At 45.3% G+C, this 144,179-nt stretch overlaps 2 protein-coding genes across 9 annotated transcripts; one reads left to right on the top strand and one right to left on the bottom strand.

Annotated features, from left to right (window-relative positions):
* Positions 1-1,230: 1,230 nt before the first annotated feature.
* On the bottom strand, positions 1,231-37,759 carry LOC137524251 (nuclear factor 7, brain-like). 2 transcript variants are annotated; one of them, XM_068243893.1, is made up of 9 exons: positions 37,421-37,759; positions 27,884-27,958; positions 22,888-23,045; positions 15,926-16,393; positions 15,747-15,842; positions 13,609-13,842; positions 13,498-13,520; positions 5,460-5,590; positions 1,231-1,972 (listed from the first exon to the last, which is right to left on the bottom strand). In XM_068243893.1, exons 1-9 carry the CDS (start codon positions 37,614-37,616, stop codon positions 1,434-1,436), a joined length of 1,920 nt encoding a protein of 639 aa, XP_068099994.1. In that variant the 5' UTR covers positions 37,617-37,759; the 3' UTR covers positions 1,231-1,433. The 2 variants fall into 2 exon arrangements, with proteins under 2 accessions (XP_068099994.1, XP_068099995.1); XM_068243894.1 differs by lacking the exon at positions 37,421-37,759 and adding an exon at positions 30,192-30,285.
* LOC137524250 (nuclear factor 7, ovary-like) lies at positions 30,462-113,295 on the top strand. Of its 7 annotated transcripts, none has more exons than XM_068243888.1 (17): positions 30,462-30,598; positions 42,149-42,223; positions 57,780-57,925; positions 66,364-66,432; positions 67,009-67,578; positions 76,384-76,479; positions 80,750-80,983; positions 81,074-81,096; positions 83,845-83,975; positions 94,130-94,186; positions 96,120-96,176; positions 97,627-97,683; positions 100,141-100,197; positions 102,781-102,837; positions 105,816-105,869; positions 109,210-109,254; positions 112,131-113,295. In XM_068243888.1, exons 2-17 carry the CDS (start codon positions 42,175-42,177, stop codon positions 112,724-112,726), a joined length of 2,298 nt encoding a protein of 765 aa, XP_068099989.1. In that variant the 5' UTR covers positions 30,462-30,598; positions 42,149-42,174; the 3' UTR covers positions 112,727-113,295. The 7 variants fall into 7 exon arrangements, with proteins under 7 accessions (XP_068099989.1, XP_068099991.1, XP_068099993.1 ...); XM_068243889.1 differs by lacking the exon at positions 30,462-30,598 and adding an exon at positions 35,773-36,194; XM_068243886.1 differs by lacking the exon at positions 30,462-30,598 and adding an exon at positions 37,853-38,138.
* The last annotated feature ends 30,884 nt before the right edge of the window (positions 113,296-144,179 follow it).

Below are 144,179 nucleotides of genomic sequence, written 5' to 3' on the forward strand. Positions count from 1 at the left end.
CTGGGCTCGCTACATGATAAGAAAAAAACAAAAGAAAAAAAAAAAAAAAAACTGCTGCGCTCCCTCCTGGCGGAATTTTTTCCATCTTATGTAAGGGCAGGCCGAACAAGAGACAGACCTCTCATTAAAACGAATCTGATCAGAGAGAGATCTGTCTGCTGCCCACACACCACAGGCCGATTCCCGATTGATTTCAGCATGAAATCTCTCAGGAATTGGCCTAGCGATGATTTTGACTGCGACAGCCTGACCGCCACCCAAATGTTCAGTCCCCCAGTGCATGTGCATTGTAAACCTCACCTATCCAGCTGCACAGACTCCCGGCCCCCTCCGCTGTCTACCCCAAGCGCCACCACGTCTCTCGCAGCACTCGGGTGAGACAGCGAAGCACACCAGGAGTTGCTGCAGCTGGACACGCAAGTTTTTACATGCATGGGCCCCAGGGGAGGGGGTAGCGGCTGGGGGTTTGTTGTGTTATCGCACATCGTTCAATCACATTGGACCCAGATTTTCCAGCTTGCTCAATCTATACATTCGACCAATTTCCGGCATGCTTGTTGCACCATCGATTTTCATCTGATACAATAAAGTTATTGAATCGGGTGGTCGATTGGGCCTCAAAATTGCTATATGTATAACCAGCATAACGACGATACAAAATTGCTTGCAATTAATCTTTGGAATACAGAGAGGTCGGTTGAATGGAACCTGTGGCTTTTCTAGAGAAGGGACGTGTCCCCTTGACGAGCTGAAGGATGTAAATCACTAAACAGCCTCCTGTGTACAGCATACATGAAAAACTCTGGCCCGCAGGCCAAATCTGGCCCGCAGGCCAAATCTGGCCCTCAGAGCCATTAAATGTGGCCATCAAGTGTTTTCCCCACTTTACATTATGTTTGTCCCACTCTAGACCACCAGGGTAGCTATATTTTAGGTGAAGCCCTAGAATAGCAGAGAAACCATATGGGGGAGGTAGGGGGAATGCACTAAACACTAAGGAACTGTATAGTAAGGGGGGTGGGGGGGCTCTAGACACCTGGGAACTGTATATGGGTTGGAGGGGGACCATTAGACACCTGGAAACTAATGGAGGATGGTGGCCACTAGGCATTGAGGTTGGCCCTCGACTTGGTCCCAGTGTACAATTTTCTGCCCACTTTGTATTTGAGTTTGACACCCCTGGTGTACAGTGAACAAAGTTTAACTAAATAAACTTCTGAAGAAAGGCAGTTAGTTTTAAAAGGATTTTAATTTATAATGGTTTATTAAAAACAAAAAAACTAAGAAAAACCAACATGTTAACAAGTCTGTCACATGTACACTCCAAACCTTCATTTCCATGTATCGTCCACAGAAAGCAGAACATACTACAACTACATCACTAAGCAAAATACAATGCAGTATGACACCTGCCTCTAAGTTGGCCAAGATGATCAGTTATGAATGAAACGGAGGGGTTCAGCGTTGCGGCCGGCCTCGTGCAGGAATGGAGACAGGTAGGGGTAGATCTTCTCAGTGAAGGTGGCATTAAACGTGTAGACGGCGGTCATGTCATCAGCGTTGTAGAAGGATATCTGGCCTCCTTCGTAATCTACGTAGACTCCAATCTTCTTAGGCTTGGAGGTGATGGTCAGGGTCTTAGAGGGGGACTCCAAGGCCTTGTAAGAGTTGCCATTCCTCAGCCAGATGGCCCAGTAGCCGTTCTTGGGATTCAGCTTGATCTTACCTTTGCGGTTGCTTGATTCGCTAGCTACGCCAACGTCCCAGGCCGTCTTGTCTCCCACATCCACCTCCCAGTAGTGGCGGCCGGAATCAAAACCTTGAGATCCCAGGACCAGGATGCACTGGGTGAACCGTTTAGGATTATCGGGGAGAGGAAGCTTATTGTCGCTGTACTTAACGCTGGTCAGCCCGTCAGAGAGGATAAGATTGGGGTGAGCTGTGACGGGGTCCAGCATAATTGGAGTCAGATCTAAACAAAAGCATCAAAACAAATTCCTTCAAAATTATGAAATGAGCAAAATGGCCAACTTAAAATCTCTCCCGGGGCTCTCATGTGGAGCAAAGTTGTACCCAATACATTTCAATTAAAGTGAACTTGAGATGTTATATAACTTACCATATGACAAACAATATGCCAGGCTTAGTAGGATTTTTGTCACAAAGGGTTAAAATTATATTCCACAATTGTCTAGATTAAAACAAAACAACTTACATTGTGGGTCCATGCAAACTGGACCCAACTGCATACAAATCGCTCATAAGGTTTTTGCACTGAATCAAAGTGCACCTTAACACATATAGATGGTATGTTCAGAGATAGCCTGTCTCTCTTTCCCTACCAGGTTTCGGCTCTATGCCGTCATCAGGGGATATGGAGAGCAGGCTGAATCAGGGCTATTATATAACAAACAACGCAATTTAAAATTTAAACATTTAATTACCTTCATGATAGGGTAATCCACTCTCACCGCCGCTATACCGGGCTACTGTCTATCCGGTAACATTGCGCATAGCTCATTGGTGGAGCGGTGTCACATGACCGCCTCCACCGACGTCCAGTAACATTACGCATTGTTCATTGGTGGAGTGGTGTCACATGACCGCCTCCACCATTCACTCTCATTGGCTAGCGCTTGGGAACCAATTTCATTGGTCCCAGCGCGGTTATTCCTGTAGACGTCACCTTCTCTCTGCAGGCTGCATTATCAGCTAGCCCAGTTGCAGACGAGTGGTGGCGAACTGCGGGTGCGCGCAGCGCTGGCATGCGTTCTGGGAAATGTAGTTTTTAAACATATGTTTACACAGCCTCCAGACGGTGCAAAATAAATACATATCTATGCGTCCTTCATATGCATGTCTCACGCCACATTAGGATAAACTTATTTACAAACAAGGATGCAGATCAGGTGCTCTGACTGAAGTCTGAATTTTAGCATTATTTATCAGGTACATATCCAGTGGAGAGGTCAGAATAAAGACAGAAACTTACTAAAACTTGAAAATGAATGGATATATAAAAACTTAAGACTGTTAGACCCAATGGACTGAATGCTGATTTCAGCATCGTTTTATTGATAATTCTTAAACACTGTACAGTAGCATTAATGTTCTCTCTGTATGTATGTTTTTAGATGTAGTTTTTGGAATTGGCCACTAGATGTCAGCAGTCTATATGGTTACTTAAAGAGGAACTGTAACGACAAAACGTCCCCTGGGGGGTACTCACCTCTGGTGGGGGAAGCCTCCGGATCCTAATGAGGCTTCCCACGCCGTCCTCCATCCGTCAGGGGTCTCGCTGCAGCCCTCCGTGCAGCGGTGACGTAATATTTACCTTCCTGGCTCCTGCGCAGGCGGTCTGACGGCTGTCGGCTCCGAAGTAGGCAGAAATACCCGATCGCCGTCGGGTCTGCTCTACTGCGCAGCAAGTTTCCGGCGCCTGCGCAGTAGGAGCGGACCCGACGGAGATCGGGTATTTCCGTCTATTTCCGTGCCGAAAGCCGCCACAGCGCCCCCGCTGGAGCCAGCAAAGGTAAATATTGAAGCTACAGTCGGCTCTGTCGCCGGCTGTTCGGAGGGCTGCAGCGAGACCCCCGTGGGACAGAGGACGGCGTGGGAAGCCTCATTAGGATCCGGAGGCTTCCCCCACCCGAGGTGAGTACCCCCCAGGGGAGGTTTTTGTTGTTACAGAGTCTCTTTAAGTGCCCTTGAATGTGGAGTTTTAAAGCGGAATATAACCCTGCATTTCAACTTTGCTCTAAAACATTATTTACAGTATATTATATGCAACCAGCTTTTTTTTTTTTTACTAGACCAGCATTGGAAGGGTTACACAGGGCTTTAAAGTTCCTGGAGATTTCTGCAGACGCATCGGAAGCTGAAATAGATACATTTTGTTTACATAAATGTATCTTAGGGCTCGTTTCCACCATAGCGAATCCGCATGCGGCGCCGACATGCGGATTCGCTTGGTACATTGAAGTGGCCGGGGCTGTTTCCATATGTGCGGCGTGCGGGAGCGATTTGGCGGCGGGCCAAATCTGCACGACGGGACCCACAGAATTCGCCTGCGTCGGGAATCCATGCGAATCGCTGCTAATGTATTTAATAGGAAAAACGCATGCGTTTTTTACATGCGTTTTTACCCGCGATTCGCGTGCGATTTCGCACCTTTTTCAATGTTATTTTGCCCTGGCAGAGTCATGGTTAATTTCGCACGCGAAATCGCGGGTAAAAACGCATGCGGAAACGCATCCGCATGCGTTTTTACAAGCGTCGGGATGCCGGCGAAATCGCGTCGCAACAGTGGAAACGGGCCCTAAGTGTTGAATGTGACTCATCTCTGACTGAGAAGGAGCTTGGAGGACAGCCAAAGTGTGTGTAACATTTATCAATAGATACATTCAACTAAATAGAATGTAGCAATCTGAACTTCTGCATATCTCTCCATGGAACTTTAAACCTCTATGTTTACCCTTCCAATGCTGGTCTAGTAAAAAAAAAATGCTTTTTGCATATAATATGCTGTAAATAATATTTTAGAGCAAAGTTGAAATGCAGGGTTATATTCCGCTTTAAACATTTTTTAAATCAATTGAGAATATATATGTGACAAAAATCCGACTAAGCCTGGCATATTGTTTGTCCTATGGTGGTGGACACTGTGTACCCTTTTTGAGCACTGGGTGTCTGCAGGCTATAGGAACAGGATTGGGGTGACAGCAGCGCTGAGGAATACATGTACAAATGCTGTAGTGTGATTACTTTCTGGTTTGCTGGGAGGACACCGCCTCTGTTTACATATTAGAGGAAGAAATGGTAGAAAGTGGACAGCTCAAATTACACTAGCTCATTAGTTGCAGTTAAAGGATACTCGAGGTGACATGATGAGATAGACAGTGCCTAGTACAGAAATAACTATGCTGTGTTCCTTTTTACTTTCTCTGCCTTAAAGAGTTAAACATCAGGTATGTAAGTGGCAGTTCCTGTCTGAGTCAGGACTGGGTAAGACTACAATGTGACCCTCACTGATAAGAAATTCCAACTATAAAAAACACTTTCCTAGCAGAAAATGGCTTCTGAGAGCAGGAAAGAGATAGAAAGGGTCAATAGTTCATAGATTTTAGCTGTGGCATACTTCAATGAACGTGTCATTTAGCAAAAACAGTAAAAACGTAAAAAGTAGATTTAAATATAAAATAAAACTAACTGTGGAGTATCTTCAAGTCATTTTTAGGAGGAGAATAGATAGAATTGTTTATTTCATTAGTTTATTTTCACCTCGGGTGTCCTTTAAGGGAGAATAAACAGGCTGTTCTCTATAAACCCACACACAGTGGATTTCTCAGTGTTTTAATTCTCTTCTGTGCAAGCGTTCAGGTCGGCTTTAAAGGAGATACTGCTTTGAGCCTCCTAGTTGCAGAATGTATCCCAATACGTTGGTAAGAAATAACACTTACTTGGGACAATCACAGACTTCAATTCCCTCCACACGGAGTACTGAATCGGCCCCTTGAAGGTGCCCCGGCACAGCTCGTTCTCAACCAGAGTGTTCCCAGAAGACATGACTTCCTTCTGCTGCGCCTGACACCTGGGAATAAAGAAAGAACATGGTCTATGATTCACTGCAGAGATTTAAGGGCCTCACAGTTTTGTATTGAGCTCTCAAGGTGCTGTTGGTTACATTAAGAAAAAGTGCAATTCTGCTCAAGGTATTTTTGTCGTGGGTGAAGATGGCCCCACACATTTGCCTTACCAAAACCAGATCCCTTCCGGGAGCTGAACCTCACAGTTTCTTCACTTGGAGGGAGTTCCTGGAGTCATTTAACCACTTCCCCTCCCCCAGCACAAGTATCTACATCCCAGCTTTACCCTGCAGGGACGTGGATACCCCACCCCTCCCTTGCCGACGTGCACTCCCGCTCGCCCCCGCGCACCCGTTCTTGCCGCCGATCGGAAGGGGGGGGGGGGGGGTGTGGATGAATCCAAGTAACCTTGTGAATGAGAACCGGCGATTAATTAGATGCTGCGTCATTCACAAAAGCTGATACTTACGAGTCCACGCATTGCTTCCTGTTTAGCATACGAATAGCACGCAACAGAAAGGAATGCACGAGGACATCTTGTGGCTAAATAGTAAAATTAGACCTACATACATTTTTTTTTGTCAATAAAAAGTCACATTTACATTTAAAATTAACTATTTTCCTCCCACACCCTCCCAAAGTACCCCAAGGTTTTTTCTTTGTATTAAAAAAAATCAACAAAAAACAACAACTATAAATAGTTACCTTGGGGACTTAACTTTAATATGTATGTCAAGAGGGTATATTACTATGTATGTCAAGAGGGTATATTACTGTTACTTTTTTAAATCATGGGTTTGTAAACCGCAATGGATGCAAAACTGAAAATAATGCACCTTTATTTCCATATAATATATTGGCACCATACATCGTACTAGGGAAATATTTCAAACATTGCTATACCCGGGACAATTGGGCAAATAAAATGTGTGGTAGGATGTATTTTAAAACTATACAAAGGTAATGACTTAAGTAAGGGGCATTGGCCAACTTGGAATTAATACCACCATATAAATATTTCAATAGTCAGTATTTTCATGCACTCTGCCAATGTGAATAAATGAGAACAAAAAAAAGAGAATTGGCTCTTTAGTGCATGAAAATAGAATAGCTTTATTGAAAAAAATATATATATCCAAAAAGACAAACACTATCACAATATATAACTTTTTTTTAAAAAAGGTACATTAAAACAATATAAAGCCATATAAAGCTTAGCCCTAAACTTTATATTGTTTTACTTTACCTTTTTTTTCAAAAAAAAGTTATATATTGTGATAGTGTTTTTCTTTTTGGATATATATTTTTTCAATAAAGCTATTTATGCTAGTTTCATGCACTAAAGAGCCAATTCTCTTTTTTGTTATTCTCACCTATTTTAAAACTATAATGGCTTTAAACTGAGAAATCATGAATTTTTCTCATTCTTTACTTATTAATCCCATTAAAATAAAGTATAAAGAATAAAATAATTCTTAGCAAAAAGGACCACCTAAAGAAAGCCTAATTGGTGGTGTAAAAAAAACAAGATAAAGATATAGGTTTTGTTGTGATAAGTAGTAATAAAGTTATAGGCGAATGAATGGAAAGAACGCTATTGCTATTGGCAGTATGATAATTTCCAAATGTATTGTCCAAAAGTGGTGCAATTTTTTCTGAAGCTTTTAGACCCCCCCCCCCCCCCCAAAAAAATAAAATAAAATAAAATTATACTGCTAGATCTGCGGCAGCCCTGCACATTCCACGCCTCCGATGGATACAATTCAGGATTACCACTCTCCGCTGCGGCTTTCCGGCCCAAGCCTGACTCGTGGTTACAGCTAAGGAGGTTAAAGGGGAAAAACCTTGGAGGTGAAGTGGTTAAAGGGGGATGGAACTGCAAACTGAAAACTCTTGTACCTAACTGCCAGGCACAAGACTATTAACCTCCTTAGCGGTAACCCCGTGCTGGACACGGGGTAAGCCGCCGGAGGGTGCCGCTCAGGCCCTGCTGGGCCGATTTTCATAATTTTTTTTTTGCTGGACGCAGCTAGCACTTTGCTAGCTGCGCCAGCACTCTGATCGCCGCCGGCCCCCGCCCGATCGCCGCTATTTGCTGCGGCGCGCGGCCCCCCCCCCCAGCGCTGCCTGGCCAATCAGTGCCAGGCAGCGCCGAGGGGTGGCCCGGGACTCCCAATGACGTCCCGACGTCAGTGACGTCGGTGACGTCATCCCGCCCCGTCGCCATGGCGACGGGGGAAGCCCTTCAGGAAATCCCGTTCTATGAACGGGATTTCCTGATCGGAGATCGCCGAAGGCGATCGAAGCGGGGGGGGGGGGGATGCCGCTCAGCAGCGGCTATCATGTAGCGAGCCCTCGGCTCGCTACATGATTAAAAAAAAAAAAAATTAAAAAAAAAAACTGCTGCGCTCCCTCCTGGCGGTATTTTTCATACCGCCAAGGAGGTTAAACAGGAACTGTAGTGACAATATCAATGAATAAAACTGCTTATTCTTTACAATATTAATTTATAGATTATTTAGTCAGTGTTTGCCCATTCTGGTGACATTCTTAGTCCTGCCAGGTGATCTCTGCAGAATGTTTGTTCCTGAGAGTTCTACACACAGAGGGAAATACTGCTTGCTTAACAGCTAGAAAAAGCCGTTCTTTCCCACAATGCAATGAGGTTCACATACAGCAAACTGTCAGTACCTAGGTCCAGACATCACACTGTGGGAGGGGTTTTCATCACAATATCAGCCATACAGACCTCTCCCTCCCCCTCCCCATTTGAGAAAAGGTAAACGGTTTCTCATGGGAAAGGGGTATCAGCTACTGACCGAGATAAAGTTCAATCCTTGATTATAGTTCCTCTTTTTTGCAACATGGTTCTCCCCAACATTTATTTTTTATAAATAGCTAAATGACATTAGTTGTGTCCCACGTGCAGCATCTGTTCGCCGGAAGGTGCTGAAAAACAGGACCAGCTCGCTTCTGGTTATCGCTCACTCCTTACCTGACAACGACTCATGAGTCATTTGGAAATGTACTCGAACTGCTTGGCTTTCCACTGGTCCTATATCGCTGTCAGTCACTCTAATGTCAGCGGTATCGGGCCAGTGGAGAGAAGCGCAGTTTGGGCCCATTTCCAAGTGACGAGTCAGCTGTTGACACAGCAACGCGTCTCGACAAGGGAGGAAGTGGATGGAGTGAGCAATAACCAGAAGTGAGCTTCCTGTAACTTGCCACCTTCTGGTATACAGGCCCTGCATGTGGAACGCAGGTACTGTAATATATAAACATATTAGTAAAAAAAAAAAAAAAAAATGTTGGGGGAGAACCATGTTACACCATGGTAAACTCTTGTACCTAGCAATAAGTACAAGAATTTTCAATTCGCAGTTCCATCCCTCTTTAACCACCTTACGACCGCTTGACGCCGACTGGCGGCTCCCCCAGGACCGCCTAACACCGAAAGGCGCCAAGTCCTGGGGGAGGAGACTGCACGGAATCGCACTCGCCGATGCCCGAGCATCCCTGCTTGAGTGACGGAGCGGAGCTCTGTAAAAAGTCTGCCGGCAGCGATCGCCGCTAGCAGACTGATAAGAAACAACCTTTTCTTTGTACAGTGCTATGATAGAATGCAGCGCTGTACTGGGGACAGCCCTGTCACTTGGCTGTCCCCTGGAGCGGCTTCGAACGCGATCACCTCTCATAGGCCGATTGCTATAAGAGTGGATCGTCCTGATTGGACATTGGTTGGAGGGAGAGAGGGGATAGGGGGAAAATAAATAAAAAGTATACGATTTTATTTAAAAAAAATCTCTATGACGGCAGAGTCATGTGAGCCGGTCAGGAGCAGCTTTCATTGGCTCCTGACCGTCTATCAATGTAAACCTATAGGAGTTGCTTACATAGACATGGCCAGGAGCCAATGAAATCTGCTCCTGACCAGCTCACAGGGCTCTGCAGTCATAGTAGATTTCAATTAGCATGGTCCTTAACTACCTGCGGACCGAGCGAGTACGAATCTACGTCAGGCAGGAGGCACTGCGGTCCTGACCAGACGTATGCTCTACGTCCCATTGACCTCGCGCCCCCGCCCGTCCGCGTCGCTCGGTCCGCTCTGCCCCCGCCGCAATCAGCTGCCCTGCCGCCTCTATGACGGCAGAGCACTGTGAGCCGGGCAGGAGCAGTTTTCATTGGCTCCTGGCCCTGTCATTCCTGTATGAAAAAGAGAAGAACCGAGAGCCCGATATGGTGTAGTATGTCAAGATAATTGGATTATTAGAAAGAGTATGAATTGTATACTCACAAACCAGGGTTACCTCCAGGTAACCACTGTATAGGCAGGTGAGGAGATTAGCCTGTCCCCACTCAGGATTAAGAAGAAGTCGCTCTCTGTAGGCTTGAAAAACAAGAAGGGGTATCCCCCTCCACCAAAGGTGGATACAATCAGTATTATGATAGAGAACAGAGGCGCCAAAAGGATAAAAACAATATTTAAAAGTTTTAAAATTATTGCTTAGGAGGCAGTGGTGGACTCACCTCCCACAAGCAGACACAACAACTGTGTATTCACAAAAGGGAAATTTATTGGTATACTCCAAATTGGATCGCAACGCGTTTCGCAGGTCAAACCCGCTTCATCAGGCAATTACAGGAAGGAGCACACAACAGCAGTATGTCCAGATAGCACCTGGCGCCTCAGACTGAGGCGCCAGGTGCTATCTGGACATACTGCTGTTGTGTGCTCCTTCCTGTAATTGCCTGATGAAGCGGGTTTGACCTGCGAAACGCGTTGCGATCCAATTTGGAGTATACCAATAAATTTCCCTTTTGTGAATACACAGTTGTTGTGTCTGCTTGTGGGAGGTGAGTCCACCACTGCCTCCTAAGCAATAATTTTAAAACTTTTAAATATTGTTTTTATCCTTTTGGCGCCTCTGTTCTCTATCATAATACTGTCATTCCTGTAAGCCGTTCCAATTGGCTTACATGGAGTGACAGGGTCAGGACCCAATGAAAGCGGCTCCTGACCGGCGCACAGCGCTCTGCCGTCATAGTGACGGCAGAGAGAGCAGCCTGCGGCGGGGACAGAGCGGCGTGTACGGCGGGAGCGACGGTAACTTGCGGCGATTCGTCGGGAAGCGGCGGTTTGCTGGACCAGCACCCTCTGGTCCTTAAGGGGGCAGAGGGTGCTGGTCCAGAAAGGGTTAAAGGAGTCATCAGGCTCAACAAAAAGCAAAACAAAAACAAAGAGCTTCACTTACCTGGGGCTTCTACTAGCCCCATGCAGCCATCCTGTGCCCTCATAGTCGAGTAGAAGCCCCAGGTAAGAAACTTTTTTTTTTTGTGCCCGACGACTCCTTTAAGTAAAGTGTAACTGTCGGGCATAAAATCAATTATTTATATCTGGTAAAAAAAAGTAATAAGGATGCTAATCAGGCAATCCAAAAGTTCAAATCACTATTACTTTTCTTGTTGATAAATGATCATTCCGCAGTTTACCTGACTCTTATTTGGTACACAAAAAGTTGCAGGGCATGCTGGGTTGTCCTTTTTTGCTCCTCTACTTCCCCTAAGACTTAACTAATGCAGCCTGATTGGCTGAAGCCTCTTTCCCTCTTGTTTTCCCTTCCCACACCTCTTTTCCTCTCTGATAGTGATGGGATCACGAGTAGAGAACTACTCAAACTCATGATTCTAATGAGGCTTAACTGCCTCAGCTGAGCGCATGGGAGACGGGGTTACTTACCCATAAGTCTGTCGGGTTCTATGCATACTAAACGTCTTTCACGCGTCAAAGACTCACTACCACACACTTCCTCTTTCAAGCCGGAAGGAGGAAGTGCGCGGGAGTGAGTCTTGGAACGCGTCCCATAGGATGCGTGCAAAGACATTTGGTACACATAGAGCCTGCAAGACCTATGGGTAAGTAACCCCCTGTCTCCTATGCGCTCAGCTGAGGCAATTAAGCCTCATGAGAATCACAAATTTGAGTAGTTATCTACTCGTGATCTCATCACTACTCTCTGATTGGGCAGTATTTCTCATGCTGAGACAATGCACTTTCTATAGTGGAGGGCAGGCAATGCATACACAATCAGGCAGAGGAAAGTAAGGGAGGAAATTACATCAGGATTGGCTTCAAAAAAGCCTCACTTAAAATGGGAAATGCTAAGGAGGATTATTATTTTTTTTTTTTTTTTACTGTAAAAAAACAAACAAACAAACAAACAAAAAAATAAAATAAAAATCACCAAAATCAAACCGTGGACAGTGCAATACATATGTTATGCAAGTAGAGCAAGTATTTATCTACTTTTTTTTTTTTTTTAGTAGGGCTGACAGCTCCTCTTTAACTAATAAAAAGGACCGCCTAACGCCAATCTGCGTGAGCGCGGCGGCAGATCCAGGACCGCCTAATGCCTAGGCATGCAGTCTGAGTCCTGTTTTGCTGGGGGAAATCACACGCATTCCCACTTGGGATGACGGAACTCCGCCCGGCCATCAGTCTCCCCGCTAGACACGTCTGTCCCCTCGGCGCAGGGAAGCGATTGTGCTGATTGGCTTGCGGGGGAAGGGAGGGATTTTTTTTTTAAATAAAAGGCATATTTAAAAAAAATATTAAAACAAAACATCCTGGGAGCAATCACCGCCCACCAACAGAAAGCTCTATTGGTGGGCAGAAAGAAGGGGGAGGGGGGGGGGGGGGAAATCACTTGTGTGCTGAGTTGTACGGCCCTGCAGCTAGCCCTTAAAGCTGCAGTGGCCCAATTAGTAAAAAAATGGCATGGTCACTAGGAGGGTGTAAGCCCAGGATCCTCAAGTAGTTAAGTTACACAATAGATAAATGTAAATGATGCATGATGTCCATGCCATCATATCACACATATTACTACTTTTTGAAATTGAGATCGAATAGATGAATTTTGAGGGGGTTAAACTTACCCGTCTCGCTGCCTCTAGCCCAGCTCTAGTGTGCTCTAAATCTGGCCGGATTCCTCCTCTCCCCATCTTCCTGCAGAGTCGCGAGCGGAAGAACACATAGTTAAAACTCAGGTGACAGTGTGTCGTGTGATGACCAGTTGCCACGGAGATGCTGGTATTGGTGATCGGGTGAATTTTAAAGGGCATCAGAGCCGAAGCACGCGAGAAACAGGGGGGGGGGGGGGGGGGGGATAGGTCATGTATGGTGAGCCGCTCTGATGCCCACCATTCGCCCCCCGCCCCCCTTTCTGCCCCTCCGGCTGCTTCTAAATGCCCTCCAGCACCCTCTTATGGCTCGCCGAAGTCAGGCATCACTGTGCCTGCGCTGGCCCAGCTACACGCGTCCTACAGCACACGGCCGGGACTTCTCTGTGCATGACATCATACGCTCCAGGCAGGTGCAGTGATGCCTTAAGAGGGGGCCAGAGGGCATTTAGAAGCAGTGGAGTAGCAGAAAAGAACAGGGAAGCGGTGGGCATGAGGACGGCCCACCATATATGCCTGCTCCCCTTGTTTCTCATATGTGCTTCGGTTCTGGTATCCTTGACTATCCATTTTCTTCCGCTTGCGGTTCTGGATGGAGGGAGGAATTTTAGGAATGCAGCTTGAACGGCGCAAACTTTGCCCAGCCCTGCTCTAACCACCTGCACACCGCTCTCCATCTAACGGACACTTCTGCTTTCAAAGTGGTGGTGTCTGCAGGATTAAGTGCAGTATAGGCTACAGGCAGCAGGACAGGCAAGTGAATTCTCTCTGCCCCGCCCTCTCTGAGTCACACAAGTGGGCATCCATTTCGCTTCTCACGAAACTGTACTCACTCATTCTTGTTCCCCATCCCGACACAGGTTCAGCACGATAGGCAGTCAATATATCAGAAAGGGGTCAACAAAGGAACACTACTATTTTTTTTTTCAAGATTTCTTTTCTTAGCACTACTTACTTGTCCATGAACTCTTTAATGTCCTGCAGAAAAACAAACAAAGTTAGTTTAGATATACTGGAGTCTAGAGAAAGACTAATGGGCGATTTCTGGGTGGGGAGTTTGACTTACAGTGAGGAAAGAGATGGAGTCTGTATCGTTGACCCTCTCGTTGGCTACAGTGATGTGCTGCTTGATGTTGTCTCGGTTCTCCTGCATCTTGGCGATGTTGGTCTCCATCTCCTTCAGCAGATTTTCGCTCTGTTCCTCGAGCCGCTCCAACAGTTTACTCTCCTGCTCCTTCAGGAAGCTGTGCAGCTTCTCAAAATCAGTCACTGCGTGCTGCCGGAACTCCTTCACGTTCGTCTGGACAGAACAGGGAGAGGACACGATTTCCAAGTCAGCCATGCAAAGATGTTTTCCATAAAAAGGATGTTGCAGTGCACTGCTGTAGTGCAGGCTGAATAAGGAACATGTTTACTGTCTCCCCAATACTGTATTGGCAGCTAGGTGTGGATGCTGTGCAAGCACTAGGTTCAAAAGTGATGGAAAGCTGCAGGCTACGGGGTCCAAAATGAATGCTTATTCAAAGATTGGTCCTTTAAAGGGAACCTGAGGTGAGAGACTGATGAAAGCGGCTATATTTTCATTCGAACAATGCACATTGCCTGGCTGTCCTGCAAATAAACTGCCTTTAATACTCCAATGCCTGATACACACTATGCAAGTTTCTGTCAGATTGACGGTCGAATCGATTATTTCCGACAGGTCTGCTCCGATTTCTGATCGCTTTTCCTATTGCCTTTGTATAAAATCAATCAGAACAGCGATCGGAAATCAGAAATAATCGATTTGACCGTCAGACAGCAAATTGCATTGTGTGTACCAGGCATATGCCATAGACCTTGAAGATAAGCTGCATGGTTGTTTCAGGTGTGCGATTCAGACACTAATGACTATTCAGCAGGTCTGCCAGGCAACTGGTATGGTTTAAAAGGAAATAAATATGAGCCTCCCGATGACTCACCTCGGGTTCTTTTTAACAAATGATTCTGGAGTGGCTGAGCTCTAGTCCATAAAGAACCAAAAACACAAACCTCCACTTAGCAAGCCTGAAACCGCTATAGCAAAAGTAGCCATTGTTCATTATCAGATCAGGTTTGGGCCAGGTAGCATTTGAGACAGGGGAAGAACCTTATGAAATTATTCAGAACTTCAGAAGCCTTAACAAAAAACAAACAAAACAAAAACACTTCAAGAGAACCTGAACTGAAAATGAAAAGTCTATAAACATACACACGTCATACTTACCTCCAGTGTAGTCTACTCCTCAATCTCTTTCTCCTCTACCGCGTCCTGTCCACTGTGATCAATGGAATTCTCCGTACTCCATTTTGAAAATGGCAATTACCCCCCTAACAGCTTCCTGGTCAGCACTTTGCTAAACTGTTATATCCCCCACCTGAGCCATAGGGAAACATGGACATTACCTTGCACAGTCAGTTGTAACTGGCAGCAGCTGATATATAACTGACAGCAACTGGTATGTTTCAGTTCTGACAAAATCTTGTCAGAACTGGAAGGGATCACTGTAAGAAGAAAATGGTGAGCTTCTGAGAGGAGTTGATGGCGAGGTAAGTATGTAATATTAATTTGCCGCTACATCAGGTGTTTATTTTGAATAATTGTACTCAGTTCAGGTTCCCTTTAACAGGTACTACATCAGGGCTGGGCAAACTTTTCGCGGTCCGGGCTGCATGCTGCGGACCGCATTCCACAGATTTCTCCCCTCCCTCTCTGCACAGTGCCAGCGGGCGGCAAGCGGGGAACTTAACACTCACCAGCTCCTATTCCAGCATCGCCTCCATGGAAACAGGGAGTCACATGACTCACCATCAAGACGTTCGTTGCCAGCGTATAATACATTGGAACATCCCAAGAGCCAGTCATATGACACCCTGTTGCCCATGGAGATGCAACGCTGGAATCGCTGCAGAGTTTCCACCTCCCCGATGCTCGCTGGCAACTCGGAAGGGAAGAAGGAGAGAAATCAGTCTGTCTGTTGGTGGGCCAGAGAAGCAGGGCCCGCGGGCCGTAGTTTGCTCAGTGCTGTTCTAAATGTTTATCAGCTTAGTAAAGCAACTATGTTTTCAAAGAAAAAAAGAAAAAAAAAACGCCCTTTAATTTTACACACTAGTCTTTTCGAGTGGACACCACTGGAACTACATCTATGGTATTACAATCTCCTCCTGAGTGAGGAGGTCACCCACCTTGTGCTGCTCTATCTTCTCGTTCTGCTGGCTATTCATCTGTTCGGTCACCTTCAGAGCTTCTTCCAGGGGAGATACTATGGCCGACAGTTCCGCCTGAAGACAACACAGCACTCACATCATCAATAAAACCAAGCTTCCTCAATCATAGCCTCCAGTTCAATAGCTAGATCACTTACTCTGTACAACCCAACCGCATCCAAGATGGGCAGGAAGGTGTGGCTGGCGTGTTTCAGGGAGTCCCGGCAGATCACACAGCTCAGGGTCCCGTCATCCTTGCAGTAGAGCTTCAGCCGCTCATCGTGCTCAGGGCACTTCTCCAGGGGTCGGACCTTTTCCTTCTCCACAGGTTTTGCTACAGACTGGACAGTCGAGGCATCAGCTGTCTTCTTCACCAGGTTAGCCAGAGCCCGGTTAGTGGTGTGTCTCTTCTCGGTTATCACTTCCTTACAGTCAGGACAGGTGAAGGAATCCTGACCAGTCCAGGCCTTGTCGATGCAGCTGCGGCAGAAGTTGTGGCCACATTCCACCATGACGGGATCCTTGAACAGCTGTTTGCACAATGGACATGTCAGCTCCTCGGCAAAGTCCCCAGATGCCATCACAGATTTGTTTGACTGAGCTTCGGTAACTTCAACCTTGGCTCTCTGCAAAGAGAGAAAAGGGTGTGAGAGAAGGGGTAAAGTATGAGAAACCTTGCTGGCCGAATCTCAGCACCATCACTCCTGGCAAAAGAATCAAGAGCAAGTTCTGAAAAAACTATCTACACGTCAAATGAAAAGAATCCGTCAAAGAATCTGCTTTGCAAATAACATCTCACAAAAATGTCCAGAAATCAAGAGTCGTCATGTAAATTCCGAAACCTTTTATCAAATCTCACCACTTAGGCCCTGTTTACACTTAATCAGTTGCTCTCAACTATAACTGATTTTCAAAGTAATGCCCATGTTTTCCTATGGCACCTTTCACACTTAATGCATTTTAACTGAAATGTTTTTCAAAATGCACTGCTATGGAAAAAACGCATACTAACGCACACCAAGGCGTACTAACGCACACTAACTGATTAAGTGTAAATGGGCCCTTAGCCTTGTAAAGGGATTCATTTTACCACATGTAAAATAATGCAGCCATTATAACTTATGAATTAAAACTACTGCAGCACGGCGATGTAGTGGACAGCACTCTTGCCTTGCAGCGCTGGGTCCTCGGTTCAAATCCCAGCAGGGGCACCATCTGCAAGGAGCTTGTGTGTTCTCCCTGTGTTATGTGGGTGTCCTCTGGGAATTCTGGTTTCCTCTCACATCCCCAAAACATACAGATACCCCAACTGCCGTCCCTTGAAAATTGGCCCTAGACTACAATGGACATATGGATGTGCTAGGGATTAGACTGTGAGCCCTTCTGAGAGACAGTTAAAGTGAACCCGAGGTGAGAGGGATATGGAAGCTGCCATATATATTAACTATTAAACAATACTAGTTGCCTGGCAGCCCTGCTTAATATATACTCTGTACAGCTCTGGGTAAGAGGTCTGCACTATATAAATACTAATTTAAGTGGCTGTATATAGACCATAATTATTTATTATTATTATTATTTCTTATTATTTAGTATTTATATAGCGCCGACATATTACGCAGCGCTGTACAGTATATATATATATATATATATATATATATATATATATATATATATATATATATATAGTCTTGTCTTGTCACTAACTGTCCCTCAAAGGAGCTCACAATCTAATCCCTACCATTGCCACATGTCTATATTATGTAGTGTAAGTACTGTAGTCTAGGGCCAATTTTTAGGGGGAGCCAATTAACTTATCTGTATGTTTTTGGAATGTGGGAGGAAACCGGAGTGCCCGGAGGAAACCCACGCAGACATGGAGAGAACATACAAACTCTTTGCAGATAGTGCCCTGGCTGGGATTCGAACCAGGGACCCAGCGCTGCAAGGCGAGAGGGCTAACCACTACGCCACCGTGCTGCCCTGCCTGCAATTATTGCTGGGATTATGTGAGGGTGCAGGCTGGTGTTACCTTATTTTCTGGTTGAACTTGATCTATGTATGTATTTTTAATCCAAATTAATAGGTGACAACCAACAATGGATACGAGTCCTATTTTAAAGTGAAAGTATTGTACGCACACACCATTTTGTAAAAAATAAAATAAAAAAAATAACACATGCTTTATTTGCAGAAGAGATCTGACAGTCTTCAAACAAATGCTGGTTAATAAACTACAAGCAGAACCCAAATGAATAACATTCCACCTGATATTTCTATGTGTACCCCTACAAGGAATAGCACAGTAAATAGGTAAACTGGTGGCATCACATGAGGCCTACAACTAACAGGCTTTGTTCATTGGGAAGCATCACTGCACACATCAAAGCAAACGCTTTGCCAGGTACTAAACCATGAATCCATGTAGATACAAGAGCTGACAAATTTTAAAACAGGGGGAGCAAGCATGTATGTGAAGCAGTCCTCATGTCCCCCCATGTTCCTCTTTGCAACAGTCTACACTATTGTGCGTCATTCTCCCTCCCCAGCCAGGAAGCGCTGCCGGCTATCTCTGGCTGAAGCACGCACCGTAACCACCCTGGAGCACATTGCCAGCGGAAGGAGGAAGTAAGGGGATCACGTGATCGGAGGCCTGGAGTTTGGTCACTTTGATGCTGATCGGAGCGCTGCCGTTATCGGAGCAGCAGGATATCGGGATTACAGCAAGTTTTCACCACATTACCGGCGCATGTCTTATTCCTATGCTCTGTGTCTGCAGGAGGAGGTATTGTAGCTCATGAGGATATACATGCCTGCTCCTCTTGTTTTTAAAATCTGTGTCAGCTCTGGTATCTTTTAAAGTACCCCTGGATTAGGGAATACATTACTGAGTGGAGCCCATGGTGGGTTCTCCTACAGAGTCTCCAGATGCTGCTTGTTGTCCCTCCCGTGCCCTGTCCTTGTCTCTCCTCAGAGAGAGTTTGTAACTGTACATACATAGTGAACAGCAAACACTCATGGACAAGGGCTTTGGGCCCTTTTCCACTAGCAATTTTAGTGATTTTTTTCCATTACTTCATTTAATTTTTTTTACCAACTATTTTGGTTCCTGGACGTAGAAACTACGTCCAGGAACCATGCACGCTACCGCGCGCTCCTGGCCCGCGGTTCGTTAGCCAGGCAATCAGTGAATCGGGCTATGGTGCCCGATCACTGATTCCTCTCCCCCGCTGAAAAAGCGACAGCTTCTCTCGGAAGCTACGCTTTTTCTGGCTGTTACCTCCCCCGTGACGTCATGTAAACAAACTCATGGCCGCCATCTTGTGGCCAAAAAGTAATACTACATCTGAAAGTAAAAAAAAAAAAAAAAAAACCTTAACACACATTTACATTATAAACATGGTTTACATCCCACCCTCCCAAAACTACCCAAATAAAATGTTTAACATAAAAAAAAAAAAAATAAAAAAAAACCATTACAATAATAAAAAAAAAAAAAAATGTAAATATTTACTTAAAGAGACTCTGTAACAACAAAAAGATCCCCTGGGGGGTACTCACCTCGGGTGGGGGGAAGCCTCAGGATCCTAATGAGGCTTCCCACGCCGTCCTCTGTCCCACGGAGGTCTCGCTGCAGCCCTCCGAACAGCCGGCGACTGTGCCGACTGTTCAATTCAATATTTACCTTTGCAGGCTCCAGCGGGGGCGCTGTGGCTGCTTTCGCTCCGAAGGAGGCGGAAATACCCGATCTCAGTCGGGTCCGCTCTACTGCGCAGGCGCCGGAGACTTGCGCCTGCGCAGTAGAGCGGACCCGACGGCGATCGGGTATTTCCGCCTCCTTCGGAGCGAAAGCAGCCAGAGCGCCTGCGCAGGAGCCTGCAAAGGTAAATATTACGTCACCGCTGTACGGAGGGCTACAGCGAGACCCCCGAGGGACGCAGGACGGCGTGGGAAGCCTCATTAGGATCCTGAGGCTTCCCCCACCCGAGGTGAGTACCCCCCAGGGGCCGTTTTTTCGTTACAGTTCCTCTTTAAGGGTCTAAACTTTTTAAATATCAATGTAAAGATGATAGATTTCTATATTTTTTTATTTTAAACTTGTAAATACTGATAGAAGCAAAACGGAAAAAATGCACCTTTATTTCCAAATAAAATATTGTCGCCATACATTGTGATAGGGACATAATTTTAACGGTGTAATAACCGGGACATATGGGCAAATACAATACGTGAGTTTTAGTTATGGAGGCATGTATTATTTTAAAACTATAATGGCTGAAAACTGAGAAATAATGATTTTTTTCCGTTTTTTTCTTATTCTTCCTGTTAAAATGCATTTACAGTAAAGTGGCTCTTAGCAAAATGTACCCCCCAAAGAAAGCCTAATTGGTGGTGGAAAAAAAAAAGATCTAGATCAGTTCATTGTGATAAGTAGTGATTAAGTTATAGGCTAATGAATGGGAGGTGAACATTTCTCAAGTGAAAACGACGGAACGCGAATGGGTTAATTTATTCATTTAGTTAAACGACTGCAATTTTACATACACAACGCACTTGCATTGCAAAATCGCTCATAATCGCTCTACAAAGCGGTTGCACTTTGTAAAAAAACAAAAAACGAATCGTGGTAGTGGTAAAATACCTACCGTGATTCCTGTTAAAGTAGCAACCTTAACGATTTAAAAATTGCTAGCGTTTTGCGATTTTGTGGAATCGCAGTGCAGTGGAAAAGGGCCCTTTCTTTTGCCGTGCACGCAGGGTTCAGAACTCGCACCCACGCAGCGCAGGTTGGGGGAACTTCCAGGAAAAATATTTGACGGAGAGAGATCCAAACGAGCAGCATCTGGACAGTCAGGAGGAGGAAATCTAACCCCCCCCCCCATGCATTTTCATCCAGGCCCAATTTACACTTGCAGATTTATCCTGGAAACAACTACTGTAATTAAATCAGGTATGTCCGTGTAATACAACTTACTAAAATGCTTGAAATATATACAGAAAATTGCATAAAGACCTTTATTAGTGTATTAAATATAGAACTTAATTAAATATCTTTATTCTAAGGTAAAGTCGAGACACTCCACAGGATAACTGTACATGCAAAAAGTAAATAGACTCTCTAACTAGGATGTACAGAGACAGATCTGCAGCGGCGGCCTACTGACGCTCCTATTCAAGATGTCATCTCCCGCCTACCTCAGCAATGCTAGGTAGCAGATAAAACGTGAGGCTCCTACAGTCAAAGCAAGTAAAAGCAGTGCCAGAGATTTCGGCACTGCCAGCGCCGCCACAGGCTGCCATAGCAATTACGGCTAAAGCGGCGCTCAGACAGTAATGTGGTCGACATTAAAAGCTGGCCGAATAGGATTCCTCATCACAAGACCCCCCCCCCCCCCTCCCCCCCAGCTGCCGGCCACAAGCGCCATTTGGATGCAATTACATGCAGTTGAGTGGAAGCGTTTGGCAACACCGTGTGTGTCATGTTTGAGATGCGGTGCTGTTACCCAGCAGTAAAGCTGTTCACAGCTCCAAAGTCTCTCGCATGACTCAGCCCTAAAAGTTAAATGCAATGCGCCAGCAGTGGATGAAAACCGGGGTCCTCCGGCCAGTGCGTGGCACCACAATCCAGAAGTCAGCAGCGGTGAGCGTTTTGATCTCTGTAGTCTTGCACTGTGGAAGTCTTCCAAGGCAATCTTAAAATACACATTATAACCATAAGTTTGAAGCTACAATCTAAACCTAAAAAAACTAAAGCTGGTTACGTACCTTCCAGTAAAGGTCTCTGTCAGCCCCGCTGTGCCCCAGTGCACCAATAATACAAGAGCAAGCGAGGCAATGCAATGTCTGAAAGACATCTGATCTTTGGTTCAATCTCAAATACTCACCTGGATGGTTCATGGGTCATCCGGCCTGGTGAACACAAACTAACCGCTTGTTACATCCTACTAGCTAACAAAAAGATCAAGACCCACCTCCAGGAGTCAGCCAATTTGTACCCAGGAGATGCAAGAGGATTGACATCCAATTTCACCCTAGGTGAAATTGCAGAGCCTAGGCTGTACAAACGCGTTGCTTGCCTGCCGGCGAGCGTCATGTTCTGTTCCTATGCAGCAGGGCTGTGACTGAATGATATCACCCAGTGGGTGAGGTAAGCAATGAGAACAATGCTCTCAGCCATTACTCAGCCATAGTGATCTGAAAGGCGGATCGCTGGCCGGGTCAGGGGCTGCTGAACACTCGCTGGCTTCTCAGCAGAGACGGTCATTCTCCGCCACCTCGGGCGGGTTTCATATTGTGTGTATACAGAATTCTTTAAAGGGAACTGTAACTAAACATAAAACAGCCCTGGGGGGTACTTACCCCTGGAGAGGGAAGCCTCTGGATCCTAATGCGGCTTTCCCCAGTCCTCTTCGCCCTCTGGGATCCAGCGCTGGTAGCCCCTGAAAATACAGCCGACAGTAGCACCTGCAATATTTACCTTCCCAGCTCCAGCACAGGCACAGTTGCAGCTTTCCGATGGGCTCCGGCGGAAATTGCCCAGCCCGATTGGGTCCGCTCTCCTGTGCAGGCTTGTGCCTGAGCAGTAGAGCAGACCCAATCAGGCTGGACTATTTCCGCCGGCCGGAGGCCATCAGAAAGCCGCTACTGCACCTGCGCTGGACCCGGGAAGGTACATATTTATATGGCCGCTGTTTGGGGGCTGCCAGCGCTGGATCCCAGAGTGTGAAGAGGACTGGGGAAGCCCCATTAGAATCCAGAGCCTTCCCCCTCCTGCGGCAAGTACACCCAGGGGCTGTTATTCTTTTTACAGATCCTTTTTAATATTGTTTCCTTAGCCAGTCACAGCTTGTATATTTTTTATTTCTCTCTCGTCACATTGAGGTCTTGACTCCGGTGAACTGGGCACTCTAGTTCCAATTGTTCACATGTTATAGCCGTGACTATTGACAAACAAGGAGCAGTGGCACAAAGCCAACATTATAGCTATGATTTGGAAAATGTACACATAGTAAGAGGACAATTAGCAAATCGCCAGAGACACTGAGCAGAACAGATGGGTAATCCCGACGCGTGGCGACAGCAGGCGGTGTGGGTGGGCAGGATGTGCGCCTCGCGTTACCTTCGCTTCAGGTTCGCCATCCTCGCTTTTTGGCTTCTCAGGTTCTTTCTTATTTTTGTCCGACTCCTGGTCCTCCCCATTGGCCACGTCCTCTTCCTTCTCTGGCTTCTGCGGCACCAGCCGGGTCTTGTCCACCCACTCGTTTTGGCGGCGGTTCACTGCGGGAAAAAGTGATCTCATAATAAATACATAATAAAGACATAATGAGGAGGAAGTTCAGCTCACACCTGAGCTTTTGTCTTACTTACCACAAGGAGGGTTCCACGCTAGAAGACTTTCTGTAAGAATGGAGTATCGCAATAGGTAAGTCTATACATATCCAACCCCAAATAAAAAGCCAGCTTATCCCCCCAAAAATGTAACCAGGCAGAAGAATGTCCCCCAGATAAAAACTAGAATCTGTATGGAGAAAACCAGGGATGCTACAGAACAGCGCCGACATAGTAAGTGGCGCCTAGGGATGCTCCAGTGCACCCTAGTAAGCGGCGCCCATGGCACACGCCATACCTGCACCCCTGTAGATATGCCTCTGATTAACTGTGAAGCAGGTGCGGGTTTCAAAATAATCCCCCAAAAATGCACAATGCTTTAAAAACTATATTCTACTTTTTACCAAGTCTATGTTCTCGGCACAAAGATGCCAGAGATGTCTCACATTCTAACATGAGGGTACAAACATTGACCGCAAAGAATGAAAGCCGAAAAAAGGACACAAAAAGTAATTGTGAGAATTCTAAGAATGAGCCATTTCTTCGTTCACTGATAGCAGACAAAACAAATGAAAGTGTTCAGCGGTACAGAATTGGCACCAAGTTTAACCCTAGAAATTTAAAAGAACCAGAGATGGGCAGGAGAGAAAAATATACATACCTGGGGCTTCCTCCAGCCCCCTCCAGGCTGATCGCTCCCTTGCCATCCTCCTGCGGCGCCTGGATCTTTGGGAATTTGCCCTGAAAAGTCTTCCGGTCTGGGGCGTAGTGCGCATGGGCGGTCCGGCTGATCCCCACAGCCGGGAGCATGACAGGGGTATAATATATCTATAAACTATATATAAGCTCTATGGAAGATGTCAGCACTATATAGACAATAATAGGACATCCAGCTTTTCTTTGTCACATAGAAGCACCACCATTTGCAACATGAGACTTTTTGCTTTGAAGGATTTAATTACAGTGATGCCATTCTACATAATTTGGCTTGCATTTCATACACTGATCACAGTATTAGGAAAGTTCATATAACGCTATTATAAGCTTTTATTTTGACCACAGAAAAACAAAAAAAATGCCATTGAAATATTAAGGCAGGGGTCACACTTACCGGCTTTCGTACGCGTTTTCTGCACAGAAAAACTGACTTCAACTGAGAACTCATGTTAATCAATAAGCAAGGTCACACTTTAATGCAGATTTCGCATGCAGAAAAAAAACTGACATCTTGCGCAATTTGTCAGTTTTCTCTATAAATTACATTAGCTGCTGTAAGTCAGGGGTCACACTTGTCTTTCAGTTTTCTGCAAAGTGTAGAAACTGAAAGACAAGTGTGACCCCTGCCTAAAGGTTATGTTTTGTACTTAAAGGACTCCCAAGAGGAACAGGTTTAAACTATCTTTACTTACCGGGGGCTTCTTCCAACCCCCAGAAGTCATTTTGGTCCATCGTTAAGATAGCCGACCAGGAGAGTCTGCGCTTCTGCGTGTGCTCCAATGTGCCTACTTCCTCTGGAACGTACTGCGCCTGCGCAGTAATACTGTGCAAACTCCCTATGCGCCCACCAATGGGTCTGCGATCTTTACGGGAGCCAGCAAGACACAGAAGAGGACCGGTGCTGCAGCGAGGGACCGAAATGACTTCTAGGGGCAGGAGGAAGCCCCAGGTAAGTAAAGAGATTAACTTGTTCGCCTCGGGAGTCACATGTGACAGGATGAGATAGACATGGGTATGTACAGTGCCTAGCACACTAATAACTATGCTGTGTTCCTTGTTTCTTTCTCTGCCTGAAAGAGTTAAACATCAGGTATGTAAGTGGCTGACTCAGACAGGAAGTGACTACAGTGTGACCCTCACTGATAAGAAATTCCAACTATAAAACACTTTCCTAGCAGAAAATGGCTTCTGAGAGAAGGAAAGAGATAAAAAGGGCAGCACGGTGGCACAGTGGTTAGCGCTCTCGCCTTGCATCGCTGGGTCCCCGGTTCAAATTCCAGCCAGGTCAATATCTGCAAGGAGTTTGTATGTTCTCCCTGTGTCCGCTTGGGTTTCCTCCAGGCACTCCGGTTTCCTCCCACATCCCAAAAACATACAGATAAGTTAATTGGCTTCCCCCTAAATTGGCCCTAGACTATGATATATGCACTACACGATACATACAGACCTATGACTATGGTAGGGACTAGATTGTGAGCTCCTTCGAGGGACAGTTAATGACAAGACTATATGCAGTGTTCTCCCCAGGCTATTTTAGCCGGGTGCTCCACCCGGCTAATTTTGGTGACCACCCTGCTGTCATCAGCTCACCTCCTCCTATGCTGTAAGCAGAGTTGTGCCTACCCTGCATTCCCCACCCGGCTACTTTTTCATGCCACCCGGCTAAAAAAAAAACATTTCTGGGGAGAACACTGTATATGTACTATGTACAGCGCTGTGGAAGATGTCGGCGCTATACAAATACATAATAATAATAACGGTCAATGGTTCATTAATTTTAGCTCTGGCATACTTCAATGAATGTGTCATTGAGCAAAAATAATAAAAAACTTAAAACTTAAAAAGTAGATTTAAACATAAAATAAAACCATGGAATATATCTTAAAAAATCATTTTTAGGTGAAGTAAGATAGATACAATCATTTATTTCATTCATTTTCGCTTCGGGTGTCCTTTAAGGAAACCTGCTTTCTAGTTGTCTTTTCATGCAAAGGACTGATGTAGACTTTGGCTATTTTTGTAGAAAAGGTCAACTATTATAGAAAAAGCCACTGTCATTCATGTTGAAGCAAAGAACTCTACAACAAAAGAATGGAAGAGAACCTCCAATGTTTCTAAGATAGAAAAAAAAAACCCTCCCATTCTAGTGTGAACAGAGGGCCTGGGTGTAGAGGCATTCACAGGACCTCTGCGGCTGTACCTGGTGTTTCACTCCTCCCGGCAGAAAGGTTGGTCTGGCCAAGAAAAGCGTCATCACTAACTGGGTCAGAAGTGGTACACGTGTGGCCTAGCTTCCCAAGTCCTACTGCCTGAGAAATGTCACACAGCAAAGAAAAGTAGACTTAGTAAGGCCTAGAAGCCACTAGGAGCGCTTTTCTGAGCGCTTTGTGATTTGAAAGCTCTTACTAATGTAATGCTATGGGTGTGATCCCACTAATGCAATGCGATTTTATAAAAATTCCCCTTAGCATTGCATTAGCAAGAGCTTTCTCAAATCACTAGCGCTTGGAAACGGCTTCTAGTCAAGTGGGTTTGAGCTCTGTGTATTGAGCTATACTGCTTTTGGGCCAAGAACTTTGGTGGCAGGTTCAAGAGCAGCACCAAGTGTTACCCACTCCTCTTTAAAAGCAGCAGGTATATGAAAGTAACAGTAGGCAACCTTAGAGATCTGAGCAACTATGTTACAAAATATATAAATTAATAAATGCAGATCTCATTAGTCAAGTGTTAATCCAATTCATTCTCCTCCATGCTTAATTTTCAGGCTTTACAAATTTTCTGCCCATCATCATCAGTAAGGGCTTACTAGCCACATACAGCCCATGTCCTAAGCTCTAGCAACAAGGGAGGTCGAATAGACCATCAAGGTTCCCAGTTATATTGCAGTCCTCCAATCAAGGTGGATATGGTATCCCAGGGTGTGAACTTAAAAACAAAGCAAACAGCAGCTCTAACTACAGACTGCTTTATTCTAAAAGACTGTATGAAACAGGTAAAAAACAAAAAAAAAAAAAAAACACATAAAATGAGCACTTACATACAGGGCCCAGAACCTGGTTCTCCGGTATAAGTTTGCGCATGTGGGCAGGCCAACAGCAAGGGTAAAACAATAAAAAGGCGCTGCTTGTCTCCTTCCTGGCCGGTTACGCAAACTTGCATCCTCAGGAGAGCGTACGAGAGAGAACGGCGCCGGAGACTTGGGCGCAGGACACAGCCAGTATATGGCTAATTCTGCTGCCGCACAAGTCCGGCCGTGTTAATTACTATTCCCCCTCCAGGCCGACATGGATAGTGGGGGAATGAAATAATTCGGCTTCCAGCAATAGCTGGAAGCCGAATTATTGTTTTAAAAGCAACTTCAGATCCGTCTTCTGACGGCGCTGAAGTTACTCCATGTGCCTGCGATAGCCGTAGTTCCTATTACGGCCTATGGTGGCGCCGGCTGCGCCCAAGTCTCCTGCGCTGCTGCGCCTAAGTCTCCAGCGCTGGATTTACCGTGTTCGTCAGGAGATGTTACAAAATATGTCAAGCCAACCTCCCCCCCCCACGTAAGGGAGGTTCGTAAATAGCTCTCTAGCCCCCTAAACTGCTCGCTCCCCCTGTGCGAGCCCCATCTTCTCCAGGCAGACCCACAGCTGCAACAGTCTGAATTGTCTGTGGCATGTTCCCAAACGCTGCAATGCACGCTGGAAGATGTAGTCCTTTGATGCAAGCATATCTCCTGGCCATGAGGCATACTCGCATTGAAAAACTTCACCTCCCAGCATGCACTGCAGTGGTCAGGGAGGAGCAACACTGCCATGGGAGCTTAAACCCTGCATGTCTGCCTGGAGTAGATGGAGGACCGCATACAGATGAGGCTAGGGAGCAGCCCCCCATACACATGATTTATATATTTTTGAGACACATAGGTGCTTAGTTACCCTCTTTTTACTGCATGATAAAATTAACAAAATTATCTGCCCATTATAGGTGAAGCTGTGACAAATCCAGGGTTTCAAGTATACAATCAGCATAGCAGTATAGACTGAGTTTCTCAGCTTAGCATTACAGTTACCAGATTTACTTACAGCCAGCATAGTGGACAAAGAATTCCTCCCTCCCAGCCTGCTTGTTCATTCTGGTCTTCACAACCTCAGCTTCATCTGAAAGAAGAGGGGAGAGACAATCAGTGTTTATGAAGCTCATAGGATGCAGATTTTACCATGGACAAAACAACACCTTGCAGTACAGTAAGTCATTTTAACCTGCTGGGCGTTTCATTATGCGCAGCCACACGGCTGTGCATAGTTTTTAATACCCAATTTTTTTTTTAAATCATGTAGCTAGCCTATCCCTAGCTACATGATACCCCCCCTCCCTGCCTTATCCCTCACACCCCTCTGATCGCCGCCGGCGCCTATGCCCGTCAGGAAATCACGTTCTGAACGGGATTTCCTTGAGGGCTTTCCCCGACGTCACAGGGACTCCCGATACACCCCAAAGCTCAGCCTGGCGGCAATTGGCCAGGCTACGCGCGGGGTCTGCAGGGGGGGGGGGGCCCTGTTTCGCGTCGGGTAGCGGCGGATCGGGTAGGACACGCAGCAAGCAAAGTGCAGATTGTCGCTAGTCTGTTATTTACCTCTGCCCTGTCATTCACCCACCGCTCCCCCGCCTCCTGTATAATGCAGCTCCCCACCTCCGCTTGCGATTGGAGGAAGCTTACAGAGGCGGGGAGGGAAAAGACACAGGCAGGGAGCTGCGCTACACAGGTGGAAGGGGAGAAGCGCTGAATGACAGGGTAAAGGTAAATAACAGACTACCAACAATCTGCGTGTCGCTAGCCTGGCGATTTTTTTTAATGGGGACAGCAGAGCACGGCTGGACCAGGAGGAACGCTGTTAGGATACATAGGCAGCATCTGTGTCCCAACAGGATTTATCAAACCCACCTCAGGTTCTCTTTAAGAAGACCTGACAAGCCCCTGAATTGCAGAGTAGCGAACAGAGAGGTAGGGAAGTGACATAGCTAGCGCTCCAGCTGCACCGATGATCTACTTTCCTCATATCCACCATGACATGACCACCCACTCTCATGATGTGGGTTACATGACAACAGAGAATGCTGTACTCGGGATGCATAGGGAAGCTAGATGGTCAGCTGAGCCTGTAGAGATGTCACTTCCCTCCCTCACTCTGCATATGGAAGGTGGCTACCAATATTTGAAGGTTAATCTAGCTACATTTTGGCACCAATCTGGCTACAAATTCTTGGGGCTAAACTGACTACTTAGACTTGAAGGGGTCATTTGGGCTACCTATATTGGGGGTACCTGTAACAACTTGTCCTGCAGGAACCTGTACAGGGGGGCCATAGGCAAACGCAGGGGGGGGGGGGGGGGGTAATTACAGCTGCACAGAATCCCTTCTCAGACCAGGGCCGGTGCAGTGTCTGGGGACAGGCACAAGTCGAGACACCAGACTATCTGCAGGATCATCCTGCTGCTCAGTCCTGCCCCCTTTCTTTCTCTCCTATAGTTGACTTTGGATGGAGCAGCAGTGTGTGTACGGAGCATGGAGCAGCTCTGGGGAACTTAAAGGAAATGCCAGCTCTACTTACCCAGGGCTCCTCTAGCCCCTTGCAGCCGACATGTCCTTTGCCACAGCTCTGCTCTCAGCCACCGGCCTGTGGTCCCCGCTGGTGCAGGGGCCTATCTCACGAGGTCATCCCCTACTGCACCTGCGCATCCGCCACTGTCAGAACTACTGCACAGAACACTCTAGCTCACGTGCAAGTGATTGACAGCGGCGCTCGCACAGGCGCAGTAGAGGACGACCTTGTGACGTCGGCCTCCGCACCAGCGGGTACTCCGGGACAGCCAGCGTACCCCGTGACAGCCAGCGGCTGAGAGTGGAGCTGCTGCGAGGGACATGTCGGCTGCAAGGTGCTGGAGGAAGCCACAGCTAAGTAGAGCTTGCATAACTTATTTTGGCTGACATTTCCTTTAACAGAGTAATGCTGGGAATACATGGTTCGTTTTTTAGCTGATAAGATGGTTAGATAATTTCCAACATGTCCGTTCACCGTTTGTTTTGCTGCTCGATTTGTCATTAAAGTGAATTGATAAAAGATAAGAAAAACGAGCAGAAGATAAGAGAATCAAGTGGGAATCGTGCGGCAAAAACAATCGGGCGCAGAATTGAGCACCAGAAACAACCCGTGTATTCCCAGCATTAGGTATGAGCACAGCCCTGGGGCTGCTGTGTGAATGCTTCACTTTCCCCTGCAATACAGATTTCGGCTGTCCTCATTATCTGTATCCAAATTGCTCTTCATCGATCCCGTTGTTGGTCGGTCAGACAATAAATTGGATTATGTGTACCCAGCATGATGTCCTACCATAGTGTTATACTGTATTGTGCGTGGCTGAGAGAGGCCTTTCAGGAATCCCCCCTGTAACCTTGTGCATGTGTGTCACTGCAATGGACACACACCAAGGGTTAAATATGCAATTATTTTTTGTGTGAAGAGCTGCTGTAAAGGGAGCCTGCAGGTGCCGCCAGGGGGAGCCCATGAGCAGGAAACAAGCAAGAGAAGCTGGACATGTGCACGGGGAAATGGCAGTTGTGTTTTGTCAGTTGAAGGCTAGTGGGGGGGGGGAGGAGCCTAGGAAGCTGTTGGGACTGAGTTGATGATGCAGCAAGAAATGAGCTTGATGTGTGATGATATGGAGGAGAGGCACAAAAAGAGCAGCGATTTGTGAGACTGAGCAAGGCACAGCCACAGACAAGGGAGCACAGCCACAGGTAAGAGAGCACAACTTAAAGCTAAATCAAGGAAGAGAAAGTGAGCTGCAGACATTACAGGAGAGGAGAGAGACCACTCACAACTACAGGCCAGTAAAGAGCAGCAATACTGGAGAGATAAGCCAGAAGTGTCAGGAATAATAAGGAAAGACCAGGAAAGTAAAAATTACCTGTAACCGAGAGAGGTAACAGAAAACAGCAGAGACACAACAGAGACACAGACAGCAGCACAGCAATGCATATAGGAGTGAGACAGAGAAACAAGTGACAGGATTACAAAGAAAGAGTGAAGACTGCAGTGCAGTGTCTGGAGAGTGTGTGACAGCAGCTGGCAGACAAGGTACAGAAGAAACAGTAGTGCAGAAACCTTAAAAAGAGACAGCAGTGAAGAGCTGGCAGACAACGAGGGCACCGATCGACTCCCAGGAGCTGGAAGAAGCCCCAGGTAAGTGCAGTTTATTGTTATATCCTGCACGGATCTTCCCCTTGAAAAGACAGCAGGGAAGAGCTGGCAGAGTGTTGTGTGAGGAAAATTCTTGCAAGTCAATGCTAATAAACTGTATCACATATTTGTTTCTTGAACTAGGCCTGTTCCTAGCAGGCTGAAGATATAAAATAGGCCTACCTATATTCATTCTGCTGAAAGAGAAGAAGATTATGAATGTGTTTTGTCTCTGAACTTTTTATACTATGATTTAATACAAATATTTCTTAAAAAGAACTTGATTGGTGTCTGGCGGATTTCTTTACAGTTCAAGCATTCTGGAGGTGTTACATTTGGCGTACAGTCGGCAGGATATTACCTAAGTGCCTTAAAATTGGAAGATTGAATCTCAGCCTACACTATCCACCAGAAATGATGTTTCAGCTACTCAGGCTGCAGGAGAATGGTCAGCAAGCTACACATCAGTGTTTACCATGACTGCTATGGGGATGTTAGCTGCATACTTACCGAAGTTCAATGGTTATAATAATATGTCCCTGAGCGAGTGGAGTGAAAGAATAGAGTGCTGCACAGGCTTATAAAGTGCCCATAGAGCTGCATATGGAAATAGCAATGATAACCTTGGAGGGAGATGATCAACGAAAGGTAGTTAATGCTAAATTGCCCACACCAGTATTGCTGAAACAAATAATCAAGGTATTGGAAGACATATATGGAGATCCTACAGAGCTGCATTTGTGGAGAAAGATTTGTTGCCAGAATAACAAAACCATTCCTCAGTTTGCTAATGCCTTACAAGACATAATGAGTGGACTTCAGATAAAAGAGGAAAGAGGACAAACCACCATAGATTCTGAGAGATCAAATTCTATTGGGATTAAGGAGCAACTTTATTAGAGGATCCTTAAAGCAGAAATCGGAATATTATCCAGGTTTGAATTTCTAGAAACTTCAAAGCTTAGCTATCAAGCTCAGTAAGGAGGAGGAAGCCAATCAGCATTCAGCAGTTGAAGTTGAAACCAATAATACGGAGGGGAAATTAAGAGAAATAAAAACAACATTTAAAGAACTAAGTGAAGAGTTAACCAAAATGAAACATGGACTTAGAAGAGAAAAACCAAGGTGGAGATATAAAAGAATAGAGGAATCTGGGTGTTGGATGTGTCACCATAGTGATCATACAGCAAGAGACTGTGCAAGAAGCTTTCAGAGAAAATTAAAGTATCCTGCAGTGGTGGCCCGCATGGCAGAAGACAAGAAAGCCTCAGAGAAATGGAAGATTGAAGAGGAAAAATAAGGTCATTGCAACCAAAGTTCTGGGAACAGGTAAATGGTTTCATGTGTGAAATGGCTATGGAGTTATAAATCAGAATGACACCAAAGAAGATGTGTTTGTGCACTGGTCTGCCATAAAGAAGAACAACCCCAGGCATTATCTTCGCAGTCTAAGAGATGGAGAATCGGTTGAATTTGACATTGTGCCAGGAGGGAAAGGTACAGAAGCTGCTAATTTAACTGGCCTTGCCTTCAGCATAGGTAGATCAGTATAGGTGCCTTCAGTATTGATAGCTAGGTGTAGGGGCCTTCAGTATAGGTAGCCAAGTATAGTATTGTTAGGTATAGGTGCCTTCAGTATAGGCAGCCAGGTATAGTATAGTTAGGTGCCTTCAGTATTGATAGCTAGGTGTAGGGGCCTTCAGTATAGGTAGCCAGGTATAGTATAGTTAGGTGCAGGTGCCTTCAGTATTGATAGCTAGGTGTAGGGGCCTTCAGTATAGGTAGCCAGGTATAGTATAGTTAGGTGCAGGTGCCTTCCTTATAGATAGCTAGGTGTAGGGGCCTTCAGTATAGGTAGTCAGGTATAGTGTAGTTAGGTGTGGGCTTGGGCCACTTCCCTCCCTCCGGTTCCAGTGTCTGGGGCTCATCCTAGTCTCCCCTCCAAGAGTGCAGACGAACAGCGGACAAGTGAGGGGGTCGCTCCGGCGGGCAGGCTGCGTGGATGCAGTGTGCCCAGCGCCACCCCCAGCAGCCATGACGTTGCGGCTTCCGTCTTTCCAGTCGCACCGCCTTGCTCTCCTCCCCTGCATTCTGATTGGCCAGCAGCAGAATCTGATGACACGCGGCCAAGCAGGCGCGTTATACAGCTGCCGGCCTCTAAATTTAATGTGACTTGGCCACGATCTACCAAATAGGCGGTCGCGATCTACCGGTAGATCACGATCGACCTATTGGGCACCCCTGCTCTACATCCTACTTTATATGAAGAATTTAGACAGAGGTGTGATCCGGATTCATCTGCTCCTCAACCGGTAAGAACAACAAGTGATACCGGAAGCTTGCTGGAAGCTGAAATTAATGAAGTAAAGAAAAATGATGAGACTCCAGGTGAACCTATTATTCATGCTCAGGGTAGAGCAGCAAAAGATTTAGGCCATCAGAAGGCTGAAGAATGTGGAAGTAAACAGATATGTAATGAAATACTGGGACCTAGTCAAAAAGTAAATCCCAATAACTTCTCAGTAGAAGATGACATAATACAACAAAGTACAGAATCTTCTCGAAGAAAGGAATTGGAATCATATTGGCAACCTATGCCCCAACCTCAACGGCTCAAGCGTTATAAAAAGGACTCAGTGATCATCAGAAGACCTTCAACTTACAAGCATCAAGGTAGCCCAAGAAAAAGAGTTTGAAAATTCAGAGAAGAAAGTGCAAAGATGTTCTTCACAAACAGAAATAGACCACGAGTCAAAATGGAAAAATAGTCAACGTTCACCGCTTCCTGAACAGTTCAGATTATATGTTGACACTGCGATTTGGTTAAAAGAAAAATTGTAGGGGCTACAATTTTGAAAAAAAAAAAAAAAAAAAGGGGTGAATGTAACCTTGTGCATGTGTGTCACTGCAATGGACACTCACTCCAAGGGTTAACTATGCAATTACTTTTGGTGTGAAGAGCTGCTATAAAGGGAGCCTGCAGGTGCCGCCAGGGGGAGCCCATGAGCAGGAAACAAGCGAGAGAAGCTGGGGGAAATGGCAGTTTTGTTTTGGCAGTTGAAGGCTAGTGAGAGGGAGGAGCCTAGGAAGCTGTTGGGACTGAGTTGATGATGCAGCAAGAAATGAGCTTGATGTGTGATGATATGGAGGAGAGGCACAAAAAGAGAGCAGCAATTTGTGAGACAGACTGAGCAAGGCCCAGCCACAGGCAAGGGAGCACAGCCACAGATAAGAGAGCACAACTTAAAGAGAAGGTTCAAGCTAAAAAAAAATCAAAATACAAATCCACTTACCTGGGGCTTCCTCCAGCCCGTGGCAGGCAGGACGTGCTCTCGCTGCGGCTCCGCAGGCTCCCGGTCGTCTCCGGTGGCGCACCCGACCTGGCCAGGCTTCTTCTGCGCTCCAAAATGCGCCTCATGGGTTCGCGCTGACGTCATCGGACATCCTCCGGGCTGTACTGCGCCTGCGCAGTACAGCCCGGAGGACGTCCGATGACGTCAGCGCGCACCAGTGACATGCACGTTGGAGCGCAGAAGAAGCCTGACCTGGCAGCCGGCCTGGCCAGGTGCGCCACCGGAGAAGACCGGGAGCCTGCGGAGCCGCGGCGAGGGCACGTCCTGCCTGCCACGGGCTGGAAGCCCCAGGTAAGGCCCCGTTCACACTGCACGCGTTTCCAGCCGCGTTGTGGAAATGCGTGCAGGAGGCCGACACGCACGACATCAGACAGTGCATAGAGTGCACTGTCTGATGTTCACACTGCATGCGTTCGACCTGTGCGGTCTGGGAACGCATGCTGCACTCTTTTTGCCAAAACGCGTGGCTGTCCCATTCACTTTTCAGTGATGGGATCAGCTACGCAACGCATACAAACGCGGATGGCGTGCGTTCGTACGCGTTGCGTTCCGCATGCGTGGCCGTCCACGTTTGTAATGTGGATTTGTATTTATTTTTTTTTAGCTCCTGTGTGAACCTTCCCTTTAAAGCTAATGTAACCCCGTATTAAAAAAAAAAAAAAAATGACAGATACTCACCTAAGGAGAGGGAAGGATCGGTTCTAATGAGCCATCCCTCTCCCGGTGCTGCGCGGGCTCCTCCGTTCGCATCCCCCGCCGAGGGGAATTCGGAAGTCTTCGAGAGCCGAGTCCTCCCGAAGACAGGCGGAGCACACGCGAGTGCATCATCGAGGGCACAAGTGTGTGCGCAGTGTAGAGCGGCCCGTCTTCGGGTGCACTCGGGCTCCCGAAGCATTTCCGAAGCCTCCCTTTGGCCGGGAGACAGCGGTGTCTGACCGAAACAGTCGATTACCGCTACAGGGGAGCCAGGACAGCAGCGGGCACAGGGAGAGGAGAGGGAATGCTCTATGGGACCCAGAGCCTCCCTCTCCTTAGGTGAGTATCTGACTTTTTTGTTTTTTTAAACGGTTCTCATTAGTTTTAAAGCCAGTGGGTACCAGTTTAAAAATCAAAAAGTCAGATACTCACCTAAGGAGAGGGAAGGCTCAGTCCTAATGAGCCTTCCCTCTCCTCTCCCGGTGCCCTTGGTGCTGCGCTGGCTCCCCCGTACGCATCCGCCGCCACAGGGACTTGAGGTCTTCGGGAGCACTCGGGCTTCCGAAGACGGGCCGCTCCCTACTACGCACATGCGAGTGCTCCCGAAGGCTTCCGAAAGCTCCCTTCGGCTGCGGAAGTGGCAGTATTTGACCGAACTGGTCGAATACTGCCACGGGGGATCCTGCACGGGACCGGGCACCGGGAGAGGGAAGGCTCATTGAGACCGAGCCTTCCCTCTCCTTAGGTGAGTATCTGACTTTTTGATTTTTTAAATGGTAAACATTCACTTTAACACTAAATCAAGGAAGAGGAAGCGAGCTGCAGACATACAGGAGAGGAGAGAGACCACTCACAACTACAGGCCAGTAAAGAGTAGCAATACTGGAGAGATAAGCCAGAAGAGTCAGGAATAATAAGGAAAGACCAGGAAAGTAAAAAATTACCTGTAACCGAGAGAGAGGTAACAGAAAACAGCAGAGACACGACAGTGACACAGAGACAGCAATGCTACAAGAGTGAGACAGAGAAACAAGTGACAGACTACAGAGAAAGAGTGAAGACTGCAGTGCCTGGAGAGATTGTGTCACAGCAGCTGGCAGACAAGGTAAACAGTAGTGCATAAACCTTAAAAAGACAGCGGTGAAGAGGTGGCAGAATGCAGAGTGCTGTGTAAGGAAAATTCTTGCAAGTCAATGCTAATAAACTGTATCACATATGTCACATATTTGTCTCTTGAACTAGGCCTGTTCCTAGCAGGCTGAAAATATATAATAGGCCTACCTATATTCATTCTGCTGAAAGAGAAATGTATGAATGTAAAATTGTAATAGCTCTATTTCATGTGGAGTGTGGTCAAATGAGATAAAAATTGATCATTAGAAAAATATTATCTAAATAATTATTTTCTTATGCATCATGCCAACAAATAAATATATACACTGGCGAAAAAAGAGAATTGGCTCTTGAGTGCATAAGAAATTACAAAACAATCTTTATTATTTTTAAATTAACACACAAATATATAAATATATATGACTAGAATCCCCCTTAAAAACAGTGATAAATCCCACTGGGCAAAATATTAGGGACGGTGAGGCTGCAGACCTCCCAGTACCTAACAGGAAAAGAGAGTTCCACTCCAAATGAAAAACCACAGATAATGAATATGGACAGTAAACGGCTGATGTGAATCCACTTGTAAGAAAGAAGCTAGGCCTTAGGAGACCCAATCACATTGCAGTGACACTAGTTGTTGGACACATGTCAGGCACCCACATCATAAAGGGGTGTATTCTTATTCATAAAGTCCCTTGGACCTGTATATTCATGCTGGATTGCTCCATGGGTGCCTGCTTTTGAACGCAATATGTCACAGCAAGTGGATTCACATCAGCCGTTTACTGTCCATATTCATTATCTGTGGTTTTTCATTTGGAGTGGAACTCTCTTTTCCTGTTAGGTACTGGGAGGTCTGCAGCCTCACCGTCCCTAATATTTTGCCCAGTGTGATTTATCACTGTTTTTAAGGGGGATTCTAGTCATATATATGTATATATTTGTGTGTTAATTTAAAAATAATAAAAAGATTGTTTTGTAATTTCTTATGCACCCAAGAGCCAATTCTCTTTTTTCGCCAGTGTATAAATGTATGAATGTGTTGTTTTTTTACAGTTCAAGCATTCTGGAGGTGTTCCTCCCCCCCCCCCCCCCCCCCTGAAAATCCTAGGTTCGTCTCTGGGGCTACCTGTATGTAGGGTTACCTGGGGCACAAAGGCACATTTGGGGTTTGATTTTGGGGGGTGGGGATGTAACATGAGATAATTCACTCACGGAAGGAGCCGTCCGTCCTCTTGCAGGAATAAGTGGCCCCGATCTCCACAGTGAATTCCTCATCCTCCTCCAGCTCCTCGTCCTCCTCTCCGTTCTCCTCGCCCTCTTCCTCCATTTCCTCCTCGGGGTTGTCATTCGTCTCCTCCTCCTCGGCGTCCATCTTCTTGGACTCGACGGTCTCCGCTGCTGCTGCCATGGCTGGAGGACTGACGCGTGACGGACAAAGAGCAGAAGAGAAGCCTGTAGAACGCCTCACGCAGCGCTAGAGAGCGAATACTGTCAGTGAACGAGCGCCCGCCCCTTCCGTGTGCGTGACCTCCTCTGTCGCCCCGCCCCCTAGACCGCCTCACGCAGCGCTGGAGAGCGGAGACTATTCTGTCAGTGGACGAGCGCCCGCCCCTTCCGTGCGCGTGACCTCCTATGTCGCTCCGCCCACTCCTGTCAGGTAAGTTCACCCATTCACACACTGTAGTGTAGAGTAGACCGCCGCCATCTTTCCGGAGAGCAGTTCCTGGCAGAGCTGCTTCCTGGGGTCTCGCGCGCACGTCACGTGACCGCTCCACAGCCATGGCCGCAGCAGCCGCAGCGCAGAGCACCTACTCCAAGATGATCGACATCCTCACTGCAGCTGAGGAGGATGGGATGGAGGAGGAGGAGGAGGATGAAGACGTGCAGGTCGGGGCCACTTATTCCTGCAGGAGGACAGACGGCTCCTACCGTGAGTGCATCCACCTTACACTGTATATGTGATATAATGTAAATATAATAAATGGGCAGGTATTATGTACCTGAAGTAATCGTGAGGCAAAATAAAAATGAGATGCTCTCTGGATAGTCCCCCCTCTCCCCCACTGTTGCTTCATAGAGACTCTCTGAACACATCCCATAATAGTTTGCTGGATGTGTTTTCGTGGCCGCTCGCCCATTTTGCAAGTACGATGGCGATCCTGTTCCGTAAATACGCCGGTGCTTATGTTCCGAAAGTACGTCTGCGCTTCCGTTCCACAAGTACGCCGGCGCTGTTATTCCGCAAGTTCGAGTACTAAATTAGATACTTGCCTAAAGAGCGGGAACCCTCAGGATCATATTGAGACTTCCCTCTACATTCTGATGTCCCTCGTCACTGAGTGTGGACCTCCAGAAGTTTAGCGACAAGGTTGCTAATCACATCGTTGCTAATCACATCGGATTTGCGCAGCTCCTTTTCCTGCAGCGTGGACATATGAGCCCGTCCACGCGCAGTAAGCCAGAATCACTCTTGTACAAGCAGCTCTGTGCTACTGCGCATGCACGGAGGACTTGCATGGCCGAAGAATAGCGTGGCTCCAATCTGGGGAGGAGCCACGCTCAGTGTCGGGGGACTTAGGTGTAACGAGGGAAGCCTCAATAGGCTTCCCTTGTTTAAAGGACACCTGAAGTGAGAGGTATATGGAGGCTGCCATTTTTATTTTCTTTTAAGCAATACCTGGTGCCTGGCAGCCCTGCTGATCCTCTGCCTCTAATACTTTTAGCCATAGCCCCTGAACAAGCATGCAGCAGATCAGGTGTTTCTGATATTATTGTCAGATCTGACACGATTAGCTGCATGCTTGTGTCTGGTGTGATTCAGACACTTCTGCAACCAAATATCTCAGTAGGGCTGCCAGGCAACTGGTATTGGTTAAAGGAAATAAATATGCCTCCATATACTTCTCACTTAAGTTGTCCTTTAAAGAGACTCTGAAGTCTCTCAAAATTCAGGTTTTTCTTGTCAAATCATCTTTAATATCAATGCCCTAACTGAAACACCGCAGCTGCACACTAACTAAATCACCCCAAACTGCCGGGAAAAAAATTACGACTTTCTTGGTCGTGGATTTTGCTGCCTTAAGGAGGCAGAGCTTTGGGCTGTAGCTCTGCCTCCATGGGCTTCAATCCCCACGGATCTCCGCCTTTCCCCCGCCCCTCTCAGTGAAAGAAGACTGAGAGGGGCGGGGAGAGGCGGCAGATGGATGCATGTAGAGGCATAGCTACAGCCCAAAGCTCTGCCTCTACACGGAAGCGCTCCCCGCAATAGGCCCCGGGGAGTTTGGGGTGATTTAGTTGGTGTTCAGCCACAGGGATGTAGCGTTTCAATTAGTGCAATGATATTAAAGATGATTTTACAAGAAAAACAGGTATTGTGGGAGACTTCAGTCTCTCTTTAAGGTAAGTATCTCATTTTGATCCCGAGCTTTGGGATCACTTTAAAGTTGTGGACACGTCAGGTGTGCTTTAAAGGAAACCTGACATGAGAAGCATACGGAGGCTACCATATTTATATCCTTTTCTGCAATACCAGTTGGCTGTCAGTCCTGCTGATCTGGCATCAGTAGGGTTTGAATCAAACACCTAAGCATGCAGCTAATCCAGTCAGATTTCTGATCTGCATGCTTGGTCAGGGTCTATGGCTGAAAGTACTGGAGGCAGAGGATCAGCAAGTCAGCCAGGCAATGTGCATAGTTTATAAGGAAATATATCGTTTATATATAAGGAAATCCATATCCCTCTCATCTCCGGTTCCCTTTAAAGTCAATGGGAACCGTTTTGTTGCTATAGAGGACAGCTTACCTCATTCTCCTCTAACATTCTGGCCCCAGTTCGTTCTTTCTGTACCCTGGCCCCAAAATATCAGTTTTTATTCTTTGACCAGTTCAGTTGACTATTGTATCAGGAGAGAGGAGGCAGAGCTTCTTTTCCCTGCTCTGTCACTCCTCCGTCATGGGCGGCCATCTCCTCCCCTTGCTCCGCCCTCTCAGTCGCACTCCCGCTGATGCGAGGCTCCCCTGCTCTCAAGAGCGTGCAGCGCTGCGGGCAGGTCTCTCTGTGTGGCTCCCTGCATACACACAGTGCGCAGACGACTGGGGCAGGCCAGCTCTCAGGAGGCGTAAGGTGCGTGCAGTCACGAGTCACAAGTACTACGTGCGCGCGTGCACGTGATCACAGCCGCGCACCTGAAAATCTCCTCTCGTGCAATTTTATCGGCACTTGAGAATGAGAGATAGTTGGAAGGAAGAGGCTGCCATCCCAGAAGATAAAGCAAAGGTCGGCAGCCATCTTGGATTTATAAGGCATGAATTTCGGAATGTAGTTACCGAACCAGGGGTGGGGGAGCGGCGAATATAGAAAGAGGTAGAAAAAGTTTTCATTTTACATCCATCCATGTCATTTTTTTGCAAAAAAACTTTTTTTTTTTTATTCCCAATGGCTTTAAAGAGGAACTGTAACGACAAAACGGCCCCTGGGGGGTACTCACCTCGGGTGGGGGAAGCCTCAGGATCCTAATGAGGCTTCCCACGCCGTCCTGCGTCCCTCGGGGGTCTCGCTGTAGCCCTCCGTACAGCCGTGACGCAATATTTACCTTCCTGGCTCCTGCGCAGGCGCTCTGATGCCTCTCGGCGCCGAAGTAGGTGGAAATACCCGATCGCCGTCGGGTCTGCTCTACTGCGCAGACGCAAGTTTCCGGCGCCTGCGCAGTAGAGCGGACCCGACGGAGATCGGGTATTTCCGTCTATTTCCGTGCCGAAAGTCGCCACAGCGCCCCCGCTGGAGCCAGCAAAGGTAAATATTGAACTGACAGTCGGCACAGTCGCCGGCTGTTCGGAGGGCTGCGGCGAGACCCCCGTGGGACAGAGGACGGCGTGGGAAGCCTCATTAGGATCCGGAGGCTTCCCCCACCCGAGGTGAGTACCCCCCAGGGGAGGTTTTTGTTGTTACAGAGTCTCTTTAAGAAGACTGTGTAAAAATGACACTTGGGTTTTGTGGTCCCTAGTGATCCACTGTCATGGCTGCAAGTTAGCATCTAGCGAATCGTCTGCTGTGTCTGTTAAGTTATCGCTGGTTACAGGTTGAAATGAAAAAGTTATTATTTATAATTTACAATAAAGATTGTTATAAAAGGACTTGCGCAGGTCTGAAGCCCCATCTACACAATACGATTCTCTGTGCGATTCGATTACGATTCTATTTACGATCCGATTAAATCCAACATGTCCGATCTGGATTCGATTCAATTCGATTTGCAATGGAAAATCGAATTGAATTGAATCGAATCCCGATCGGACATGTTGGATATAATCGGATCGTAAATAGAATCGTTATCAAATCGCACAAAGAATCGTATCGTGTAGATTGGGCTTTAAACATGTTATCATTTTTTGTTGTTGAAAGCTTAGCTTTCTTATAGAACAAGTGAGATTTTCTAAACTGTTTTAATCTTTTTCTTTATTCGGCTTTTGATTTCCAAGGTTTTAGTAAGGGTAACCATATAGAAACGATTGATGAGGTTTCAGGAGAGTTGTGTGTGTATCGAACTTGTTGGAAATATATACTTGTGTAAGGGCTAGTTCACACTGGGCACTTTGGTAGCGTTTTGCTGGCAATCAGCAAAAAGCTGTTTTTTCACTGTTCAGGAAAGCGATTTAGGAGTGATTGCGTTTTGTGATTCTATAACAATTAAATGCAATCGCTCCAAAATCACTCCAAAAATGCTGCATGCACCATCAGCAAATCGCCAATCACTGGCGATCGCTAGTACAGAGTGAACACTACCATTGACTTGCATTAGCAGCAGCATTTTGCTGTTCGCCAGTGATCAGCAAATCGCTGAAAAATCGCCCAGTATGAATTAGCGCTAAGGCTATCTTTATGGTTTGTGTGCAGCATCTGAGGAGCATTTATGGAGACATTGTTCCGCTTCTCTTGTTGTAGATGATGCTAAGGTCCTGAAAACCAGGATGAACAAGAAGACTGGGAGAAAGGAGTTCTATGTACACTACGTTGGCTGTGAGTAAATATTGTGTCTCTAGTGCTAGACCTAGAAGCTTGCACTCTATCTGGCCACCAGTGCAGGATCCGTCCTCTAAGGTCTTTAAAACATGTCAATTGTGATTGGAGACTGTGCTTTATTTAACAACTTGTTTGTATGGCAAGTGTATAAAACTAAATAAAATAGAAAAAACAAAACTGGTGACTTGCAAGTTTCACTGACGGCCTGCACAGTAGCCAGGAGGGAGAAGCCGTGCACTAGCAGCTCCATGCTATGGCACACAGTTCATCCAGCGCCTGCTCAGTGCGACCTTGCTTGGTCACAGATGGGAGCACGGCCGCACTGACCTATTCATCGAGCACTGGACGAATGAGTTTAGAGAGTTCCAGCGCTGGAATGGCAAGCTCGAGAGCGATGGGGTAAGCCTCTTGATTAGCGTCCTGATTCTCATTATAGTCCTGATTCTTACAGTGCCGTACCATACTTACCTGGGGCTTCCTTAACCTCCTTAGCGGTATTCCCCAGTCAGGTTTGGGACAGAAATTTACAGCTCAGAGCGGTGATCCTGTGCCTGAGTGAGTTAAATGCAGGAGCTGCTGCAGATCTCTCTGTGGTATGTTGTGTTTCTTGTTTTTAGAGTCTAAAAGCTTGTGAGATTTTTTTATGGCTTTTAGACCCCAAATCTGGAAATAATCATAACACGAGGGAGGTTAAGGTCCCTCGTCGTCTCCCTGGGTGGTACCTGTTGCCCGCAATACTGCCTGAAAGCCATGCGCAGCCGTGTGCGCTCTCCCATTGCGCTTCCATGCCTGGTAGCGTTCTGCGCTTGCACAGTACTACTGCACAGGCACAGAACGCTCCCAGGGACGGGAGCAGGCCGGCCGTGCATGTGCGATGAAACGCAAAGGCTTTCGGGTTGAATTGTGGGGGACAGGAGACGACGAGCGACAAGCCGGCCTCAAGGGGGCTTAAATTAGTCATCAATCAAATAGTTCTAACCCCCAATCCCCCCCCCCCCGTACTACTTACCCGGTGCTTCCACCAGCTCCTGGCAGCCACTATGTTCCTTGCTGCATCTCTGCTCTCCACCCGGTTCCCAATGTGCCTCGGCAGGCGTTCTGTACTGCGCCTGCACAAGCACCGCTGTCAATCAACTCCACGCAGGCACAGAACTACTGCACAGCACACCTCGGACCACATGGAGGTGATTGACAACGGCACTCACACAGGCGCAGTAAAGGACAACCTGCTCACCGTGGAGCCAGTAGTGGAGAGCGGAGATGCGATGAGGGACATAGTGGCGGCCAGGGGCTGTAGGAAGCCCCAAGTAAGTAGTACAGGGGGTAGCACTATATGATTGATTGACCCCTTTAAGGAAGACCCCTTTAAGTAAGTATGGAACCTGAGACGAGAAGCTTGAAAAAATGTAAAAAGGGAACGCAGCCTAGTTTCATGTAGGATTAGGACTATGCAAGTATAGTCAATAAGATGCAGAGCATTCCATTCTGATGCAAATTGTATAGTCATTTCATGCAAATGTACGCAACTTGAAAATGGTGCAATCAGATGTCACAGTGACTGCTTCCTATTGGTTAATTTCCAAGCTGTATGAATTTGCATAATGGTACCATAAAGTTTGCATCAACTCAGGATTGTGTGGGTCTCGTTGGCCATCCCTAGCAAAGCAGGTGGCTTCGACGCTTATGCCTGAGCGGCGAAAGTAGGCGCTGCATAGCAGTGATGTCATGCCGCACGGGGTGCGCAAGAGTAATGTGGGGCTCCGGCGATCGGCAGACCCCAAATTACATCTCCCTCCAAGTTACAATGGGGTGGAGGGTATAGTATTTTTCTATCTCCGGAGATTTAAGCGGCAGCAGGGTGAGCCGTCATTCAGCTCACTGGCGGCGTACATATGCCTGTATATACACTGTGTTCCAACTTATTATGCAAATCATATTTTTCTCTGATTTCCCTAAATAGTGGATGCTAGTGGCAGTCAGCATAATGTTTGCGTCATCACCCATCAGAGTGTAATTCAAATGTTACTGAACAAACCTCCTAATAACGGTATATTTTTCAAAAAAAAAAAAAAAAGACAACCAAGGGGACAGGATGAGATAGACTCTGCACTCTCTTTACTGGCTACCTATAATGTGAAGGATCCTATTCAAGATTGGCCTTCTGACATTTCGAGTCTGAAGCCTAAAAAATTACCTATTTTTAATAGTCAGTCCTCTTTAATGCCATTGCTCAAACGTCACATTCCCGTGGCAGAACGAGGTTTTAACCCCCCCCCCCCCCAATCCTGGGGGAAGAAATCCACGACTTTCCACGTTGTGGATTTTGCTGACCAGGGGAGGCAGAGCTTTGCACTGTAGCTCTGTCTGCACTCACATGACTCTCCCCGGATCTCCGCCTCTCCCCGCCCCTCTCAGTGAAAGAAGACTGAGAGGGGCAGGAGGAGGCGGAGATCCGAGGAGATTGACGCAAGTAGAGGCAGAGCTACTGCACAAAGCTCTGCCTCTACACGGAAGGAGCCCCGAATTTTGCCCCAGGGATTTCGGGGTGATTAAGGTCTTGTTCTGCCGCAGGAATGCAGCGTTTCAGCTATGGCATTAATGCTGAAGAGTACTGGCTATTAAAAACAGGTAATTTTTTAGGCTTCAGGCTCTCTTTAAATCGCTACATAATCTGGGCCCTGGATGCATCATGAATGAAATGTTGCAGCTGCGTAGCAATCCCTGCAATCTCAGATCCACAGGTTCTAATAATCTAGTCTTACCCAGAGTTCACCTGGAAACTTGGTCCCAGAGCCTTCTGTCATGCTGCTCCTACGCTCTGGAACTCCATACCTCAGCAGATCAGGACAGCTCCATCTCTGGACGTGCTTAAAGGAGTTATTCGGGAAAAAAGTAAAAATTAGCTTTACTCACCTGGGGCTTTCTCCAGCCCCTTGCAGCCGACTGTCCCACGCTGTCACCACCACTGTCCCGCTCTCGCCGCTCGGTATTCAGCCCGACCGCAGGGTCGACCTTACTGCGGCTGTGCGAAGCACTGCTGTCAAGCATGGCCACGTGGGCCAAGGGCAAACTGTGCATGCGCTGTAGTTCTGCGCCTGCACAGTTCGCCGCGGCCCACGTGGCCGTGATTGACAGCGGCGCTTTGTGCAGCCGCAGTAAGGCCGACCCCACGATCAGCCTGGATACCGAGCGGTGAGACCGGGGGAGCGGAGGTGACAGCGTGGGACAGTCGGCTGCAAGGGGCTGGAGAAAGCCCCAGGTGAGTAAAGCTAATTTTTACTTTTTTCCCTGATAACTCATTTTAAATCCAGACTGAAAACCTACCTGTTTAGTTTGGCATTTACAGAAATATAATTTTTGTTGTGTTAATACTACATACTACTACCAATTACTGAATCTGAGAGACTCACACTTTTTGGCACCAGAGAGATCATATGTCTTTCTCATATTGTTCAAAAATGGTCTGCTTAATAATGTGGAAGACCCTTTTTAGTAGTCCTAGCCGCAATAGCAGCATAGGGGGCGATATTGTGGCTGGGAACGCGAAGAATCACTCGCGTTCCCATGCCTGTCGGGTCCTGACGGCGAAACCCGAAGTGGTCGCCGGCGGGGACGGGAGCATCGCAGAGACACGGCGAGGGCACCGATCGGTTGCAGGGGGCTGAGGGAAGCCCCAGGTGAGTAAAACTCCATTATTTTTTTTTTAGGAGACTTTAGTGCCTCTTTAACCACTTGAGGACCGCCCCCAGCCGATGGGCGGCGGCAAAGTCCGGGCCCAAACGACCGCAATACGCCCATCGGCGGGGGCGGCTGCGTGGGTGGCTATGCGGCGATCGCGTCATTCGTGACGCGATCAGCCGCCGGGGACATGCTCCGCCCACCGCTCGTAGTAACCCGCCGGCCGTTCGGAAGCGCCGGCGGGTTACTAGCACCCGGATCGCCGCATGGAAATAGTATAATAGGCTTTGTAATGTATACAAAGCCTATTATACTGGCTGCCTCCTGCCCTGGTGGTCCCAGTGTCCGAGGGACCACCAGGGCAGGCTGCAGCCACCCTAGTCTGCACCCAAACACACTGATTTTCCCCCCCCCCCTGCCCCCTGATCGCCCACAGCACCCCTCAGACCCCCCCCTGCCCACCCCCCAGACCACTGTTTGCACCCAGTCACCCCCCTAATCACCCATCAATCACTCCCTGTCACTATCTGTCAACGCTATTTTTTTTTATCCCCCCCCCCCTGCCCACTGCCCCCTCCTGATCACCCCCCACCCCTCAGATTCTCCCCAGACCCCCCCCCCCGACCCCCCCCCCCGTGTACTATATGCATCTATCCCCCCTGATCACCTGTCAATCACCCGTCAATCACCCGTCAATCACCCCCTGTCACTGCTACCCATCAATCAGCCCCTAACCTGCCCCTTGCGGGCAATCTGATCACCCACCCACACCAATAGATCGCCCGCAGATCCGACATCAGATCACCTCCCAAGTGCATTGTTTACATCTCTTCTCTCCTCTAAACACTCACTAATTACCCATCAATCACCCATCAATCACCCCCTATCACCACCTGTCACTGTTACCCATCAGAATAGACCCTAATCTACCCCTTGCGGGCACCCAATCACCCGCCCACACGCTCAGATTGCCCTCAGACCCCCCCCCCCTTATCAATTCGCCAGTGCAATAATTACATCTGTTATTCCCTGTAATAACCCACTGATCACCTGTCAATCACCTATCAATCACCCCCTGTCACTGCCACCCATCAATCACCCCCTGTCACTGCCACCAATCAATCAGCCCCTAACCTGCCCCTTGCGGGCAATCTGATCACCCACCCACACCAATAGATCGCCCGCAGATCCGACATCAGATCACCTCCCAAGTGCAGTGTATACATCTCTTCTCTCCTCTAAACACCCACTAATTACCCATCAATCACCCCCTATCACCACCTGTCACTGTTACCCATCAGATTAGACCCTAATCTGCCCCTTGCGGGCACCCAATCACCCGCCCACACCTCAGAACGTCCTCAGACCCCAGCCCTGATCACCTCGCTAGTGCATTGCTTGCATCTATTTCCCCCCTCTAATCACACCTTGAGACACCCATCAATCACCTCCTGTCACCCCCTAGCACACCTACCCATCAGATCAGGCCCTAATTTGCCCTGTGTGGGCTCCTGATCACTCGGCCAAACCCTCAGATCCCCCTCAGACCCCCTTCCGAACACCTCCCCAGTGCATTGATTGCATCTATTTTCCCCTCTAACCGCACCCATCAATCACCTCCTGTCACCCCCCCTAGCACTCCTATCCATCAGATCAGGCCCAAAACATCCTGTCATCTAAGAGGCCACCCTGCTTATGACCGGTTCCACAAAATTTGCCCCCTCATAGACCACCTGTCATCAAAATTTGCAGATGCTTATACCCCTGAACAGTCATTTTGAGAAATTTGGTTTCCAGACTACTCACAGTTTTGGGCCCGTAAAATGCCAGGGCAGTATAGGAACCCCACAAGTGACCCCATTTTAGAAAGAAGACACCCCAAGGTATTCTGTTAGGTGTATGATGAGTTCATAGAAGATTTTATTTTTTGTCAAAAGTTAGCGGAAATTGGATTTTTATTGGTTTTTTCACAAAGTGTCATTTTTCACTAACTTGTGACAAAAAATAAAATCTTCTATGAACTCACCATACCCCTAACGGAATACCTTGGGGTGTCTTCTTTCTGAAATGGGGTCACTTGTGGGGTTCCTATACTGCCCTGGCATTTTAGGGGCCCTAAACCGTGAGGAGTAGTCTAGAAAACAAATGCCTCAAAATGACCTGTGAATAGGATGTTGGGCCCCTTAGCGCACCTAGGCTGCAAAAAAGTGTCACACATGTGGTATCGCCATACTCAGGAGAAGTAGTATAATGTGTTTTGTGGTGTATTTTTACACATACCCATGCTGGTTGGGAGAAATCTCTCTGTAAATGGACAATTGTGTGTAAAAAAAATCAAACAATTGTCATTTACAGAGATATTTCTCCCACCCAGCATGGGTATGTGTAAAAATACACCCCAAAACACATTATACTACTTCTCCTGAGTACGGCGGTACCACATGTGTGGCACTTTTTTGCACCCTAAGTGCGCTAAGAGGCCCAAAGTCCAATGAGTACCTTTAGGATTTCACAGGTCATTTTGCGACATTTGGTTTCAAGACTACTCCTCACGGTTTAGGGCCCCTAAAATGCCAGGGCAGTATAGGAACCCCACAAATGACCCCATTTTAGAAAGAAGACACCCCAAGGTATTCCGTTAGGAGTATGGTGAGTTCATAGAAGATTTTATTTTTTGTCACAAGTTAGCGGAAAATGACACTTTGTGAAAAAAAACAATTAAAATCAATTTCCGCTAACTTGTGACAAAAAAAAAAAATCTTCTATGAACTCACCATCCTCCTAACGGAATACCTTGGGGTGTCTTCTTTCTAAAATGGGGTAATTTGTGGGGTTCCTATACTGTCCTGGCATTTTAGGGGCCCTAAACCGTGAGGAGTAGTCTTGAAACGAAATTTCTCAAAATGACCTGTGAAATCCTAAAGGTACTCATTGAACTTTGGGCCCCTTAGCGCAGTTAGGGTGCAAAAAAGTGCCACACATGTGGTATCGCCGTACTCAGGAGAAGTAGTATAATGTGTTTTGGGGTGTATTTTTCCACATACCCATGCTGAGTGGGAGAAATATCTCTATAAATAGACAATTGTGTGTAAAAAAAATTAAACAATTGTCATTTACGGAGATATTTCTCCCACCCAGCATGGGTATGTGTAAAAATACACCCCAAAACACATTATACTACTTCTCCTGAGTACGGCAATACCACATGTGTGGCACTTTTTTGCAGCCTAACTGCGCTAAGGGGCCAAAAGTCCAATGAGCACCTTTAGGCTTTACAGGGGTGCTTACAATTAGGCACCCCCCAAAATGCCAGGACAGTGAACACACCCCACAAATGACCCCATTTTGGAAAGTAGACACTTCAAGGTATTCAGAGAGGAGCATAGTGAGTCTGTGGCAGATTTCATTTTTTTTTGTCGCAAGTTAGAAGAAATGGAAACTTTTTTTTTTTCTTTTTTTTGTCAAAGTGTCATTTTCCGCTAACTTGTGACAAAAAATAAAATCTTCTATGAACTCACCATGCCTCTCACTGAATTCTTTGGGATGTCTTCTTTCCAAAATGGGGTCATTTGGGGGGTATTTGTACTATCCTGGAATTTTAGCCCCTCATGAAACCTGACAGGTGCGCAGAAAAGTCAGAGATGCTTGAAAATGGGAAAATTCACTTTTGGCACCATAGTTTGTAAACGCTATAACTTTTACCCAATCCAATAAATATACACTGAATGGTTTTTTTTTTATCAAAGACATGTAGCAGAATAACTTTCGCGCTCAAATGTATAGGAAATTTTACTTTATTTGAAAAATGTCAGCACAGCAAGTTAAAAAAGTCATTTTTTTGCCAAAATTCATGTCTTTTTTGATGAATATAATAAAAACTAAAACTCGCAGCAGCAATCAAATAGCAGCAAAAGAAAGCTGTATTAGTGACAAGAAAAGGAGGTAAAATTCCTTTAGGTGGTAGGTTGTATGAGCGAGCAATAAACCGTGAAAGCTGCAGTGGTCTGAATGGAGAAAAAGGCTCTGGTCCTTAAGGGGCGAAAAGACTGTGGTCCTGAAGTGGTTAAATACAATTTGCATAATTATCTAGAACGCTGTGTACATGTTTGTCTCATTGTGTCGCTTCAGGTAGCTTTAAGATTCAATGTAAGGGGTAGGGTGTGTATAACTTCTATCCTATCGCAAGCAGAGCAGCACATTCCTGCCTGAGTACCTGAGCCTGACAAAGGAAAGAAGATTAGATTATATAATAGAGATAATACAGCCACTGTGCAACTAGGAAAGGCTGCAGTAAGACAGACCACATTATAACAGGTATAGGAACTTATAGGCTAGAAGAAATAAGGCTTTGTTACAGTCTCTTTAAGGTGGCCACAAACTTATCGATTTGCTCATTCGAAACCCTTGCATATTTTCCACCTCTTGTTTCCACCCATTCCTTTAGATTGTAAGCTCGCAAGGGCAGGGCTCTCTCACCCTTTGTGCCTTGGAATTTGTTATTCCTTTCATAGCTTGCACTCTGTTATAGATTTTATTCATCATGTTACAGTTGTCATTGTAATCACCAGTTCTATATTTTCTACCAGTGTCCATAATAGTCTGTATCATTATGTCACTTATGGTTTTTTATATGATATTTTTTATTGAATAATTAGAGAGTATGCATACAGGCATTATGCAGAAGAAACAAAGGAATCATCATTTTTTTTTCTTACTTTGTAGTGCCACAGAAAATGTTGGCACTTTATAAATCGATTAATAATAATCTAAAGAGCTGAAGGTTTTTTTTTTTCCAGGGCTGTGGAGTCGGAGTCGGGCCAATTTTGGGCACCCGGAGTCGGAGCTGGAGTCTGAGTCGTTGATTTCATAAACTGAGGAGTCGGGAGTTGGATGATTTTTGTACACAATCCACAGCCCTGCTAAGTATTAGACTAAGGAGTCGGAGTCGAGGAGTCAGAGTCTGAGCCATTTTGGGTACCCGGAGTTGGAGTCGTGGTTTCAGAAACTGAGGAGTTGACTCCACTGCCCTGTTTTTTTGTTTTGTTTTTTTTTTGGGGGGGGGGGGGGGACTAGAGTGGGGCCAGATAGTACTGTCTCTGAATGTTATTTAACATTATTTATATTTTTTTGTAAAAGAATATTCCAGTTCCCCTGCAGGATTTAACTAGTTAGCATATCGCAACTGTCACACCCTGCGCAGCAGCCATTTTTTAAACTATTCAGTTACAAATTAGTTCGTGAGGTAATCCTGTGTGTACCTGGCAGTCGCATCATCTTTTTACCTATGGGAAAGCTCTAAAAAAATGTTTCCCTGTATGCTTTAAATGTAAATAGAGATACTTCAGATTCTGCTTGGAGGTTTTTTCATTGAGTAAAACTGTCTGTGGACGTTTCTGAATCAGTGCGGAGACATACGGCTATACAGACTGGGTCTTCTGGAGTGTGCCTCACACATTAAGCGGGAATCGAAACAGAACAGTAAAAAGACGTCAGCAAAATGTACATGAATTGCCTGTCTGTCCTCGTCAGTAAAAAGACGAGTCAACAAGAAGGTAAAGGAATTGCCTGTCTGCCCTCCTCAGTAAAAGACGATCAGTCAGAAAGTACAAGAATCGCTTGTCTGCCTTCCTACAGAAAAAGAAAAAGTATCAGAAATTGCATGTCTTCCTTCCTACAGTGAGTACAGACTGCTTCAGAAATTGTGTATTTCTCCTGTTTGGAACTTCCTCTAATAAGTTTAAAAAACATTCCCAGTGGTAAGAAGTCATAGGTATTGTCGTCTAACAACAATATATCATACCAGTTAAGAAGCTGGATACTGCAGAGTACAAATCTTTGCCTGTATAATCTCAGTCTGAATATATTCATCAGTGCTGCACACAGGTACACCTGACTATCCGATTACACAGATTCCTGGATCTGCTTGACAGTGTAAAGATTTTAGTTTAGCTGAATCTGCATATATAGGAATGGATTCCTGCTAGTTCACTGATTCACACACAGCATATCTGCAGCAGTACAACATGTCTAATTCTGTGCACTCATTAGACATGGAAGATGAATTTCATTCCTAACCAAGATTATTCAGATACACACATTGAGCCACAAGAGAGACCAAGAAGGTGACTTCACCTTTCTTAAAAGGCAAAAGAGTGGTGTGAAGCAGAAAAAGAAGAAATGTCTCATATTTTTTCTGAATTGTGGATGAAAACGCTGCAATGGATATCTGGTATTGAGAAGACTGGCAGTAAGATAGAGCAATTGAACAATGCACTTTTTCAAAATTTAAGAAGGCATATGAAAACTATTGGAGACTCTCTGAAAAATATTCTTCCTTTCTATCGCATGTTAGTACTGAACAAGCATCTAAAGAGAGCCCGATATAGTTTAGTATGTACTGGAATTGATGGGTAGAAAGGTAAGTATAATGTTATACTCACGAGTCACAGAGGCGTTAAGCTTTCACTGAGAACATATGAGTTGATTGTACTGCATTTTTATTGCCTGATGAAGTTGGATATGCCCACGAAACGCGTTGCATCTACCCAGAGTATGTAAATAAATTGTTTGTTTGTTGAATTAAGCAACAGCTTTTTGTGTCTACTTTGGGGAGGTAAGTCCACCACTAACCCCCTCAGTGTTCTCTTTTTAAGAATTTTATCCTCCTTTTTTACACTTCTGGTGCCTCTGTACAACTGTTCAAGCATCTAAAGAGTTAAATTACTTTACTACTGCTGATCAGCAGAGACGTTATATTTCTGAAAGCAAAGTTAGAGAATAATATAGCAGATTTGAATGAAACTACATCCTGCAACTCTTTCTTTTAGACACGCCAAGAAACTGTCTAAGCCAGTACGATCATCCTCCCAGAGATTGCTAACTACTATATCATCCAAATCGCTGCAGTCACTGTCCCAAAGGTCAGCATTGAGCATTAAATTAGTCAAAGGTCGTGCAAAAGCAGAGGCAGCAAAAACACAAGCTTATTGTATTGAACAAGAAGCAAGTCTTAAAGCTGAAGATGCACGCAAACAGGCAGAAGCCACAGGCATACTGGCAGAATCCCAGGCAGAAGCCATACGCATACAGGCAGAAGCCATACGCATTCAGGCGTAATCTCAGGCAAAAGACACACGCAAAAAAGCAGAAGCTGCAATCGTGCAGGCAGAGACAGAGGCCCAGTTAGAACTTTTGCAAAATAAAAGAGAAGCAGTATCTCAGGCGCAGTTAAAGGTCTTGGAACAAGCTGTGGAAGAGGAAGAAGGAATCTATCATCCTAGTCTAAAGTCTGCTGATGATCATGTTAAACAAACTTTGCAATTTGATCTGAACCAGAACAATGGATATACTCCTCTGCCTACAGCTGAGGACCCTGCACCTATCTGTTCAGCATTTAAGCATCCAGACTGCATACCATTGAAACATGAAAATCCGCTTAACACTATACCTTTTTGAAATATTTTTCTCTGATGACCTGCACTACAAAGCCAAAAGCACAAATCTATGTACCGTGTCAGACCTTAGTAAGAAGCGATGACAAATCTCACAACCAATTGGGACAAATCCCATACATTCACTAACACAGCCTACTTCAAGTTCCCATGCTCCAATCATCACAGAGATCAAACCCTCGCCTGGATTAAACACATCTGCATCTCCATTCTCTCCATCTACACTGGAACAGTACAAGCCACAAGTCTTCAATGGTGACACATTTCCACGTACAGAAACCAGACCGAAAAGTCTGAAATTGTAGAAGTTGGCAAGTACATGATTCATGAGAGCTTCTTAATACTGGGCTATCAAAATTTGATGATCAACCAGAAAACTACAGCGATTTGGCGAGCTACATTCAAGACTATAATCCAGAACCTGGTGATTGAACCCATGGTAGAGCTTGACCTTATCAAATGGTTGGGGCCACAGTCCTCAGAACAGTTTAAAAGACTGCAATCTGTTCATTGTGATGATCCAACAACAGGCCTTAACATAGTTTGGGAGAGATTAGAGCGAGTTTATGGTTGTTCTGAGGCTATTGAGCTTGCTTTATTCAAGAAACTTTAGTACTTCCTAAAACTGTCTAACAAGGAGAAACACAACTTTCAGGCTATGTTCGTAGTGGTCAGTTGCATAATGCACACATTAAAATGCGTGTGAACTGCAGTGGAGACTGGACATAGACTTTAATGCAAAGCCTGCATGCAGCGAATTATAATAACTCGCTGCAATAGTTAGAATTTTTTGATGCTAGTTCTTGCTTTTAACATCTTCCAATTGAGATACTCATAGCAAGTTTAAGAACTTGTGAAGTTCTATCTCTGGTGAGAAGACTGGAATCTTCTTAGGTTCTCATGACTCTATTATCAAACCACAGCAAGTCAAGTATAGTGATCCTAGGTATAAATGTCCTATTCATAGTAAGCCACATCCGCAAGTCGTGTGTTTAAAGAGAATCTGTATTGTTAAAATCGTTTAAAAGTAAACATACCAGTGTGTTAGGGGACATCTCCTATTACCCTCTGTCACAATTTCGCCGCTCCTCGCCGCATTAAAAGTGGTTAAAAACAGTTTTAAAAAGTTTGTGTGTAAACAAACAAAATGGCCACCAAAACAGGAAGTAGGTTGATGTACAGTATGTCCACACATAGAAAATACATCCATACATAAGCAGGCTGTATACAGCATTCCTTTTGAATCTCAAGAGATCATTTGTGTGTTTCTTTCCCCCATGCACTGAAGTTTCAGGCTGCTCTTTTCTTCCTGCAAACAGCTTTGCCCTTGTTTGTAATTCCTCAGTATGTGAAAGCCCAGCCAGCTCAGAGGACGATTTATCCAGCTGATTAGAGCAGCTTCTCTCTTATCTAAATAACACACAGGCAGTGTGCAGAGAGGGGCCTGGATGGGAGAGTTCATAGCAGAACCACAACACTGAAGAACTTGGCAGCCTTCCAGACACAGGCCGACAAGTCTGACAGGGGAAAGATACATTGATTTATTACAGAGACTGTCATAGTAGAAAGTGCTGCAGTTAGCCAGAACACATTAGAATAGCTTTTGGAACATATAGGATGATAAAAAACAGGATGCAATTTTTGTTACGGAGTTTCTTTAAAGAGGAACTCCAGTGAAAATAATGTAATAAAAAAATGTGCTTCATTTTTACAATAATTATGTATAAATGATTGTCAGCTTTTGCCCATTGTAAAAGCTTTCCTCTCCCTGATTTACATTCTGACAGTTATCACATGGTGACATTTTTACTACTGGCAGGTAATGTCACTGGAAATAGCTGCCGCTTGCTTTTTTGGCAGCTGGAAACTGCTATAAACTGCTATAAACTGCTATTTCCCACAATGCAACAAGGTTCACAGACAGGAAACTGCCAGGACCATGGTCCTCAGTTTCCTGTGGGAGGGGGTTTCATCACAATATCAGCCATAACAGAGCCTCCTGATGAGCCGTTTGTGAAAAGGACTAGATTTCTCATGGGAAAAGGGGTATCAGCTACTGATTGGGATGAAGTTCAATTTTTGGTTATGGTTTCTCTTTAAACAAATGTTCTATGAGATGCGCAAGTCCTTCCTCAAAGAACAGGATATTTGTTAAATATGTTGTGCATCTACTGACCACTTTGCTGAAGATTGTAAAGCTTCTGTCAAATGTTCTGCATGTAACCGTGTCAAACATATAACAGCCTATATCCTGGTTCTACCAAAGAAGTGCTTCAAGCTACCAAGTTATGGCAGGTAGAGTACTGAGGAAAAGGCTGCATCTGTGTCCAGAAAATATAGTGAGGTATGTGAAGAAGTCTTCCACAGGAATATGTCTGGTCAAGGTATTTCAAGAGGGACACCCTCAGAGTGCATTGAAGATGTATGCCATCCCTGATGACCTGAGCAATTGTTCATTGGTAAGTTCAGAATTCTTCGAGTTGTTCAGTATTCAAGGAGAAACCTTGCCCTACACCCTTAACTTATTTAGGCCTAGTAAAAGTTTCAGGAGAAGAGAGCGTGGTTTTGTGGTAGCATCTGAATCTGGAAACAGAGAATTTCCAACACTTATTGAGTGTGACCAGTTACCAAACAATCGAAGAGATCCCTACACCCGAAGTGGCTCTTTATCGCCCTCATATGAAGCACATAGCTAACTGCATCCCACCGCTTGATGATGATGCAAATGTTCTTCTTTTAGGCAGAGATATTCCAAGTCTATAAGGTGCATCAGCCATGCAGTGTCCTAAATGATGCTCCTCGTGCTCATAAACTAGACTTTGGATAGGTTATAATAGGAGATGTTTGCTAAAATTCATTTCATGAATACTATGATGTGTTCTCGTGCAAGACCAGGAAACCGGACACACCTTTCACTCGCTCAGACATCCTTATAACGTTCAAGTTAAGGTTTCAGATTAAAGACTTCATGCAGCGCACAGGATCAACTGAGTCGTAAGGTCACTTCTCATCAAGACTCTCATCGGATTTCAGAAGCAGAGAAACGATTCACTAGATTCTGTTGGAACAATTGGGTTTTGTCACACCCACTACTACAAAAGGAAGACTGATACTCTAGCAACTAACAGAGAGAGTCACCAATTGGGATGCTCACAAGCTGATCTTCATCCAAAGTGGATAAAATGGAAATTCCCTAAAGGTTTTAGATGTCCATGATTACAGAGACTGAGGCCTCTTGTACACTACATGCGATCCTGATTTTATTTTTTTATACAATCTATACAATGGATTTTTGAATCCAATTTAAAAAAAAATAAAAAAAAGTAGCAGCATGCAGTTTTTTACTTGGAATCAAAAATCGAATCGTATAAAAAATCAGAATCACTTGTAGTGTGCAAAAAACCTTACACCTTCTGTCATATGAAGAATTCTACCCAATCTTAGGAAGCAGCTTGATGCCTTCAGAGACTATAGAATTGCATCATATTTTCGGTGGTGGGAGACTCGTTAGAGATCTGCATCAAGGATTAATGTTATTGTTTTATGTTTTTTCTCTCTCTTCTTGTTTTGCAGATCCAGAGGACAAGTCTTCAGTTTTATGTTAATGTTTACATTTAAAAATTGATAGTGGAATCTACCAATACCAGATGGGGAGTTTGCTGTCACAACAGTCTCTCTGAATGTTATTTAACATTTTATATTTTTTGTAGTAGAATATTCCAGTTCCCCTTCAGGATTTAGCTAGTTGGCGTATCCCAACTGTCACTCCCTGCTCAGCGGCCATTTTGTGAACTATTCAGTTATAGATTTGAGTAAGTTATTGAGGTAATCCTGTGTGTACCTTGCAGATGCATCATCTTTTTACTTATAGGAAAGCTCTGAAAACATCCCTGAATGCTTTTATTGCAAGTGGCGACACTTTGGATTCTACTTTGAGTCTTTTTATTTTCATCGAGTAAAACTGCCTGTGGACATTTCAGAATCAGTGTTGAGACCAGTTTTTATATAGATCGGGTCTTCTGGAGTGTGCCTCCCACATAAAGCAGTAATCGAGACAGATCATAGACTAGATGGTATTAATTTCCGCTTGTATACAGCTTGAAAAATGGCCAGTCAGATGCACTGACCGTTTTATTCAGAGCTGTGGAGTCAGAGCAATTTTGGATACCTAGAGTCAGTGGTTTCTTAAACTGAGAAGTTAGATCATTTTTGTACAGACTCCACAACCTGGTAAAAATATGATTAAATTTAGTCTTTGGTAGACTGTAGACTCCATGGTTACCTATGTGATTATTTATATGTAATTAACTGTGAACATTAGATTTAGGCTTTTGGTGGTAAGTTTATTCTCTGAGCTACAGCTAGTTATCTCCACATATTTTTGTATTATGAACCTGCCTGTTATGAGCTCACTTTTTCCGCAGTGAACCGCAAGAAAAACCAGTGGGTGGAGAAACCTTGCTTGGTGCTTACCGAAGCAGTGAAGGAAGAGGATGCGGCCAATGAGGAGGACCCAGAGGCATCCAAAACAACGTCTCAGAAGCAGGGAGATGCAGAGCCTAAGGCGAAGGTAATGCAAGGCTCTCCAGCCAGCCCTGGCATATTGGGATTATCCGTTGTCCCACTGGGAGCACCTAGTGCCTCATACTGTATCACACTGTGCACTACCAGAGGCCCACCACTAGTTGGCAGTATGGTGGATCCCCTCTGGGGAATGGTGACTGCTCTGCCTGATTATAACTTGCCACAAAGGCAGGGCTGTAGAGTTGGAGTTGAGGAATCTGAGCAATTTTTGCGTACCAACTGGAGTTGGTAGTTTCATAAACTGAGAAATCGGAGTTGGATAATTTTTGGACCAACTCCTCAGCCCTGGTAAGTATTAGTTTAAAGAGTCGGAGCAATTTTGGGTACTCTGAGTCTGTGGTTTCATAAACTGAGGAGTCGGATAATTTTTTGTACCAACTCCACAGCCCTGCACAGAGGTGCACAATACAAAATACAGCTACCACGCTAGCTAGCAAAGAGAACCCGTTTATCAAGCATGGTGTGTGTTCATTACCAAGGGGCACCTGACTTATTATGGTTGCAGAAAAGGCCTCTCAGCACCATGCTACTTATTTGTGACACTTACACGTGTCCACACCTCCACAACAGAGACAAAATGGCAGCTTTGTTACCACTACTAGAGATAATGTGGGCAATGGAGAAAATGTCATCTGCTGCAAACGCATGTGGGACTCTCTCTGACTGAAGTGCGGAGTGTGAATGATGAACATGGACAAATCTGCCCAGTGGCCAGAGCAGCTACAGTATGGGGCAGATGGCTCCTCGCTTTGCAATCCTTTCATACTCGGTTACTACTTGGTGCTGTAGGCCATGAAGGATCTTGCCCCCCTGAACGATTTCTGGGGGCTTAAACGATGCTGTTAACCATAGCAAATAGGACAGCAGACTGAGCACACAGGGTATCCAGCATTCCTTTGCTGAATATCAGTTGCGGAAGGACTAGCTGATCTGGCAGTTCAGCCACTTCCTACGGATGAAATTTGAGCCCCCCTTTTAAAGCAGGGCGTTGGAGTCGAGGAGTTGGAGGATTATCCTACCAATTCTACATCCCTGGTAAGTATTATGCTGGGTACACACTATGAGATTTTCTGGTCGATTTACTGTCAGATCGATTATTTCCAACATGTCCGATTAGCTTTTCGATCGATTTCCGAGCATTTTCCGATCGATTTCTGTGCACTTTAATAGGAAATCGATCGGAAAATGCTCGGAAAACGAACGAAAAGGAAATCGAACATGTTGGAAATAATCGATCTGACAGTAAATCGACCAGAAAATCTCATAGTGTGTACCCAGCATTAGACTAAGGAGTTGGAGTCAGAGCAATTTTGGGTACCTGGAGTCAGTGGTTTCATAAACGGAGGAGTTAGAGTCGGATGATTTTTGTACCAACTCCACAGCCCTGGTAAGTATTAGGTTAAGGAGTCGGAGCAATTTGGAATACCTGGAGTCGGTGGTTTCATAAACTGAGGAGTTGGGCGATTTTTGTACCGAATCCATAGCCCTGGTAAGTATTAGGCTAAGGAGTCAAAGGCAAGAAGTCACAGCAATTTGGGTTACCTGGAGTCGGTGGTTGTTTTGTAACATTTCCACTGGCCTGTTTTAAAGCACAGAATGTTATTGTCCCCCTTCAGACGCAGAAATAACAAAACACTTCTCTGTGCCTGACAAACACTTCAGATAACGAAGGAGAATCACCATGCAGAGTGTGCACCGGAATTGGTCAAGATGATGTACATAGTGCAGACATCACCAGCACTATAGCAGTATCCATGTAGGCAAATAACTCACCTTAAAGGACATCTGAGGCAAAAATAAACTAATGAAATAAACAATCGTATCTATCTTCCTTCTACTCAAAATGACTTTTTAAGATATTCCAGTTTTATTTTCTGTTTATATCTACTTTTTAAGTTTTAACTGTTTTTTTTATTGTTTTTGCTCAATTACACATTCATTGAAGTATACCAGAGCTAAAATCTATGAACTATTAACCCTTTTATCTCTTTCCTGCTCTCAGAAGCCATTTTCTGCTAGGAAAGTGTTTTTATAGTTGGAATTTCTTATCAGTGAGGGTCACACTGTAGTCACTTCCTGTCTGAGTCAGGACTGAATCAGCCACTTACATACCTGATATTTCACACTTTCAGGCAGAAAAAGGAACACAGCATAGTTATTTTTGTGCTTGGCAGTGTACATGCCCATGTCTATCTCATCATGTCACATGACACCTCTGGTATCCTTTAAGGAAATGAGAATGGAAACATAAGCATGTCTGTTCTGTCAGTATGCAAATTGAGTCTTGTGGTATTTGAAGTGTGCATTTGTTAATTTTCCTTCAAATAGTATTCATCACCAGAAGTGTACTGTCGTCTACCAAGTATCTGCTAAAGTCATCCAGTCTCTCAGGGTCCATGTACCAATGCTGTGTAGTCAAAATATACTTCATGATTAATCAAATAGATAAATATGTACGCTTGAGTCAAAGAGGAACTGTAGTGAAAATAACATAATAAACTTTCTTAGATTTTACAATATTCATTTGTATATTTGAGTTCAAAATAATAGGTGTCAGGCATCACTAACCTGATCAATCCCTGTTTTTGTTAGAAATTATATGTCTACATGGCAAATAATTTACTAGCAGGTGTAGCAGAGTAATAGAAATCCAGCAGACCCAACCCTTATGACAGGCATGACCTCATCTACCTCCTCAACAATGGCGATGCACAGCCACAAGGTAACAAGCAGCACAGAGGGAGACATGCTGGTGTTCTTGTAAGTTTAAAAAAGAAGGGGCTGTGAACAGCCATCCCATCTATTTTCCTCACAAACGTTCAATCCCTTCCAAACAAGCTTGACAAGCTCCTGCTACTCAGCTCCAAGTCCCAGACCAACCACACCCCCATCCTCTGCTTCACAGAGACCTGGCTCAACGATAACATCCCAGACCGCTCCTTTAATCTCCCAAAATTTAACCTCTTCTGTGCTGACAGAGACCCTATCGCATCAGGTAAGAAAAGGGGAGGTTGGGTCTGCTTCTATGTCAACTCTGCGTGGTGCCCAGACACTACCATTCTGGACAAATGCTGTTCCCCTTAGAACTCCTCCTCAACGTCAGACCTTCATAGCAGTTCTCCTCCTATGCGCTTGCCGGGGTCTACATCACTCTGGACAAAAATGTCAAGAAAGCCCTGCGCTCCCTAAGCGACACTATCTCACACTTGGAAACTACCCTGCCAGATGCTCTCTTCATCATCATGGGAGATTTTAACAAAGCCAATCTTCGCTCGGAGATGCAGTAATGTGGACCATTGTTACACCGTTCTCAAGGTTGCTTAAAAAGCTGCCCCTCAGGCCGCCTTTGGGAACTCCGACCACTGCCTTGTAAAACTAATTCCCCCTTACAGGACGCCGCCGTGAGTCCTCCAAGCCAGCACTCAGGACAGTTTCTGCAAAGAGACTTGTATGCCCTAAAAAACTCGCAGGGTGTTTTCCAACTCTAAACCTTGGTTTCGTGCGCCAAGGAGGAGGTCCATAGGTCTGGTACCACAGAGCAGTTCAAGAAAGCCAGGAACTCCCTCAACAGGAAAGTTAGAGCCGCTAAGAAGGTCTATTCTGACAAACTGAGACTGAGCCTCAGCTAAAACAACTTGCAGGAGGTGTGGAAAGGACTCAAATCAGCCACCAACTACAAGAATCTCCTCCCCCAAGGGGGGGGGGGGGGTCCCTAGCTTTGAGCTGCCTGAGGCACTAAACAGGTTCTACTGCAGGACACTGTCCAAGCTCACATTCACCATCAAAAACATGATTATCCCACCCACCAAGTCCCTCTAATAGACAAGGGGGTGGTCCTGAAGCTTCTCTGCTAACTTAATCCAAGAAACACAGTGCCTATAAACCTGCACTGCCCAGCTGGCTCCTGTTCTCTACCCTGCTCTCACAATCACTAAGGCACAGGTGTCGAACTCCAGGCCTGGAGGGCCAGATTCATGCCAGTGTTTAGGATGGACTGAGAATGAGAGGAATGTGTTCTATCTGATGGACCACACCTTGCCTGGTTCAGACCCATCGATTAATTCGAGCTGTGTCAAAAATGTGTGAGGACCTTGGCCCTCGAAGGACTGGTTTGACATCCCTGCCCTGAGGGAACGCAAAGTTCCCACCTGCTTGAAGAAGTCCACCATAATTCCTGTCCAGAAGAAACCAGGTGCTGTTGACCTTAACGACTTCAGACTAATCACCCTAACTTCAAATGTCATGAAACTCTTTGAAAGGCTGGTCCTGTCTCACTTGAAAGTTGCCACCAATGACCGAACTGACTCTCCAGTTCGCCTACAGAACAAACCAGTCCATAGATGACACGATCAACATTAGCCTGGAGTACATCCTGTCCCACCTGGACAAACAAGCCACCTATGCCAGAATTCTCCTCCTCAAACTTCAGCTCTGCCTTCAATACTATCAGCCCCAACCTCCTCTACAATAAGCTGATACAACTCTGCACATGGCTGAAGGACTTCCTTACCTACAGGTCCAAGTGGATCTGCAACTGGTGTAAGGACAATAAGCTTATCCTCAATTCAATACAAACTTTTGAACTGACCATCGATTTCAAGAATAACCCTCCTGAACTCCCCCTGGTTTTCATTGAGGGCTCCAAAGTCCCCAGCGCTTACCTCATAGGTACCACCATCTTTAGCAACCTACTGTGGGAAGGATACTCCTTCAGATTGCATGCCCCTCATCCTTCTTGACTTGCTATTACTCCTCCACCATCGAGTCGATTCTCTGCACCTCATTAACATATGGTACCCGGGCGCCTATGCTTGGGACAGGCTCAAACTACAGAGTTATAAAATCTGCTGAGAAGACCATCGAAACCCCCCTCCCATCTCTAGACCTCCTGCACCACTCTAGACTGCAATCCAGGGCAGCTAGGATTGCCAAGGATTCCTCCCACCCCTGCAACCGCTACCTCAACCTACTCCCATCGGGTTACTGATTCAGGACTATCTCCACCAGGAGCTCCAGACACTGGAACGCATTCTTTCCCCAAGCTGTCCTGGCCCTTAGCCCCCCTTCTGCCCAGTCTAGCTATCCACACTGCACTGCGAAATGTGAATTGCTATATGTTAAGTATGTTATTTATGTGTATGTTCTTTGTCCATGAAGGTATGCTGTTCTGTTTTGCCAACAATTCTTTGTACAATATCCTGTACTTGGTGAATAAAATCTATTCTGATGCATGCCACTGATTTTGTGTAATTGAATCACTAATTGAAAGGGGCGTGTTCATAATAGCAGTGTGGAGTTCAGTTAGTGAGGTCATTCATTTTTTGAGAAACAGGTGGCAATTGTTGCCCTTATTTAAAGAGAAACTCCAGTGAAAATAATGTAATAAAAAATTGCTTCATTTTTACAATAATTATGTATAAATGATTTAGTAAGTGTTTGCCCATTGTAAAATCTTTCCTCTCCCTGATTTACATTCTAACATTTATCACATGGTGACATTTTTCCTGCTGGCAGGTGATGTCAGTGACAGGACATGCTGCTTGCTTTTTTGGCAGTTGGAAACCACTGTAAACAGTAAAACAGCTGTTATTTCCCACAATGCAATGAGGTTCACAGGCAGGAAACTACCAGAACCATGGTCCTCACAGTTTTATGTTGGAGGGGTTTCATTACAATATCAGCCATACAGAACCCCCTGATTATCCGTTTGTGAAAAGGAATAGATTTCTCATGTAAAAGGGGGTATCGGCTACTGATTGGGATGAAGTTCAATTATTGGTCACGGGTTCTCTTGAAGGAAGGAAGAAAATGTTGTACATGCTGGTTATAGTGCATTTCTCTCTGAAATTCTGAGGAAAATGGGTCGTTACAGACATTGTTCAGAAGAACAGCAACCATGATTAAAAAGTTGATTGGAGAGGTGAAAACGTATAAAGAAGTGCAGAAAATGATAGGCTGCTCCACTAAAATGCTTGCAAATGCTTTAAAAGGGCAACCAAATCCTGAAAGACGTGGAAGAAAGCGAAAAAATACCATTTGAATAGATAGAATAGCCAAAATGGCAAGGACTCGGCCAACAATTATCTCCGGGAAGATCAAAGAAGGTCTAAAGTGACCTGCGAGTACTGTTACAATTAGAAGACGCCTTGAAGCCAAACGATCTGCAAGAAGCCCCCGCAAAGTCCCACTGTTAGGGAATAAAAGATGCGCTGAAAAGGTAACAATTTGACAAAGATCACATTGACTGGCCTAAAGAGCAATGGTGCAACATTTTGTGGACTGACAAGATTGTTCTTTTTGGGTCTAGTTGCTGGAGACAGTTTGTCAGATGACTTCCAAACACTGAATTCAAGCCACAGTACACTGAGAAGACGGGGAAGGATGGTGGAGCAAGCATATGGAGATGCTTCTCATACTACGGTGTTGGGCCTATTTATCGCATACCAGGGATCATTGATCAGTTTGAATACATCAGAATCCTTGAAGAGGTCAGTCTGCCTTATGCTGAAGAGGAAATACCCTTGAAATGGGTGTTCCAATAAGACGACCCCAAACACACTAGTAAACGTGCAACATCTTGGTTACAGACCAACAAGATTGACGTTATATAGTGGCTAGCCCAATCCCTGGACCTTAAAGAGGAACTCCAGTGAAAATAATGTAATAAAGTACTTCATTTTTACAATAATTATGTATGAAGAATTTAGTCAGTGTTTGGCCTTTGTATAATCTTTCCTCTCCCTGATTTGCATTCTGACATTTATCACATAGTGACATTGTTACTGCTGGCATTTGATATCAGTGGAAGGAGAAGCTGCTTGTTTGTTTGGCAGTTGGAAACAGCTGTTATCTCCCACAATGCAGCAAGGCTCCCACAGTGTGATGTCAGAACCATGGTCCTGACACCACACTGTGGGAGGGGTTTCACCACAATATCAGCCATACAGAGCCCCTTGATGATCAGTTTGTGAAAAGGGAAATATTTCTCATGTAAAATGGGATATCAGCTACAGATTGGGATGAAGTTCAAATATTGGCTACGGTCTCTCTTTAATCCAATAGAAAACTTGTGAAATGACATTACAAATACAGTTTCTGAGGCAAAACCAAGAAATAGAGAAACCTACACCTGCGTTGCCGTGGCCTGCCCCAACTCAAAAGCCATGAATTAGGCCACGGCTGCCAAGGTGGGGCAGGCCATGTCAGCACAGATGTGAGTGGCCACAGCCTCAACATAGATTTGGGGAAAACCCCGCCACGGCTGCAGTTATGAGGGGGGCGGAGCGATCACCTGCCTCAAAGAATTACCTCGGATCAGGTAAGTATTTAACCCTGAGACCCCCACAGTCCTGTATTATTAACACCCATTATTACTGTCAGGGTGTAGATTTCAATTAGCCCGCCGCACGCTACCGCCAATCATGCCACTTCTCCGTTGCTGAAGTTCACTCGCCTTGCTGTTGGTATGACGGCAGAGCTCTGTGAGCCAGTCAGGAGCCGATTTCATTGACTTCTTACCCTGTGATCACTGTGAGCCAATCTCATTGGCTTACATTGATCACAGGGTCAGGAGTCAATGAAATCATCTCCAAACTGGCTCACAGAGCTATGTTATTATAGCGACAGCAGGGCGAGTGAGTTTCAGTGACGGTAGGGCGGTAGCGGCAGATCTGTGTGGCGTGACAATGGTAGGCCCCCGTTTCCTGTACCAGCAGTCTCTGGTCCTTAAGGGGCCAGATACTGCTGGTATGCATATGGTTAAGTACTATCTCTGACTGTGACAGGGCTGGTTGTATGTGAATACTGTGGGCTCTGTTGCTGGTGTTTCTACTGTTTCTGCTACATCCCCTCACAATTTATTCTCTGCCTTTAGAAAGCAAAGAAGGAAGTTACTGAAATGCTGATAATCAACCAACCGGTTGAAGCTGTCTAGATACTGCTATAAGTGTTTTTTACTTGTTACACACATTGGCCTCAATTCACTAAGCTTAACTCCTGTCTTTAATAACTCTTCTGAGCTGTTTTACAGTTATCACAATTATATCACCATGGTGATAACTGTAAAACAGCTCAGAAGAGTTATTAAAGACAGGAGTTAAGCTTAGTGAATTGAGGCCAATGTATCAACATTGGAAAGTAAACAAAGATAATGTTATCCCCAGTTTGGATGTGGATTTGAAGCTGAATAGCAGGACAAAGTGCTTTGTTTAACCATTTCATTGATGTTTTGCTACAATTTTTTTCTGAGATAGTAGCTTTAAAGCTACGGGGAATCTTTTAGAGCACAATAGAAATGCTGGCTTTCAGACCACTTTAAGTACTATTTCTGTGACAGGGCTGGTTGTATGTGAATACTGTGGGCTCTGTTGCTGGTGTTTCTACTGTTTCTGCTACATCCCCTCACAATTTATTCTCTCCCTTTAGAAAGCAAAGAAGGAAGTTACTGAAACGCTGATAATCAGCCAACCGGTTGGAGCTGGCCAGATACTGCCGGTATGCATATGGTTAAAGGGGTATAATACCCTAACATAAAATTCAATAAAAACACGTTTTCCTACTTTTTATATGCCATACAGTTATCATATTTGCTTTTGTGCATAAGTATTATTATTCATTAAAAAATTATAAGTTCCCAGAGTACACTTTTATTGCTATGAGAGCTGACGTTGCATTTTATTCATCTTTTAATTTAAGCAGAAATGCTTTCTGAGTGTCTGTCTGTGTTCAGGAGTGTCTGCACAGTCAGAGAATGTGTCGCATTCCTCACTTGATACAATTAAGTAAACACAAGATAACATTATCTGCAGTTCGGATGCGTCCAGATTTCCCGGCAGGGAACTTGTAAGTCCTGTGTTAACCCTTTGAATGCTGTTCTAGTAAAAAAAAAATGGTGGTAGTATATAATATGCTGTAAATAATATTTTAGAGCAAAGAAGAAATGCTGGGTTTCATTCCACTCCAAGTACTATTTCTATGACAAGGCTGGTTATATGTGAATATTCTGGGCTCTGTTGCTGGTGTTTCTACTGTTTCTGCTACATCCCCTCACAATTCATTCTCTCCCTTTAGAAAGCAAAGAAGGAAGTTACTAAAACGCCGACATTCAACCAACTAGTGGGAGCTGAACATGTTGCTAAGAACTTGGCAGCACCAGCAAACCGTAAGATGGCATCCGGGAAAATCACTGAAAGCTTTAAACCTGGAATAAGCAAGCAGTTAGTGAATTCTGACAATATTGCCAAGGACTTGAGATGTCCTTTGTGCAAAGCGATGGTCAAGGATCCTGTGGTGGTCACGTGTGGCCATAACTTTTGCCGACACTGCTTGGACAATGCCTGGAAGAATAAGAACACCTTCACCTGTCCCGACTGCAATGAAGTCATGACTAAGAAGGCGTCCACCATGACCCAGGCCCCTGCCAACCTGGTGAAGACGGCTGGTGCAATCACCACTCTCCCTCTGGCGAAGCCTGTACAGAGAAGAAAGTCCAAAGTCTTCACAAACTGCCCTGAGCATGATGAGAAGGTGAAGCTCTTCTGCTGGACTGATGGAGCCCTGAGTTGTACTATCTGTCGGGACTCCCTGAAACACGCCGGTCACAGGTTCCTGCCCGTCTCAGATGCATGTGAGATGTACAGAGTAAGTATCATAATACTATACAAGGCAGGAAGTTGCGTTCGGAGAGACATGGGGACAAATGCTATGGGTGATGTTAACCACTGCATTTTTTTTTTTTAAATCTGTATCCACATTTTTTCAATGCATTATGCATTTAAAATATTCTGTAAAAGATACTTGGTTTTTTTTAAATAAAAATACAGTAGTTGCTGTATCAATCTATAGACTTCAGCAACTGCCTGTTCATATCCTGTCTAAAACACTCCCCCTTTAGTCACATGGGCTTGTAAAGAATGAAGGATTCTCTCACCTGTAACCACGCCTCCCTGCTGATGGCTTCTTGTAGAAATCAGAAGACATTAAAAGGCTCCCTGTATGTATTAAAAGATGGAGTAACCATGTAAGTTGCCTCCGAACAGACCTCAAAACCAGCGTAGAAAGCCAAGCTTTGATAATTGTACATCGTTAACACGTTTTGAAGGTTACATCCACTTCATCAGATCATAAAAAAATTATCATTCTAAATCACACAAGTGTCTCAGTGTTGAGACTTTGATATGCTCACACTTGATTGATGATCTAATTTGTGGTCTACAAAGTGCAATAATGAAGCGTTGGTTTAATGAGCCGGTTGTTGTGCTCTTTGCAGTTAAGCCAACCCTGACACACCTTCCTTTATTCTGTTTTTTTTTTTTTTTTTCTTTTTTTTTTATACATGCCTATACTAATTTGTAGTACAATATGTGTTGCTTAACTGATCTTTTTGTCAAAGTTACGACCAAGTGGTGGTGAGAGGCTAGACACTTCTTTCCAGTTCAGTGCATACCGTAGAGTTAAGCCTGGTTGGTGCACTGCAATTTAGTCTTCTATCCTACCACTCAGGGCTGTGGAGTCGGAGTTGAGGAGTCAGAGATATTTTGAGTACCTGGAGTCTGAGTCGGTGGTTTCATAAACTGAGGAGTTGGAGTCGGAAGATTTTTGTACCGACTCCACAGCCCTGCTTCCACTTCCTATATCTAAGATATTAACTAAAATTGCCTTCCTTATATTTATATTTTTATAAATATATAAAAATATATATATAAATTCACATAAACTTGATATTTCTCACATAGCCTGTCAGCTGTAAAGAAGAACTGTAGTGAAAATAACATAATGAATAATATTGCTTATATTTCACAATATTCATTTATAGATTACTGTATTTAGTCAGTGTTTGCACATTGTAAAATCTTTCCTCTCCCTGACGTTCCGAAATGTATCACTGGTGGTGACATCTTTAGTCCTGCCAGGTGATCTGTACGGAATGTCCGCGAATGAGAGTTCTGTGCACAGAGGGAGATTCTGCTTGTTTGGCAGTTGGAAACAGCCACTGTGTCCCGCAATGCAACGAGATTCACAGACAGCAAACTGTTAGGACCATGGTCATGACATCACACTGTGGGAGGGGTTTCACCACAATATCAGCCGTACAGACCCCCAAGTTCAGTGTAAAACATTTTTTCATGTGCTCAGTTGCCTTTTAAGTGTACCTGAGATGGGGACTTAAAATATACATACCTGGGGCTTCCTCCAGGCTTATCGCTCCCTCGCCGTCCTATTCCGCCTCCTCGTTTTGGCCCTGAAAAATCCTCCAGCATGGGCCAGTCAGTGCTGACGCTATTAGGAGGCTGGAGGAAGCCCCAGGTATGTATATTTTTTTGCCTAAGTCCCTATCTCAGGTTTAATTTAAAGTGGATCCGAGATAAACTTTTACACATTGCATAGTTGTGTTCCTTTCATATAGTTTATAGGGCATTCCTCAAGCCAAATACTTTTTTTATTTTGTTTTAATACTCGAATTCCCTATAAACTAAACAAGCCTCGCCCACAGCTCCTTTTGTGCCTTGGCACTGTAGCAAGGACTTATGGGAGCTCAGTCTGGGCAGGAGGAGGAGGAGGTTACTAGCCAGAGATTTCAGAGGCAGAGGGGAGGAGGAGAGGGGAGTGAAGTTTTCACAGACTGAGGGCTGGGGATGCTATCAGCTTGCCTGTGTGTAATGTGACAAACCGAACATGGCCGTTCTCATTGTATCACAGGAATAAATAATCATAAACTATTGAAGCTGTTTGCAGGTAAATTTGCTGTGTAAAACTCAACTTTAAGGCCTCTTTTACAGTGGGACGTTGCATTTGATGCGACGTTAAGGTCGCATAAAGTGCCCCTAATGCAACGCATTGAAAGACTATAACTTGGATGTTATAGTACATTCTTTAGCCCTGCGATTGGTGCACCGTTTCCGTTGCACAGTGATGGAACGAAAACGGTGGATGCGTTACATTAAAAAAGAACTCTGTTTTTTCCGGTGGCTCCCATCACATTATTTCCCTTATATATTTTCTCACTTCCTTCCAATATGGCTTGATATTTGGGCAACTCCAGAAGATATGTATCAGGTTCCCCCTTTCCCTGTTGCATCTCCAGCATCCCACGTCTGCGCCCCCAAACATCTTTCCCAGTCTGTCAGGGGTGTAATACCATCTACTCACCAACTTCACTCCCGCTTCCTGGATCCTGGTAGAAACCGAACTCCTATGCATGAAGTACAGGACATTTTTCCACTCCTCTTCCGTAAGTTCCCTTTGTATATCTCTCTGCCATTTAGTTCTCCAATTACTTGTCAGTTCTTGGCCTACATTAAGCATATTATACATTTTTGAAAGGGAGCCCTTACTTCGCCCTTCTTCCATACATAATTTCTCAAACGGAGTTAATTCTCTAGAAAAGTCGCCTCTTGTGCCCTGTGTCATAAGGAATGATCTAAATTGTATGAGACTCCACTGTTCTATTTTACGGCTCGATGTGTCCTCAAAGAACCTATCCAAAGTCTCCCACTCACCTTGCCTCACTAGCATCTTTGCTCTTAGTGGGTATTGTCCCCTCCATGACCCATAGGAGTTCTTCTGGCATCCCTGTCCGAAATCTGGATTGTCCAAGATCGGTAAGAGCGGTGAAGGCTGATTAATCAGCTGGATCTTCCGCCTATACAAGTATAGTGTTTTTAATGCATTCTGTAGAAAGCAACCCGCTGGATGCGTATTGCTTACCTTTCTATTCATCCAGGGCAGCCCTGTCAAAGGTGTGTTCACCAGGAGCTGCTCCATTTCAATCCAGATTTTTTCTCTTTTATTTTTATGCCAGTCTACAATTCTATTTAGGGAGGCTGCTGCATGGTATAGCTGTGGGTTCGGGACCGCCAGTCCACCTTTCTCCTTGGGCTGGGTCATTAGCTTATGTTTCATACGTGGTGGCTTGGAGTACCAGATAAATCTCAAAAATTCCTTCCTTAATAGGGCAAAGTAGGAGGCCGGGACTGCAATAGGTAGTGATTGAAAAATATATATCAGTCTCGGCATCACATTCATTTTGAGTATACTAATTCTTCCAAACCATGAGAATTCCGGTCTATTCCATCTACTCAAATCTCTTTTTACCTCTGACGCTATGCCTTTGTAATTACTCCGATATAAAAAATATTCATCTAGTGATATGTTAATCCCAAAATACCTTAATGTAGGTGAAACCCATTTAATAGGGAAGTTTTCTTTTAATTGCTCAATCTCTTTCTGTTCTATCTCTATTCCTAGGGCCTCACATTTCTCCCAGTTGATTTTAAATTTAGAGAGGTATCTATATCTATTAAATTCCGTCAACAAACATGGTAATGACACCCTCGGATTTGTCAGAAAAAATAAGAGGTCGTCTGCAAAACCTGCCACTTTATACATCCTATCCCCCAGTACCAGTCCCCCTATGTCCACATTTGTTCTTACCCTCCTCAAAAATGGCTCTAGCGTCAGCACAAATATTAGTGGAGAGAGGGGACAACCCTGTCGGGTTCCATTAAATATCTGGAAATGCCCCGATAGAGTGCCGTTTACTTTTATTCTGGCCATCGGGGTAGAATTTAAAGCTAGTATCCGACTTAGCATCTTCTCCCCCAACCCTATATGTCTGAGGACTGCTTTCATGAAGTCCCGGTCTACCCTGTCAAATGCCTTCTCGGCGTCCGTCGAGAGGCACACGACAGGTGACTGGGATTCTTTGGCGTGTTGTAAGAGCATCACTGCTCTAGTGACATTATCACGTGTCTCCCTATGTAATATAAACCCGGCCTGGTCCGGATGGATCAGTTCCGGGATCAGTCCTGTTAACCGTGTTGCCAATATATGTGCTCCTAATTTCAGGTCGACATTCAACAATGATATTGGTCTATAGCTGGAACATTGGCTTGGATCTTTATCTTTTTTCATTATTACCGTAATCTGCGATTCCAGAGAATCTCTCCCAAATTGGGCACATCTGTCCCCTCTCTCCACCAACGAATTCAGTGCATCCGCCAGATATGGGGCCAGGATGGGCTCGAAGCATTTGTAATATTCCGCTCCCTATCCATCCGGTCCAGGTGCTTTACCAACTGAAGCATGTATTATGGCCCTTTTTACTTCTTCTATTGAAATAGGCTCTTCTAATCTTTTCCTATCTTCTTCCGATAATTTCGGCAGTCCAGATTCTTGGATATAGTCATCTATTTCCCTATTTCTTTTAACTCTCTGATTGTCTGTCTCCTTTTTTCCTATTCCATATAGTTTCTCATAAAAATCTTTAAACACTCTCGCCATTGATTCGTTTCTATGATGTCTCTTAGAATGAGCATCATTGATAAACGGGACATAATTAGCCTGCTGCTGGTTTTTTAAAGCTCTTGCCAAAAATCTTCCTCCTTTATTCCCGTGTTCATAGTAGGTTTTCTGACATCTCTGGAACGCGAACCTAGCTCGTGTAAACATTAATTTTTTATATTTTTCCCTTTCTATTGTCAACTTACCTAGGGTATCACTCATCCTTGTTTCTTTGTGTTCTCTTTCCAGTCTCTCAATTTCATTCAATAATTCCTTTTTTATCCTTTCTCCTTCCCTCTTGGCCCTGCTTCCCTCTTGAATAAGATATCCCCTAATCACGCATTTATGCGCTTCCCAGGTGATCATATGTGAGGTCTCCTCTCCTTTGTTGGTGTTAAAATATAGCTCTATATTATCCTTAATTCTATTTCTGACTTCTTCTCTTTGTAGCAAATATGAATTTAATCTCCATTGTGGGGGTCTCCCTTTTTTGGTTGTTAATATTATTTTCAAGTATACGGGGGCATGGTCCGAGAGGGTAGCAATGCCTATAGATGAATCTAGTGACTCAGAGAGAAGATGGTGAGATATCATAAAACAGTCTATACGTGAGTACATGTTATGTAGGGCCGAATAAAATGTATAATCTTTTGTCGTGGGATGCTGGAGACGCCAGATATCTAAAAGCTGTCTTTCTTGCAACATTTTTCTACCCCTTTTGATTCCTTTATAGGTGAGAAAAGTTTTACCGGAGGACGAGTCTATTGCCGGTTCAAGCGTAAAGTTCATATCTCCTCCTAGTATTATATCCCCCTCAGCAAAGTCATCTATCGCTCTCAGATACTGTTCTAGAAAATTCAATTGTTTACTATTTGGGGCATAAAAGACTCCCAGTGTTATTTTCCTATTTTCAAATGTTCCCTTTACCAAGAGGAATCTCCCTTCCCCATCTCTATAGACTTCTTCCTCCTGCAATGTCACCTCCCTAGCAAATATAATAGCGACTCCCCTCTTTTTTGCCTCGCTTGCACTGCTGTATATAGCCTGGGGATATCTCTTGTTTATTAGTTTTGGATGTGCTGGGTTTTTAAAATGTGTTTCCTGTATAAATGCTACATTAATTTTAGCCCTATGCATCTCTTGTAACAGAGAAGACCTCTTTTCTGGTTTATTGAGACCTCGAGCATTGAGGGACATTATTTTAAGACCATTCATCTATCTTCCTCAGATCTAGGGCCCTCCGCCTTCCTCGCCCCCTCCCCCTCTCCATCCATTCACCTCTCCCATACACACCTGCTTCCAATCCACATCTCTTGTCATACATACCTAGTTTATTTTCTATGCAAATCGTATCTGCATTGGCACTCCCTTTGGGTGCCTTTGAGCCATCTGCTCCTATCTTGTAGGTCTTATTAATTTTTTCCCTACGTCTATTGGGCCCTCGGCCCTGTGGGGTATAGTGTTGCATGAAGACCCAGAATGACAGACCTCCCCTCCCCCCGATCCCCCCCTCTCCATTCTCCCTGGATATTCCAACCCTGGATCAATTATCTCCTGGGCAGAGGGGGGGGAGAAGAGGGAGAAAAAAAAAAAAAAAAGGGTTTTCTTCCCTTCCCTCCCCCTTAACTCCGCCCTCCAAATCAACAGCATTCAATTATATCCTCTGGTTTTTTGCATTATCATATCTACATCTGGGTCCCATTCTGGGATCTCTATCAGGGCAATAGCTAAAAAAGCAAAAAAATCTGGAAGCTCCCTTGGGTGTCTCAAAAAGAAGGATCTCTGATTCCTCCTTACTATAAGGCTAAATGGGAACCCCCATCTGTACTGTATTTTCTCTTTTTGTAAGATTTGCAACAGTGGGCGCAGTGTCCTCCTCTGTTGCAATGTGCTAAATGCCAGATCCTGGAAAAGTTGGATTCGAGATGAGTCACATAGGACAGTCTCCTGTTGCCTAGCAGCTGCCATTATTGCCTCCTTTTCATGAAAGTGGTGCAGGCGGCAAATAACATCTCTTGGTGCATCTTCACCCTTAGGTGTTTGTCTCAGGGCTCTATGGCATCTTTCAATTTTTATTAATTGATCTACAGGTCTTTTTAATAACTCATTAAATGTGGCTATCAGTTTAGTTTGCAACTCCTCTGGTTTACATGATTCTGGCTGTCCACGGACTCTAATGTTCTTACGCCTGGATCTATTTTGAAGATCCTCTACTTGATATCGTAAAGTACTGGAATAACAGGTCTGTCTATCTCTCTCTTTCGCAAATGTTGCCTGTAGCTCCAGGACCCTTGTCTCCAACTTATCCACTCTTTCATTTGTTGTTTGCAGGGCATTGCGGATTAGCTCCACTTCTGCCTTAGTTGCTACTAATATTTTTTCTGTCTGGTCTGTAAGGTCTTGTTTGGTGGGTAAGTTCTTTAAATGCTGCCAAATGTCCTCCAGGTTTCCCTGCTTCCTATGGGTTACCTCCTGGGATTCGGCTGCCAGTGGGGCTGTCTGATGTTTTTCTGTTTGTTTTCCAGCTTTTGGAAAAAATTCTTTGGCTGATCTCTGGGAAGAGTTAAGGCTCTCATCTGCCTCCTCTTTCTTTCTGTTGCGTCCTGCCATTTTCTCAGGCACAGTCTATTACACAGTCTATTCCTTTCTGGGGTCTCCCAGGCTATCCCAAAATCCCCCCCCCACTCCTGGGAACTCCCGGGGCTCAACCCCTTTTTTTTAAATATAGACAGTGAAGGTCCTCTCACCTCTCCGCCGTCCCCACTGGCTCACTCGAATCCTTTGTCAAAGATGTCTCCTCTGTTTGGCATTTGCTCAACTCATGTCCTCTTTCTCCAACCCAGTCAAGACCACTTGCCAGCTGTTCAGTGGATGACTTCTATACTCCGTAGTCCACACTCCTCTCGGTGACTCAGTTTCCGGATCCCCCACTAGAACACGTGGTGCTCCCGGCCAGAAGCCTCCACCCGCTCTTACACTGCGTCCTTCTCCGTCCTCCTGCCTTATGCTCCGTCACCTGTCTGGTGCTTCAGGAGCCTGTCGGTAGCGGTCGCCCGGTTTTCCTCTCCCAGGCTGGACTCCCCGTCTCTGGACACCTCAGCGTCAGCTCCTCGTCACTGGGTCACGTGGTTCCTCCGGCTGGCAGCCTCTATCCGCTCTCATACCGCGGTCTGCTTCCTCCGCTTGCCCCCGCACACCACTCCCCATCTAGCACATCAGGAGCTTGTGCGCAGCAATCACCCCGGCTTTTCTCTCCCAGGCTGGGTCCCTCGCCTCTAGGCCGCTCTACGCCGCGGGCACAGCATTTCTCAGGAGAGGGCTAGTCTCGGAGGGAAGGTAAGATCTGCCTCCCTACGCCATCACGTCAGCCACTCCCCCCCCCCCCCCCCCCCCCAGATACGTTTTTAACTTGAGTGTGTACTGTTCCTGTTTTTAACATTGGTATCCGTGGCTCAGTTTTTTGTCCGGGACAAAAAACGTAGCTACGGATACGTTTTTAAAGCAAGTGTGAACTAGCCCTAAGTCTCCAATAAGGGGACATGAATAAGACTATCTGGACAGTGTAGGAAAGGGAATGGGCAAGCAGCTATAGATTGCTGATAGCAATGGTGAAAGAGACACTAATTACAGTTTTAATGTCAGTTCTCTTTTTTTTTTATTATTATTATGCTGTATTTGCTATATAATTTTTAAAAGCTGTATTAACCATAATTGAATTCAAAATGCACTTAAAGATTAACTCTTATGAAAAATTGTAAAATTCAAAATACATACATGTGTAATTGTACATTTCTCCCAGAGGTAAATGTACTATAAATTAAAATGTTCTTATGTTGCTGTCACTTACAATAGGTAGTGAAAATTTGAAATATCTGTAAGGATTTGAACTAGTCCATCTCCTCAGGGAGGAGGGTTCGTAGTTATTTCTTTATTTACAGAAGCACTTACTGAATTGCAGTTGCTTAGTCCAACTGCCAAAATCGCGTTCAAATGAGTAGGGAAGCTGAGTGGTATCTTTTCAGAGCTCCTTTTCAGAGAGTGCTTTTGTAAGAATAAAGGGGATACTGAAAATCCTCTGTAAGGAGATGAACTAGTTCACTGGGAATATGTGCATCCTATATTGAAGAACCACAGTTTACATTACTAGTGTTGTGTTCTCTCCAGATAAAGCTGTCGATCATAGTGACCCCGCTTGAGGCAGCCCTGAAAGTGGCGCAACAGCTGCACAACCAACAGACAGAGACGATTCAGCAGCGCAGGGTAAGCTATTACTTCCAGGCACCCTTCAGTTGTTTATATATGTGGGTGAGTCCTAGGGGAGGGAACCTTCCACTGTTGTCTCGTATATTCCGGCATATAAGACGACCCCCCAACTTTTCTAGTTAAAATATAGAGTTTGGGATATACTCGCCATATAAGACTACCCCTCTTTCAATGCACTCCCTGGCTCACCTCACCACCTCCTTCACTAACCTGCACACACAAAACATGCCTCCTCCATCCACCTGGCCCACGCCTTTATACCAACCTCTTTGCACCTCACATCAAAATTATTGAATTATAAAATATTTATCTTAGGACATATACCGGTAAATAGAAAAATATCACAATGATAGTATTACTATATAAAAGCTGCAGTCATGCAGGGAGGGAAAGAAGATAGAGCTGTGCTGGCAAAGCTTGTAGTAATCCTTATAGCTTTTTGCTAGCAGCGCTCGTGGGAGTAGCAGAACAGCTTCCTGGTTCCTGGTCACCTTGGCTGGTGACGTGTGCGCTCCACAATACAGTGTGTTCCTCTGGCAATCTCTTCAAGCGTGAGCGCACATGTCACCAGTGGAGCGCACACGTCATCTCTCAGCTGACCACTATCCACCCCAAACACCCCCCCCCCGCCAAACCAGGAAGCAGCTCTGTTACCCGTGCGGCTGCTCGCAATATGCTATCAAGATTGCTGGAAGCTTTCACCTAAAACAGAGAGCCCCATGACTGCAGCACCCGGCAATGCAATTTACAGGTCAGCCTGGCACCCGGCGTATAAGACGACCCCCAACTTTTCAGAGGATTTTCAGGGGTTAAAAAGTAGTCTTATACGCCGGAATATACAGTACTTTGTAATCAATCTGATACGGCTGTAGTAAATTGAGTAGCTGTTCCTTATTAGTGTCAGATATGTGAAGATTTGTGCCAACTACTAGCAACTTACTTGGCATCAGTCTCAGCCAACACCACTAAGGACAGAAAGCTCAGACCTGAACAACTCCGACTTTGTGTGCAGCCTAGGTGTACTGATCGAGGACCCCTGCACACTGCAAATCCGATTTGCATTTCCGATTTTCCCTGGATGCTAGCAAAATAAGAAGAAAACAGCTGAAAAAACGCAGCATGCAGTACCGCTTAAAAATCGCAAATCGGAATAACATGTAAAATCGCAAATCGGAAACGCATGGAGTGTGCAAGAGGCCTGCTGGGTATTTAAGCTTCAAGAATCTAATCTCAGGGCTCTTTCACATCAGAGCTGGCGTTGGAGAACGCTCAACGCATACGTTTTGATGTGTGCATTTTTGTGCGGTTTCTTTTTGGTGCGTTGCGTTTTACCGCAATGATTATGCGTTTTTAATCTGTTACAGCACATAGGAAACTGCAGGGGATATTGTTTTTGTGACTCAACTGTAACTGTGTGCGTTAAGTTTTAAAAACGCATCCTCTTCTTGGAGCTTGCGTTTTACATTGATTTACATTTGTAACGCAAGCGTCAGACGACTAAAAGCTCTGGAGAACGTTGAAACGTAACGCACAAAAACGCAGCATTAGATGTGAAAGGTAAAGTGGAAGGCTATGGACTTTCATTTTACCTTGGAAAACGTAAACTATCAACGTCGTGTTAAAACGTCGGATCCACTTGTATTGGCTATGCGAATGTGCATGCAGGAAACGCATGCAGATTCGCTCTAGTGGAAACGGGCCCTGAAACCAGCTCAGATGTGAAGGAGTCCTCAGCTGTTGTAAAACATTCCTTCTTTCACCTAAAGAACATCACGGCTGGACTAATGCAATGTTCTCTATAAAGGCCTTCCAAACAAAGACCTACACTGCCTGCAATTAGTACAGAATGCAGCTGCAAGGCTGTTAACTAGCCAACCCCGCCATTCCCACATAGCACCGAACTTTGGCTCACTCCACTGGCTACCCATAAATGGAGAATTCAGTTTAAGGGGAGGCTCATTAGGACCCAGAGCCTTCCCTCTCCTTAGGTAAGTATCTGGTTTCTTTTTTAAAGCAGCGGTTTCCATTGACTTTAACCCTCCTGGCGGTTTGTCAAAATCCGCCAGGGGGCAGCAAATACGTTTTTAATTTTTTTTTTTTTCCTGTAGCGAGACGAGGTCTCGCTACATGATAGCCGCTGCTCAGCGGCATCCCCCCAGCCCCTCCGATCGCCACCGGCGATCGGAGATCAAGAGATCCCGTTCAAAGAACGGGATCTCTTGGAGGGCTTCCCCCGTCGCCATGGCGACGGGCGGGATGACATCACCGACGTCATCAACGTCGTGACGTCAAAGGGGACTCCGATCCACCCCACGGTGCTGCCTGGCACTGATTGGCCAGGCAGCGCACGGGGTCGTGGGGGGGGGGCGGCTGCGGCGACGCAAATAGCGGTGGATCGGAGGGTAGCGGCGGCGATCGGGCACTGCACGCAGCTAGCAAAGTGCTAGCTGCGTGCAGCAAATAAAAATTATGCAAATCGGCCCAGCGGGGCCTGAGCGGTGCCTCCCGGCGGCATAGCCCGTGCTCAGCACGGGCTTACCGCCAGGGAGGTTAAGGCAGAGCGAGCGTGGATGCCGGCCAGAGCGGTGGGGAGCGACGATCGCGGGGGGAAGGTGAGTACTGTCCCCTTCTTCCCTTCCGACCACCACTGCCAATGGTGATCACTACGATTGTCCAGCGATCGTAGTGATCAGGAGCCAATCACGATGGCTCCTGATCACTGTGGCAGGCGGCGTCAGGCTTAGGTAGGACATAGGATTTACCTACACACGGTCCCCAGAAGATTAATGAAACTATATCATTAGAAGCCCAAATAAACACAAAAGCCTCTGTCTGCCCAGTTTTTATTAATTTTCAGGTGACTCGCATCCCAGCAATCCTTTACCATAGAAATATGTTTTAAACGTGCAGTTAACCTAATGTAAAGAATTACATGCACAGCACTCTGTAAAGTGCTGCAGAAGATGTCAGTGCTATATAAATACATAATAATATGGTAGGACATAAGACTATGACTATGGCAGGATTAGATTGTGAGCTCCTCTAAGGACAGTCTGTGACATGACTATGTACTCTGTAATAATGACCCGAACACTTGTATAGCGCTTTTCTGTTGTCAGACTAAAAGCGCTCAAGAGCTGAGGCCACCCTGCAGTGTTAAGGAGTCTTGCCTTGCGCTCCTTACTGAATAGGTACTGACCCGATCCAGGATTTGAACCCTGGCCTCCTATGTCAAAGGCAGAGCTCTTAACCAGTATACTATACAGCAACTACTCTGTAAAGTGCTGCATAAGGTTTCAGTGCTATATAAATACATAATAATAATAATATGCCAGGCGAGTCTAGCAAAAACCACATAGGAAATTTGGGTACACCAGGTGCCGCCACAGGCCGTAATAGGAATTACGACTACAGCAGCGCTCAGGCAGTTATTTGGGCGCCGTCAAGAGACAGAGCCCAAATTACGATAAAAACAGGCTCGCAGCCGAATTACATTTGACCTCACAATCCGCGGCAGCCTGGAGGGGGAATAGTAATGAACGCCGCTGGCGCTTTGCAGGAGCAGGATGAGCCATTTTTCAGCATCACTTTTTCTGCACCATAGCATCACTAAATTTCCAGGCACCCTAAAGAGGAACTCCAGGGAAAATAATGTAATAAAACAAAAGTGCTTGATTTGTACAATAATTATGTATAAATGATTTAGTCAGTGTTTTCCCATTGTAAAATTGTTCCTCTCCCAGATTTACATTCTGACATTTATCACATGGTGCCATTTTTACTGCTGGCAGGTGATGTCACTGGAAGGAGATGCTGCTTGCTTTTTTGGCAGTTGGAAACAGCTGTTATTTCCCACAATGCAGCAAGGCTCCCACAGTGTGATGTCAGGACGCCAGAGCTGTGAGGTGCTGACATCAAACTGTGGAAGGGGTTTCACCACAATATCAGCCATACAGAGCCCCCGGTGATCCGATTGAGAAAAGGAATAGATTTCTCATGGGAAGGGGGGTATCAGCTACTGATTGGGATGAAGTTCAATTCTTGGTTACGGCTTCTCTTTAATTACATGTAAACTATGGCAGGGCATTAGACTTTGATTACAGTAGAGATCAGATTGTGAGCTCCATGAGGACCGTCAGTGACTTAACTATTTGCTCTGAACAGTACTGCAGCAGATGTCCGTGCTGTATAAATACATAATAATAATTTTCATTGGAGTCCATATCACCAGTCTTATTATCCCCTGATGATTAATTTCTTTCTTCAGACTGCCCTGGAGGAGTGTGAGCAGTGCATTCTGGAGGAGTTTGAGCAGCTGCACGACTTCCTGCAGGTGCAGGAGGAGAAACTGGTGACCGCGCTGCGGAAACAGGGCAGCGATCTGATGGAGGAAATGCAGGCGTCTGCCAGCAAGATTCAGAGGAACAAAGATTTCCTGACAGAGGCCGTTGCAGTGGCCAATGAGAAGATTAATGAGACTGAAGCGCTTTCCTTCCTGACTGTAAGGCGCTAGCAGGCTACATGAGACATTTTCTGTTTGACTTTTGTGACTTAAACCTAATACTGTGTACTGTTTGTGTTTCCTCTGCAGGATATCAAGTCCTTCATCGAAGAGTAAGTAACACTGCTCCAGAGCTCTCCATGTGCTCCACTGCTGTAGTTGTGTAGCATCACTGTCAGCTGTTACATAGTTACATAGTTAGTTTGGTTGAAAAAAGACATCCTGAACCTGCACATATCCCAGTTGATCCAGGGGAAGGCAAAAAAACCTTACAAGGCTTGGGCCAATTAGCCTTAAAATGGAAAAATTCCTTCCCGACTCCAGATGGCAGTCAGATAAATCCCTGGATCAACGCTTCCAGGAATTGCCTAAAAATTATAGCTGTGGATGCCCTTCAATGCTAGAAAAGCATCCAAGTCCTATGCAGATATATAGAGTTTGCCATAACTACTTCCTGAGGTAAGATGTTCCAGATTTTAACCACTCTCACTCTGAAGGACCCCTTTCTAAATAGATAGCAAATACTTTTTTCTCCACCCGCAAATCATGTCCCCTTGTCGTACAACCCTTGGGGCTAAAAGCTCACCTGCCAAGCTTTTGTATTGTCCTCTGATGTACTTATACATGTTAATCGGGGCACCTCTCAGTTGCCTTTTTTTCCCAAGCTAAATAAGCCCAGTTTGTCCAACCTTGTTGATGAGATGGGAGTGGTCATTTCATCTGCCTCTGCATCCCCAGCTGAAACTGGCTGATCCCTCCTGTTTGTAGAATGGAATGAATTTCATTGCAATAACATTTAGAGAAAATCAGACCTGGTCCCTTCTTAGGTCATGGCTTGTTGGGCGATAAGGTGCCAACCATAAGGCTCGGTTCAAACTTACATAGAAAACTAGTTGTTTTGGCAATGGAGAATTGTGAATAAACGGACATGTGGAACAGATCCTGTGTTATGTGTAGGATCCGTACAACTCTGTGTGTGATGTAGAGCTGTAGAGTCGGAGTGCCAACCGAGCGGATCAGTCTGCCGACAGCCTGTACTCATGTGGAACGGTCATCAGAACGACCGCCCCGCGGGCAGGTCTGAGGACCTGTAGTTTGAAAAAGTCTGGCGTGTGTACATGGTTACACCTAATTGACCCTCGCACCGGCTGCATCCAGAGGGGACAGGACCAGAGTAGCAATGGAGCTCTGTGAGGACATTGGGCCCATTAAAACGGTCATTCTGTCCGTAACGTAGCTTCTGCACGTGGGCTATATTGCCTTACCCTCCTGTTTACTGTTATATTTTGCCAAGCTCTATTTTTGGTGGTAATGGCGTTGGAGTCCCTCTCTGAAATGGTAAGTGGCAGTATGAGGCCAGGGCATAACTACAAACCATGGGGCCCTCTGTTACCCACTGCTCTGTGTTTTAATATGCAGCCTGCAACCCTACCCTGAATTGCAAGCACTCCAGTCTATTCAGAAATGTTTCTGCTGTAGGAAATTTTATTTCAGTCAGCCTGGCTCTATTTTTTACATTGCTGATAAGGAAGCTTGTCATCGCCCCACCCACATTCCTGCTCCTCACTGGTTGGCTGTGGGCAGTCCAGTTAGCTGCTGACATCTGGTCTCTGCTGTGCTCACATGTGTTTACAAAGCAAACTAGCTATGACTGTGCAGTTTCTAGGAGATAAAAAAAATAAGGGAGGAAATGACATTAGGATTGGCTTCAGTCAGAGGGAATCAAGATGGAAAATGCCAGGAACAGAATTCTATTTATTTACTGTATAGAATTCACTGAAATCAAAAGTTGGACGGTACTATACATCTATTATGCAAGTAGAGCAAGTAGTTCTATACTTATTCAGTGCTGCCCATAATTATTCATACCCCTGGCAAATTTTGACTTAAAGCGGTATTGTCACCATAAAAATCAAATTTCAACAGCAACTGGTCTGAGTGTATTAAGTGATAAAGATGCTAATCCTGCAATCAAAACTTGCAAAACTTTTTCTGCTGTTATGGTTTGTAGTTATCACATACTTAAGGAGCTCTGGCCCTAGTGCCAAACAGTGCCAAAGAGTTGAATGCTGGGAGTTCTTTTTATCTATAATATATTCCTCCTCTTCCATTTATTTCCCTGCCAGCTTCTTATCTGAAACACCCTCTGATCACTTGTGTTTACAAGCAAGGCTGAGGTGACTCAGTGATAAAAAAAGACAGTGCAGTTCCTAGTATACACCTCAGTGGGAGTGTCTGAAGACTCTGAGAGGAGGGCAGCTAATGAATACACAATGAGCAAGAGAAGGGAGGATATGATGTCAGCATTAGCTTGGCAAGATGGCCACTGCCTAGAAAAGGATTTTCTGCTCTTCCTTTATAAAATTCACAGGAATCATTACGTGGATAGCACAATACATCTGTTATGCAAGTAGAAGTGGTATTTATCTACATATATCTTGCGTTTTTTTTATTTCTAGGTTAGCATGGGTGTCGCTTGTTCTTTAAAGTTACTTTTATTCAACCATAAGTACATTTTTGACGGGATAGGACATAGGTGTCTCTCAAAAGATAAGATGATGTACTGTATAAGAGGCATTATTGTGGGGAAAAAATTCTCAGCTTTTATTTATATTTTTTAATGTGTTTCTTGGATACTATGGATCTTAAAAGGGTCATAGAACAAGTGTGACCATCAGGATCTACTCACCTATAACAAGTGTAGCCACAAAAACACCTGATCTGAAGTATTGCAGAAAGGAAATGTTAATAGTGCCCCTCCCCCTCTGTAGTTACACCCCTATTATTAGGGTCCTGCTAAGTCTTGTGGACACACTAATTTCCCACACTGAATGTTTGTTCTCCTCTCTCCCTCCCCCTAGGTGTGAGGAGCAACAGAAAGATTCCCTGTCCTCCGGAAACACTGTGGTGGACAAAGAGCTGGACCTAATCCCATTCAAAGGACCAAACCAATTCAATGCCTGGAAGGAAATGAAGTCCCTGGTGGCCCCAGGTAGGTTGTAAAACCACATGGAATAATTTCACCAGGTAGAAATGTTCCCTCCTCATAGACTGAGTGGAGATTATGCGATATTTGTCATTATTTTAAAGTGGTCTGAAAGCCAGCATTTCTACTTTGCTATAAAAATTTCCTCACAGCTTTAAAGCTACTATCCCAGAATTTTTTTTTTTAGTAGAACATCACTGAAGTGATTAACCACTTAACGACCGCCCCCAGCCGATGGGCGGCGGCAAAGACCGGTCCCAAACGACCGCAATACGCCCATCGGCGGGGGCGGCTGCGGGAGTGGCTATGCGGCGATCGCGTCATTCGTGACGCGATCAGCCGCCGGGGACTGGCTCCGCCCCCCGTTCGCCGTAACCCGCCGGCCGTTCGGAAGCGCCGGCGGGTTACTGGCATCCGGATCGCCGCTGCAACAGTGTATAATAGGCTTTGTAATGTATACAAAGCCTATTATACTGGCTGCCTCCTGCCCTGGTGGTCCCAGTGTCCGAGGGACCACCAGGGCAGGCTGCAGCCACCCTAGTCTGCACCCAAGCACACTGATTTCCCCCCCCTGCCCCCTGATCGCCCACAGCACCCCTCAGACCCCCCCCTGCCCACCCCCCAGACCACTGTTTGCACCCAGTCACCCCCCTAATCACCCATCAATCACTCCCTGTCACTATCTGTCAACGCTATTTTTTTTTTAAGTCCCTAATCTGCCCCCTACTCCCTCCTGATCACCCCCCCACCCCTCAGATTCTCCCCAGACCCCCCCCCCAGACCCCCCCCCCCCCCCCGTGTACTGTATGCATCTATCCCCCCTGATCACCTGTCAATCACCTGTCAATCACCTGTCAATCACCTGTCAATCACCCGTCAATCACCCCCTGTCACTGCCACCCATCAATCAGCCCCTGATCTGCCCCTTGCGGGCAATCTGATCACCCCCCCACACCAATAGATCGCCCGCAGATCCGACATCAGATCACCTCCCAAATCCATTGTTTACATCTATTCTCTCCTCTAAACACCCACTAATTACCCATCAATCACCACCTGTCACTGTTACCCATCAGATTAGACCCTAATCTGCCCCTTGCGGGCACCCAATCACCTGCCCACACGCTCAGATTGCCCTCAGACCCCCCCCCCTTATCAATTCGCCCGTGCAATATTTACATCTGTTCTCCCCTGTAATAACCCACTGATTACCTGTCAATCACCCATCAATCACCCCCTGTCACTGCCACCCATCAATCACCCCCTGTCACTGCCACCCATCAATCAGCCCCTAACCTGCCCCTTGCGGGCAATCTGATCACCCACCCACACCAATAGATCGCCCGCAGATCCGACATCAGATCACCTCCCAAATCCATTGTTTACATCTATTCTCTCCTCTAAACACCCACTAATTACCCATCAATCACCCCCTATCACCACCTGTCACTGTTACCCATCAGATTAGACCCTAATCTGCCCCTTGCGGGCACCCAATCACCTGCCCACACGCTCAGATTGCCCTCAGACCCCCCCCCCTTATCAATTCGCCCGTGCAATATTTACATCTGTTCTCCCCTGTAATAACCCACTGATTACCTGTCAATCACCCATCAATCACCCCCTGTCACTGCCACCCATCAATCACCCCCTGTCACTGCCACCCATCAATCAGCCCCTAACCTGCCCCTTGCGGGCAATCTGATCACCCACCCACACCAATAGATCGCCCGCAGATCCGACATCAGATCACCTCCCAAATCCATTGTTTACATCTATTCTCTCCTCTAAACACCCACTAATTACCCATCAATCACCCCCTATCACCACCTGTCACTGTTACCCATCAGATTAGACCCTAATCTGCCCCTTGCGGGCACCCAATCACCCGCCCACACCTCAGAACGCCCTCAGACCCCAGCCCTGATCACCTCGCCAGTGCATTGCTTGCATCTATTTCCCCCCTCTAATCACACCTTGAGACACCCATCAATCACCTCCTGTCACCCCCTAGCACACCTACCCATCAGATCAGGCCCTAATTTGCCCCGTGTGGGCTCCTGATCACTCGGCCAAACCCTCAGATCCCCCTCAGACCCCCTTCCGATCACCTCCCCAGTGCATTGATTGCATCTATTTTCCCCTCTAACCGCCCCCTGAGACACCCATCAATCACCTCCTGTCACCCCCCTAGCACTCCTATCCATCAGATCAGGCCCAATACATCCTGTCATCTAAGAGGCCACCCTGCTTATGACCGATTCCACAAAATTTGCCCCCTCATAGACCACCTGTCATCAAAATTTGCAGATGCTTATACCCCTGAACAGTCATTTTGAGAAATTTGGTTTCCAGACTACTCACAGTTTTGGGCCCGTAAAATGCCAGGGCAGTATAGGAACCCCACAAGTGACCCCATTTTAGAAAGAAGACACCCCAAGGTATTCTGTTAGGTGTATGATGAGTTCATAGAATATTTTATTTTTTGTCAAAAGTTAGCGGAAATTGGATTGTTATTGTTTTTTTCACAAAGTGTCATTTTTCACTAACTTGTGAGAAAAAATAAAATCTTCTATGAACTCACCATACCCCTAACGGAATACCTTGGGGTGTCTTCTTTCTAAAATGGGGTCACTTGTGGGGTTCCTATACTGCCCTGGCATTTTAGGGGCCCTAAACCGTGAGGAGTAGTCTAGAAAACAAATGCCTCAAAATGACCTGTGAATAGGACGTTGGGCCCCTTAGCGCACCTAGGCTGCAAAAAAGTGTCACACATGTGGTATCGCCATACTCAGGAGAAGTAGTATAATGTGTTTTGTGGTGTATTTTTACACATACCCATGCTGGGTGGGAGAAATCTCTCTGTAAATGGACAATTGTGTGTAAAACAAATAAAAAAATGTGTCATTTACAGAGATATTTCTCCCACCCAGCATGGTTATATGTAAAAATACACCACAAAACACATTATACTACTTCTTCTGAGTACGGCGATACCACATGTGTGACACTTTTTTGCAGCCTAACTGTGCTAAGGGGCCCAAAGTCCAATGAGTACCTTTAGGATTTCACAGGTCATTTTGAGACATTTGGGTTCAAGACTACTCCTCACGGTTTAGGGCCCCTAAAATGCCAGGGCAGTATAGGAACCCCACAAGTGACCCCATTTTAGAAAGAAGACACCCCAAGGTATTCTTTTAGGTGTATGATGAGTTCATAGAAGATTTTATTTTTTGTCACAAGTTAGCGGAAATTGATATGTATTGTTTTTTTTTCACAAAGTGTCATTTTCCGCTAACTTGTGACAAAAAAAAAATCTTCTATGAACTCACCATACTCCTAACAGAATACCTTGGGGTGTCTTCTTTCTAAAATGGGGTCACTTGTGGGGTTCCTATACTGCCCTGGCATTTTAGGGGCCCTAAACCGTGAGGAGTAGTCTAGAATCCAAATGCCTCAAAATGACCTGTGAATAGGACGTTAGGCCCCTTAGCGCACCTAGGTTGCAAAAAAGTGTCACACATGTGGTATCGCCGTACTCAGAAGAAGTAGTATAATGTGTTTTGGGGTGTATTTTTATACATACCCATGCTGGGTGGGAGAAATCTCTCTGTAAATGGACAATTGTGTGTAAAAAAAATCAAATAATTGTCATTTACAGAGATATTTCTCCCACCCAGCATGGGTATGTGTAAAAATACACCCCAAAACACATTATACTACTTCTCCTGAGTACGGCGGTACCACATGTGTGGCACTTTTTTGCACCCTAAGTGCGCTAAGGGGCCCAAAGTCCAATGAGTACCTTTAGGATTTCACAGGTCATTTTGCCACATTTGGTTTCAAGACTACTCCTCACGGTTTAGGGCCCCTAAAATGCCAGGGCAGTATAGGAACCCCACAAATGACTCCATTTTAGAAAGAAGACACCCCAAGGTATTCCGTTAGGAGAATGGCGAGTTCATAGAAGATTTTATTTTTTGTCACAAGTTAGCGGAAAATGACACTTTGTGAAAAAAAACAATTAAAATCAATTTCCGCTAACTTGTGACAAAAAAAAAAAATCTTCTATGAACTCACCATACATCTAACGGAATACCTTGGGGTGTCTTCTTTCTAAAATGGGGTAATTTGTGGGGTTCCTATACTGTCCTGGCATTTTAGGGGCCCTAAACCGTGAGGAGTAGTCTTGAAACGAAATTTCTCAAAATGACCTGTGAAATCCTAAAGGTACTCATTGGACTTTGGGCCCCTTAGCGCAGTTAGGGTGCAAAAAAGTGCCACACATGTGGTATCGCCGTACTCAGGAGAAGTAGTATAATGTGTTTTGGGGTGTATTTTTCCACATACCCATGCTGAGTGGGAGAAATATCTCTATAAATAGACAATTGTGTGTAAAAAAAATAAAAAAATTGTCATTTACGGAGATATTTCTCCCACCCAGCATGTGTATGTGTAAAAATACACCCCAAAACACATTATACTACTTTTCCTGAGTACGGCAATACCACATGTGTGGCACTTTTTTGCGGCCTAACTGCGCTAAGGGGCCCAAAGTCCAATGAGCATCTTTAGGCTTTACAGGGGTGCTTACAATTAGGCACCCCCCAAATGCCAGGACAGTAAACACACCCCACAAATGACCCCATTCTGGAAAGTAGACACTTCAAGGTATTCAGAGAGGAGCATAGTGAGTCCGTGGCAGATTTCATTTTTTTTTGTCGCAAGTTAGAAGAAATGGAAACTTTTTTTTTTTTTTTTTTTTTTTGTCACAAACTGTCATTTTCCGCTAACTTGTGACAAAAAATAAAATCTTCTATGAACTCACCATGCCTCTCACTGAATACTTTGGGATGTCTTCTTTCCAAAATGGGGTCATTTGGGGGGTATTTGTACTATCCTGGAATTTTAGCCCCTCATGAAACATGACAGGTGCGCAGAAAAGTCAGAGATGCTTGAAAATGGGAAAATTCACTTTTGGCACCATAGTTTGTAAACGCTATAACTTTTACCCAATCCAATAAATATACACTGAATGTTTTTTTTTTTATCAAAGACATGTAGCAGAATAACTTTCGCGCTCAAATGTATAGGAAATTTTACTTTATTTGAAAAATGTCAGCACAGAAAGTTAAAAAAGTCATTTTTTTGACAAAATTCATGTCTTTTTTGATGAATATAATAAAAAGTAAAACTCGCAGCAGCAATCAAATAGCATCAAAAGAAAGCTGTATTAGTGACAAGAAAAGGAGGTAAAATTCATTTAGGTGGTAGGTTGTATGACCGAGCAATAAACCGTGAAAGCTGCAGTGGTCTGAATGGAGAAAAAGGCTCTGGTCCTTAAGGGGCGAAAAGACTGTGGTCCCGAAGTGGTTAAACAAAGCGCTTTGTCCTGCTTATTCAGCTTCAAATCCGCATCCAAACGGGAGATAACAGTATCTTTGTTTACATTCCAATGTTGATACATGTGTGTGTAACAAGTAAAAAACACTGAGAAGCTCTCTGCTTCAGGCATACACACAGTTCAGAACAGCTCATTAGAAGATTTTAATATATAATAAAAAGCATTTGGAATAAAATGCAATGGCCGCTTTCTGGGCAAGAAAAACTACACTATGGAAACGTGTAATTTGTAGACAGACACTTGTAAAGTACTTGTGCGCAAAAGGAAATATGACAACTGTATGAATAATAAGTGGAAAAACACATTTTTATTGAATGTCATGTCAGAGTTTCAGACCACTTTAACCATTTTAGCCTTTTGGGCGTTGCTGTCATGTCCAAAAGGCTGCTGCCAGCGCTCCCACAGCCGATCGCGCATGCTACCGTGCTGCCGTCCGTTAGCCTGGAGATCAATGAATGGGAGTGCAGTTTCCCATTCACTGACCCCAGTCCCTGTTAGAAAGACCAAACGCTTCTGTGAGAAGCTGCAGTCTTTCTGAACAAAGAAAAAAAATAACGTCTTCCCTATACTTCCTGTAAGGGAAAGTGCTCGCTTACTGGATGGAATTTGAAAAAAAAAATGACTGTGTTCATCTTGTGGCCAAATAGTAAAACTACAAGTACATACATTTTTTTTTTTACACACAAACACAATTGTTTACTTTCCACACCCAAAAAATCCCCAAATAAAATTAACTTTAAAAAAAAAATTACAATTTAAAAATAAATAATTACCTAAGGGTCTGAACGATTTTTAATATTCATGTCAAGAGGGTATATTAGTAATATTTTTTTTAAATTATAAGCTTGTAAATAGTGATGGACGCAAAACTGAAAAAAATGCACATTTATTTCCAAATTAAATATTGGTGCCATACACTGTGATAGGGACATAATTTAAATGGTGTATTAACCGGGGCAAATGGGCAAATAAAATATATGGGTTTTAATTATGGTAGCATGTATTATTTTAAAACTATAATGGCCGAAAACTGATAATAATGATTTTTTTCTTAATATTCCAGTTAAAATGCATTTGGAAAAAAATAATTCTTAGCAAAATGTACCACCCAAAAGAAGCCTAATTGGAGGTGGAAAAAAGATATAGATCAATTCTTTGTGATAATTAGTGATAAAGTTATTGGCGAATGAATAGGAGGATTGCACTGATGCATAAGATGAAAAACGACTGAAAGTTGGACTGAAGTGGTTAATGTACAATTTAACAGGTCAGACTAGTTTGTCCAGCTACAGGGAGGCAGTCTAGCGGTTGTAATATTGCCTGGTTCTATTAAAGGACCACTACTGCAAAAATTGTAAAATTTAAAATGCATGTAAACTAGTCCAAAACCTGTCGCTTCTGTCAGATTTCTACTACTTACTATAACAACATAGGAGAAATGTAATTTATGGCTCATTTTACTCTGGAAGAAGCTGTGATATTCTGGGGGTTATTCAGCTCATTGGTAGAGAAGATCAAAGCACAAGGGTCACAATATACCAGCCAGTGAGTCTTCTTAGGGCCCGTTCACACTGCACGCGTTTCCAGCCGCGTTTTGGAAACGCGTGCAGGTGGCCAAAACGCACGACATCAGACATTGCATAGAGTGCAATGTCTGATGTTCACACAGCATGCGTTCCGGACCTGTGCGGTCCGGGAACGCATGCTGCACACAGATTTTACAAAAACGCGCGGCTGTCCCATTCACTTTTCAGTGATGGGATCAGCCACGCAACGCATACGAACGCGGACATGCGTGCGTTCGTACGCGTTGCGGTCCGCATGCGTTGCGGTCCGCATTTTGTAGTCTGAACGGGCCCTTAGGGTTAAAACAAAACAATATAACTTTATTTTGTCAGTCAATGTCCAAGACAGAAACAATTCACCACACTGGTTATTTATCTCACTGTCTGTACAGCACTCTCCTTCTGTGTAAATCCTGACCTCGGGTTACCTTCGGGGTTACTGCATACCACCCCTGTGTATTCTCAACAGCGTAGCGGCGCTTCAGTGACACCCTGCCACGGGCCTAATGGCAGTCCTGGGCCACTCACCTTTTCCAGGCTTCTGGACTACAAGTACTGGCGTCCAACTCCCCTCCAGCACTTTACAGCAGCTTCTCTGCTGCAACAGGCCTGGCAGCCCTTTCGGCTGCATAGCCTTAAGGGGGCCATACACTAGGCGACCAACCAATCGACCATCCAATTCGATTATTATAATCGAATTGGATGAAAATTGGTGCTGCCAAATGCATGCCCGACCGACAAAGTGACCAATTTTGGGACAGAAATTGGCTGCACAGTTGAACGCACATGTTGGTAAATTTCGGGCCTAGGTTGGTTGGTCAGGTGCGCGGGTGGTACAGCGGCCGATTTGCGAACGAGCGACGAGACGACGAAACCCCCGCCGCCGCATTGTATAAATGTGTGTAGTGCGTTTATACATTATCTGTCCGGTGTCAGCCTCCACGCGGTTTCCGTCCATCTCGCCGAGTTCCACATACACGCCGGCGGCGCTCTGACGTCACGAAGGCGCATAGTGGCTGACATCAGACGCTATGCGCCGCTAGCGTGTATGCGGCTTACCGGCGAGATGGACGGTTGGACCCGGCGAGCTGCTCCAGGACAGGTAATGTATAAATGCACTAAATAATTTACATACATTTATAAATTTTGGGGACAGCGGCGGCTCAGCCGATTCCCGGTTGATTTCATGCTGAAATTGGAAGGGAATCGGCCTGTAGTGTATGGGCAGATTCGATTAGAGACATATTTATCTCTAATCAGATTCGATTAGAGAATAATTTGTCTCTCGGTCGAATCTGCCCATATTTGTTCTAGTGTATGGGCACCTTTTACAGGAGCCTTCTTGCTCCACACACAGCCCACTGCATACGAAGTGATGCAGCTAATTAAAGTGAATGGGAACTGCATTTAAAAAAAATGAAGCAAATACTTACCTAAGGAGAGGGAAGGCTCTGGGTTGTATAGAGCCTTCTGCCTCCTCTCTCGGTGCTCTCTATCCTGTGCTGGCTCCCCCCCCCCCCCCCCCCCCCCGTTTCATTCCCCCACCGAAAGGGTATTTGGAAGTTTTTGGGAGGCGTGTCCTCCCGAAGACGTGCGGCTCCTTACTGCACAGGCATGAGCGTGCAAGAGCGCGTTCTTGCGCAGGCGCAGTACAAGGCCGCCCTTCTTCAGGAGCACTCGGGCTCCCTGAAGACTCCTAAAGCCTCCATCGGCCGGGTAAAGCAGTATTTGACTAAATTAGTCAAATACTGCTGCCAGGCGAGCCAGCACTGGAACGAGGGGACCAGGAGAGGAGCGGAAAGGCTCTATAGAACCCAGAGCCTTCCCTCGCCTTGGGTAAGTATCTATCTCATTTTTTTAAATGCGGTTCCCCATTCACTTTAAGCAATTCATGCAGGTGAACCAATTAACCCTCCGTCTGCCTGACTCATGCAAGGCCCAGCCTTCTCCCAATACACGCCAGTCCTGGATCCCAAACTAATCTGCATAATGTTAATGGGCTCAATTCACTAAGCAGTTTAGACTAGTCTCCTGATGGTTTATAGTCTACTGATGGTTTGGTGTAATGTTTTAGACCTGGTCTAAATAGATTTTTTTAATAGATTTCAGTATGAAATCTTTGATCCGCCTCTGCTGCAGTACAGGGCTGACTGGCGGGCCACCCAAATCTCCCCATCTAGTGTCCAGTGCTCTCCCGGGGCCCCTGCAGTGTGTTGGCAGCCGAGTGCACACTCGCTTGTCCGCCGGCGTGCTCCATTGTCACCGGCCCGCCCGTGACCCAACGGCACATATGTAATCCCGTAACCTACATGCCCACCAGATCACAGGGAAGCGGGCATGGAAGGAGACCTGAACATTTTAAAGAGGAACTAAACTCAGAACTTCCTGTCTGCTCTTAAAGGATACCCAAAGTGACATGTGACATAAGATAGACATGGGTATGTACAGTGCCTAGCACACAGATAACTAGGCTGTGTTCCTTTTTTCTTTCTCTGCCTGAAAGAGTTAAATATCAGGTATGTAAGTGGCTGACTCAGTCCTGACTCAGACAGGAAGTGACTACAGTGTGACCCTCACTGATAAGAAATATCCCTTTTATTCTCTTTCCTGCATTTAGAAGCCATTTTCTGCTAGGAAAGTGTTTTATAGTTGGAATTTCTTATCAGTTTCTTATCAGGCAGAGAAAAAAAAAAAAGGAACGCACCCTAGTTATTTGTGTGCTAGGCACTGTCCATACACATGTCTATCATCATGTCACTTCGGGTATCCCTTAAAGATTAGCCAGAGCATGACCACCTTTAGCAGGAAAAAAAAACCTGAGGTTTTACTAGCTTTTCCTTTTGGCACTGAAAGGGTTAATTCCCATCTGGAAAGCTGCAGCTCTCCAGCAGTTTATTTACAGTTACCGACAAGATATCTGCCTAAAAAAACACAGAACGCAGAGCAGTGAATTTCTTCAACTGTATATGAAATAAAGAAATTTCATAATGTGCTGTGCAAAAGTTCAGGTCTGCTTTAAACTCAATGTAACTAAGACCTCCCGATGCACACTTTGGATCTTTTGAAATGGGTCTTTTCTGGCAGAGAGTAAAATGGACATCCTGTGTTATTTCTTTTCTACTTGATTTGCTCACCCCATTGTGCTCCTCCCTGCTGTGTACAAATTAATTGACGGCCATCTTGCTTTACAGATATGAAGTTCTCTGAACTTGAGAAAGATGATGTCTCTACAGGAGCGTCGGAGACAGGTAAACTGTTCAGAGTGTTTGCTGCTGTGTATTTCTGGATGTATTTAGCTGAAGCCTCGGTTTTTATTTTAGAAAATACATTTGTTTGCAATTGTTATCTGGAGCAACAGGTTCTCTTGACTTTGCCACCAATGGTAGGTGTGGTTTCCCCCAGGGTGTGGACTCCAAAGGTGCTTACACTCGTCCAACTTTATGTCTGATTGTTGTTTGGATCGGTCGTTTGAACGACTTGTCAGGCAAACATGTCGTTTGTCACGTATACACGTCCGATAAAGCGGTCGACAAACTAATTTACATTGAAGATAAAGCGCTACATGCATTGTGTGCAACTTGGTTCACACCAACTGATGCAGTTCAATATGAGTCCTATTCAGATGGTTTGTGTCACACTGGTAACCTGGGGCAGTTTTATTACCCCCTCCCCCCTCTTGCTTTCTTGACTCACCAGATGTTGCGGTCTAGTATGGGCCCGCGATCGCTTCTGGGGTATTGGCCATCCCATAGCCTCTCAGGCAACTTCTCCAGGCACTGACTTCCAGGGGTTAGGACTTGTCCAGGCTGTGGTTATCCACACCAGAGCTCTCCTGCAGTCTAATCACAGTTGCTGATAACTAATTAGACAGGTTTATATGCCTAAACAAACACAGAACACAGAAAAGTAATTTCTTCAAAGACTATATGTGGAGTAAAGAAATGTATTTATTGTATTTATAAAGCGCCAACATATTACGCAGCGCTGAACATTAATTTAGGTTACAGACAATATTTAGGGGTGACCTACAGCAATATGACAATACAGGAATACAAGAAAACCAAATCACACAGCACAGTATGAGTACCAGGTAATGCTTAGTCAGTCACTGGATGGAGCATGGAGATTAGGCAAGTTAGGTTCGCTCAGATAGCATGGGTGCACAGTAATGGAGGTGGATGATCAGGTAGGACACAAAAGGAGGAGGACCCTGCCCAAAGGCTTACAATCTAGAGGGAGAGGTAAGGACACGAACGGTAGGGGACCAGAGTTCAGCTGTGGGTTTAGAGCACTTGTGAGGGGTAGTAGGCCAGAGTGAAAAGGTGAGTTTTGAGGGCTTTCTTGAAGATGTTGAAGGAGGGGGCTGCCCTAATGGGTGGAAGTAGGGAGTTCCATAGTGTTGGAGCAGCTCTTGAGAAGTCCTGGAGGCGTGCATGGGACTGGGTGATGCGGGGGGGGGGGGGGGGGGCGGTTAGGCGAAGATCATTGAATGTCATTATGTACTTTTCAGGTCTGCTTTAAAGCGGATCCGAGATGAAAAACTAACTATAACAAGTAACTTGTCTATATATCTTATCTAAAGATTGGATAGTTTACACAGCAAATCTAACTGCTAATAGCTTCAATAGAATATGATTATTTCTTCCTGTGATACAATGACAGCAGCCATGTTGTTTGTAAACATTACACAGAGGCAGGCTTATCTGCATCTTCCGCACTCAGCCTGTGAAATAAAACCTGATCCCCCCCTCCTGCTCCCTCCTCCCCTCTGCCTCTGAAATCTCTGACTGGTAATACCTCCCCCTCCTCCTGCCCAGACTGAGCTCCCATGAGCCCTTGCTACTGTCTGAAAATGCCTTGGCTCTCTGAAAACCTGTGGGCGGGGCTTGTTTAACTTATAGGGAATAAGAGTATTAAAACAAAAACAAAAAAAATATTTTGCTTGAGGAATGCCCTATAAACAATAGGAAAGGAACACAATTATGCAATGAGTAAAAGTTAATCTCGGATCCACTTTAAGCTCAATATAACAAGACCTCCATACACTGGATCAGGAATGGGTCTTGCCTGACAGAAAGTGAGCTGGACAGCCTGTGTTGTTTATTTTCTACTTGATTTGCTCACCCCATTGTGCTCCTCCCTGCTATGTACAAACAGATTGTCGGCCATCTTGCTTTACAGATATAAAGATCGCTGAACTTGAGAAAAAAGATGCCTCTACAGGAGTCATAGAGACAGGTAAAGTGTTCAGAGTATGTGCTGCTGTGTATGTCGGCAACAGTCAGAGCAGGAATGAAGGCTGCAGAGGTCTCTGGTTACCCCATACAGCCTCACATATTTCTGGATGTATTTAGCTGAAGTCTTGGTCTTTATTTTAGAAAAGCTGTCTGCAGTGTAGATTTCCTGCATGCTAGGGAGTAGGGTTTTTGGAGGCAAAACATCTGATTGCAGGGCTGCACTTATAGGAAGTGGAAAATCGCTTTAAAAAAAACGCTAGAACAGAGTGATTTTCCAGCTCTACTGTAACAAAAAACACTACACCAAAATGCGCAAAAAATCACTGGGCATGATCAGAAAATCGCTAGGCACATGCCTAGAATCACTCTAATAAATCACTTCAAAAAGCGCTGAGCGTTTGCGGCTACGCTAGCGCTTTTTGGTGTGCACTGGCCTTAACACCTCCATACACACTTTGGCCCCGATTCATAAAGCATTACCGCATGTGGTAATGCAGAAAGCAGCTGATTTTACAGAACATTTAGGAAAATGTTAATTTTATAAAGGTTGATACCACATGGCAAGCAGCAATTACCGAGCAGCGAGGTAAATTACTGACTTGTGCCGTAAATACCTCAACACATGTCAGCAAATGCCAATTCATAAAGATTAGAGCATGCGGTAAAGCCCTGTAACCTGTTCGGTAAATACAATCAGCTCGGATGTGTCAGAAACCAGCTTCATGTGTGATCATTCACGAATGACAGAAGCAGAGAGCCAATAGAAACAGCCCCCTCTCCTGCAAGTCCCTCTAACAGGCTCTGATACCCTGTAGGGAGGGACAAGCTTCTCTACCTCCCAAGCAGCTGGAGGAGAGAGACGGAACAAAAGAGATTTCCCCTGCCGCCCTTTAGATGTTTAACCCTTTAGGCTCCTGTTTGAAGATGCGGAGGACCAAGCGGGGAAATCATCTAAGCATGACCTGTCTCCTGTTTCATGGAAGTTCATCCATTACATAAAATGTTAATAAAGACTAATGGACTGATTCAGAGGCAGTAGAACAAACCTGTACATCTAAAGGGGAAGCAGGGGGGATGCCTTGTGGGAGAACAGCATGTAACAAAACAGAGACTCTATGCTGCTGTTCTGCTGTTACCGAACGGGGTTTTGTGAACTGATGCCACGATTTTCGGTAAATTACCAAACGTCTATCGCACCTGTGAAAATATTTATGAATTAAGAATCAAAAATCTAAAATGTAGAATGCTGTATTTTTAACAACCTGATTTTTTTTTTTTTTTTGCACAGCCCTTTATGAATCTTGGCTTTTGGATCAGAAACAAGGCTTGTCTGGCAGAGAGTGAGCTGGACAGACCTTGTTTCTTTTTCTTTTTTTCTTGATTTGCTCACCCCATTGTGCTCCTCCCTGCTGTGTACAAATAGATTGAGTGTCGGCCATCTTGCTTTACAGATCTGAAGTTCCCTGAACTTGAGAAAGATGATGCCGCTACAGGAGTCGTGGAGACAGGTAAACTGCTCAGCGTACGTGCTGCTGTGTATGTCCAGCAACAGTCAGGAGTAGGAATGAAGGATGCAGGGGTCTCTGGTTAGCCCATACAGCCTCACCTAGTTCTGAATGTATTTAGCTGAAAATGAAGGCTGAATTGTGCTGAAAAGTCGTCGTCCCCCACGGCTTATACACGAGTCCAGAGCCGAGACAAGGTCCTCCGGCACCCAAGGCTGATACAGCAGTGAGCCCCTCCATCCTTCCCACCGCAGCCTTCGCACACACATTGCTATTAGACTAAGAGGCACCCCAGGGCCCCCAACACCTTAACCTCTAGTTATCTGCCTTGCAGTCACTGTCATGTATCCCCTTTTCTTATTTCTCTCTGCTTCAAACACAATAGGGGAATGATAGCTGAGTGAGTTATGCACCCCCTCCTACCCTGAGGCTGGAGCCTCTCTCGCCTCTGCCTCGCCCTGCATGAGTCACCTACTTTGCTGTGTGAAGAATAACCTGTGCCAGGGTCCCTGAATGCATTGCTTATCGAATCAGCGTGCAGCAGTAATGCCAACACCTGTAGTGAGACTCCAGCATGATAATCTGTCCCCATACCAAATATTTGGCTCTGCAGTTCTTCCTCAATAACGTACGTTAATCTGTTTTTTACTGTTTTGTCATTTATTTTGGCGAAGGCAATAGGAGGGTCTTGGATGAGCAGGCACAGTCTAAACCAGGAATGGGCAAACTTGGCCCTCTAGCTGTTAAGAAACTACAAGTCCCACAATGCATTTGCCTTTGAGTCATGACTGTGGCTGTAAGACTCCTGCAATGCATTGTTGGTCTTGTAGTTCCTTAACAGCTGGAGGGCCAAGTTTGCCCATGCCTAGTCTAACCAGTTTCATCACTGTGATGCCCTTTCATGGCATCTTCAGACACAGAGCATGCGATAGTCAGGTTAAAGGGGGGCTCCACAGCGCTGACAGGTTAGACTGCTCTTCAAATACTGTAGCTGAGGGCAACTCCAGTAGTTCTGCTATAAGAAGATAAAAGATGCTGGCACTCAAGGGATGTTCAGATATTGGGCTGAAGGCAGACAGAGCACATAAGGTACCGTAAATCCCCAGTAGAATCTGGAAGTCGGGAGCATATACAGAACTTGTGTACGCTCACCATAAATATGAAAGTATGCCATAAACGCAAACACTTATACTTATCTTGGGCTTCTTATAATGTCATTTTATTGGCATTTATTTTGATTATTGAAATGCAGGAGCTGCTATATTTCCTCTCCTCGGCTTATAAGTGGGTCAATCTTTTTTTTCCTGGTTTCTGGGGTGAGCGTGGGTACCTCGGCTTATACAACAGTATATACGGTAATTAGTCAGGTTTATCTGCCTAAACAAACACAGAGAAGTGAATTTCTTCGACAACTATATGTGGAATAAAGACATTTCATTATGTACTGTGCAAGAGTGCAGGTCTGCTTTAAAGGGACACTTAAGTCAAACAAAAAAAATGAGTTTTACCCACCTAGGGCTTCCAATAGCCCCCTGCAGCTGTCCGGTGCCCTCGCCGTCTCCCTCCGATCCTCCTGGCCCCGCCAGCAGCCACTTCCTGTTTCGGTGACAGGAGCTGACAGGCTGGGGACGCGAGTGTTTCTTCGCGTTCCCAGACACATTAGCACCCTCTATGCTGCTATATGGTATATGATATATGCTATAGCAGCATAGATGGCACTATTGTGGCCAGGAACTCGAAGAATCACTCGCGCCCCCAGCCTGTCAGCTCCTGTCACCGAAACAGGAAGTGGCTGCCGGCGGGGCCAGGAGGACCGGAGGGAGACGGCGAGGGCACCGGACAGCTGCAGGGGCTATTGGAAGCCCCAGGTGAGTAAAACTCATTTTTTTTTTGGTTTGACTTAAGTGTCCCTTTAAGCTCAATGTAACTAAGACCCTCCATACACACTTTGGATCAGGAATGGGTCGTGTCTGTCAGGCCTCGTTCACATTGCGTTCCGATCGCGTTAGCATTCATGTTGGAAGTTTTTTGAAGCAATCCCCCCCCTTCCCAGCGACTTCTGTTCGTTGGACGTTTTTGGTAAGCGCCTTTGTAGGCATTTTTGCAGAGCGATTCCGTTTTTTCACTTCTTGACGTCAGTGAGCGTTTTGCGGTTTTCCTATACCTTCCATTGTAGCAAAATCGCCCCAAAAACGGTCCATGCAGCGCCTCTCAAAGCGGACGGTTCGCCCTAATCTGAACTAGCACATAGGATAGCATGGTGTAAGAGTTTCAGGGCGATTTTTGAAAAATCGCAATCGCAGGCGCTTGAAAAAAAAAACGAATGCCTCCAGTGTGAACGAGCCCTTAGAGAGTGAGCTGGACAGCCGTGTTATTTATTTTCTACTTGATTTGCTCACCCCATTGTGCTCCTCCCTGCTGTGTACAAATAGATTGAGCGTCGGCCATCTTGCTTTACAGGTATGAAGATCCTTGAACTTGACAAAGTTGATGCCGCTACAGGAGCCGCGGAGACAGGTAACTGCTGCTGTGTATGTGCTGCTGTGTATGTTCGGTAGGAATAAAGGATTCAGGGGTCTCTGGTTACCCCACACAGCTTCACAAAATGATGGGTGTGTTTAGCTGAAACCTTGGCTTTTTTGGGGGAAAATAAGCCTGGAATGTAGATTTTCTGCATGTTAGGACATGAGATTTTGGAGGAGGGTGGACCAAGAAAACACAAGGGAGAGAAAAGATGCCAGGAGCTAGTTGGGCAATATGTCAAATAACCAGGATGTTTGAAGTAAAGTGAATTACTCACACTTTTAGATATGCAATCATCAGTAAGGCATACAGAGGGATGTCCGCTCCCATCCAGGCTCGCGGGGTCACACTCCTGAAGTTTAGATTAGCCCCACTAAGTTAAATCACGCTAAAAAATACAAACTCCGACAAGAGTAACCCAGTAATAACTGGGTGATGGAGTCGCCACAAAATATTAAAAACCGTTTAAAAAGGAGCAGTATAATTGGCTTAAAGAGACACTGAAGCGAAAAAAAAATATGATATAGTGAATTGGTTGTGTACTATGAATAATTACTAGAAGATTAGCAGCAAAGAAAATATTCTCATATTTTTATTTTCAGGTATATAGTGTTTTTTCTAACATTGCATCATTGTATAATATGTGCACATTACACAACACTCATCATTCAAAATGAGTCTTTCAGAGCAGTCTGTGAAGTAATGACTTCTCCTCTAGCAGAGGAAAAGTAAATAGTCCAGGAACAGTTGAGATAAAAGTCAGATAACAGCCCACTCCACGACTAACTTAGTCGGAGAGCTTAATGGCTTGTTTGCATAGAGATAACAACTGGAGTTTCTCAACTCTTCCTGTACTGGAAACAATTACACTGATGTATCTGATCTTAATGTTTTATTTCTTAGCTGTGCTACACATACAAATCATAATATCATCTTTTTTTTTTCGCTTCGGTGTCTCTTTAAAGAGAACCCGAGGTGGGTTTGAAGAATATTATCTGCATACAGAGGCTGGATCTGCCTATACAGATCCCCTATCCCAAACCCCCTAAGGTCCCCCTGCACTCTGCAATCCCTCATAAATCACAGCCACGCTGCTGACAAACAGCTTGTCAGAGCTGGCTGTGTTTATCTCTATAGTGTCAGTCTGCTGCTCTCCCCGCCTCCTGCAGAACTCCAGTCCCCGCCTGCATCCCTTCCCTCCCTGCTGATTGGAGGGAAGGGACGGGGGCAGGGACCAGAGCTATGCAGGAGGCGGGGGAGCAGCTGAGACTGACACTACAGATGTAAACACAGCCTCACAGCACGGCTGTGATTTATGAGGGATTGCAGAGTGCAGGGGGACCTTAGTGGGGTTTGGGATAGCAACAGAGGCTGGGCTGTATAGGCAGGTCCAGCCTCTGTATGCAGATAACATTCTTTAAACACACCTCGGGTTCTCTTTAAATATAACCTACTACCTTGTGCTTCACACAACCAATTACTGAAATAACAAAAGACCTCAGAGATCAATAACTGATATATCAAATGCGTGTATTATGAAAATCACATTAAATACACACAGTAAACCCATGATCCCCAAATGATTGCACCATCCCTTTAAAACCCATGAAATATACTCCTGAGCATCTAACTGGACTACAATATGCACCATTCTGCCACGCTAATCACATTTCCTATGCAGTTCAATCAACCAGGGCTATAAGTTCTCTGCCTGCCTAGCAGCTAATACGTGTCGCCTCAGCACAGTCTGTGTATCGGTATAAAGCACTGATTTTCCTAACAAAGTCAGGGAGAGTGCAGTTATTGCTGGATACTGAGGTCCCAAACAGAACTGCTTCACTGAAAAAAAGCACGTGCAAACAATAAGCATATGAAGTTCATCTGGCCAGGATTGCTCATATATACTTCACAGCAGTGATTAAAAACAGGCAGTGTGTCTCACCATACTTCACCCACTCCCTGTGCACCCAGGAGGGGCCTTTCACAAACTTTGTCCCAAGACGTCACAGAGACCAAGCACCTTGTTCAGTATTGCAGTGCAGCTGCGGCAACAGCCTTGCCCCAGTACAAATTGTCCTCAGCACGGGCGTCCCCGCTGCTACAGGGTCTTACTGGCCTACTGCTGTGAAGTATAATTGGCTAACCTCTCCTGTACGATTCAACCAGCCACTACAACTTAAAGAAAACCTGTAATAAAAAAACCCTGGGGGTAGTTACCTCAGGAGGGGGAAGCCTCTGGATCCTAAAGAGGCTTCCTCTGTTCCTCCGTTCCAGCAATGTTGGCCCCAAAACACCTGCGAGGTAAATACTTACCTCCCGTGATCAGGCGCAGTAGCGGCTTTTGATCAGACTCGGGCAGAAATCGCCGGTTCCACTCTACTGTGCAGACGACTCGCGCCTGCGCGGTAGAGCGGGACCCGTTCAGGCTCAGGCTATTTCACCAGTCATTTGGGGTAGGATGGGAGTTCCGCATTTTGTACATTCATCATTTTTCTCCACTACTTATAATGAGCTTACCTCTCTACTTGTACTCCTCTAATTCGGCACTGATTAAGTAGATGCGGTTTTGTTTTTTAGATGTACAGAAGGATGACCTCGAGCAGGAGGCTATTCCTATGGAATTGTCAGATTCAGGTAAGTAATTGTTAGATGATTTTAAGTGTACCCAGCATACATTCTGCTTCTCACCCCAGCAGAGCATTAAGACTGCATCATTAATGTCCACTATCTCACATATGAGGGGGTCGCTCTGTGACTCCCTCCGCTGTTGGCAAACAGTTGGGGCCCACTATTCAAATCACCTGCAATATGACATTGGCAAATGGTCTTCCAGCCACCAGAGGGTGCAGGGACTTAGTGTTGACCAGAAAAAAGACTAAAGCGTGAGCAGAGCTAGCAAATGAAAGCCACTAGCTGTCAGACAATCAGCAATTATTAAAAGGCTGTTGTATTTTGGTCAGTTTGTCTTTTTCTTTCTCTCTCCCTCTTGTGCATCTGGAAGGTATTCACAGCGCTTCACTTTTTCCACATTTTTTATCTTACAGCCTTATTTCAAAATGGATGAAGGGCAGTTTTCCACTTGCAAGCGCAATCGCAAATTCGGCAAAACACTGGCGATTTTAAGCAGATCGTGGCTAGTGGAAAAGGGCCCTAAATTCATTTTTGTTTCCCCTCAGAATTCTACACACAACACCCCATAATAGTAGCATCATGCTGTGGGGATGTTTTTCAGCTGCAGGAACTAAGGAACTAGTCAGGATGAAGGGAAAGATGACTGCAATAATGTACAGAGACACCCTGGAGGAAGACCTGATCCAGAGCACTCTTGAACTTAGACTGGGGTGACAGTTCATCTTTCAGCAGGATAACAACCCTGAGCACACAGCCAAGATATCAAAGGAGTGGCTTAAAGGAGTCATCAGGGGAAAAAGGCTAAAATAAGTGGTACTTACCGGGGGCTTCTTCCAGCTCCAAGCTCCCAGGACGTGCCTCGCCGCAGCTCTGCCTGTAGCCGGTCGCCGCAGGTCCGTCCCGGTCCCCGGCGATGATGTCAGAGCGACCCCCAGGTCGCTCTGTACTGCATCTGCGCGAGCGGCGCTGTCAATCACCGCCACATGGGCCGGAGCGAGCTGCGCCTGCGCAGTCCGCTCCGGCCCACGTGGCGGTGATTGACGGCGCCGCTCGCGCTGGCGCAGTACAGAGCGCTCTGACGTCATCGCCGGGGACCGGGACGGACCTGCGGCAACCGGCTGCGGGCAGAGCTGTGGCGAGGGACGTCCTGGGAGCTTGGAGCTGGAGGAAGCCCCTGGTAAGTACCACTTATTTTAGCCTTTTTCCCCTGATGACTCCTTTGACAACTCTGTGGATGTCCTTGGGTGGCTCAGCCAGAGCCCACACTTGAATCCGATTGAACATCTCTGGAGAGATCTTAAAATGGCTGTGCACCGACGCTCCCCATCCAACCTGATGGAACTTGAGAGGTGCTGCAAAGAGGAATGGGCGAAACTGGCTAAGGAGAGGTGAGCCAAGCTTGAGGCATCCTATTCAAAATGACTTAAGGCTGTAATTGCTGCCAACATGCATCAACAAAGTATTGAGCAAAGGCTGTGAATACTTATGTACAGGTTTTTTCTCAGGTTTTTTTATTTTTAATTATTTGCCAAAACCTCAAACTTTTTTCACATTGTCATTATGGGGTGCTGTGTTTAGAATTCTGAGGGAAAAAATGAATTGAATCCATTTTGGAATATGGCTATAACATAACAAACTGTAGACAGTGTGTCTGGGTGTATCGTTCAAATTCAGTCTTAGCAGCTGAACGACCGACCATACACACGCCCAATTTGACGTTGAAACGTCCAAACGACCGGTCATTTGGTAAAATCTGATGTGTGTATGTACCTCGAGAGAGAGGGGTTTGTTAATCCCTTTTCAAAAGCTTCTCCCTCTGACATGATCTTCCCTTGCCCTACATTTCTCTCCACTGCAAACTCCTGCTTTTACAGGACTACAAGATTATGGAGACCTTGAACCCCTTCCCTTAAATAATGATATAATATACAGTGACTTTACTCTGGAACAAATGTATGTATTTGTACATATGTATTTAATATTTTTTCAGTTTTACATCATTGCCATACAGTTGTTTAGTTGTTAGAATTAAAGTTGTTGTTTTCCTATTTAAATGTTGTTGTTTTTTCATTTTAAACCACACCTGGACTGAGAGGGATATGGAGGATGCCATAATTATTTCCTTTTAAAGGGGTTCTGTGGAGCCTATTAAAAACCTGACACTTACCTGGGGCTTCTATCAGCCCCCTGCAGCTGTCCTGTCCCGCGCCGTCCTCTACGATCCTCCAATCCCCCCTGCCAGCCCCGGTCTAATTATTCGTCTAAATAGACGAATAGTGCTTGTTCCCGCCCGCGTCAAGGGAAGCTTACTGTGCACGCGCAGTATGAAGTTTTCGCTACCAATGACGCGTGCAGGAGCGAGGACGTGCGCGGCCACGCAGCTGCAGTTCTAATGCAGGAAGAGTTAGACTGGGACCGGCAGCGGCTAACGGAGAATCATAGGAGGATGGGGCGGGACAGGACAGCTGCAGGAGGCTGTTAGAAGCCTCAGGTAAGTGTCAGGTATTTGTTTTTAATAACTCCACAATAGCTCCACAAAACAATGCACATTTCTTGGCTGTCCTGTTGATCCTCTGCCTCCAATACCGCCGTAGACCCTAAACAAGCATGCAGATCAGGTGTTTCTGACTGAAGTCTTACTGGATTAGCTGCATGCTTGTTTCAGACACTACTGATGCCAGAGAGATTAGCAGGACAGCCAGGCGTCTGGTATTGTTTAAATGGTAAAAAAAACAAAAAAAAATGGCAGCCACCAAATCACTTTCAGTTCAGATGTACTTTAAATACACAGAGAACCTCTTGAGTTCTCCTATTAATACTAGTTTAGTCGCAGGAGTACAGACGTTGCTCTTATTTGCCTGATTGAAAGCATGTGGTTGGAGATGTTTGTATCTGTGTGAAAGCTCTGTGAAATGCCTCTCTCTCTCTCTCTCTGCGTTTGCCCTTCAAGGTGACTGAGCAGCTGCCATTTTGTCTTTCAGACACAGATGCCACATATGAATTGGGAGATTTCGCTTCCAGTGCCCCAGAGGAATGTAAGTACCGTAGACATTTTTTTTGTTGTAACCTTCCAGTAGTAAGCAAAGACAGAAAAGCAGCAATGGGTTAGTGTTAGTTGCTGGGAGAGTAGGAGGGTTATTATTAGGTGTAGCGGTAGTAGGAGGGTTAGTGTTAGATGTAGTGATAGTAGGAGGGTTAGTGTTAGATGTAGCGGTAGTAGGAGAGTTAGTGTTAGATGTAGTGGTAGTAGGAGGGTTATTATTAGGTGTAGCGGTAGTAGGAGGGTTAGTGTTAGATGTATCGGTAGTAGGAGGGTTATTGTTAGATGTAGTGATAGTAGGAGGGTTAGTGTTAGATGTAGCGGTAGTAGGAGAGTTAGTGTTAGATGTAGTGGTAGTAGGAGGGTTATTATTAGGTGTAGCGGTAGTAGGAGGGTTAGTGTTAGATGTAGTGGTAGTAGGAGGGTTATTATTAGGTGTAGCGGTAGTAGGAGGGTTAGTGTTAGATGTATCGGTAGTAGGAGGGATAGTGTTAGATGTAGTGGTAGTAGGAGGGTTATTATTAGGTGTAGCGGTAGTAGGAGGGTTAGTGTTAGATGTATCGGTAGTAGGAGGGTTATTGTTAGATGTAGTGATAGTAGGAGGGTTAGTGTTAGATGTAGCGGTAGTAGGAGAGTTAGTGTTAGATGTAGTGGTAGTAGGAGGGTTATTATTAGGTGTAGCGGTAGTAGGAGGGTTAGTGTTAGATGTAGTGGTAGTAGGAGGGTTATTATTAGGTGTAGCGGTAGTAGGAGGGTTAGTGTTAGATGTATCGGTAGTAGGAGAGTTAGTGTTAGATGTAGTGGTAGTAGGAGGGTTATTATTAGGTGTAGCGGTAGTAGGAGGGTTAGTGTTAGATGTATCGGTAGTAGGAGGGATAGTGTTAGATGTAGTGATAGTAGGAGGGTTAGTGTTAGATGTAGCGGTAGTAGGAGAGTTAGTGTTAGATGTAGCGGTAGTAGGAGGGATAGTGTTAGATGTAGCGGTAGTAGGAGAGTTAGTGTTAGATGTAGTGGTAGTAGGAGGGTTATTATTAGGTGTAGCGGTAGTAGGAGGGTTAGTGTTAGATGTAGCGGTAGTAGGAGGGATAGTGTTAGATGTAGTGATAGTAGGAGGGTTAGTGTTAGATGTAGCGGTAGTAGGAGAGTTAGTGTTAGATGTAGTGGTAGTAGGAGGGTTATTATTAGGTGTAGCGGTAGTAGGAGGGTTAGTGTTAGATGTATCGGTAGTAGGAGGGTTAGTGTTAGATGTAGTGGTAGTAGGAGTGTTAGTGTTAGATGCAGTGGAAGTAGGAGGGTTATTATTAGGTGAAGCGGTAGTAGGAGGGTTAGTGTTAGATGTAGTGGTAGTAGGAGGGTTAGTGTTAGATGTAGTGGTAGTAGGAGGGTTAGTGTTAGATGTAGCGGTATTAGGAGGGTTAGTGTTAGATGTAGTGGTAGTAAGAGGGTTAGTGTTAGGAATAGCGGTAGTAGGAGGGTTATTGTTAGATGTAGTGGTAGTAGAAGGGATAGTGTTAGATGTAGTGGTAGTAGGAGGGATAGTGTTAGATGTAGTGGTAGTAGGAGGTATAGTGTTAGATGTAGTGGTAGTAGGAGGGTTATTATTAGGTGTAGCGGTAGTAGGAGGGTTAGTGTTAGATGTAGCGGTAGTAGGAGGGTTAGTGTTAGATGTAGCGGTATTAGGAGGGTTAGTGTTAGATGTAGTGGTAGTAGGAGGGTTAGTGTTAGATGTATCGGTAGAAGGAGGGTTAGTGTTAGATGTAGTGGTAGTAGGAGGGTTATTATTAGGTGTAGTGGTAGTAGGAGGGTTAGTGTTAGATGTAGCGGTAGTAGGAGGGTTATTGTTAGATGTAGTGGTAGTAGGAGGGATAGTGTGAGATGTAGTGGTAGTAGGAGGGATAGTGTTAGATGTAGTGGTAGTAGGAGGGATAGTGTTAGATGTAGTGGTAGTAGGAGGGTTAGTGTTAGATGTATCGGTAGAAGGAGGGTTAGTGTTAGATGTAGTGGTAGTAGGAGGGTTATTATTAGGTGTAGCGGTAGTAGGAGGGTTAATGTTACAAGTAGTGGTAGTAGGAGGGTTAGTGTTAGATGTAGCGGTAGTAGGAGGGATAGTGTGAGATGTAGTGGTAGTAGGAGGGATAGTGTTAGATGTAGTGGTAGTAGGAGGGATAGTGTTAGATGTAGTGGTAGTAGGAGGGTTAGTGTTAGATGTATCGGTAGAAGGAGGGTTAGTGTTAGATGTAGTGGTAGTAGGAGGGTTATTATTAGGTGTAGCGGTAGTAGGAGGGTTAATGTTACAAGTAGTGGTAGTAGGAGGGTTAGTGTTAGATGTAGCGGTAGTAGGAGGGATAGTGTTAGATGTAGTGGTAGTAGGAGGGATAGTGTTAGATGTAGTGGTAGTAGGAGGGTTAGTGTTAGATGTAGTGGTAGTAGGAGGGTTAATGTTACAAGTAGTGGTGGTAGGAGGGTTCGTGTAAGTTGCACTATACATTACCTGTCCTTGTCCGCTTTTTCCTGGCTCGGTCATCCGTCCATACGAGTGCCTCACGTGATTACCGGTGTAACGCGGGCGTGTTTAACGTCACACATGTCCACGTGGGGCTCGTGTATGGATGGAACCTGGAGCCAGCGGCGGACATGGACAGGTAATGTATATAGCACTGAGGTAGAGGGGGGTGGGCACAGCGAACATTAGGGGGACAGCATCACGCCGGCAATGCGGCGTCACAATTTCAGAATGAAATTGATCAAGAATCGGTCTGCGGTGTGTGGGCAGCTGACAGATCCCGCTCTAATCAGATTGGATCAGAGAGAGATTTGTCTCTAGGTTGAATCTGTCCATCATCGCTAGATGAATTGCTACCAGAATCAGAATCCTCTATTTCGCCAAGTACAAACGAGGGTTTGTACCCGGTATAAGTTTTGGCTCATACAAGTTCTGGAAGGATGGGGGGGGGGGGGATAATGTCTGAAGGCCAAGAGCCGAGGTTGCCATACTACGGCGCCACCAGTCGCACTTGGCAATCATCTGTCAACCCTAAGGAGAGATGGGGGGGGGGGGGGGTGGCAGAGGGAGGCAAAGGTTCAGCAGTGATGACCCAGTTCTTCACAAAAGAAACCTGCGGTGAAGGGGCTGACGCTGTTGAGGATTCCGATTTGCTGACTTCTGATGGTGCTGGCCAAGGTGTTGCAGTTCAAAAGGTGCAGTAGTGTTCATTTCTGTACTCTACCATTAGTGACTTTGAACAAGTAAGCAGATCAGGTGCCTGATGGGATGATTAACTCCCCTCCTCCCACTGATTACAAATACACTAATCTCTTGCCGTTTTGTCTTCTAGGTAAGACCGAGAACATGCCTTTCCCCACGACGATCCCCATGTCAGGTAAAGAAAAATTTGGGTGGCTTCTTGAAAGGAAATTTTATTTTTGTTTAAAGTGAGAATTGACATTTTGGCAGTGCTGAAGTGTGTGGGTGTAGTTTGAAAACTCTTATCTGACAGTTTCTTTTAAAGGGAACCTGAAGCAAGAAGGCAATATGGAGGTTGCCATATTTATTTCCTTAACTACCTTATGAATTGGCAGTTGCAAGGTGGCTCCCCCAGGACCGCGTAACACTAATTGGTGTTAAGTCCTTGGGAAATGGTTTGCAGGGGATCGCTCGCGCATCCCCGCTTGAATGACAGAGCTCTGCTCAGTCAACAGGCTGCCGGCTGCAATACATATGTAAATACTTGCTCTATATGTAATGCACTGTCCACGTTTTGATTTTAGTGATTTGTCTACAGTAAAAAAAGAGAAAATCCTTCTTAGCATTTCCCATTTTAACTGTGGCTATTTTGAAGCCAATCCTGATGTACTTTCCTCCCTTACTCTCCTCTGCCTGATTGTGTACGCATTGCCCGCCCTCCACTATGGAAAGTGCATTGTCTAAGCATGAAAAATATTGGCCAAACCGAGAGGAACAGAGGTGTGGGAGGGGAAAAAAAGAAGGGAAAGAGGCTTCAGCCAATCAGGCTGCATTAGTTAAGTCTGCGGGGAAGGTAGAGAAGCAAAAAAACACAACCCAGCATGCCCTGCAACTTCCTTTGTGCGTACCAAATAAGAGTCAGGTAAACTGGGGAATGATCATCTATCAACAAGGAAAGTAATAGTGGTTTTTAACTTTTGATTGCCTGGTTAGCACCCTTATTACTTGTTTACCAGATAAAAATAATTGATTTTATGCCTGACAGTTACACTTTAATTACTCATCTGTCTGAGGGCTAGTTCACATTTGGAGCGCTAATCGTGATCGCGTAAAAAAATTACATTTTTACCACGATTTGCAATTTTGATTCCCATTCATTAGAACAAGAATCACAGCGAAGCTCTCACCAAAGCGCTGCATGCAGCACGTTTTGCGATTGATCAGTGAGGATGTATTCATAGGGATACATTAGCAGCAGCACTTTTCTGATCGCTGGCAATCAGCAAAGCGAAGCAAAAGCGCCCAGCGTGAACCGGCCCTAAGAGATGGTGACAGAGCCATCAGAATGCCAGTATTTATGTATGTTACATGTGGCACTGGACACCGCACTGTAAGTCCAAGGCTGGGGCATGAAGGGGAGCGGTGATTGGATGCCCAGTGACCATGTCCCAGACTGGGGTATAGGCTTAAAGTGGATCCGAGATAAACTTTTACTCATTGCATAGTTGTGTTCCTTTCATATAGTTTATAGGGCATTCCTCAAGCCAAATACTTTTTTTTAATACTCAAATTCCTTATAAAGTAAACAAGCCTCGCCCACACTTTTGTCCCTTGGCACGCTTAGAGCAGTGTAGCAAGGGCTTATGGGAGCTCAGTCTGGGCAGGAGGAGGAGTTGTTACTAGCCATAGATTTCAGAGGCAGAGGGGAGGAGGAGAGGGGACTGAGCTGAGGGCTGGAGATGCTATCAGCTTGCCTGTGTAATGTGACAAGCAGAACATGGCTGTTGTCATTGTATCACAGGAAGAAATAATCAAATACTGTTGATGTTGTTTGCAGCTAGAACTTTAGATGACAAGTTAGTTTTTCACCTCGGATCAGCTTTAATATAAGTGGTGTAAATATGTAGTGAAGATCAATAAAGGAAGAGTGTAAAAGAGCCCAGTGATGGGGTCCCAGTTAGGGAGGGGGGGCATATAATGAGTAGGGGAAAGACTGTTAGGGATTATGTTAGAGCAGAGTTCCCCAACCCTATCCTCAACGTTATACAATAAACTTGCCCATATATCAGGCGATGTAAGGGCAGATCAACCAAAAACCAAATCTCTCTCTCTGGTTGAATTTGATTGGAGAGAGATCTGTTGCTTGCCCATACACTATTTCAGCATGAAATCTTCTGGTAATTGGCCTAGAGACGGCACTTCGCCAGCCGCGTCCCCCCAAATGAAGACATAACACACACACCTCGCCAGCCACGGCCCCCCAAATAGACATAACACACACACCTCACCAGCCGCTTCCCCCCAAATGAAGACATAACACACACACCTCGCCAGCCACGTCCCCCCAAATGAAGACCTAACACACACCCCTCGCCAGCCACGTCCCCCCAAATGAAGACATAACACACACACCTCGCAAGCCACGTCCCCCCAAATGAAGACATAACACACACACCTCGCAAGCCACGTCCCCCCAAATGAAGACCTAACACACACACCTCGCCAGCCACGTCCCCCCCAAATGAAGACATAACACACACACCTCGCCAGCCACGTCCCCCCAAATGAAGACATAACACACACCCCTCGCCAGCCACGTCCCCCCAAATGAAGACATAACACACACACCTCGCAAGCCACGTCCCCCCAAATGAAGACATAACACACACACCTTGCAAGCCACGTCCCCCCAAATGAAGACCTAACACACACACCTCGCCAGCCACGTCCCCCCAAATGAAGACCTAACACACACCCCTCGCCAGCCACGTCCCCCCAAATGAAGACATAACACACACACTTCGCAAGCCACGTCCCCCCAAATGAAGTCATAACACACACACCTCGCCGGCCACGTCCCCCTAAATGGGGACTTCCACCACACTGCACCGTATGCTGTATGAAAGCACCCAAAGGCTTTCATTGGCATAGCGGTGAGGTGCAGTAAAATGACCCAGCGCACCAGTGTGAAAGGCCCCTGAGGCTTGACTGTGTAAAGCAGTTATTTTATTATTTTGGGTGACTGTATTACATGGATGAGTCTCTATAACCTTGTTTTGTTTTCCATCACAGGAAATAAACAAATCCTGATCCTCGGAAATGCTCTCATATCAAAAGCTGAAGAGCAAGCCAAGACGGCCTATTATGGACACGACCTGGGCTTTGGACAGGAAAAATACTCTGTTCATTGGGCATCCAGCAAGGACATAGGGTGGGATAGCTTGTTGCCGGAACTGAGGAGCAAAGTGGCAGTTATGGGAGTTCCAAGCATCCTGGTCATTCACGTAGGAGAGGATGACTTGGCATCGATGTCCAACAGCTTAGGATTGAAGCTTATTATAAGAAGAGTGTTTCGGGAAGTAAGAGCTCAATATAAAGACACAACAATTCTCTGGTCATGTATGCTCCCCAGACCAGAATGGTGCTCCACAGAACGGTGCGCCACACCATATGAAAAAAGTTGGAGGGATTACAACCAAGTCATCATGGGCTGCTTATTGCATCACAGATACAAAGTCATCCCTCACGTTAAGGTTGAGAAGATGTTTTCAGAGCGATGCAAGAATAAAACCAAAATTAAAGTCCAAGGATTTTCAGCTATAGAACTGGACACCTTCTGTATGGACATAAGGAATGCCATAAGAGGGGTGCTGCGTGAGGCAGAATAGGCTGAAAGATGTCGTTGATGTGTTGCCTTTATTCCTAAGTGTACCGGAGGTGACCTGACATGATGAGATAGACAAGTGTATGTACAGTGCCAACAATACAAATAACTAGGCCGTGTTCCTTTTATTCTGCCTGAAATAGTAACTTTAAAGTATGCAAGTGACAGTTTCTCGTCAGACTCTAGGGTAGCTCTAACTGATATGGTATTATAGCCATAAAACTTATTCCTGGTAGAGAACAGCTTCCTAATGCAGGGGTTTTATAAAAAAAAAAAGTCAATAGTTCATATAGTATAATTTTACTCTGGGACACTGAAAGACTCATTCAGCTGAGACAACCAGCTTTGTGAAGCTGGCCCCCTACAATCGGCACAAATAAGCATTCCACCATATTTGGTTAGTGCTACGTTTGTGCCCATTTGTGCTGCAAAAATATTTGTCTCTTTCCTTTTGAAGATAATAGCACTTATTTTTTCCCAGATAGTATTATTATTTTTACCCAGCGCCCATACAATGGCCTACAGACTTCTAACTGGTATGGTTGGATAGTGCTGTGTTTGTGCTAATGTGTTCTGCAAAAATCATCATTCTATCTTTTACAATTTTTGAGATATCAACGTTCTTATAAAGTTCAAAAGTTTACTCAGCCTTTGCGCTGAGTGAACTTTTGACCTTTATAAACATTTGAATAGCTCAAAAACTATTAGAGATAGAACGATTATTTTTCCAGCACAAATCGGCACAAACACAGCACTATCCAACCATAGCAATTTCATGCCCATAGGCTGTTGTATAGGACCTGGGTGATGTTATTGTCTGGTTAAAAAAAAAAATTGTTGCTATTATCAAACAAGTGTCGCAAATCGTAATTTTTGCAGCACAAATGGGCGCAAACGTAGCACTAACCAAACATGATTGAATGTTTGTGCTGATTGTGGGGGGCAGTTTCACGGAGGTGAGACAACCTACTTATTCAACTTTTAAATAGAAAATATAGCTGAAATATATTTTTAAAGAGAGTCTGAAGTGTTAAAAAATACCTCTTTTTATTTTAAATCCTTGCGGCTGTATGAAGTCTTTATCCCCCCCCCCCCCGACATCCCCCGGTACTTCCTGGAGGAGGCAGAGCTTTGTGCTGTAGCTCTGTCTCCAGTCCATTCAATCACCGCTGATCGCCTCCTCTCCTCGCCCCCATCTCTTTGAAAGAAGACTGAGAGGGGCGGGGAAAGGCGGTGATTGAATGGACTGGAGGCAGAGCTACAGCACAAAGCTCTGCCTCCCCCCGGGCAGCAAAATCTGTGACTTTGAAAGTTGTAGAATTTTGCCCGGAGATTTGGGGGGAAGGAGAGATAAAGACCTTGTACTGCCACAGGGATGCGACGAATCAGCTCATACTGCTGAAGAGGATTCTGAAATGAAAATAGGTATTTTTTTAACGCTTCAGAAGTCTCTTTGAGGGCCCTTTTCCACCAGCGCGTTTGCGCTGGCTGAATCGCAAAAACGCAAACTGCTAGCGATTTTACAATCGCTACGGTTTGCTTTTTAACATGGGAATCGCGGTAGGTCATTTCCACTACCGCGATTCGTTTTTGCCGGGAACGCGAACGCGCGGCGGAGCGATAATTGCCGCGATTTTGCCATGCAGTGCATAGCATAGCAAAATCGCGGCCGCGAACGTCTGGGAATCGATTGCTAGTGGAAAAGGGCCCTTAGAGCTGGAGGATAGATATATTTTCACCTCGGTTTCCTTTAGTATGTTTTTGATAGTACCTATGTACATAGTGAATGTGAACAGTTTTATATACTGTATTGGAATGATTTTGCAGTGTATGCTGTTGCTGCATAGGGTACAAAATATGACCAACTGAGGTGAACTCCACCTCTTTCCTTTCCCCTAACCCCCCATTTCTTCACAATTCTTAACTGAGTCCATAAGGGCTGCATTGTACATGTGTATATTTAAAGGACTATACATTACGTTTTTTCCTACGTTGCTGTCAGTTAACATAACCATTTAGAATCTGACAGATCTAACAGATTTTGGACTAATCCCTGCAAGTGAGAGCAACATAGGAAAAAATACATTTATAGTGAACTCTGGAACAAATGAACATTATATATATATATATATATATATATATATATATATATATATATATATATATATATATATATATATATATATATATATATATATATATATATATATATATATATATATATATATATATATATATATATATATATATATATATATATATATATATAGTGTGTGTGTGTATATGTATGTATGTATGTGTGTGTGTGTGTGTATGTGTGTATATATATATATATATATATATATATATATATATATATATATATATACATACATACATACATACATACATACATACATACATACATACATACATACATACATACATACATACATACATACATACATACATACATATACGCACGCACATTTTTATTACGATGGTGCTTTAAAAGACACCTGAGGTGAAAATGAACTAATGAAATTAACAATTGTATCTATCCTCCTCCTCCTCCTAAAAATGACTTTTTTTTTAAGATTTACCACAGTTTTATTTTATTTTAAATCTACTTTTAAGTTTACTGTTTTATTGTTTTTGCTCAATGATACATTCATTGAAATATGCCACAGATAAAATCTGTGAACTATTGTCCCTTTTTATCTCTTTCCTGCTTTCGGAAGCCATTTTCTGCTAGGAAAGTGTTTTATAGTTTTAATTTCTTATCAGTGAGGGTCACACTGTAGTCTGACCCAGTTCTGACTCAGACAGGAACTGCCACTTACATACCTGATGTTTAACTCTTTCAGGCAGAGAAAGTAAAAAGGAACACAGCATAGTTATTTGTGTGCTAGGCACTGTACATTACACGTCTATCTTATCATGTCACATGTCACCTCGGGTATCCTTTAAGGAGTTAACTGAAACCTGACTGGAGTCTCTGCTGTGGAGATGTCGCCTGAGAGAAGTGTACAAGAGGTGTCGGCGCGGGAGACTTGGGCGCAGGATACAGCCAGTATATGGCTGATCCTGCTGCTGCACAAGTTCCTGGCCGTATTAAATACTATTCCCCCTCCAGGCCACCATGGATGGTGTCCTATTCTTAGGTAAAAAGCGCCTTGGGTTCTCTTTAAAGAACCCCTTTAAGATGTCCTGCACCGTGTCTGCCCAGAATCTAGCATGTATACAGGTGTCCCATGAGCAATGTTTACGGCATGAATCCAATATCTCCGGTAGCTGATAAACCATCATTACATGGATAACTTAAGGTGGCCACTAATGATCCAATTTTTTTAATCCAATCTTACCAAATCTATGTAGTATAAGGGTAAATTGAGTGAATATACTGAATGGATACTTCAGGCAGTTTCCTTATATTACATAGAAATGGTAAGATTGGATGAAAAAGATTTTATCATTAGTGGCCACCATTAGGAATACCCTGGCAGCTCATGGGGACCCAAAACTACCTGGAAGGTATAAAGGACTCTAATAGAGGACTTTAAGGTCCCGGTCCGAGCCGTATCCCATAGAGCTATGTCAATCCATACCATACACTGATGAGGACCAGTAAGTCTGAAATGGGTTTGTCTGTATGTTGGATTGATGTGGCTCTGTATTACTACAGGCTCACTATACACCAGCAGCTTTGGATGGGTAGCCTGACTTTCAGGGGCATAAAGAGATGAATTGCATTTTTGGGCATGATGCATCATGGGAGCAGTCGCTCGCTTATAGCTGAGTTATCGAAAGTACCTTCCGTTTTAAGAACGCAAAAATTACATTTAAATGGATAACGAGACAAAGAAACCTCACCACTAGGGATGGTCAGTGAGATGCAAATAGTTTCTCGTGGCATTCAGATTGCAGGTAAGGGCCCTGGCACACCAGAGAGCAATTTGTGGGTCATTTTCATTTCTTTAAAAAAAGAAAAACTCTTCTATTGACTTGCAGAAAAATCATGGCAAAATAGCTACAATTGCTATTTTTTGAAAAATTACCACAATTTTAATGTAAGTCAGTGGAAGTGTTTTTGTTTTTTTTGATTGGTCCGATTTCAAGCTGCATATAATTATATTTACATAACATTTGAATGCAAGGAGAAAATATTTGCATCTCATTGATCATTCCTACTCGACACTTGCAGACAAGGCCGGAGTTATACTTTTTGTGCCCCTAGGCTGAGTATTTTGTGGCTCCCCTTTCATGTACAGCAGCCCCCCTCCAATTCCATGTGCAGCCCCCTCTTCCACGTGTATCATCCATGTACGGCAGCCCCTCCAATTCCACGTGCAGCCCCCTCCTCCATGTGTCACATCCATGTACAGCAGCCCCTCCTATTCCATGTGTATCATCCATGTACAGCAGCCCCTCCCATCCCATGTATAGCCCCCTCTTCCATGTGTATCATCCATGTACTGCAGCCCCTCCCATTCCATGTGCAGCCCCCTCTTCCATGTGTATCATCTATGTACTGCAGCCCCTCCCATCCCATGTATAGCCCCCTCTTCCATGTGTATCATCCATGTACAGCAGCCCCTCCCATTGCATGTGCCGCCCCCTCTTCCATGTGTATCATCCATGTGCAGCAGCCTCCTCCCATTCCATGTGAAGCCCCCTCCTCCATGTCTATCATTCATGTACAGCAGCCCCCTCCCATTCCATGTGCAGCCCCCTCTTCCATGTATATCATCCATGTGCAGCAGCCTCCTCCCATTCCATATGAAGCCCCCTCTTCCATGTGTATCATCCATGTACAGAAGCCCCCTCCCATTCCATGTGCCCGCCCCACTCTTCCATGTGTATCATCCATGTGCAGCAGCCCCTCCCATTCCATGTGCCCGCCCCACTCTTCCATGTGTATCATCCATGTGCAGCAGCCTCCTCCCATCCCCCTTTCATTTACAGCTCAAATGGACATCCGCTTCCCTTTTTCATATATTGCTCCCCATTTTCAGCCTCCTCTTTCACATGCAACAACCCCTCTTTCATCTTCAGGTGCCTCCTTGGGCTGCAGCCACCCAAAGCCTGGCCCTTTGTGGCCTTTCCAGAAATCTGGCCATGCTTGCGGCATGACAGTTCACGGGTCCACTCCATGTCATGTTGGCCTATAGCGCTTTCCAGCAGGTGTGAAAGTTTGGCACCAACATGTGCCTGCAGCTCCTCCCACTTGTATATAGAACTGCCTGAAGTGGGGTTTTAAAGTACAGATGGTCCTCTACTTACAAGCGACTCAAGTTACAACATATCACAGATAAAAAGTCATCTTCATGCACAAAATATACATTACGGTTCTGCATTACATCCTCATCCTTTTGCTAAGTGTTACAGTATTGTCTAAACTGTTATAAATAGAATGAACAGTCCTCTCAGGAGCTCAGAGGCAGATATAACCCTTTAGTGTTTGGAGCAGGTGTCAGACGTCTCATAGAATCATTGGCTCTGCAGTGCAGGTCATTTTCAAAGCTGGCTGAAAGCAAGATGGCCGTCCCCATGAAACAGAGACCGCATCTCTGGCCTACTAGGTGAGATGACACAATATAATTTAGGCATATAGAACATGGCAGAGTTTTGTTAAGGCTTATTATTGAGCCACATTTGTACAGTTTTTATTATTTGTTTTCAATCTGAGAATTACAATACATTTTTCTGGTTGATTGTAATGATGGCTACTAATGATACAATTTGCTAAACGATCATTTACAACCAATTCTTCATGTGCATGATCAGGAACGATCGTTTGGAACTACTAATGAACAACATTCCTAACCAATCAGATTTATAAAATCTATACAATTTTCAGATCAGTTTCGTTAATCTAAGGATTGGTTGGAGAGTTTTGTCCATTAGTGGTGCCAAACGACATTTCCGATCGTTCATACGAAGTATCATATCTTTAGATTGTAAGCTCACAAGGGCAGGGCTCACTCATACTTTTGTGTCCAGGAATTTGTTACACATTGATTCATATTAATTTTGTGACTGTAACGATTCTGTATTTTGTACCAACTCTGTATTTCATATATTGATGTACACCATTGTCTGCATTATGCTTTTACCCCATGTTTGTTACTTTGTACAGCGCCACGGAATGTGTTGGTGGCACTTTATAAATCAATAATAAACGTTATGTTCTTTTTATTGTATGGTGCGTGGCCATCTTAAGTATACTTTTTCTATGTTGGGCTTGTGTCATTTGAGTCCCAAAGTGTGATTGAATGTGGCGTGCAGAGTGCTTTCCCCACAGGCAGAGCTGTCACATCAGATGTACCGTATATACTGGCGTATAGGAAGACCCCCCAACTTTTCTAGTTAAAATGTAGAGGTTGGGGTATACCCGCTGTATAAGACTACCCCAGTAGGAGCGTCAGGGGAGCGGCTGCTCACAAGAAGCTATTACATCAAGTTATTTTTAGGTATTATACAGCTCTGCCTGACACTCGACGTATAAGACGACCCACGACTTTTCAGAAGATTTTTAAGGGTTAAAAAGTTGGTCTAGTACTCGGTCTCTTCTCCACCTCTTCCCACCATGGGAAAGGCAAGTGGTTGGCTGTTCTGTCAATGAAATGAAAGCTACTTCCCTTACCTTTCTCTAGGACCCGTTACCAAAATGGATGAACTGTGGAGTCCATGTAGGAAGACAAAACCTAAAAGGTTCTTTTCCATTAGCCGGGCGCATCCACTAGGTGGCGTTAAAACTCCACCAGAGTAACATCTTTCCCTACTATCCATGGCGGCCTGAAGGGGGAATAGTAATTAACGCCACCTAGTGGTTGCGCCCGGCTGACGGAATAGTACCACCTAAAAATATAGTGCCCTCTGCACACGATTACAGGAAAGAAGATGGATATCGACCAATCCTGAGCTGTCCAAAACTAGTTTACCAACACTTCAAAATGAGGTGAACAACATAAATTCTATTCCTTTGCATGTTGAAATTTCTGTTCTTGTTGATACACGCAAAGAATCGGAATTTTTTTTATCTGGCCAAATAAGTTTGCACTTACAAGGAATTTGACTTGGCATTTATTTAATGGACACAGACAAAACAATACAAGGACAGACAATATAGACATTGAGTCAAGGACAGTACATAAGTTAAATTGGGAGCTAACAGGGTGAGAGGTGTTCATTTTCAGTTTTGTACTGTGATGCTTTCCAGTCCTAGCAGCTCTAGCGTGGTTCTGCATTAAAGGAAACATCAGGCTAAAAACGTAAAATCGGCTTTACTCACCTGGGGCTTTCTCCAGCCCCTTGCAGCCGACTGTCCCACGCTGATCGCTCCGCTCTCCGTCGCCGTCCTGGGCTCCCCGCACGCTGTTCAGGCCGACCTTGAGGTCGTCCTTACAGCACCTGCATGAAGCGCCGCTGTCAATCACGTTGTCCACGTCGTACTGCACAATACAGCCTGGATGATTTCAGCCCGACTCCGTGAGCCGCACGCTGAAGCAAAGGAGACATTTTGAACCGGAGGGGACCCCGGGCCACCAGCTGGGAGCGGAGCTGTGGCAAGGGCACAGGATGGCTGCCAGGGGCTGGAGGAAGCCCCAGGTAAGTCGATTTTTAATCTTCCTGGACCTTCCCTTTAACCATTTTTTTATAGAATATGAAAAATAACGTATAATCTTTTCTTTCACCGATGGTTAGTGGTCCACTGGAACCATTTATTCACAAACACCTGCACTTTTCAGCCAGGAAGCTGAGCATGGGACATACTTGGACATTCCAACACGACAATGATCCACAACATAAGGCCAAGTCGACCTGTCATCATTGGCTACAGCAAAATAAAGTGAAGGTTTCAGAGTGGCCATCTCAGTCTCCTAATCTCAATATTGAGCCACTCTGGGGAGACCTCAAACGTTTAGTTCAGGCAAGACAGCCTCATCCACAAGCACTACAAAATACTTCAAGCTGTCATTGATGTTAAAGGGGGCAATGTACGGTATCAAAAACGGGTGTGTAAACCTTTGATCATGGTCATTTGGGTAGTTTGTGTAGTGATTATGATTTAAAAAGCGTAAATACAGTTGTTTGACAATAAATGGCTTCAGCCAACCACTAACCATGAGTGAAAGAAAACGAGATAAACAGAGGAACACCAAGAGCCCCAATAGTGTAGTATGTATTGACAAAGGGGGTAATGACAAAGAGTAATAGTTGTTATACTCACAAACATGGGTCACCAATAGGCAACCACTGTAAAGGCAGGTGGGGAGATTATCCTGACCCCACTCAAGAACAAGAAGTCGCTCTCTGTAGATAGTAGAAAGGGTCGCAACCCTCCACCAAGGGTGGATACAATATTATATAAGAGAGAATAGAGGCGCCAAAAGGATAAAAAGGGGTTTTAAAGGAGCTTAAAAGCCAAAACTTGGTAATTAGAGGAGGCAGTGGTGGACTTACCCCCTCCAGGCAGGCAGAGGCAGAGGCGCTGAGTGCCGTTTGTTTTGCTAGATGCTGTAACTCCTTTTTCTATTGCCTGAGGAAGCGGGGCTGACCCGTGAAACGCGTTGCTTTGTTTTATCTGGAGTTCGTTAATAAATAGACTGAATGTACAGTCGTGTTGTGTCTGCTTGGAGGGGGTAAGTCCACCACTGCCTCCTCTAATTTCCAAGTTTTTGCTTTTAAGCTCCTTTAAAACCCCTTTTATCCTTTTGGCGCCTCTGTTCTCTCTTATATGAGTGAAAGAAAAGATTGTGTTATCATTAATATTCAATGAAAAATGGTTAAGAAAAAATAAATTCTGCTGGGGTGTGTACACTTATAAACACAACAGTACACGGATTAAAATCTATCTTGCTACAGGTAAAAGTCCATTCATTTCAGTAATTTAAATTAAAAGGTTAAACTAATATGTGAAATAGCAACCCTTTGCGTTGGATTAATTAGCTGATTAGAGTCTGACACTTTAAGCCTAGAATATTGAACATTTTCACAATTTTCTAATGGGCTGAGATTTAGATTTTTTTTTTTTATAAGCTGTAAGCCATAATCATCAAAAATTATAACAAAGGCTTAAAATATCTCACTTTGCATGTAATGAGGCTATTTCATGTAATAGTTTCACCTGTTAACCATTTCAGCCCGTGGGTATTTTTCACCTTATGGACAAGAGGAATTTTCACATTTCAATGCTCCTCCCTTTAATTCCCCAATAACTATATCACTACTTATCACAACGAAATGTTCTATACCTTGTTTTTTTGCCACCAGTTAGGCTTTCTTTGGGTGGTACATTATGCTAAGAATTATTCTAAATGCATTTTAACCTCCTTGCCGGTTATCCCGAACACAGTTCGGGGTAACCTGCGCAGGAGGATTTCTCAGGCCCCGCTGGGCTGATTTGCATAATTTTTTTTTGTTACAAGCAGCTAGCACTTTGCTAGCTGCTTGTAACTTGCGATCGCCGCCGATTCGCCGCTACCCGCCGCGCCGAGCCGCCTCCCCCCCCCCCCGCCCCAGACCCCTGCGCAGCCTGGCCAATCAGTGCCAGGCAGCGCTAAGGGGCGGATCGGGGTTCCCTCTGACGTCACGACGTCCATGACGTCGGTGACGTCATCCCGCCCGGTCGCCATGGCGACCGGGGAAGCCCTGCAAGAAATCCTGTTCTCAACGGGATTTCTTGCATACTCTGATCGCCGAAGGCGATCGGAGTAGGTAGGGGGATACCGCCGCTCAGCGGCTATCATGTAGCGAGCCCTTGGCTCGCTACATGATTTAAAAAAAAAAAAAAAAGTGCGGCGCTGCCTCCTTGCCGGATTTTTTAGACCGGCAAGGAGGTTAATGGGAATAAGAAAAAAATTGAAGAAATTCATTATTTCTCAGTTTTTGGCCATTAACCTCCCCAGCGTTCAATTTCCCCAGTATTTCTGTGCAAACAGTGATAAAAATTTATTTTTAAACTTTTTTTTTTTCTGTAACTTGCCAAAATGTGTAAAGCAAGGGTCTAGTGTACAGTGCAGGAGAGTATTGATGTGTATGCATGTTTATACTGTTCACAGCATGTTTTTTTTGAACGGACATTTCTGTCCATACCGCTAGGGAGTAGGGCTGCACGATTTTAGGGAAAAATCGAAATTGCGATTTTTCTCTCAGAAATTGCAATTTTGATTTTTCCCCGATTTTTTTTTTCAAATGCTGGGGGGGGTCCGCACTGCCCGGTCCGCTGTCTGTAATACTTTGCTTCTGGCCCCGCTGTGCGCGGATTGGCCAGAAGCAGTGAATATGTATGAGTGTTAATGAGCGGGGGGGCGGATCCACTCAGCGAGCGGCCGGGCACATATAGCATTACCAATTACTGGCTAGCGATGGAATGACGGCAGCGGTAGGCGGAGCTGTATGCTCTGTACAGCTCCGCCTACCACTGCTGTCATCCCATCGCTAGCCAGTAATTGGTAATGCTATATGTGCCCGGCCGCTCGCTAGAGTGGATCCGCCCCCCGCTCATTAACACTCATACATATTCACTGCTTCTGGCCAATCCGCGCACAGCGGGGCCAGAAGCAAAGTATTACAGACAGCGAACCGGGCAGTGCGGACCAGATTGGTCAGAAGCAGTGAATATGTATGAGCGTTAATGAGCGGGGGGCGGATCCACTCGAGCGAGCGGCCGGGCACATACAGCATTACCAATCACTGGCTAGCGATGGAATGACGGCAGTGGTAGGCGGAGCTGTACAGAGCATACAGCTCCGCCTACCGCTGCCGTCATTCCATCGCTAGCCAGTGATTGGTAATGCTGTATGTGCCCGGCCGCTCGCTGGAGTGGATCCGCCCCCCCCGCTCATTAACACTCATACATATTCACTGCTTCTGGCCAATCCGCGCACAGCGGGGCCAGAAGCAAAGTATTAAACAGCGGACCGAAAAACCGATGGTACTGACGATCAGCAGATCGTCTTGCCACGAACCGCGGTTTCGGTTTTAAACCGAAAAACCGTGCAGCCCTACTAGGGAGGTTAAAGAGGAGCTGTTAGGTATAGGGTCTCAGAGAAAAAAACACATATATCAGTAGCTAAATATTGTCTGTACTTACATTACATATGCATTTCACTGTCCACGTTTGGATTTCACAGATTTTTATATAGTATTTTTTTTTTATATATATTCTTTTTTTATAAAGAAGGTATGAACAAATCACCATAAAAATTGTACATACATAAAGACAGAATCCACATGCTTGCTATGGAAGTAAAAACATGACATATAACCATAGTCAAATTTCGTACATTTTTGCAACATATACAATAACTAGGTCAATAATATTGTACCATTTGTACCATTACACTTAACAGTTGTCTAGTTGTTCTTAAGTGGAGCGAAATAGTCTCTTCTAGTTTGAAACAGTGTTCACACCAAAGTTTTCATTTTAAAATCCCCCTCCCAACCCCCCCCCCCCCCCCTCCTTTTCCTCTGGACGCAACTTCGGGAGCTATGGATCCTTAATTGATGATGCTAAGCTTGGCGAGTGCCAAAAAGCACAATACCGACTTGTCAAAGGGCATCTATCTGCATTAACTCCATTTTCCCCCCTACTATATGTCATCTAGATGGAGCATTGGGCCTGAAAAACCTTAATGAAGTCTTCGGAGTGTCTGAAATATGTCCAATAAGACCATGTTTTTCTATATATCTCATACTTATCAAATGCGGTATAAGAGAGCTCTTCCATATATTGTATCTCATCAATTTCCTTTACCAATTCCTCCACACCCGGTACCACTGACTGTTTCCACCGTCGTGTAATTAGTCGTTTTGCTGCGTTTAGAATGTGGCGTACTACAGATCGTTTATATTGTTTCATGGTCCAACTATTGAGATGCAGAAGATAGAACTCTGGAGTGAATGGGGCATTTCTGTCTGTGATAGCTTTTATTAATCTTTCTACAGCTCTCCAGTAGTCTTTCAGCAGTGGGCAGGCCCATAGGATATGGTGCAACGTGCCTATATTAAGGCCACATCTCCAACAAGTATCAGAGGTGTCTGGGTAAATCTTATTAAGTTTAAAGGGGGTGAGATACCATTGAGATAATCTCTTATAGTTCATCTCCTGCATACCAATGGTTCTTGAAGATTTATGGGCAAAGATACACATTCTAGTTTTTTGATGTGGGGAGAAAGAAGTCCCTAATTCAGTTTCCCAGCTGTGGAGGAAGGGCAATTCCGGGATACTTAGGAAGGCTATCATCTCATAGATTCTGGATAGGGTTTTACCATTAGGACCTTCTGCTGCACACAGGTCTTCAAAATCAGATTGCTGTCTCAGTTTTGTGGGGTTAAAATTTTGCTTCATTAGATAGTGTCTATATTGAAGATATTCCCACCACTTTGTACTTGTAAACTGTGTTTTTTGTCTGATCTCAGTTAGCGTTGCCCATTGTCCAGAAGAACATAATTCGGAGAATCTCAATTTTTTTAGTAGTATCCTCTCTAGCCTGTCTAATACGCCCTAGGCCGTCTTGCCCTATATTAGGGTTATCTGTGAGTGGAAGCAGTGGCGATGGGGTAGGTGCAAGAAGGTAGTTAAGATTTGCTTTATAGTAAGTGTTTAGAGTGGCATGTGGCAAGGGTGGTAGTTTCCAATGTAAGCTTGGTTTTTGGTGTAACCATACTAGGTCCGTAAGTGGGTAGGGGGAAAGGTTCTTTTCTAGATTAACCCATTGTTTATATGAGCCATGCCTGTTCCAATCTATGATCCTAGTAAGAATGGAAGCGAAGTAATATCTCTCAATGCTCGGGAGGGCTAAACCGCCTTCACTTTTTAGGCAATATAAGATTTCTTTTCGCAGACGGGGGGGTGGGGGGGGCTTCCCCTTCCAGACATACCTATTAAAAGTCTGTTGAGCCTTACGCAGGAAAGAGAGAGGGACCCTAACAGGCAAAGTCTGGAAGAGGTATAGCAATCTCGGCATAATATTCATCTTCAACACTGCAATTTTCCCCAACCAGGAGAGTTGAGGCAGATCCCAGCGCTCCAGGTCTGTTGATAACGTTACGAGGATCTGTGGGAAATTTAGCTGGAAAACAGCCCTGAGGGAGCTTGTGATATTCGTCCCTAAATATCTCAGAGCGGTGGGATTCCATTTGAAGGGAAAACATTTTTTATTAATGTAACCTGGTCTTCTGGCATACCAACATTCAGTGCCTCAGACTTATCAAAATTAATTTTGAAGAATGACAGCTTTCCAAAGCGCTCAAACTCACACATTAGATTGGGTAGAGAGGTAATAGGTTTGGTAAGGAAGAACAGTAAGTCGTCCGCGTATGCAGCAATTTTATGTTCTGTGGTCCCTACCTCCAGACCTGAGATTGATATGTTCTTTCTGACATGGCACAGAAATGGTTCCAGGGCAAGAGCGAAAATAAGCGGGGATAGGGGGCAGCCTTGCCTGGTGTCATTATTGATTTGTAGTGGCTCTGAGAGGGTGCCATTGACTTTTATTCTTGCCAGGGGTGTAGAATATAGTGAATTTATACAGCGTAGCATTCTATCGCCAAGGTTTATGTGCTTCAAGACAGCTCTTAGCCAGCCCCAGCCCACGCGGCCGAAGGCCTTCTCAGCATCTGTAGATAATAACATACAGGGTTTTCCCTCCGACCGCGAGAGCTGAAGCAAATCCAACGCCCTGATAGTATTATCCCTGGCCTCCCTATTTGGGATAAAGCCCACCTGATCCCAATTCACTAGGTTGCCCATGTGTTCTGCTAACCTGTTTGCCAGTACCTTTGCAAAGATTTTCAAGTATAGATTTAGTAGGGAAATTGGTCTATAGCTACCACATGATGTTGGATCTTTATTTGGTTTAGCAATGACTGTTATATGAGATTCTAAGGTTTGCTGAGGAAACTGAACTGCTTCCTCCTCTGCCGCTAGGGCGTTGAAGGTCCTACACATGTGGGAGATCAGGATTCCTCCAAATTTTTTATAGTATTCTGCCGTAAGGCCATCAGGCCCTGGGGCCTTCCCTGTTTTCATTCCAGCAATCACCCCCAGAATCTCTTCCTCTGAGAAAGGTTCGTCAAGAGCATGTTTCACCTCGGGGTTTAATTTTATCATGTCAGCTTGGCTCAAATAAGTGTTGATTTCCTCAGGAGAGGGGGATTTAAGTTTTTCGCTTTGGGGCTTCGTTAGGTTATATAGATTATAATAAAAATCTTTGAAGGTGCCCGCAATATCCTCGCTTTTATAATGTTTAGTGCCTTTTTTGTGAATGATTTGAGCTATGTATGTCCGCTGTTGCTGTTTTTTGAGCGCCTTGGCAAGTAACTTTCCAGACTTGTTGCCATGCATATAAAAGAGGTGTTGGCATCTCCTGGCAGCTTGTTTAGCATTATCTTTCAGAATGCTGTTGAGCCTATTTCTTGCTGTCTGGAGTTGTATCAGGCTATCTCCCCCAGGGCTGCTTTTAATGTTTGTGCTCAAGACTGCGTTTCTCCTCCAATAACTGCCTAATCAGCCTCTCTCTCTCCCTTTTGCGCTTTGCCCCCACTCCTATAAGGAAACCTCGTAGGACACATTTGTGCTCCTCCCAGACGATGGAGGGAGAGACACCCTGGACATCATTAAGAAGAAAGTAGTTGCGAATTTGTTCTTTCACCGCTTCTCTCACAGAATCATCCTGCAACATGGCAACATTTAGCCTCCAGGCGAAGGGCTTCTCTCTCTTAGATTTGCAGTTAAGAACTGCGCTTACTGGGGCATGATCCGAATAGGATATGATGCCAATATCTGCGGTCACATGTTCAGACAGGAGGTTGTGAGAGAGAAGTATGTGATCAATCCTTGTGTAAACATTGTGGACGCTTGAATAGTAAGTGTAGTCCTTTGTGTCCGGGTGTGTCACCCTCCAGACATCCACAAGCTGCCTTTCATGTAATGCTCTTTTAATTCTATTTAATTTCGCATGTGCAATTGAGGACTTGCCATGCGATGTGTCTATTTGCGGATTTAATGCGACATTTAAGTCCCCCCCAATGATGACACTGCCCTCCATGAAGCTTTCTAATTCTGATAGAAACTTCAAAATAAATTTATCTTGCTCCTCATTAGGGGCATATACGGAGCCCAGAGTGTATTTTTGATCTTTTATGAGGCCCTTTACCAAGATGTATCTGCCTTGGTTATCTCTTTTGACGTCTATCTCAGTAAAGGGGAGTGAGTCTGCAATGAGTATTGCTGTACCTTTAGTTTTAGACAATAGCGAAGAGCTGAAGTATGAAATAGGAAAGTGCTTATCTTTTAATTTAGGGTGATTGCCGTGCGTTTCCTGTATCATAACTAATTGTGCCTTCTGCTTCCACATATCAGTTAGTAAAATTCTTCTCTTTTCAGGTATATTTAAGCCCTTTGAGTTAATAGATACAACTTTCATGTGAGCCATCTCATCATATTTCTATTTTGCCAATCACCCAAAGTCCCGTCCAGAGGAAACCATAACATTTTAACCCAGTAGAAACAAACAAACATATAGATAGGATCTTTCAAGCAGACCCTAATCTTCAACATGAAGAAAACTAAAGCGTAAGCTTTCGCTAAGAACGTGACCCTGTTCGACAGGGTATACCTATGTGGGGTGTGAGATACTGGGAGCTCCCCCCCACTCGCCATTTCAGTATAACTGCGTAAGAAACAAACATACAAGTATTTCCTATTATGCTGCGTCTTTCTGGTCCCCCTGCAAGCACCACCTACCCACCTCATCTTAGCATATTAACCCCCTTATTCCCTAGATAGCGTGTGACCGGCATTTCTATTTACTGGTAAACGAACACTCTCCTTCCCTTAATGTGTGATTAATAAAACAGGATAAGCACTGTGTAGTATCTGTCTTCCGTGTCAACCCCTTGTACGTTCTAGTCAACTAGTGTGCCTAAGCTGTCTTTTATATAGTATTTGCAGAGAATGATGCTCCTGACAGCTCATGGCAGGTTCCATGTTTGTCTGTCTCCTATGAAGCCAATTGTGATGTCATATCCTCCCTGCTTCCTGATGATTCCACTCACAAAAAAGATCCTAATGGACAACACTACTGTGCAGTGAATATTAATTAGCCATGTGGCTAGGAACAATAGCGGACTCATGCAGTATACTCTAACGGAACATATGCCCTGTGATTTTTCAGTGCTGGCTGCTGTTACAAGCTGCTGTAACATGAGCCTGTAACTTCTCACTGAGAAAGCAGCCTTAGGGTGTGATAGGGAAATGAAGGGGATGACCCAAGGTAGTGCACTGGGGAGAAGCAGCCCCAGAATGCTTTGCAGTATCTGTTATGCGTCCTGCCGGCCTCCTTCAGAGCTTGGGAATAACCAGCCTTGCTGTTCAGAATCAGAATCAGAATCAGATTTTATTTCGCCAAGTGCAGCAGTTGCCACACTCAGAATTGTTTGTGGTACACATCAGCATAGAGCATAGTACATCAAAGCATGCAATGACGAGCAGACAAAGACATTAAACGAGGTAGTGCAAAAAAACATGTGCAGTACAGAAGAATTAAGGTATGTTAGAGCAAAAAACTACCTGCGGTAATCCACAGGATAAGTACATTTTATTTAGGCCTGGGTCACAGATGTGCTATTTGGTTATACTGTGTGGGAGATTTGAGTTCAGAAGGCACACTGCTTGGGGGAAAAAGGAGTTCCTGTGCCTGGAGGTTTTGGTGGAAATAGCCCTGTAACGGTATTCTGAGCGCATGCGGTTGAAGAAGCGGCTGCCGGGATGGAGCCGGTCATTCGTGATCCTGACTGCCCTTGTTCTCAGTCTGGATGCGTGGAGGAGGTCCAGAGGTGGCAGGGGGGAACCAATGATTTTTTCCGCTGTATTTATTACTCTTTGCAGTCTGTACCGGTCGCTAGACGTGGCTCCACCATACCACACGATGATAGAGGAGCACAGGATTGACTCTATGGTGGCAGTGTAGAAGCTAGACAGCAGCTCCTGCGGCATACCAAACTTCCTGAGTTGTCTTAGGAAGAACAGCCGTTGCTGCGCCTTCTTTTGGCATTTAGTGGTGTTTACACTCCATCTCAAGTCGTTGGTGATAGTAGTGCCCAGAAACCGAACGCTAGATACTCTGGTGACTTCCGTGCCTTCAATGAGTACCGGGCTGAGTGGGGGGGGGGCATTTCCTGAAGTCGATAACTAACTCGACCGTCTTAGCAGCGTTTAGGACAAGCATGTTTTCCTTACACCAGTTGCAGATCCGCTCGATCTCGCTGCGGTAGGTGCGTTCGTTCTCCTCACTGATGAGACCAAGGATGGTGGTGTCGTCCGCAAATTTAATTACCTTAACGCAGTCGGCAATGGAGGTGCATCTGTTTGTATACAGGGAAAACAGGATCGGAGACAGTACACAGCCTTGGGGGGCGCCAGTATTTGTGGTCCTCAATTGGGAGAGGCAGCTGCCAAGTTTAACCTGTTGTGTCCTGTTTGTGAGGAAGTCCTTGATCCAGTTGCAGAGATTTACGTCAAGCCCTATTTGCGCTAAGTTGTTATACAGGATGTTCGGGCAGATCGTATTGAAAGCAGAGCTAAAATCCAGGAAAAGGATCCTGGCGTAGGTGTTGGGTCTGTCCAGATGTTCCATAATGTATGCCAGACTGATGTTGATGGCATCCTCTATGGACCGGTTTGCCCTGTATGCAAACTGAAGTGGATCTAGGAGAGCGTTGGCAGAGTTTTTCAGATGGGTGAGGACTAGTTTTTCAAAGATCTTCATGACAGTTGAGGTAAGGGCCACGGGTCTGTAGTTGTTGAGATCCGTAGCACCTGGTTTTTTAGGTACCGGTATGATAGTGGACCTTTTAAAGCAGGAGGGTACTTTGCCAGCCGACAGGGAGTTCTGAAAGATAGAGGTCAGAACTGGGGCTAGCTGGCTAGCGCAGGATCTCAGGCACATGGATGACACGCCGTCCGGGCCAGAGGCTTTCCTAGGATTTAGTCTCTGGAGGTGCCTGAGTATGTCTGTCCCCTGGACTACTACTGGTTCTGGGAGGGCACTGCCAGTACTAGGAGAGGTGGATATGGGGGGTGCCCAGTGGGTGGCCTTCGGGTCACCTACATGGGTAGGTTGATGTTCAAACCTGCCATAGAATTCGTTGAGTTTTTCTGCTAGTTCGAGACTCGGGGGTGCTTGTTGAGGAGAGGGTTTGAAATTTGTGGCTGCCCTAAGCCCTTGCCAGACCTCCCGTGTGTTGTGTGTTCAGCACACATTACAGTAAGAGAGATTTTTAACTTCAGTATTGCCTTTTTGGCTTTCTTCTAAACTGTTTAACACAGGAGAATAGAGGTTTAAATTAGCTTTTGCAGCCTGACAGTTACTCTTTAAGGTTTTAAAATAATACATGCTACTGTAATTAAAATCCACACTATTTTTGCCCATCTGTCCCGGTTATTGCAACGTTAAAGAGAACCCGAGGTGGGTTCTTAGAATCCTATTAGCACACAGAGGCTGGGTCTCCCCAGTCTCTCCCCTGCGCCCTGCTATGCCCCCCAAACCTAACCTCCGTGCTAGCGACACACAGCATGTCGCCAGCAGGCTGTTTACATGTGCAGTGTCACTCTTGCAACGAGAGTGACACTGCACATGTAAACAGCCTGCTGGGGACACGCTGTGTCGCTAGCACGGTGGTTTAGTTTGGGTGGCATAGCAGAGCGCAGGGGAGAGACTGGGGGAGACAGTTTAGCAACAGAGGCTGGGCATTATATGCAGACCCAGCCTCTGTGTGCTAATAGGATTCATACAAGCCACCTTGGGTTCTCTTTAAAATTATATCCCTAGTAGAATGTATGGTGACAATATTTTATTTGGAAATAAAGGTGCATCTATTCAGTTTTACATCCCTCACTAATTTCCAGCCCATTATTTAATAATAATATACCCTCTTGACATGCATATTAAAACATTTTTATTCCCTTTTATTCGGTAGGTGTAATTTTACTATTTGGCCACAAGATGTCCTCGCGTATTACTTTCTATAAGCGTAAAATGAGTATGTTACATAGGAAATAATGCATTACACTGTAACTAGGGAAGTGACGCTGGCATCCATTTATGCCTGCGATCACGGTGGCCTAGAAGGGAGATGAATAAATGGGAACAATGTTCCCATTAATCCAACGATTGGCAGCAGAAGCGGTGAAAACAAGCGAGCAGGAGGCAGCGCGGCGGAACCAATTGAGAATAATCACTGTTTTTGAACAAAAACAATGATCATTCTTGGCAAACATGTACGGATTGGCTCGGAACTTTTGTCCCCTGCCACCAATCCCCCGTTGACGGGACCACCGGGATCGTGCGCACAACCCCCTAACTGCCGGGATGTGACTGTTGTGTCCGCAGCGGCTGTAGCAGCTGCTACTGCGGACGTGAAGCTCATGTCCTGGCGGCAGTAATGGTTATGTTGAATTACTGAAATAAATGAACTTTTGCATGATATTCCAATTTTTCAAGTTTCACCTGTATATTCTGCTCCCATTTACTTTAAAGAAAAAGTACTAAATCTTGCTTCCTTATATTTTGTATATAAGCACGCTTTCATGCAATTCCAAAGCCACCCACCATAGGAGATTTGAACAGGGGAGCCATTGCTGGAACGAGTGGACCGTTGGAGGAAAGGGAAGATTGAGTAGGACCCAGAGCCTTTCCTCTCCTTAGGTAAGTTTTCCGGGTTATTTTGCAGATTCGCTTCAGATTCCCTTTAACCATAGATCCTGAACAAGCATGCAGCAGATTATTATTACGTATTTATATAGCGTGAACATATTCCGCAGCGATGTACAGAGTATATTGCCTAGTCTCTTAACTGTCCCTCAAAGGGGCTCACAATGTAATCCCTACCATAGTCCTATATCAAGTCTCAGTTTAGGTTCCCTTTAATATGTGCTAAGTCCCTCTTGATAGAGATGAGGGAAAATTCCACCTCTAAGGCAGAAAGCAAAAGTCTACATGCTTCAAAGTTGGCGGTTGATATTTGGCTCAATGGTTCATCTGCAGCACGGACATTGTAGGGCTCATACACACAACCAATCGTTTACGTGACTTGTATTTTCTGTACACCAACCAACTGCACGACCAACTCATTTGCATACTTGCGCGCACAAGCGAAATTTCGGACTGCACGATATGGCTGCATTCAAAACGAGCACATGCCATTCAAGCGATTTGTACACATGTGGCCAATTGCAGGATATCAGCCCAACAGTCGTGTGAGTTCATCCATCAGTAGGATCGGGCAAACCACCTGTCATCAGTTGGCCGTCTAGGTGTTTTCCCCACGTACACATGCTTGATTGTTGCCCGACAGAGCAAATTCAGATGACAATCGGGTGGATTTACAGGATGTGTGTATGAGCTTGTAGACACACTAGCATGTATTGTTTCCCAGATTATTGTGATCACAAAGCTTTGAAGTCAGGTCATGTGGCTATCTCCCCCAGCTGGGATCAGCTCAATCACCAGTAGATATCAGAGTTTGAGGTCTTGTGTATTGTTCTCAGCTGTTCACATGCTGATACAGTGAGGCCTTGAGAAGTACTTATTATGACACAGCTGTTCCGGCTTGCTTATTCATGAAGGCACATCAGGAGTAATGCAGTTTATGCAGCTACCGTATATTATGAACTCCAACAGGGAGGCATCTGGAAACTACGTATCCCCACTGGCAGCAATGCAGCACCACACATGCCCAGTTGCACAATGCTGCTTATGCATGGAGGAAACAAAACAAAAAAAGGTGAATCAGCAGCTTCATGCTACTGGACGTGCACAGACCATACTTGCACCAGTTCAATCAGCTCACACACATATTGGAGCACAGCAACTAAAGCAGGCCTGCTACCCCGCGCCACCCCCCTATTGTCCCGGCCAGCTGGGCAGAGAGGGGGAAAACAATGATCGAGGCGCCAGCCGCGGGGATGGGTGGCCGCCATTAGATTCCTCCCTCTCTTCCTCCTAATGCGCCCCCCCCCCCGCTTGCAGAGTAAAGTGCGCAGCGAAACGGGCTATCATTTAATCTTACCATTGATCCTCGCGTACCGGGACCTGGCTTCACTCTACTTCCTGTGACGTCACAGGAAGCAGGAAGAAGAGAAGAGCCAGATGCCGGTACACGAGGAGCAATGGTAAGATGCCAGCCCGCTCCTCACTTTACTCTGCAAGCGGGGGGGGGGGGAAACACTGGGGGGCACATTAGGAGGAATGGAGGTAGGAATGTGATGCCGGACCCACATCCCACATCGGCGCGGCTGGCGCCTTGATCATTTTGTTTTTGCCTTCTCCCCACCCATGGCCACCCTCACCCTCCTCCCCACCTACGGCACCCTCCTCCCCACCCACCCTCACCCTCCTCCCCACCTACGGCACCCTCCTCCCCACCCACGGCCACCCTCACCCTCCTCCGGCACCCTCCTCCCCACCCACCCTCACCCTCCTCTCCACCTACGGCACCCTCCTCCCCACCCACGGCCACCCTCCTCCCCACCTACGGCACCCTTCTCCCCACCCACATTGTTTATTTGGTTTTGGGGAGTAATATTTGGTGGAAAACCGCTCTGAAAAACGCTAGATCAGAGCAGTTTTCCAGGCATTTTTGTTACAGTAGCTGTTCAGTAACAGCTTTACTGTAACAATATATGAAATCTGCTACACAAAAACGCTCCAAAAAACCGCTAGGCATGTTTAGAAAGCCTCTCTAAACATTCCTAGAATCGCTCTGAAATCTGCTTCAAAAACCTCTAGCGTTTTGCGGCTCTGTTAGAGGTTTTTGGTGTGCACTGGGCCTAAGGGTTAAAAGTGTACCAGACCCGCTGGATAAACAAAAAACAAACAAACTGGATTAACGAAGTTAACAAAGCCTTGCCCATGTACACACTCACCTACAATAGCAGAGGATGTGCGTTCAAATTTCATAAGATATGGGTAGGGTGGTGGGACTTTAGAGAACTGGACATAGACGGTCACCAAATTTAGAGGCTGAGGGAGTCGGGGGCACGGAGGTCACTCTATTTTTTCCTTTCTTGTTTCTTACCTAAAATTTCCCCTCCAGGTCTGGTGAGTGGCGAATCATTTTATACCAGGCGTTTTAAACTTTTAGATAATAATCTCACTTATAAATGTCATATTCTCAGGCACAGGAAACACTCAATTTAATTTGTAAGATCAATATTTGTATGCCTTTTGAAATGGTTAGTTTGTTATGCTACTCATTTGCTATGGCAACCACTGGACTGATGCCTTACTGCTTCTCCTGTATTTATTGTACACTGTCTACAGGATCACATATGTTGTGTGGACCCTAAATGTTTGTATGTTTATTATTACCAAATTCAATAAAAGTGATTTGTTAAAACAAGCAAAAAACTGCCACTCCAGGTCCCGGCCATTCTCCATTATAAGTGTATGGGAGCAACACCTACACCTAGTATAGTAAACTCTGATATAATAAAACTTCTGTTATAGTGAACTTTTTTTTTGGCCCCCTACGTGATGTTGACTCTTGATATAGTAAACAGTGGCAAAGCATGCATCATATGTCAGTGGGCGGTGCATGCGTCATATATCAGTGTGAAACCCATTGGTCGGATGCTTTCTTCAGGCTGGTTGCAGGTCAGTTGATGCCTGATAACATCTGTAAAACAATAGGAATGGCACCCGCACTGGATATACAGTACTGTACAAATAAGTAGCCTGTGGAAAATGAGGAATAATGGCTATCATTCATAAAGGTGCAGTCGGTAGTGCAGGAAAACACCGTTCTTCTCCGCAACCGGTAATTAAGACTTCTGGGTGGTCATTCATAAAGAAGTTGCCTGTTGCGGTAGAAGTGCAGAGGTTTTCTGGAGGAAGCTGGCGGTAGCGTGGCGGAAGACAAAAGCTGCGGGAAAGATAAAAGCTGCCCGATTCCCTCCGTGCGCTCCTCTGTCTGATGCTGCTTGGGAGGTCTGTCCCATTCATTTACACCTATTCCGCCCGCCTATCGCTACTGTCGAGCAAGCGGTATTTTCCTTTTGCATACCGCTTGCTCTAATCTTTATGAATGGACGTGTTTGTAACTTTTTCTAGATAAATCTAGAAAAACTCCGCACAAGGCGGAAATGTATCGCTCTGTCAGCTTTTCATGCAGAAAGAGCCTTTATGAATGGGGATTATGCTGAGTGTTCGGTAAAGTCACCAGTATTAAGCATTTCCGCATGCGGAAATGCTTTATGAATGATAGCCAATGTGAACATAATCAAAAGAGGATGCAGCGTTACCACTTCCTCTTTGCGATCACTGATAACAGTATTGTCACAGTCCTCCCATGGGATTGTAACCACTCCAAGGTATCTCTTCCCTTGTTAGCGATAATGCTCCTGGTAGCGTGTGGAGCGCGGTACGGCTGGTTTCACTTGTAGTGCAGATCAGAGTGGGCCTATTTGCTGCAAAACTAAGGAGAGTGGAGAGGAGAGTGCCAAGTCCCTCCTACCGAGATATCCGAGCCACTCGCATTACAGATGTACAATAAGGGTATAAGAGGCGCCCTGGTGTAATAAAAGCATCTAAAAGCAGTTTAAAAACGGGAAATAAATTTGAGGCTCCCTTTGCTGAATCTGTCATTTAGTTTGGCACTGTTATTGGCCTGAGGAAGCGGGCTCTGACCCGCGAAACGCGTTGCCTGTGCTACTAATAAAAACCTTTGTAAAATACAAAGATTTTTTCGTCACTGAGGTAAGCTACCTCAAATTTATTTCCCGTTTTTAAACTGCTTTTAGATGCTTTTATTACACCAGGGTGCCTCTTATACCCTTATTGTGCAATCATACCCCCTTACCTCACCCGTCTGAGGGGTGGGTACAGACCACACGTGGCTTCGACCATGGCGGATATCTGTCCCCTTTCTTTTACCAAGGAGAGCGACCGCATCCAGGTCCCTAGGGACCACCCCGAGTGGAGTCGGGTTTGTTGTCTCCACCTGCTTCCTGTGGTCGGTTGCCCCTCTGCAACCCACCTTTGTGAGTAGTGTCTTACTTTTATTACGTTCAATTGTTTTTGACATACTACACCATTGGGCTCCCACTTTTGTCTCCTGTATCTTTTTACTAGAGGGTGTTTTTGACACCCACATCCCACTATGCATTACAGATGTGAGTGGCTTATCATGATTGGCTGCATTTTGAAGAGAGGCTTCATGATTCACCCTAGTGTGAGTTGAAAGTTTTGCAGGACACGTGCTACAAGTTCCACCCACAGAGATAACAGAGTAGATGCCTCAATTCAGTGACAGCTGTACATTTTTAAGGAGCCCTGGATACTGTGCCAGCAATTTGCCCAGCCTGGCTATACAGCCCTAAGGTATACTTGAAGTGTAACTGTCGGGCACAAAATCAATTCTTTATTTTTATCTGGTAAACAAGTAATAAGGATGCTAATCGGGCAATCCAAAACTTAAAATCTCTATTACTTTTCTTGTTTATAAATGATCATTCCCCAATTTACCTGACTCTTATTTGGTACATTGCTGCACAAAGGAAGTTGCAGGGCATGCTGGGTTGTCCTTTTTTGCTTCTGCACATTAGTTAAGTCTGAGGGGAAACAAAGAAGCAAAAAAAATACAACCCAACATGCCCTGCAACTTCCTTTTTGCGGCAACGTACCAAATAAGAGTCAGGTAATCTGGGGAATGATCATTTATAAACAAGAAGAGTAATAGTGATTTTTAACTTTTGGATTGCCTGGTTAGCATCCTTATTACTTGTTTACCAGATAAAAATAAAGAATTGATTTTTTTATTTTATGCCCGACAGTTACAATTTAACCTTTTACTCCATCAAATGTGCAAGTGCTTGTACTGTACCTCCAATGGGAGGACAGAGTTGGTCCTTTGCAGAAGGGAATGTACCAGGACATAGTGAGCCATTTCTAGGACGATTTCTGATATAGTAAACCACTTTCCCTGGTCCCTTGGAGGTTACTAAAACAAGATTATTCTGTAATAGTATCTTTTTTTGATATTTTCAGCCTGGTTCAGGTACACTTTCATACCATAAGGCCAGGACACATATTGGATCTACATTGCCCTGTAGGAATTGGCACCAAGTCCCTGGCATGATATGGCGAGGCTGTGCTGCTGACAACATGGTATGTCATGCAGGGAGTCAGAGGCCAGATGTTGCAGCAAGCAGAAAGAAAAAAAGACATCAGTCATCACTTGGCCTGTGAGGATCTATGTGGTGATGATAATATGTACGGTAATATGCAGAACATAGCAGCCATATTTTCCCATTTTCTGTCTGTATCACATGTGTATGTCTGCTAAAACCCAGTCTGGCTTTGGGGGAAGCTGTGATTGTCTGTATGTCAATGACAACTACATTTGCATTTAGTCCCTCAATTAGCAGCTTCCTGCTACCAAACAGCCACTTGGCAAAGAATAGTCTGTATCTGCATGGCTTTTGAACTCTGTGTACATGTAGACAACCCATTGTCCCAATATACAAATCTGGACCAACTGAGTAGGGGAACATCAAAGGCTAACAGGAAACTCTGGAATTTACATGTGATGAAGCGCGGAAGAGCCGCCGCCATGAGTCAGCAGCAGGCGGCTCTTTCCGCGCACGGCGGGGCAGAGCACGGGGAGGCAGCCGTCTCCACTCAGTCTGAGGCGGCTGTCCCTGTGCAGGGCATGACGGAGCGCGGAATAACCGCCGCGTTGGACGCGGCGGTTAGCGCGCATGGCCCCATTACTGAGGCACCGCAGAGCAGTGCTGGTGGGCTGGGACACATAGTCCCTCTAGGTTTAGAGTGACGCGCGCGCACTCAGGCAGGGTAAATATGCGGCCAGAAATGAGTCAGCTGACCAGGCTGGTCAGCTGACTCTGGCTCCACTCCTCATTGGTCCAGCACTTAGGGAGGTGCTGGAGAGATGCATGTGTATATATACTGCTGGCTGCTCAGTTGCTGGTTGTCTGGCGTTGCGAACACATACGTGGGAGCACTCAGACCTGTAGTCAGATCCTTAAGTGTACCGGGACCAGCTGGAGCTGTAATCCTACACTTAGCTAAATTCTGTTGATAGCTAAAGTACTAGTTTGATTGTGATTATCTGTTATGACTTTTTGCCTGCCTGACTATCCTCCTGAACTCTGATCTTGTACCTTGCCATACTCTGTTGCCGAACCCCGGCTTGTCCTTAGACTCTGCTCCTGCCTTCTGATCTTGTACCTCGATATTTCTGATACCCTGTTGCCGAACCCTGCCTGTACCTAGACTCCGCCTCTGTCTTCTGAATCTGTACTTTATCTGTCCGTGTGTTTACGACCTGGCTTGTCCGACCTCGAGAACCGACCTTACTATTGGAGGCGGTTCCCCGTCCTGTTAGTGACACTTCCTCCTGAGTGTCACTTTCAGACTATCCTTCCTACTCTCGACCTGACTCCTCCCGCCTTGGAGAGTTCAGGTCTTTGGAAGGAATCCATGCAGTACTCCTTACTGCACTGAGGCCTAGTCCTCTAAGTGTTATTGTTGCACCTAACACTACACTCTACTCAGGTGAACAGAGGTTAGCTGGTATATCGGATTATCGGTGATACTGCAGATCACTTATAATCTGGTATATATCTGTATTCCCAGTGATACTGCAGATCACCGGTAATCAGATCCTCTCTGTGCTTCACCAATCGTTACATTACATATGACAGCCTGCTGAAGACGGAAGGAAGCCTTACTCAAATTGTCACCTGTGTATCCAAAATATGCTCTTTTGAGTTCCCTGTGTGGAACTGTTGTTCTTTGAGAGCCAATTACTGTAGTTTTTGTACAAAAAATGTTGGAAAATATGAAATAAAATATGTTTGAAAAAAAAAATTGTCACCTATCACCTGGAGTAGGGAAGTCCTTTTGATGTGTGTTAAGATACAATTTTACCTGTGGTCTGAATATTGGGCTGGAAGCGTTTGAAGTCGGCAAAGATCAAAAGTGGGACAGGAAAAACCTTTGAAGTTGCGTGTCACAGTCAGAGAGAATATGACAGGTTCCTGGATCTGGACATCTGAGTGGCCCCGGGCCACAACTTTTGCTATAAAACATCAGCTAGGATAGTCACAACTTGTAGTTCTTTGGAGATAGCAACACGCTAGGACGATCCTGGTTCCTGACCAGAACTGCGTTCTCCTCGCAACAACGCTCAAATCTATATGCTGATAACGTTTATTTCCCTTTTATTTCGGCAACCTGTCTTGTTGTGTATCTTAGAAACTTTTATTTTGTAATTTTTACTTTGTTTTTGTAAATCTTGTGTATATATTATTTTCTGCATTGTTCCACCTTTTCTGGAATATTAAATCGTTATTTAATAAGTTTGACTTCTGCAAATTTGACGTGTGTGTGTGTGCGCGCGTGCATGTGGTGTTCCCGTATTCAGCCTAAAGCGCACAGCTGACCCGAATACGAAAAAGCGGACTGTGTGTAGATCACTCGACAGCAGAGTGAGGATCGCTAAAGTGTCTAGCAGAAGCTAGTGGTCGCAGCGAGAAGTGCTTGAGGGGCGACAGTCTTGTTGTAGCTTGAATAGGTCTGTTCCCCTCTCGATCTGGTCAAACTCACAGTCGGGAACCGTATCTGCAGGCTTGCCGCGGGGCCGGTTCCTGACATGGCCAAGTTAATCCGCTTGGCGGATTGCTAGCTGGGCAGCAGCCAGAGGCTGCTGCATACACACCATTTTTGGCTACCTCAATTTTAATCTACCATGTGTACAGTGCTTTTGATTGCCGCAGGTGACTATTTGTCCATTGAAATTTTAGATTTTCCTTCTCAATCATTGCCACTTTATTTGTGCCTCGATAATAAATCATACTATATATAGCTTTTTAGAAAATTTGCTGGCAGCCTTAAAGAAAACCTGTAAGGGAAAACAAAACCCTCTGGTGATACTACCTCAGGAGGGGGAAGCTTTTGGATCCTAATGAGGCTTCCCCTGTCTTCCGTTCAAGTGCCAGGGTCCCTCGAAGTGCGGCGAGGTTTTTACCTACCGAGATCCTGCGCAGGCGCACTAGCCGCTCTTCATTCGGGTTAAAGTGGGAATAGGCAAACCCGATCCGATCTACTGCCCAGACGCCAGTCCACCTAGCCCGAACGAAGAACTGCTGCTGAGCCTGCGCTGGATCCCGGAAGAGGTAAATATATCATCCCTTGTCAAGGGAGGATTGGGGGAGTATTCGGGGGAGCCAGCGCTGGATTCCCTGAACCTACAGGGTCCCAATGAGGCTTCCTCCTCCCGAGGTAAGTATCCCCCATAGGCTTTTTTTTTATTACAGAGTCTCTTTAAAGTCATTGAGAATCATTAGTAAAAAAAAATCATCCAGATACTTATCGAAGGAGAGGGAAGGCTCTGGGTCCTAGAGCCTTCCCACTCCTGTCTTAGTCCCTGTTCCAGTGCTGACTCTCTGGTAGCAATATTCCATCAATTTGGTCAAATACTGCTCTCTCTCTGCCAACAAAGTAGGCTTTGTTAACCCGAGTACTCCCGAAGACAAACCGCTCCATACTGCGCATGCGTGAGTGCCCTCTCTCGCGTGCTCGCATGTGCGCATTATGGAGCCCCATCTTCGGGAGGAGTCGGCTCCCGAAGTCACCCGCGGTGGGGGATTCAAACACTACAGTCAGCCCTTAAAGAGACTCAGAGCTGGATTAATTAAAACATTTTATACATACCTGGGACTTCCTCCAGCCCCATACGGCCGATCACCGTCCTCCGCTGCCCGCAGCTCCAGTACTGAGTCTCCGCACTTCCTCCAGTCTGGCGTAAGAGGAGTGCACTCTTTGCATATCTCTCCAGCAGCGCACTTCTCCAGCGTAGACTGGAGCCGACTGACAGAAGTGACGGGACCAGGTACCGGAGAGGACAGCGGCGTGGGAGCGATCCGTGCATATGGGGCAGGAGGAAGCTCCAGGTATGTATAAAACGTTTTGTTCCAGCTCTGAGTCTTTTTAGTGGAAGAGACCATGAGAGCACGGTGGCGTAGCATACCTCCCAACTTTTGAAGATGCCAAAGAGGGACACTTAAGCCACACCCCTGCTTTTGCAGGAGGGTGACAATGGGTGCGGAGGAGGGTGCCAGTTGGTGGGAGAGGGTGACACTGAGTGGAAAGAAGGGTGTCACTGGGTGGGGAGGAAGGTGCCCATGGGTAGAAGGAGGGTGCAACTGGGTGACAGTGGGTAGAAGGGGGTTGCCAGTGGGTTGGGAGGTGAGTGCCTTTGGGTGGGGAGGAAGGTGCTGGTGGGTAGGAAGGGGTTGCCAGTGAGGAGGGGCAACGAAGATGCCAGTGGGTGGGGAGGAGGGTGCCAACCAAGGTGCCAGTGGGTGGGGAGGCAGGTGACCGTGGGTGGGGTGCAGGGTGCCTATGGATGGGGTGGAGGGTGCCACTGGTTGGAGACCAAGGTGCCAGTGGGTGGGGAAGAGAGTGCTACCTTGGGTGGGGAGGAAGATGCCTGGGTAGAGGCGGCAAAAAAAATGATTGAGGTCGCCAGCCGCGCAATGTTGGATGCGGGGGCCAGGGCACTGGCATCATACCTCCCTCCCTTTGAATCCCCCCCCTACTGTGTGTGCGCCCCCCTCCCCAATGCAGAGTTTGCGCAGCGGAGCGGTCCTCATCTTACCCGTCCATGCGCGCATACCAGGAGCCAGCTCTTCTCTGCTAGTTCCTGTTTCCTACCCGTCCATGAGCGCATACCAGGAGCCGGCTCTTCTCTGCTAGTTCCCGTTTCCTACCCGTCCATGCGTGCATACCGGGAGCCGGCTCTTCTCTGCTAGTTCCCGTTTCCTACCCGTCCATGCGCGCATCCCGGGAGCCGGCTCTTCTCTGCTAGTTCCTGTCATAGGAAACAGGAACTAGCAGAGGAAACAGGAACTAGCAGAGAAGAGCCGGCTCCGGCGATGCGCGCATGGACGGGTAAGATGTCCACTGCTTCGCTGTGCAAACTCTGCATGCAGAGGGCACACACACAGTAGGGGGGCCATTCAGAGGGAGGGAGGTATGGTGCCGGTGCGCTGGCCTCCCGCATCCAACATTGCGTGGCTGGCGCCTCGATCATTTTTTCCCCTCTCTGCCCAGCTGGCCGGGATCTAGGGGGGGGAGCAGCCAGGTCAACATCTGCAAAGAGTTTGTATGTTCTCCCTGTGTCTGCGTGGGTTTCTTCTGGGCACTCTGGTTTCCTCCCACGTCCCAAAAACATATAGATAAGTTAATTGGCTCCCCCCCCAAAAAAAAAAATTGGCCCTAGACTACAATACATACATTACACAATACATACATAGTAGAGATGGGAAGTTCGGATCTTTTCAATGATCCAGATGATTCGAATCGGATCATGGTACAAGGGAAGCATTGGGGGGGGGGGGGGGTGAAATGACTAGCAGGGCAGGAGAAGGAGAGGGCGGTGGACACACACAGAAGGGGAGAAGATGGACAGAGAGCAGGGAGTGGACAGAGAAGGGAGGAGCAGAGAGCAGAAATGTTTATGAGACGAAGGAAGGAATCCCGCTGCACCAGTTGGTCGGGTGAAAAATAGAAAATCCTTTATTGATATTTCAATCCATCATCAGTATTGCAATAAAAGGCTCACGCGTATCGGAGCATAGAGTAGCTCCTTAATCATAGCATACTAACATGAGTGTGTTAACAGGTTATATAGTGCAGTCGGCCACACCCCTAGAGGTGTGAGCCCTGTGCTTAAAGGTATACATAACATAGTATTAAAAGGTGATTAATGACACCATAATGCATATATAAGATCTTCATTTAAAAACAATAGATACAGCATGACATTACTTCTTAAAAACCTACCAAAATATCCACCCAATGTCTGAAATAAACTGCAATATCGCACATACACTGGATGATATTCATAGTTGTTAATCATAGAAAGTATTTAGATCCAATCTGGAATTTAATCCTGTAGGGGATCGTGTCCCCAATTTCCAGATCCAGAAAGCCTCCCGTCTTAGGAGCCTCCCATAGATATCCCCTCCCCTCTGTGGGTGTGATATTCTTTCTATACCATGAAATCTAAAGCCTGCCATGTTGCCTGAATGGACATGGAAGAAGTGCTTAGAAACACTCGAAGCATGGGAAATATAAGCTGCATTCCTCTGACATCTCCCTGCACCATGATAGTGCTCAGAAATTCTCTGGCGGAGAGGGCGGGTGGTACACCCCACATATTGAACCGTGCACTCCACACAAGTAACCAGGTACACAACGTTACTAGTATGGCAATTAATATATTGTTTAATTTCATAGTGTGCCTAGAAAGGGAAACAGCCTCCCGAGTCCGTTCATAAACATGACAGAATCTGCATGTATTGTAACCGCATCTATAAGAACCCAGGTATCTCAACCAAGTGGGTCTAGGTCTGTCAGCGCTCTGGAACAAACTAGGGGAAA

The sequence above is a fragment of the Hyperolius riggenbachi genome, chromosome 7 (genome assembly GCF_040937935.1).
Source record: "Hyperolius riggenbachi isolate aHypRig1 chromosome 7, aHypRig1.pri, whole genome shotgun sequence".
NCBI classification, from domain to species: Eukaryota; Metazoa; Chordata; class Amphibia; order Anura; family Hyperoliidae; genus Hyperolius; species Hyperolius riggenbachi.

What these genes read in the sequence shown, in the direction of transcription:
- LOC137524251 (XM_068243893.1), bottom strand. Translation starts at nt 37,616, where the DNA reads ATGGCAGCAGCAGCGGAGACCGTCGAGTCCAAGAAGATGGACGCCGAG. An exon ending in GAGGACGGACGGCTCCTTCC is followed by an intron (nt 27,959 to 37,420) that starts GTGAGTGAATTA and finishes CTCTTCTTTCAG; the next exon opens with ATGAAGCTGAGGTTGTGAAG. An exon ending in ATGCGGTTGGGTTGTACAGA is followed by an intron (nt 15,843 to 15,925) that starts GTAAGTGATCTA and finishes TGTTGTCTTCAG; the next exon opens with GCGGAACTGTCGGCCATAGT.
- LOC137524250 (XM_068243886.1), top strand. Translation starts at nt 37,988, where the DNA reads ATGGCCGCAGCAGCCGCAGCGCAGAGCACCTACTCCAAGATGATCGAC. An exon ending in TACAGGAGTCATAGAGACAG is followed by an intron (nt 96,177 to 97,626) that starts GTAAAGTGTTCA and finishes CTTGCTTTACAG; the next exon opens with ATCTGAAGTTCCCTGAACTT. An exon ending in TACAGGAGCCGCGGAGACAG is followed by an intron (nt 100,198 to 102,780) that starts GTAACTGCTGCT and finishes TTTGTTTTTTAG; the next exon opens with ATGTACAGAAGGATGACCTC.